This window comes from Daldinia decipiens, assembly GCF_022478715.1.
Source record: "Daldinia decipiens strain CBS 113046 unplaced genomic scaffold F4813scaffold_51, whole genome shotgun sequence".
In the NCBI taxonomy this organism is placed as follows: Eukaryota; Fungi; Ascomycota; class Sordariomycetes; order Xylariales; family Hypoxylaceae; genus Daldinia; species Daldinia decipiens.
Genome location: NW_026054594.1, coordinates 2322 through 136907, shown reverse-complemented (window position 1 = coordinate 136907; position 134586 = coordinate 2322). Strand labels below are relative to the sequence as shown.

Sequence of the window (134586 nt, the reverse complement as noted above, 5' to 3'; positions counted from 1 at the left end):
CGGCTACGAGACTTCTACGGTTTCCCCTCCCGCTCCTACCTCTGCATCGAATCAATCGGCCGGCGGTATTAAACGTCAATATTCCACTAAGAAGATTGTTCTTGGTACGAATCCCAAGAGCGTATCCCCCACTCACTTACAGACCACTCACGAGCGGCCCTCTGTAGAACAAACTCTAGACCCCGCGGGTGCTGCCGAGAGGGCTGTTATGTCATCATCACTTCTGACTGCGATGAATGGCTCCGGCCAGGCTACGTCGCCTGGTTATTCTCCGAATATGCCCTCGCCCACCTCACCTCCAAATCTAGGCAGCGCCACCCTCGGTTCCCGGTCATACCGCTCTGACGACAGGCAAACGCCATCTAACCGCACCACCTTCTCGGAAAGTGAATATGGCCATAATTCTAAGCAACCCATCGCGCCGCGGCGAGGACAGACACCAGTACCCGAGACTCCAGGCTCGAATTCTTCAGTGGAGATCTTTAAGTCGTTTAGGGTTAGTATGGACGATCCTTGCTACAAGGTCCTCCCAGCTGCTCTAAAGAAATATCAGATCAACGCGCCATGGGACCAATACGCGCTGTATATTGTGTATGGTGACCAAGAACGTTGCCTGGGTCTGCACGAGAAGCCATTGATCCTTTTTAAGCAATTGGACAAGGAAGGAAAGAAACCAATGTTCATGTTACGGAAAACCAATACTGCACAAGCGGACGCCGAAACACCTGGGAGCGCTGGTCTGAATACAGGCGACTTAACAGGAGTTCAGTATAATCCTCCCGGCGGGATCATATGATCTCAAGACAAGTTAACAGGGCAACGCGTCCCTAATATATGAATGCCATAATTCAAAAACTGTTACAAGTAGCAACAAATGGGCGGGGTCATGTACGGATATTTACTCTGGCACAAGCGCGCATTGCTATTCCTCCATTGCTTACTAGGCGAGCGTATGTGTCCATTACTACGAAGCGGGTGTTTATCGAGCCTGTTTCGACGCCTATTTCGACGCCGCGCGCGAGTTAGGCTCACTCTCGCAGGGAAACACTGGGCACTTAGAGCTGGACACGAAGCAGGGGCTTCTAATTCGCTATTGGTGGCGTTTACCTACCTACCTAGGTATCTTAGCTAGCGCAGTGGATATTGGGACTGTCAATTATCATGACGAGAGGCTTTCTAATAGCTCTATTCTAAGCATGTTACTACCTAACTACAATGTTTTACTATATGCTTGTGCTTGGTCTTCTGTGAAGCTTTGCTGTGTGTATATTGTGTATATTGTGTATATTATAATGATTTGCTGGAGGTTGTGAATGCTTGGGGGTTGATATGTGAGATAAGGATCTATTCTCTACCTGTGTAGCTTCTTCATCTAGCCTCTAACGTGCTGAGTTCTACTGACTTGGATACTATAGAAAGAAGAACTATAAACCGAAATTAAGTCAGATATTTATCTATCTGTAAAGTGTATGTAAAATTTCCTGGGTGATACTTCACATCTAACCTAGGTTCTATCCTCAGTTTTGTTTCAAGGGGTTTAAGAGGACTTTTATAGATTTCGAAATGCATATGTTTCGTTTAACTGAAGGTTGAATATCTAAACTACCTAAGGCAAGCACAAATATTAGTATCAACTTCACTGCATGCAATAAGTATTTACAGGTACATAGATACCTAAGTGGTAGCTCTTGCACGCATAGGTATGTACATGCCTACCTAAGGTGCTGTGTTAACAAGTGGCAGGTGCTTTGGTACCAAGGTACACTAAAGCCCCACATGATTTTTAAACCCACACAATTTGCTCCTGTCTCCCATATTTACATAATTCAAATCCTTTCCAGTCCGTGCACAAATACATTCGGACTAACAATACTCCTAAGCCACACCAGAAATCAACACCGCCACAACCTTCTTCCGAAATCAGCCAATATGGGGCGTAACAACAAGCGCGCTAACGCACGTGCCATAGCCAAGGCCAAGAAAAAGAAGGCTACAACTATTATACTGGTGCAGGTACGCGATCTCTACTCCACCATCATCATTGAATTCATTTGCAGTGCAAAACTCACCTCACGATTGCTTAGTATCCCAAGTCTTGCAAGATGCACGTCGAGGTATGTTTCTATTGCATTCTAATATTTGCTATTTTACGGTTGAGGATCATAGTATTTTATTTTATTTTTTCTCTTTGTTTTTTTTTCAGGCTACGACACGCGTTTCCTAAGGAATTGAAGGGATGTACTAACGCGCTGACGAACCTGTAGCGATCAATCAAGCTCGTGACTGAGCAGCACAACATGTAAGTTACCTGCTGGCTAAGGCGTCCTAGTTAGAAGCTTTTCGTGTATCTATAGCTACTGACATTCTATGCGCATTTAGTCCGAAGCCCTCGCCTATGCCTGAGTTTCCCATGAAGGAATGGAGCGTCAAGGTCTACGTCCTCGACCAGGCTGGCAACGAGCATCCTGCCAGTTGCTTCACCAAGGTTACCTACAACCTTCACCCCTCCTTCGAGGACAAGACTCATCAGAGTAAGCGACTTCGAACCCCCCGCGCGCGTATCAGCCTCGAAGTTTCAAAACTGACCGGACGATAGCCTTCACTGATCCTCCCTTCACCTGCAAGAACGAAGGATGGGGCGAGTTTGAGATGTCGATCGATCTCTTCACCACCGAGAAGGGCGGCAAAACTACCGTCTACCACGACCTGAACTTCCAATCCCCGAAGTACGAAGTCATCCAGACAGTCACTTTCAAGAACCCCTCTCAGGCATTGCTCTCTGTCCTCCGCGAGACTGGCCCCATCCCCAACGAGGACGACTCGAAGGCCGCGACCAAGGCTCGCAAGGCGAATGACTTCAAGAAGAAGAAGGCAGCCTACGACTACGAGAAGATGGCCGATGGTCTCGGTAAGCTCAACGAGGATGACCTCCTTCACGTCATTCAGTTGATCCACGACCACAAGAGCGATGAGACGTACACCAAGAACGACATGGATGCTGGTGAATTCACCGTGGACCTGTACACTTTGCCTGATCACCTCTCCAAGATGATCTGGGACTTCATGGTAGGCACTTATGCGCACACTATCGGAACGAAACGTACACAGATTGCTAACCTAAAACAGGTTGACATTAAGATTGTCTAAGGATCTCGTCGCAAGTTCTTATCGGGTCGTACCCCATCTGGTTTGGAATGGGTTATTAGTCTTGCGCCGTCATTTTCTACTGGACTCTCGTGTTTATCTTGTTCGTCATCTTCACATGAACACTAGGTTGCATTTGCATTGGCATTGGCGTTATGAGTTAGGTATGGCATCTCATTTAGGTTGCCTAAGTGAATAGTGGCATTGGTTGGCAGGTGGCAATGGTTGACCTTGGCGTATGGTTGCGTTTCAACGCTTCATCCATCGCGATAGATACCCTGCAATTAAATAGTCTCCCGACAATGCAAAAGGTTTATTCTTAAAGATTCTATGATTCTATGCCTAACGTACATGTATTTGTATAGTGCTATTCGCGTCTAGGGAATACCGATGTGAATATCGATGTGCCATGATACACACTATCCGCACGTGGGTAAGTTACATAAATAAAACTACGTAACATAGGTAAATGCGACTCCGATTCGAGTCCGAACCGGTGTTTGCGACTCACCGCATATCTACCTACAACATGCCGGTGTCTTAAGGGACATGTGATTGTGCAGCTCGTAGTTTTAATACTGTATTTGGATATTAGGGTCGGAGCGCGACCGATTGGTTGGATGATCAAGACAAATTATATGTAGGTACAGATTGCGGCGTTGGGAGCGTCGTAGGCTGTTGAGGGCTGTTGAGCTGAGAATGACATCACAGGCATCACAAGTTTTGAGGCTGAGCGATCATCCGCTACGGATACTTCTTGTTTAGTGGGGCGTTGCGGAGAAGATCTGGAGTGGGTTTAATGTTCTTTGGGGCCTCGTTTTCCAAGGTGAACTAGGGAAGGAAACTAAGGTGAAGGATTCTTGGAATCGGGTCATGCTGGACGGTAACGTGACCGAATGAATCTGCTTCAGCCCAGCCACACCCCGGAATTCTATTGGACAGAAATGGTTACCGCTTTCAGCGATAATTGCATGAGGGCAAGCGTTATTGGGTCCCGCATCGCAGCTACCTACCTACATGTACTAAGAGTACTTTATAGCATGGGGCCGGCTACTTGATACCTAGATACATGTAGGCGGGTACATGTTAAGTAGTGTAGGCTTTAATATCAGTACTTCTTCACCGACTTATTGGTAATTTAAATAGGTATCAATGTTGCACAGGTAGGTATTACACGATACCTCACCTGCCTAAATAGCACTACGTAACGATGTCCATTAGGTACATTATTAGTATGAACTTTAGGGATACATGTGCATGGGTAACTGCATTCTGATGCAGGATATACTTTAATGTAGGTACATGTCTGGGGACACCGATCTCCTTCCTCTTGGCTTTTCTTGCCGACTTGTCATTGACCAGGGGGGGGAGCGAAGTGTGACTTTTGTTGGAATATATCGTAGGTAATCGGTGAAATTATATGGAAAGAGAGAAGCGAAAAAAAGAGAAACAGCACGAAGGGGAAAAAAGGAAATAAGGAAAGTTGTCCTGTGCACATCCCAATTCTCTCAATTTCCCCATCACATCATACATACAAATCCTACGTTATCCCACCCTAATTCTATACTTTCTATCTATTCATTGGCAAACGTGCAATCCCGGACTCCGGTTACTTATCAACCGCTCCAATCGTAGCGCAAACAATACCCTTACAATCGCTAATTCCATTGTTCTTTTCCCCGATTACAAACTAAAATAGGCCACCCACAGCTGCGGCTTATCAACGTCAAGTCCGAGATAGACGGAGACCCAGGACCAGACGAGACGGAAGATCGAATCAAGCCTCAATCCGAATTGACTTTGCCCATCTTGCACCCTTCCCATATTTGTGGTCCCCGTCTCCGCCCGTCGACCCTGTTGCCTGTAACTCAAGACAGCTTAGATTACCGATTCTAACCCTACTATCAAGCCTTCTACCATCTAACCGGCGATAATTTCTAAGAAGCTGTATCACCTAAGCTATATGCTCTGCGCAGGACCTTGTGCATACTGTATGCTAGTTCATTTGCATACTGTACAATCCTCCCCTGTCCTAGCTGTCTCGGTTTCTCAACCCCGCAAGTCCGAGGTAAACCATTTCACTCGTCTACCGATCTATTCAAAGTAGGGATCAAAATTATTATAGACTCTTCCAGTTATCAGACTGGATTCGTCCCACTCAGTTGGAGCGCTTATTGCTTTTGCGCGCCTTTATTATATAAAACCTCGAAATCCCGTCGTAAGCCGAACAGCAGTCGGCGCGCACCGGGTCTTTCTGCGTCGTGTTTGATGCATGAGCGGGAAATCAGGGCTCAAGTTGGCGCTGGAGCTGGAGCTGGTGCCGAAGCCGAAACAGACCAGATCGATAGCACCACCACTGGATCAGACCATGTCTCAATATGAGAATGCCGCCGCACCCGCTGCCAACATGTCATCTGCCATTCAACAATCACGCCAATCTCTCCCCGCAAACACGGCGCATTCTCACCCGCATGCGCAACCCCAGTCCCAGCCTCAGCCGCAGTCTCAAACTCCCCAGCACAAACGCGTGTACCAAGCGTGTATCCCTTGTCGGAGGAGAAAGGTGAGATGTGATTTGGGCAGCGTAGACGATCCCCACGACCCCCCGTGCGTGCGTTGCCGCCGTGAGAGCAAAGAATGTTTCTTCAGCGCTACGCGACGTAAGCGTAAGAACGAGGACGATATCGACGAACCAGAAGACGATTATATCGTTCGTAACGCTCGAAAGCGAGCCCACGCCGAAGACACGCCTCCGTTTGTCGATAAGAAATCCTATAGTAGCGTACCGCTGACTCCCGGTGGTTCGACCGGCCGAACACAACCTTTAAAGCGACCTAGTGCAGACCATGAAGACGGGAGAAAGAACGACAGGGGAGGAAGCTATACGGACATCGGTGAAGATTCAAATGCTCAGTTGGAAAATCTCGAAGCGCAGAGCGTCATGAGAAAGGAAGTCTACGGGCCTCATGATGCCCTCGATCTACTGTACAAGGCTGCTACCGACAGGTCCGTCTTTATATCACCTTCGTCTAGCATGCTCCCAAACGAGCGAATCGCTGATTATGCCACAAGCCCGCACGATCTAAATAGGCGCCACGAAAGCATTACCTCCGTCGTCCAGCCCTCGCCCGTATCTGTTCCCGGTCGTAAAACACCGCGAGACCATAGTACAGGTTATAATAGTCGCCCGACTGGTCGCGCAACGTCGAAATCCGCAGACCTCATAGATCCACTCTTGCAGTCATCAACTAAGAACGATGAGGTAGTTGATATGGAACGTCGGTTAAATGTTGAAAACGAAGCCGGATATCAAGAAGCTCTCGAAGCTTGGTCGAGGTTTAGATTTGTTAGAGCCGGATGGTTCACGAAAGAGGAAGCCATAAAGTATATTGTATAGTAAGTTAACAATGGCGGCTATTTTTGTACCTTGCTGATTTATTGTTAAGCTATTATGAGTACCTATCTCCCATGACGCCTATCTCGCCACCGACCTTCCGAAGTCCGGCTTCTCATATAACCCTACTGGCCGAAGAACCCATACTCACCGTCACGCTGCTGACGATCGCATCGAGATACTACCGTATCCGCTCCACGGGTGGTCATTGTAGATCGCACGCAATTCATGAGGAGCTGTGGAGATATCTTCGAAGGATGATTGAAAGGTGTCTTTGGGGACAGGAGGCTTTTGGCGGTGGCTTCTGCGGATCCGGCGCTGATGAGTCCCAGACTTCTAGCACTGCGCCGTGGCGAGGATTGAGGAAAGGAAGTCTTCGTACACTAGGGACAATTGAGTCGTTAATGATACTAACTGAGTGGCATCCTCGCGCACTTCACTTCCCCCCAGATGAGGCAATTGATGAGTTGATGCTCCCCTCTCGCGGCGGACCCCAGCTCGATGATGACGAAGGCGATCAACGTCCCGGCGGCAACGTCGGAGGTCGTAGAATTGAAAGCTGGCTTGAGCCTGCGTGGAGGAGCGACCGCATGTGTTGGATGTTGCTCAGCAATGCGTTGGGGCTCGCTTACGAATTAGGAGTTTTCGACGACATCGATGAGCTACTTGAGACCAATGCCATCACGCGGCCCGAGTACGAGGACGAAGCGTATCGTCTCCGCGCGACGCGGATCAAGCGGTTGCTGCTGGTCTATTTGACGCAGCTAGCTGGCCGCCTCGGCTGGACGAACATGGTTCCTGACAGCATCCGGAAAACTGACCCTGCTCTATCCGGAAGACGTCTAATATCAAACGAGGGAAACACGCCGGGGACAAATCAATCAGTTATATCTAATAGCTTTAGTTATGTGCCCAATGTCGAACTAGATGACCAGATCATACACTGTTGGGTAGGCATGAGTGATGCCATGCAGTTGGGTAACGAAAGGCTATTCCGATCACGGAAACACACTACGGAGATCATACAGAGTGGAAACTACACAAAGGCGCTCAAGGAATTCCAGCCGATTCTTAGGAACTGGTGGAGAGAGTTTCAGCGTTTCGACATGCCTGAGAATATCCGTCATATACTGACGATTGAGTACGAATATGTACGGATATATGTCAACTCCTTGGCCTTGCAAGCAGTTGTTGAACGTTGCACAACCAATGCCGGAGTGTCTAGCAACACTGTGCACGGGAACAATGCCGCTGCAGGGAATCCACAGCTGTCACCCCAAACGCAAAATTATTTGGGTAACCTCCCTCTTGGTCACCTAGGTGGCTTCGGCCATGAAGATCAAGAATACGTCAAGGAAGTAGTGGACGGGTGCAGAAATCTTTTACGGACTGTAGTCGAAGGCTTGCTGAAAGAAGGTTACCTTAAGCACGCCCCTGTGAGAACTTACTTCCGCATCATTAGTGGAGCCATGTTCTTGCTCAAGACCTTCGCCCTAGGTGCTCCTAAGTCCGATGTGGAAGTGAGCATTAGTCTCTTGGATCGTACGGTTGATGCGTTACGGAACTGTGTCGTCGACGATATTCATCTGGGTACTAGGTTCGGTGATCTTCTCGAGTCTCTAACAACACGGCTCCGAGACCGCTTCAAGTACGCACCGGCGACAGGTTCTGGTGAAGGCAAGAGCCCTCGTCAAAATGGCGAGGTCAGCAGAGCCATGGCTATGAACGGAAATTTGCAAGCTAACGGCATCGAGAATGGGTACATGAACCACACTAAATACAGAGAGGGACTCAATGTTCCTGGTAAGTTTGTTATAACCAATTTTGCTGTAGACTCTGGGGACGGGACTAACGAATCTTGTAGAACGATCATCTACCCCTTCAGGCAACGTATCAGCCACGCCTTTCGATTTAACCACTGGCAACTTTCCCTACCCGGCCGGATCAGCTTCGGTGTTTGGACCTACCACGCCAGCACATAGCGGCAATGCTCTAGAACAGTCTAACATGGGCGATAGCATATTTGAATCAGGCACCGACTGGGCCGCCGACGACCAAATGTGGTACCTCCCGCCAGGCCCAGGCCTATTCCAGAACATGGGAGAGAATACCAACGTGACAATGACAGATCAGGGAGTTAACGTAGGGGGTGTCGATTTACTTGAGTTTATGGCTATGGATCCACCTTCATTCAATGGCCCTATGGACGTTCAAGGATACTAAGCGTATCCTGTCTATCTGGACGACGTTGGAGGTCACCGTTTGTTTAAAATAAGGGATAGGGGGCAATTCGCCCCCTTTACCCACACCACGGCTGAAGATTATACGCGGCGCGACATATGTTTAAGAGGTCTTATGGCTCGGAAAACGTTTTTATCTCGTCTATTCTGTTCGTATCTTCTGAATGGAGGTTGTGTGCCTCCCCAGGCATGAGGTAAGGCCTACATATACTCAAACATGGGTTTCAGTCTCGCGGCGCCCTGTTTTTCTTATTTGTTGTTCGTCCTGAAAGGTACGTGGAAAGAGCTGGATGGACTAGAGGCGGAAGCAAAGATACCCTCGGAGGCTCAGGCTGTATTCGATTTCACATACGACCTTGCTCTCAGATTGCTTTTCCCCTGTTTTTCTTGGAGCGCTTCCTTTTACTACGAAATGTGCGGAGTTAAAATATATGTTCGTTCAGTCGCAGTTGCTTTACGGGAAATATCCATGGGATTTAAAGGGGCACTGCGGATGGACAAAAGCTGCTGGGCCGAGAGCCTCGCGGCCTACGCCTGGCGTGATTTAACGAATCATGAGAAGACATTTCTACGAGAAGTCGGACTGATACCAGGGACTCGATTGATATTAAGTAGCAAATTTACATTACAAAGGCTAGTATTGGTTAACTATCGAGGTTCATTCTTTGTGCTTTGACGCGACCTGATCCACTCTGCCTTAAATGAAGCTCTACCATAGTTAGGGTACGCTACCAAGGGAGAATGTTATGCGGAGCATCAAGTCCTAGACTACCTAGGTTAGGTTAGTGATGTATATGTATAAATATTGTAGTTTGTCATCAAATATATACCTTGGCGATATTAATGGTGAGATGCATGAAGACGCTACGCGTAGGGCTTATTTTTCCTTCAAAAAACGGCAATTGTCTCCCCAGGTGGGACGCGTTAGGCTACTACGCTAAGGGCGTCTGCTGACCGGCAAGCTCCGCTGACGCCAGAAGGGTTAGTTTATTTATTTATTTTCCAATAATTCCAGAGACCTCTCTGCATACATAGGTTCGCAGGCTCGACGATGGCGTCAGCATATTTTCACGTCAGTCAGCAGTGCCACGCCACGCAAAACCGTTTGGGTTCTATTACGAGAATGTTGCGGGTAGAGACAGGTATGTGTTTTGTCTACGTAAGATGGTGTGAGAGTATTTGGTTGTCGTCGTTGAACAGCCACTGTTGTGGATAAAAAGGGGGGATCGGTGGAGTTGTATCGGAAAACCCTAGGTTACTGTTATTGGCGTTAAGAATAGATAAAAATCTCCAGCAAGCTGCAATTCCAATCTCTTGGTACTTCTAAATCATGTAGGGTAGGTACATATGTAGTAGGTAATAGTATCTGCTAATATCGCATGTGGTTCCTGAACTAGACCATGTGTAGTACTGAAACGCGACAAGGGTGCATAAGGCCAATGGGGGTGGGCAGAGGACAGATGGGGGAGGTTTACAACGCTGGAGCTGAACCTTTGTCGATGGAGAATAGACTTAAAAGTCGAGTTAAATCCGTTGTGGAACTCCCGCACGATGTCACCCTGGAGTCGCCTCAGTCAGCCTAGATTTGAAGTGCCCCGGACGCACATACATATGTAATAGGTAAACTGGATTTTTGCTGGGCTGGGCTGGCTAGCTGGGCTGGCTCAGACAGGACAGGACTAGATAACCCATAATACATTAATGCTACATCGACCGGTTCTTATGTATTGTGGATGCGGCGTCCCGATCCTTCCATAAGCTAAGGGCCTTAGATCACCCGTCGCTCGCTGCCGATTCCGAAGTTGCTTCTGATGATCTATTTTACTCTGCTTCCTTTTGCAGCTATCGTATCGTCTAACAGGTTTTCAACATTCCTGTAATTTGTCCGGAGTAGTTGTTGCTGTGTTGTCGTCGCTACTCATAATTCCCTACGCCATGGCCGCCCAGACTACAACCGTTGCGAGTCTCTCCTCTGGGGCAGAAACAGAGGTGGCTTCGAACCCGACGACGGCGCCGTCCATCTCCGTTCTCACGCTCACGGAAAAGGAACTCACGACGACTTTCACCCCGCCGGCGTCGTGTCTCGAGGTGCATCTTACGCAGTTGTCGTCGCCGGGGTATGAGCTTTGGCTCAACGAGCCGCAGCCTGTGCCGAATTCGAAGTTTGGCGATTGTTATCCGTCGGGGTATATTAATGGGTATACTAGTGGTTAGTATAATGGTCTAGTGCGGTTGTTCGCGACGTGTGGCTCTCGAGTGTGCTAACGTGTTTTGTAGTATGTGATCAACCTGTTTTGCTTCTTACGATGTTATGGATATGTAGATGCTTGGCTAGAATAAGCATCGTTGAGACCCTAGGGAAAGTTATTAACATCTAGTAGATACAAAATGCCTCGAGTTCTATCGCTCCTATGTTCTCGCCGCTGGTCTGTCCCGAAGGTTGGAACGCGGCGAGGACGTGGTCGAATGGATATATAGCTTGTTGCGCCTCGTAAGTGTTGATCTCTTATGCCCTATGCTACCATCCACGAGGAAATCGTATAATACGCAAGGTGGATATCAAGAATGATATATCATTTAAGCAAGCCAATTATCATATGACGGGGTCTAATTATAACGATAGTGGTTTTCAACTTCATCTTCCCGACAAAACGGTAGACACCAACCGGCCGGCATACGGGGGTACCTGTTATAGTAATTTCCAAGCCGGCCAGATTGCGACGGTCACGGCGTATGATAACGCGAGTCTTACGGCGACGGTCGAATGGGTCGCCTCGGCTACTACCGACCAAGCCTATGCGCATCCTATAGACGGCTTTGCACTAAGTACGGACGTAAGTTCTTAAGACAAGTGCTCTCTTATCAAAGTATATATGTGATACTAAACGCGGAATCTAGTCAAACTCCACTGGACTCTCAGGCGGCGCAATTGCAGGCATCGTAATAGGTGTCTTAGTAGTCGTCATCGCTATTCTTGTTGGACTACTATTCTTCTTAAGACGGTATCGCCAGAAGAGACAGCAGCAAGCGCCCTTCGACGAATTCCAGCAAGCTCAGCCGCGGCAAGAACTTCCTCAAGAACAATATAGCAATAAGGAGCCTTTAGTCTCGCCCAGCACCGGATACACACAATCTCCATATACCGCCACTGCCGGAATTTATGAAGGCCCAACGCCTCCTTATAGGCCTGCGGAACATTACGAACTCGATTCTCAGACACCAAATGAACTTGATTCGGGATGGGCAGGAGGCGAGCTAGAAAATCGGGAGATACCGGCGCGTAGATAGAACTGAGATGGGGTTCCATAATAGAGCGGAGGGAATATCAACAGACGAAGACGGCATGTTTATATCATTACGACGCAACATTTGAAAAGACTACTTTTTAATGCGTTGGGTTGGATCGGAAAGTTACAATTTGAGCGAGCATACGAAACCTACTACACACCGAGATCCTACCTACCTACGTTTCTCATACCACGCACATACTATTACATACACAGATATCCTTCTACGTGCGAGTAGCTAGCTTACGAACGAATACCCCATAGCAGTTTAAAGTAATACAGGTTATTAGATATACATACCAAGGTCCAAATCTACCTAATATTTCCACCCTTGTGGGGGGTTCTTTCTTTTTCTCCGTAGCCCTTTATCTAGTTTCTTCCCACTTGTCTGCCTCGTGGCGTCTTAAATGTTGGCGTTTGGTTAGATAATTATCAAGTGCTCTATTAATATATTATATATTGTTTCATCACTAGAGAAGCTTATAACCAATACCCGGAAGGCATAAGCGGCTACTGTGTAATATCATAAAATCAGAAGACAAAAAAAACGAGAACGAAACATAAAGGCTCGTGCTAAATGCATATATATGGGTATCAATCAAGACGAGCAGCATGTCTAAGGCTTCCAGCCTCCTATTCGGTTCCGGAAGAAACCATCAGGATCTACACTCTCCGATACCGAGTGTGCGAATGCTCGGTTCTCTGGACGTAGTCGAGCGAAGTAGTCCTGCTGGTGGAACCCGTAGTTCATGAACAAGGGGAGGTAGATGTCAGGTAGGGTCCCATCTTGCTGCCAGCCGAGTATACGTTCACGAACACCACCGTACTATGACACCATAGTGTTAGTAAGTTGCTTTTATAAGTCAAAGGTCGAAAGGGGGGGTCGTGTGACCTCCGGATACACTCACAGTATTCTGTAGCGTCTGATCCATCTTCGCGTAGTCTCCCTGCAGTAAGAAGCTATAGTTCATCTCGATAATCAGGCGGTGTGCCTCGTCGTCCGCATCGATTAAATCCACGCTCCTTGCCTTTGCGGCCTGTGCGATGGCCTTCGGGAAGGGCTGGTACGCGATAGAAGCGATGATGCCAGGCTCGAGGAGCACCGTGCCAGTGATATTTCGCCAGTGGGCGTGAAGGCCTTCCATGACTTCCACGTTGTTCTCAGCCGACGGCATGGGGATCGTCTCGGTCCCAATCTGCACGACGGATAACGGGACGATGACCCAGTTGCTACCGCCCATCAGATCGGCGTAGGTCTGTACCTTAGTGGTGTCGAGGAGAGGCCCCGCATCAGTGAAGTTCTTAAAGGTTCCCTCGGGGACTACCGGGCCATCGTAGAAGAGGAACAGGATCCAGGTGTCGAGGAGATCGATGTTACCGCGCTCCGCCGTGACGATTACGGCTGCCTTGTTGTCCTGGTTGTATTCGGTGAAGTCCCGCACGGCCTTCAGCAACTTCTTGTCTGTCTCAGGGCTGTGAAGGAATACTAGGTTGCCGCCAAAGACATTGCCTTGACGGTACAGTTGGAGAACGTATGTGGTCACGACACCGAAGTTGTTGCCACCGCCCTTGAGAGCCTTGAACAGATCAGCGTTCTTGGTAGCAGAAGCAGTTGTGATAGTACCGTTAGCGAGAACGATCTCGTATTCCAGTACGGAGGAAGCACTCCAGCCGTACTGAGCCGACATATATGACAGACCACCACCGAGAACAAGACCGCCTACACCCGTGTTGCCGATACGGCCACCGACAAAGGTCCATCCGGTTCCCTGAAGTTCAGCGGAGATGCTGTCTAACCTCTGCCCAGGTCCAACCCTGGCTATGCCCGTCTCCTGGTCCACGATGACCTGCGTAAGCTTCTGGGTTGAGATAAGGGGGCCACCTTTGACGCTCGACCAGCCATTATTAGGATTATGCCCGCCAGACTTAATGGCAAACGGCTCAGTGTTATTATTAAGGACCTTCACGATGGCAGATACCTCGTTGGCATCCTTGGGGAAAACAATGCAAGAAGGCTTCAGGGCAGAGCATGAAGTAGACCAATAGTCGCTCTGCTCGTTGATATATGATAGGTCAAGAGGATCAGCAACGTCAATGTTAGAAATGTCCTTCAGGGTGGAGCAGGTGTCAGCGAGAGCTAGCCCTGATAGTGCGATAGCCGAGGCGGCGAGGGCCCAGGGAGAGACCATCTCGTCTTCTAGGAGAGACTCCGGACGATAGCTATGTTTCTCTATGTTCCTCGGGACTGGCTAGTCGTAGATAGATGCCAGGGGACTAGTAGTCTACCGCAAAGCCTCTTAGCTGGCAGCCGGCCCCCCCTAATATATACAAGACATTTTCCACTACCCAGCTACGGAGGAACATATTACGTCGTGGACTACATGGCATAACCGAAGAATATCCCCGATGAAGAACCAGGTTTAAAATTTCACGTCACGCAGCTCCCATCCCCAGATTTGGTTCATTGTCAGAGCCCGCCGGCAAGGATGGTGGCATCAGCGCAAGGTTTTCAAGCTTAAATTACGTAGACTCAGCTTCTGACCTTGCTTGACTGACTATAATCACATTAGCTTATCTCCTTCAGGCACGTCTTTCCGCCTGCATGAGTTCTATAGTATCGGGTAGTATCAATTGTGCGCGGACGAGGAAGAAAATCCAATAATAGAATCCTATGCGGTCTAGCAAGACGCAGCCCGTGGTGCCGAGCCAATAACTAGACGGGAGTCATATGCCGGGCATCCGGAAGCGAGAGCCGTCAGATGAGAAAATGCAACGCTTGCGGTTCTGGTTCCTGGGGCGCGCGGGTAGTGATTACACTATGTAGGTATGGCTATGTGTCGATTCCAAGGAAGCGGACCAAAGTTAGACTAGGAAAAGAAAGGTTGAGGTTTATAGTCGCGTGTTTTCCGAGCTGCGGTAGGGCTAACGAGGACTCCGACTTGCTTGGAGCGAGGGACTTAAAATTAAGCCTTTTTCCTACCTAACTAACCGTTGTATATAACCGGTCGTGGCCTGTTGGATCCCGTTCCACTTCAGGCAAACGTTTTCGGCGAACACATCAGCTTCCGGGCTACGTGAATCTACCAGACTCGTGCTAGCTGTCCTGCCAAGATCGAGGCTTGCAGAGGATATTTCAGCCGTGTTAGCGGGACGAAGAGGGGGGAGGGTTGTCGATTTCAATAGTTTCCGCCTAGTGACCGGGACAGATACAGGTGCCAAGACCACATAACCGTCATGGTTTTGCGAGTAAGTAGGTATACCAGAGTTGCATTCCCCAAACCAACCCAAAGGATAATGCGGAACTATCCCCTTAACTAGCATAAAACTATACCTCCACTATTTTTAATATAATATTATAAAATAATCTAATTTTAAAGCTATTAACCAATAAAATTAAGCTACTTAATCTTATACCTAATTTAGTTTATATTAATTGTATTAATATTTTTTTAAATTATAAATAATTATATTATAAGTTTAATATTAATATTTATTTTATTTTAATTTATAAATAAAGTTATTTAAAGTCTTTTCATTTAAATTAATTAATTTTTAATAAAATTATCTTTAAATAATATTACTTTTATAAATTTAATACGTTAACGGGATTATTTTTTTATCTTTTTAATAATATTATTATAAAATCTTTATATTATTTTTTTAACATTATTTTTAAATCTTTTTAATAAGTTTTAATATTAAATTTATATTTCTTTAATTTTATTTTTAATAATATATTTATTTAATCTTTTAATAATTAAATAAGCTTTTAAATAAAAAACCTTTTTTTTTATAAATAAAATATATTAATTAAAATTAATTATAATAAAAAATTAAAATATAAAACTTTTAAAATTAAATAATAAAATTAATAATTATATTTATATATAACTTTTATTTAATTGTTAATATTAACCCCATTTATATAATAATTATATTTGTTTATAATTAATAAAATATTAAAAACCTTTTTATATTAATAATTAAATACGTTTTATATTACTTTTAAAGCATTTTTAAATATTATACACATTTTAAATATATAATTAAAAATTTAAAAAATTATTATTAAAAAGTTTATAAAGTTGTTATTATATTATATAATTTAATTTATTTAATTATTAAAAATTAACCATTTATAAACTTTATTATATTTTAATTTTTTATATGTTTAAATTGTTATAATAATAATTTTATAATTTTTACGGTACGTTCCGGTAACCGTAACGCTTTATATACGTAATTATTTAAATAATTATGTTGGTAGGTACGTACGTAAATAAGAATAACAATAATAACGATAAAGCAATAGCAAATAAATTAATGGTGTTAAGACTGGTGTATTAAGATGTTTAAGGAGGGAAGAATCTATTTGAGGCTAGTTAGGTATAGCGTATTTTTATATTTTAATAATAGTAGATATCCGACCTTTTTTATTTAATAAAATTAAATACTTTATTTCTTCTTTCTTTATTGGTAATAAGGGTATTTTATTATTAGTAAAGTACCTTAATATCATATAACTATTACTTATTTTATTTTCTTTTCGCAATTAATTAATTGCGAAATATAATTAAATAAATAAAATTTTAAAATTTATATTAACGTATATTTATATTGGTTTAAATATATGTTATTACGTATTTATAATTTTACGTATCTATAATTGTACATATTTATAACAGTTAAAAGATAGAAGCGTAATGGTTTAAATTAGGAGTTATTTTATAAATGGGGTTATGTTAATATACATTATACCATCCCATTTCTGGCATATCTTTTCTTATTTCCTGTGACGGTTTGTGTTTGTATTAATATCGGTAGTTAACCTTAATAATCTGTTATTGTGTTAGTTTAATATTGCTCCTAATTTTTCCGCGTTTTATCCATCCTTTTAAGCGTAAATTAATTTGGTTGTTTTTTACTAATGTTTTTATAGCCTTATTTGGGGACGCCTTTGTTATTACATCCGCTAGATTGCAACTACTATATATTTATTGGATATTATTAATTTCCCTGTTTTTGTACAACTACTTTAGGACTATAAGATCGATTATTAATTTCTTCTTGTTGGTATTGCCCATTTGGACGAGGCAAATTATAAGTTTAAAAAAAAGTTATTAATAAAAACGTATAAGAAAAAATAACTTACAATCTTAAATAAATTATTAATAAAAACGGTAACCACATGTTATATAATATTAAAAACATTATTACCGGTCGTATTAATTAATTTTATTATAATTAACCGTTTTAATACATTAATAAAATTATATTTTTAAGTTTAATTTAAGATATATTAAAAAAATAATAATATATAACTTAATTTAATAAAAGCTTAAATTTTAAATCCCGTAAGATTAAACTTCGTAAAGATTGTAATAATTTTATTAACTTTCCCGTAAAAACGTATGATTAATTTATTAATCATAACGTGAGATTTAAAGGTTTATAAGTTTAATAAAGTCTTTTAAATTTAATTAATTTACTCGTTAACTCGTTTAAAAGGCCTTATTTTTTTTAAGGTTAAATTAACCGTATAAAATTATTATTTTAAGATTTAAAATTAACATAAAATAATATATCTCGTAAAAAAATAATATAAAGCTTTATATATTTTACCACGTTAATATATTTTAATTTATTTTTCAAAATAATATAATATATAAATAATAATAAATAAAAAAAATTTATTAATAATAATAATGTATTAATTATATAACCGTATATAAAACTTATTTTAAACATTGTTATTAAGTTTTTATTTATTTATATATATAATTTACTTTTTAATAAAAAATTTAAAAATAAATAATTTAAATAAGTTATTAAAGTTATTAAAAAACTAAACTATTTAAAATTAACAATTAAAAATCTTAAAAAGCTTAAAATATATACTTATATTAAAATTTACATAAACTTTTAATTGTTTAATTATAAAGTTTATTTTATCACTTTATATAATAATTAAATTAAATTAAATAATAATATAATTAATATTAAAAGGTTATAAAGCTATTTAATTATTTAAAAATATAAAAAATAATAATAATATATTAAAAATAAGTTAAAAATAAAGTTGTTAATATATAACAATTTAAAACTATTTCGAAAAAGTAGTATTTTTATTAAAAAGAATAAAATCCTAAGAAATCAACTTTATATCCTTTCATATCGTCGATTATAAAAGGCCTCCAACCAATCAAAGGCCTTAGATTTAAATAAAAATGGATCTATTACGTGTATGTGGCGAGCTGACTTTGTATAATACCGATTACAGAAGGGGTTGTAATCTTATGCCAGTTAAGGGGATAGCATGTATGCGTTAAGATCTTGGTATGGGCCATCATATACAATTGTGGCGTCAATAAGATATATCACGTTACACCGCAGTTTCGCTTGGAAAATCATTTCGTTCGCTGTGAAATAGCGATAGCTAAAGCAGGATAAGCGTGTATAAGCGTGTAAGCAGAGCCGCGAGTTTGTGGTTCTGAAGGATTACGGGATCAGAAAGGTACCATGCCACGCATAGTGTAGGTACTGGACTTATTCCTACATATCGGTTACGCTTACCGTTGCCGTACAGGTTATATTATTTCCCCATGTATGCCTAGGTACCTAGGTTAGGTTAGGTAGTGTTGAGAGTCTCCCGGTTCTGTGGTTTATACTTAACTATAGTTAGTTAATCTAGTTATAAGATAACTCAGACTTCAACAATCAAAGTTCAAAGGGGCAATAAAATATACACTGCAAAAAGAAAAAGCTATAAGATTAACCTAATAGACTAGCCTCTGAACGTCGGGCCTCTATTTCGGCCTCGTGGATCAGATGGACTGGGATGATGGTCCACTATCTCCGTAGGGAACGAATACCTGCATTAGGTACAATTAATCATCTGACCCGATCGTGTAGGCGGCCCCATAACTTTTCGTCTGATATTTTTTTTTTTTTTTTTTTTTCAATTTTCATCTACATACTCGAGGTAGTATCCTTATTTCTCTTTCACTTCGCTTCTGACGTATCTTCCGGTGGCATCCGATGTGCATCGTATAATCTCACTCCTGCATGGAAATACGAAGATAACAGATGCACTGACGCTGTGTCTTGCTGTGCTTTAATCTTGATCTTGCATGCTGCGCCGTATTTCTCCTAGGTAATCATATCACATTAGAAAGTGGGAATGGGAGTAAATGGTCATGCAGCTCATCGAAACTATGCAGCTACATCTCGTCCCTCGTGCATCAGCTCATTACACCCACTCATAGTGTTCCGAGTCATGCCTCAGCAAAGATGTCTCGGAGCCGGAAATTCCCTTTGACATGTCGTCCCGCCGAAGAGGGAAGTTACCTAAGCATCTTTACATCACCCGGCATGCTGGTTTCAGGACGTCATTTTTAATAGGTCTGCCGTGGGGTAAATGGTACCGTAGTATTGGAGTTGTTGTCTGCTTGATTACGCATGGCCCAATGTCACATAGATCAAGAGACTGGTGTATGTTATACATCCCGCTCGCTTGAGCGCTTACAGTGACGAGGTGGCGTGAGGCTGCTATTCGATGAGGCAGTGCCGACTTATATATCTACCGCTAAATTAGATTAGATATTTCATCGGTATGGATGATCTCCAACTCGCAAACTTGGTTGGCAATGCGTCAAAAGTAATAAGGCACGTCAGCGTCGCATTATAGTGACGACAAATTGGTGATAACTCATATCACTTGTTGGTGGGACTGAATATGCTAAGAAATAATTATGAATTTTGTAACAATGACAATCTCACATGAAGTCGTCTCTAAGTAATTGCTTAATTTTCCATTCAAAACCTTACTCTCATTCGACATTTGTTTATATATCCCTGTTTTAGATCATAATATCCCATTTGTTGCTAACTGAAGAATTAGTAGTGATACGGTATCATACTCTATCTGACCGGTATTGCCCTTGATATAATATTGTATATAGTGAAACGAAGCAATGTTTTCTGAGCTGCTAGCTATGAAATATACAATAACAGTTGAAGGTCTCCTTAGAAATTCTTTTGACTTTGCTAGGTCAATTCATGAGTTGGCCAAATACCTCAAATACTAGGTACCTACCTAGTTAATTATGATTATAGAATCTTTATATTAAGCCCTTTAAGGCGATTCTATACTGGGACATTTCACATTATGTCATATTGATGAAAGGAAAAAGGGATGAAAAGTTGAGATTATATGTATCATTCATGTAATACGGCTTATTAACTTGCTATAGTGAAGTTAACAACACCGAAGACGTCTGATAATCATGACTGGGATTCGATGGAACATAATGGCCTTATATATGATAGAATTTGAGACCGCTTAAAATCGGGTAAGTACTAATAGAAGTCTATTATCAGCTAACCCGCGGGGTTAATAGACCCTTTATGCATATTAGAGCCTCACAAGCAAGCCGCTAGCTACCAAGGTAATTTGTGGATGCTTTATAGCTTCTTATATGCAGAGTGAGCATATACGAGAAAATAAACCTGTAAGCTGCTCATTCATGATATAATATATTAATGAGATGAGCCATTCACATGATACTTAGCTTGAGATAGCATCGTAAGTGACATTTGATACCTATATGATTTATAGAGAGGTATGCATGCGGAGCTATAAAACGACTTGAAGTTCTAATAGACCTTTTGCTTCGTTCCTCTACCGTTCCCGTCTAAAAATCTCATATCTAAAAGTCTCATATCCAAAGACGTATAACTAAACCCTCGTCTTACTTACTCTTTTGCACAATCCTTTGTTTCGATCGTCAATACAAGGAAGCAAACCTGGATCCTGGCCTCCCCCCTAATTTCTCAAAATCCCAAGGGGAGGCAAAAAACCACAACGACATAGTTACATAGGATCATACAAACATCACACCTCGGTGAGAACTAACAGCACCATCTGCCTTCCCGATTAGGTAGGTCAGAACATGTGCCAACCTGTTTCGGGCTTAGCCCGGCAGGCTTTTGCCCAAACACCATACTCACGTGAAATGACGTGCTTCAATACATGCAAAATCCGTTAAAAGCCTGTAACCTAGACGCTTGATATATAATCGACAATGCGAGCTGCTAGGTTATGCATGTTGTTGGTCAGGGGGGTAACCGACGAGCCATGACAACGCTAGTTTAGCAATATCTCAAGGCGAGCCTAAGTCTAAGCGACAAAAGCTGCATGATGGATGTCGACGCGGAAAAGAATGCGCAGGCTACGGCCACTGCGTCCCATGGGACCGCCGACTACGGATATGTGGCGGAAGATAAGCTACGGCGTTCATTGTCCGCGCGCCAGGTCCAGATGATAGCTATCGGGGGCACTATCGGGACCGGTCTTTTTCTGGGAACGGGAAAGGCGTTGGCGACCGGCGGACCGGCCTCGTTGTTGCTTAGTTATGCTATCGTGGGAGGCATCGTGTTCGTGACGATGCTGTGTCTCGGTGAGATGGCTGCTTTTGTTCCAGGTAAGAAGATATGCCGATAGTAACCGATCACCGATCACACACAAGCTGTACCTATATACTAACTTACCCCTTAAAGTGGCTGGCTCCTTTTGTTCCTTTTCGGCGCGTTATCTAGATGATGCATGGGGTTTCGCTCTGACGTGGAATTACTGGTTTAACGATGCCGTGTCTACGGCTGCTGATCTAGTTGCCTTGCAGCTAATCCTCCAGTATTGGACCGATACCTTCCCGTGGTACGCTCTCGGGCTCATCATCTGGTTCTTACTCATTTTGGCCAATATTATAAACGTACGGGCCTATGGCGAAGTAGAGTACTGGCTGTGTCTCCTAAAGGTTATCACCATTGTCATCTTCATTATCCTGAGCATCGCTGTAAACGTCGGCGGAAACACGACACACGAATACATCGGTGCGCGAAACTGGTATATTGGCGATGCGCCCTTCGTGGGAGGTATCGGTGGATTTGCTAGCGTCTTTGTAACAGCGTCTTTTGCCTACGGTGGCACCGAATCGATCGCTATTACTGCTGGTGAGACTAAGGATCCGGCTCGCCAGCTACCGCGAGTTGTTAAGAATGTCTTCTGGCGGATATTGTTCTTCTATATCCTTGGCTCCCTGATGATCGGCCTTAATGTGCCGTATAACTACCCGAATCTCAACTCTAAAAACACCCGTACCTCCCCTTTCACCATTGCTTTCCAGATGGCCGGGTCTAGAGTAGCAGGGTCTTTCGTTAACGCTGTCATCCTCACGAGTGTTATTTCGGCAGGAAACCATGCCCTTTTCGCTGGGTCTCGTCTATTATACACCTTATCCATTAACGGTCACGCGCCCAAGGTCTTCGGGCGTTTGACTCGATTCCAGGTCCCTTGGGTATCGGTCCTCTTCACCTCGCTCATCTCCGGTTTACTGTTCGGCGCATCTTTTATCGGCGCCGGCCAGCTGTGGACGTGGTTGCAAAACCTTGTTGGTGTCTCCAACCAGCTATCATGGATCAGCATCGGCATCGCGTCGCTACGTTTCCGTGCTGGCTTAAAGGCGCAGGGAAAGGAGCATCTCCTGCCATTCAAGAACTGGACGTATCCGGCAGGGCCAATTATTGCTATCGTACTCAACAGCTTTATCGTTCTCGTCCAGGGGTGGAGCTGTTTCAGTCCGACTTTTAGCGCTGTGGACTTTGTTAGTTATTATATCGAGTTGCCCTTATTTGCCTTGATGTTCGTCGCGTGGAAGTTGATTAAGAAGACGAAGTTCAAGAAGGCGAGCGAGATGGATCTAGTTACTGATGTGTATACGAAGGACGATGTGGAGCCGGAGGAGGAAGGATGGGCCGGAAGGGCTAAGAGAATCGGTGGCTGGTTCTGTTTTTAGTTGTGTAACTCGATTTAGTTATGGGTTAACTACCTGTTATCTGGTTAGGTATGTATGTAGTTATAAGTTTCAATATACCCTCTCATATTCGTTTCTTGTAAATTTTCGACACCTCTCGTACGGACGCCATGTTATGTTGTGATACGAATTAATTATCCTCATCTTCTATTATTTGCTATTGTCCGGTAGAAGTCTTACTACTGGAGATATTATCTAATTTTTGTAAAATAAGTTCCACAAGGGCCTGGGCCATGTGTTAGTGGAAGAGCTCCGAAACCGAGGCCGAGGCCGAGACCGCGGAAATAAATTCAAACCGCCACTAATTCAAAGACTTTATAAGCATTTAGAATAACTGGGGTTCTCTTTAAAATTCCATTTTACGACTAAACACCATGTCGTATAGATCCGTAAGTGCGTCAGAGGGATCTACGAATGATTCTGATACTCTCGTTCAATCATCGCAGGTTGGAGACGATGTTGAAAGCGGAAGCATGGCCCCGCCTGTTGGCGAACAGGGCCAGTCGGACGGTCTTGCAGAGCATGGCGACGAACAAGGTCAAAATGTATGGCAGAAATTGAAGGGGTTCTACGAGAGGAACATTGGTCTATTCTTCGTGTTCCTCGCCCAAGTTTTCGCGTCGCTGGTACGTTAAATAGTCTCACTCAATGTCAACTATAGGTATTAACGACGGAATAGATGACAATGACAACACGGCTGCTCGAGACGGGCTTCGAGACGAAGTTCCACGCCTTGCAGATCATCTTCGTGCGCATGCTTGCGACGGCGATATTGGGTTCTCTGTACATGTGGTACAAGAAAGTCCCCGACTTTCCGCTTGGCCGTCGTGATATTCGGGGCCTCCTGGTGTTGCGGGGGCTGACTGGCTTCACGGGCCTTTTCTGTTCTTACTGTAAATTTGATCTATCTCTATATGCACTTGGATGAAACGACTGGAGCTGATATCTGTTACAAGACTCGCTCTCGTATTTGAACATATCAGACGCCACGGTGATTTCCTTCCTGGTACCAACTATGACTGCCTTCATATGTTTCATAGCTTTAAGAGTAAGTATAGCGAGTATAGCGAGCACCCGAAGCTATATTTGAAGCAGATATTGTTCTAACCCGTCAGGAACCTTTTACGGTGAAAGAGGCCATAGCAGGTTTGATTGCATTCGCTGGCGTGCTCTTTATCGCCCGACCGACGTTTCTCTTTCCGCAGCATCGATCACACGAGCCGGAGATCAACGGGACGAGCTTATTTATGGTAGACCAGCCAAAGGGCATAGTCCCCTCTGTGCCTGCAACACCGGCTGAACGCTCTATCGCCGCGCTCTTGGCCGTCATCGGCACGTTTGGCGCTGCTGCCGCGTACTCCACGATTCGAGTTATCGGGAAGCGTGCACACTCGCTCGTGAGCGTCAACTACTTCGCTGTTCTTGCGACCGTCGGGTCGTTCGCTATTATCCTTATTGTTCCGGACTTGCACTTTGAGATTCCTCAGAATGTCACGCAATGGTACACTACGCCTTTCGTTGTTTGTTTTACTAGGTACCTAGTTATGGCTAATATATTTGTAGGACTTTACTGGTAGCTATAGGCATAGCGGGATTCTTGCTACAGTTCCTCCTGACAGAGGGTCTGCAGAGGGAGAAGGCGGGTAGAGCGACGAATCTCATAGTAAGTCATTATTACCCAAACGCATGTGAGGTCTGAAACTAAATAGGGGTCCTAGTATACGCAAATGGTTTTCGCGCTCATCCTCGAGAGAGTGGTCTGGGGCACAACACCTCCCGTCGAAAGTCTCTTTGGTAGTGCCTTGATTATCGGGTCTGCGATATGGGTTAGTCTACAGAAAAGTAGAACGGCCACCAAGCAGAAAGCTCCGGTCGTCGATGAAGAGCGGAGCCTTTTAGGGGCTGATGCTCCTATAGAGAGTCGTGAGGACTAACGTTTCAACGAAGCAACGTTCTGTTCGATTTGGTCCTATTATAATTGTGTAGGTAGGCCTTAATAAAGTACCACTCCAACGCGATATCTCGTACCTTTAGCCCATTGAGTTTCATAAAATATTACGTGTTTGTATAACAATGACCATGATGTCCTATGTGATTGGCAGACATCTCGTATACAATATGGGGAGTATCCATCTCCGCTGCTCGGTCCGTAATATTAGCTGGTAACTGCCAGGTCGTCGGCGCTAGCTTGTACGGCGTATGCTGCGAATACCCAACTGGCGGTTTAAATTTCCTAGCATCTACAACGTTCACGGTATTGTGGACGGTCGACTTGTATTTAACTAGGGACAAACCACATAGCGAAAACCCTTTACCATGTTTCCTATATCTCCATATAATGAAGCTTACGAAACTCAGCAACATTAATCCAACTACTCCACCAACAGTTGCGCCAGCGATTACGCCAGCCATGAAACCGTGTCCTGGCGCTGGTTTACTGTAGGTTAAAACGCCAGAGGATGTATTGCTATTCGGCTCCGGGAGCGGTGTCCACCGTCCATTCCAAGATGTGACCCAGTCGTTCTTACTGACCTCTAACGTCCGGCAATTACTGTCCATGGCCATTACGTTCTCGCTATTGAGATTAGGCCCAGGTGCTTGCGATAGGAAGCATACCGCTGTTTGTAAGTTTGCGCCGAAGAAGGCATCTTGTAAGAACGCGCGGCCGAGGGCATATCGGCCGTTCGACGCTGTGTTGCAGGGGAAATAGGGGGTTGGCTTGTCGACGAGGGGTTGGTCGAGGGTTAGGTTTAGGTGTGTGAATAGAGTCCCAGCAAGTAGACTCGTATTGATGGCACCGGCCATCTGCCCTGGCGTTATAAGGAATGTATGGTTGATGACTGTACATCGTGTATTAGCGAAACGCTATAAAAACTTGACGAAACCTCTCCTTTAGAATTGGTAACCAAGGTGTATCAGTTGATGATGGTATCGTACTCACTACTAGGTGCAGCACCGAGGCCAAGACACCCCGCGAATAAGGGATACTCGTTCCCATTGGGATATCGAAGCCGCGTATCACTCATAAGAGCCATAGCAAAGTTATCAACGCTAACTATGCTACAATAGCTCGAATTCGGTCCCAGAGAAACACGGTTGGTGTACCGCTTTGCATTAGCCCCTACAGCATCCATGTCCGACGCGTAGTATGCGCTGGCGCCGAGAGATATTTTCGGTGCGTCTCCGGTGCCTGCTGACTCGTTGTAGATAGCGCTAGATTGTTGTGCGTAGCATGGTTGACCTGTGGCTGTGGTTTTTCCGCAGTAAGTTGCGCCGGGGAAATATGATTCCCACATCCTCCCGGCGTATACGGTGACATTTTGCCCGCTTCCCAGTGTTACTTCTACTGCATTCTAAGGCCCGTTCAGCCCGAGCGTCTTATTCGACCACCGCATCGGTCTAGGTACCGTCATCGGATCGCTTTGCTAACGACGAGGTCGCCGAGCTAATAGTTGTCGGTATGATTCTTTCACTGGCATCTCCTGGTCACTTGAACTTTGGGGTTAGATGCTAAGGTTCTATTGAGGAAATTTCTGAAGGTGATAAAGAAATATTAGTCTAATTTCACCTTCCGCTGCATTAAATCCTGTATTACAATATAGGAGCTCCGTAGTTCGCTAGATCTTAAGGCTCAGCTAAATATGGTAGGAGTTGCACCAACTAAGTAGCCAAGTCAAGTCTTGAAGAGCGTGGGTTAAAGGGTAACACATATCGTTCTCCTATTCCTAATGTCACAGAGTATCATGCATGATTTGTCCTTGGTATTTATAATGCACCCCGACGCGCTCCTCAGTTTGACCTCTGGAGCCATATCATAGCATTATACTAAGCGTATATGAATTAAGGAGTTGTGTAGTCTAGTCATCTCAGTGAACTAGTTCAAGCAGACTAATCATATATAAAGTGTATATAATTCAGGTTAAGCTGTAGCTGTGCAGGTAGGGAGGTTTCATATTTTCGGTAGACATGGTTGCGCTACCGCCCCCCACGATCTACCCTTGAAACCATGAAGGATCATCACGACGCTGAGCGCATCTCAAGTTTATAGCCGCAATTGGCTTATATATCTCATGTAAGTTCCTGTATTTTTAGCGAAGTCGAATTTCAATTTCCAATGTACTCTCCTGGGCTTCACATTTCTATGCGGGGGGTTTTGTTGAGTAGCACTGGAGGAACATCATGAAATGATAGGTCACATATATACCCCTTAATAATTCGGGCCACCCTAGAAATCTCGTGGAATAGAGTCGAAGAAATACAAGTTTACTGCCTTAAAGCTCTAAAGAACGCTCTTATTTTGTTCCCATTTGCTAAGGATGCTTGAATGTGATGAAATCGCATGGTGGCAGGTTATGTGGGGGCTTAACAACATTGCGAGAACGAAATTGCTACATGATATAAACCTTTTCCCGGGTAGCAACGGGGATTTTAATGAAGATTAAAAGAGGTTTGTCGTATGCTTCAACCCATCTTAGCTTGTGAACCCCTTTGTGGGATTCGTTTTAAGCCTCCACCAATGTCCGCTCAAAGGAGGGGACATCTCTGTAACTGGATATCCGATAATAGGATCCAAACATTATGCGGTGCTACTAGATAGCTGCAGCCAACCGCCTACACATATAGATTTAGTTCGCCTGATATTTATGCAGGATATTGTAGATCTCAGCGGTAAGATGCGGCTCGACGTCAGTTGATAGTTTTGAGGGGAAACGCATCGGTGCCCTATGTAGACAAGTTTAAAGTATGTTGCTGCCACCAGAAGAAAATCGTAGCAAGAACCTGAAGTTACCATTGAAGTTTTCGAACTTTGATATTCACATAAAAATGGCAGCGACCGAGTCATCCTATTCGACGCCTAAGTGATGGAAAGAAGCCGGTGTGTTAATCGAACTCTCTGACCCCCGAATACCTTGTGTCTGCTGCTCAAATCAATGCTATATTGTAGAAGTATAATGCTAGTGAATGAAAACTGACCCATGATACCCTAGTGGTTTACCAGATATATCCCGCAAGCTTCCAGTGTCAGGTAGGTGCACCTTGAGGCCATCCTATCAGAATAGTATTAATTATGTATAATCCGATGTGGAAAGCCTGGATTGACTTCAGGATGGGGCACCGTAAAGGGTATTACTTCGCGGCTGGACTATCTGAAGTCCCTGGGCATTGATGTGGTCTGGTCGTCACCTATCCTTAAATCTCCACAGGCAGATATGGGCTACGATATTACCGACTACAAGCAGCTCGACGAGCGATATGGGACTCTGGAGGACATTGACGAGTTAATTGCCGAGCTTAAGAAGCGTGACATGAAACTAATGATGGACCTTGTAGTGAATCATACCAGTAATGAGCATCCGTGGTTTCTCGAGAGCCGCGCAGGCATCGATAGTCCAAAGCGCAGCTGGTACATATGGCAGAAGCCGAAGAGCATTGGCCCTGATGGCGTACCAGAGCCGCCAAACAACTGGGCGCAGATTCTAGGGGAGGCCAATTCCGCCTGGACATATGACGAGAAAACCGGCGAATTTTACTTAAGTCTTTTCACGCCGGAGCAGCCAGACTTGAATTGGGAAAACCCTGACGTGCGGGCTGCTGTTTGGGATGTAATGCATTTTTGGAGTGCGTAGTATATTCATTTGCCCCTTTTCATATCTGCTTTAATATCAGAGCCTGTACAATGCTAACCCTACTGCAATGACTCGAGGTGCATCTGGTTTCCGAATGGACGTTATCAATCTAATATCCAAAGTGCCTGGTTTTCCTGATGCAGATATAGTATTGGACCCTGGGCACAGGTACCAACCTGGGTCTAAATACTTCGTTAATGGACCGAGGCTACACGAATTCCTACGAGAGATGTACCGGGAGGTGCTGAGTAAGTACGACACGATTACGGTCGGCGAAATGCCCGGAGTCGGCGGCGAGAAGGAAGTCCTTCGGAGCGTCGGTGCCAATTCTGAGGAGTTGAGGATGATCTTCATCTTTGATCTAGTTGATATCGACAAGCCGAACGTTAGAATGGCCCTTAAGCCATGGGATGTCAAAGAGATGAAGTCGATTATCACGAGGTGGCAGCGTGTTATGATAGAGAACGACGGCTGGCACTCGGTGTTCATTGAAAACCACGACAATCCCAGATCAGTCTCACGATATACCGATGACAGTGATGAGTGGCGAGAAAAGGGGGCTAAGCTCCTTGCCCTAATGCAGACCACTCTCGGGGGTACACTTTTTGTCTACCAGGGCGAGGAGATTGGTATCCGCAACGCCCCTACGACCTGGGACATCTCTGAGTTTAAGGACATCGAGACCATCAACTACTGGAAGAAATGCGAAAAGCTGTATGCGGGCGACAAGGAGAAACTCGCCTACGGCCGCAAGGTAATCGACATGAAAGCGCGCGACCATGCGAGAACGCCTATGCAGTGGACCTCAGGGGAGAACGCAGGATTCTGCGACCCGGGTACTAAGCCGTGGATGCGAGTCATGGACGATTACCAAAAGGTAAACGTCGAGATTCAAATCAAAGCAGACGACCCCAATGTGTTTTCCGTCTGGCAGTTCTGGCAATGGGCTCTCAAACAGAGAAGAGATCACGCAGACGCTTTCGTGTACGGAGACTTCCAAGAGCTGTCGCCCGAACACCCGGAGGTCTTTGCATATGTTCGTGCAAGTGTTAAGGGGGGTCGCTGGCTCGTCATTCTCAACTTTTCCAAGAAAGAGCTTGAGTGGATGCTACCATCAGAGTTCGAGGTTGAGTCTTGGACTACGGGTAATTATAGGAAAGGTGCTCCTGAGAAACCGAAGCAGTCGGGTGTGTCTTTGAAGCCTTGGGAGGGCGTATTGGGGAAGCTCAAATAGCCCCTTAAGCCATAAAGCGAGGGGATACAATAGCTCGCGAATTAGGAAGGGTCGAGACATAATCGGTTACCTTTGGGAGATAGTATATTAGAGTTATCTCGGTAATTGCCTTGGTTAAGTGTCAGTTCAGCCTATAACGTTCCTTGTGCTTTGTAACAACTAAAGTAAAGGAGTAGTTGCATTCACTTATCTACATAGTAGCATGATAACAACCACCAAAAAGGTTATAACTTAAAATAATTCCCGTAATCTTCAACAAGTTTCCGGAAGCTTAGAAGTTGGTCGAGTGGTTACGGCTGCTCTTTACGTAGGTTGTCGACCCCTGGCATGTGTAGGAAGGAAGGGGCATGGTCAGGGGTCTGCTGTGCACGACAGTACGCTTGGATCTGCTATTACTTCCTGTCATCGGGGCCTACTGAAAACTTTGCGCAGCCGAAAGTTCGATGCTGACGAGTGTTGAGCTTTTACGCTGTATTTTTTTTTGGTCTCTTCCCTACATGTACCCCTCTCCTTTGTTTTCGAGATTCCTTATAGAGAGTTCGATTTTTAAACATACGTAAGTTAAATCAATTGGCTCATTAGATTTGAACTTGCTAGTGTAACCCTTTGTTTGAACCTTTGAATTCGAAGCTGAGCTAAACTAGAGTATACAATTGGACCAAGTTAGGGCGGACCTGTTGTGTCACTCCTATTATGTCACAACAACTATTACCCATTCATCAAATGAGTGAAGTGCTTATTTCCGAGTACAGTTATATATTTCGACACATGTCATTTAATATTATAAGATATAGCTAAGCATTAATACAGGCGAAACTTGAGACTTGGATAATTATTTGACCTAATGTTTTACTTCACATAACCCGTAACTAGTTAATCTTCATTATTGAACTATGGATGGCTTGGAAAAAGCTCCCATACACTGACAAGACATGGGTTAAGCTGGAAGACAGTATATTAACTAGTTGGAGTTACTATAGTTTTCACAATTAGTGCTGAGGAAGCGCTGTGTCACCATCCTCTAAGCTCCTAAAATGGGTTCACTGCATCTAGTCGTCTAGACTAGCCTTGGTAGGGTCCCAGGCAATAGGGGCAAATACGTCCGTGTTCAACTTCTCAACGTCCTCCTGGGATAAGTCAAAGTCGTAGATTGCGGCGTTCTCGATGATTCGGGAAGTTGTAACGCTCTTGGGGAGCGGGAGATAGCCCTTCTGTAAGCTCCATCGAATCAAGATCTGAGCTTGAGTCTTGCCGTATTTCTCGGCGAGACTAACCAGAGTCGGGTCGCCGAATCGTTCACCTCTGACAACGGGACAGTAGGCCTCGACGGCAATGTTGCGCTTCTTAGACCACTCGGCGATATCCTCGCGACGGCACCATGGGTGAATCTCCCACTGGCCGACTGAGATGACACCTCCTTTGCCCTTACCACCTCGTTCGGCTTCAAGCTCTGCAATGTGCTTTTCTAATTCGTCGAGATGTTGGACACCATAGTTACTGACGCCAATAGATCGGACTATAAACTGTCAGTAAGCCACACCAACAATATTCCCAAAGGCAAAAGGCGACAAGAGAATAAACATACCCTTGCCCTCCTCAACAGCTTCCACGAGCGCTTTCCAAACTCCCTTTCGGGCCCCTGAGCCACCGTATGGCGCATGGATGAGTATGAGATCGATGTAGTCCAGGCCCGCAGTTTTCAGACTCTTGTCGACTTGTGCCTTAGTGGCATCGTATGACATTAGAGTTGGGGGAATCTTGGATGTGAAATAGATCTCAGACCGCGGTAGTCCGCTGGCCTTGATGGCTTTGCCACACCCTTCTTCGTTCTTGTAAAAGACGGCCGAGTCGATGTGGCGGTAGCCGGCTTTAAGCGCATCGGCAACGGCCCTCTCAGTTTCCTCTGGCGGACTGGAAGTAGGTGGTTAGATTAGACAGGTTAGGTATCTAGATAACACTGAACTCACGTTAAGTATACCTAAGAGGTGTTAACTAGACCGCCTATAGTAATGTGAGTTTATAGAATATAAAGCACTTACACCGAAACCCAATAGGGGGATTTCATGGCCGCTGTTTAGCTTGAAAGTGGAATTGATGGTGTAAGAGGTCGCCATGTTTCTGCTAGGGGCGTAGCTGGTTAGCTTGATGTGGGGATGCCTGACTAAGGCCACGGCCGCGGGATGATAACATAGTCGAGGCCGGAAGCTTGTTTTAAGCAGGGCAGAATAAAAGTTCATCCGGTGTAAACTCATGGCCGAGGTATAGTATAAATGTGCTGGGAAGAAAATGAGTACTTGCCTAACTTTCTTCACCTGGGAAGAATACCGCTACTATTTTATTTTGGTTATAGGAGGTTATAACCAGAGAGGACAGTCTCAACTCAGGCTGATCGATGGAAAACTCTGGGATGGAAAAGGGGAGAGATCAGTTTGAAGGAAAAGCTCCAAGACCAGAGACTAAATAATGGGCATCTATTTATACGTAGTGCATCAGTAGTCGCTACTAATTGATTATCAAGCGAGCCATACACTATTTAGGACCGAAGAGTCATCACCTTGGTCGGCTTTTGCTTAGCTATCTCCGCTGTCTCCTCGACGAAGAATATTTACTAATATATCACATATCACCTTTCTCCTCGGGCATGTTGTAGAGTAAGGTAAGGTAGCGTCGACGGAGATAGTGGCCGCATTTAATTGAGGTCATACTTAAATCCTAGCTGTTGCGATATTCAGCTTAGAAGCTACGGAAATTCTAGCGAATGATACTATCGGATCTAACGAGAACTGCCGGAAGGAGTGCCGTACGTATCAGGTATCTCCCTGCGGTAAAGATGTCCTCTGCTTGACTGCTATGTCCCACAGGGTTCCCGGGCGCGCGGCTTTGCTTGGAAATGCTAATGTTCACGATATAACCTAAGGTAGCATGGTCGAGTATTTTACGTAAAAAAGAAACCCCGCTGCATTATAGAGACTTTGCTGTTAAAGATTGAAGGGCAATTCTATTTGGCGGCTATAATACCATATTACGTAACATAGTATGTAGGTGTAGGTACATAACTAGTACAGATATAGTGGTATACATCAACTTCTGATTTATATTGACGTCATTAGCCCTTCATAGCTTTTTATGCAGTACATGATGGCTACCTTAGGTAGTCTTGCTACTACATATTAACTTTTATAGGCGGGGTGTTGTTATCTAGGTACAGCTTAATAACTACTATCGCGTAGCGGGTATGGACTAATGGTGGGGTGAGGTGAGGGGCATTTCTTTCAATACATAGTCCCGCCAAGTTATGATGAAAGCTTCATTATACAACCGTTGTTAATTAGAACAATCGCTGTGTGCACATTAACAATCATTTGCACGTCCTATCCATTACACGTTTAAACCTATTTACAATTCAGGCGTCAAATCTTAAATCCAAAATATCTATAACTATTCATTTAGCTTTGTTATCTATTTTGTACACTCCCTCAAGTGGTGCGCTCATATATCTTAAAAGATAATATAGTGGAGATTTATACCGATAAATAAACCGCCAGCTATGCAGCTTGTTGGATCCAAGGCGTCGCAAGGCCTAGATGAGATAGGCGAGGGGAGCGTCACTTTGATCCCCGTAGAGCCAGAAGACATGGTAAGTCTGCACCCCAATCAAATGATATGCAATCTAACAGGCCAAGTGGCACGCAAACAATCTAATAGGACCCCAAGATGTCGTCAAGGCGCATGCGATCCGAAAAGTGACGACAGAAACGAAGACCGGAAGTACAATATCAGAGAGGGTACATACCGATCTTACAATACGAGTCACTTCAACCTTCTTCGACCCAGGCGCGTCGCAATTACATGTATCAGGCACTGTGATCGTCGAGAACAACTTTGTCAGCCTCGGACAGTACCACACGCTTGACCTCGAACTGAACCGGCCCTTCACCTTATGGAAAAACTACGGCTGGGATTCGGTAGCAAAAGAAACGCTAACAGATGCGCTGAAACAGGACAAGGAGGGTGCCGTGGCGGCTGTTGTGATGCAGGAGGGTATCGCGAATATCTGCCTAATCACCGAATACCGTACCATACTTAAACAAAGGGTAGATAGCACGATACCTAAGAAGAGATCGAGCAGTTCAGAACAGGACTCGGGAATGAAGCGATTCTTCGAAAAGACCTTGAGCACCTTAATGCGCAGCATAGATTTCTCGGTCCCTCGACCGCTACTACTTGCCAGTCCCGGGTTTGTCGCGGGAGATTTTAAAAAGTACATATCGGATGAAGGTGCCCGAAGGACTGACAAAACAATGATGGCTATGGCCAAAGAGGCGACGGTAGTACATTCAAGTTCTGGGCACCTACACAGTCTGAACGAAATACTCAAAAGCTCCGAGGTCACGGCAACTATGAAGAATATGAAATTCTCTAAGGAGACAAGAATCATGGACGATTTCTTTGACAAGTTACGAAAGGACGATGGCCGAGCCTGGTACGGTACGGCACCGGTTGAGAAGGCCGTCCGGGAAGGTGCCGTTGGTAGAGGAGGTGGTGTCTTGTTGATCAATAATTCGTTATTCCGAAGTATGGATATCGCGACAAGGAGAAGATATGTGGCCATGGTTGATAAGGTAAAAGAAGACGGAGGAGAGGCCAGGATACTTAGCAGTGACCACGAGAGCGGGCAACGATTAGATGCCTTAGGAGGCATCGCTGCTATACTTACATATCCTATGCTAGATCTAGACGAAGACGACGAAACAGGTGCCGATGGAAATGCTGAGACGGAGGAGAACATGATAATATGAATTCTTCTACCATCCTCCCTAATTGAATTGGCACTTGAAGCAATATTTTGCTAAGTTTGTTACGTTAATTATTTAATTATTGTCTTCTAGACGGGACCTCGTCATGTAGCTCGATTAAACAATTAAGTGGACACCTAAATATAGAAATTAGATATTACGTGAATTTGGTTGGAGGCATAACATGTAATGACGCACATAAGTCTCGAATTGAGAAGATGGCGCTAAAAGTACAAAGAAAAGAGGACTCTACGTCATTATGCGCCGTTTCCTTTCAGTTCTAAACGCCTTATTATAATAGCCCGTTTGACTAGGATAAGTTACACTGGTTACGCTGGTTACACTAACAGGTAGACTGACCAAGTTGGTAAGGCAGATACGGTGTTCAGCTCAAGAGGAAATACGGAACTCTTATTAACTTGCAATTTCCGTTTCGGTCGAAGCTAGGTACATACCTTAATGTAACGCACTCTTCCCAACTCGCGCCACTCGCGGGATTGCATCCTTCTGGCCTGACAAGATAGCCTTAAATCACTCTACCATACCATACATATATACGCAATTGTAATAGTTATAATATTTCCACTACTTATTACTTATGATTCACTAGACTAGCTAGTCGGGATGGCTACTATTCCCATGTGCTCGAACGTATATTTGACTCTTATTTACGATTAAGACATTTGAGCACTGAAATCTTTAAGGCATTCCTTTGACTACGGATGTGACGGAGCAAAACATGACAAGACAGACTACGCGCTACGATATCTTACAGCAAACTAGAAACCGCTGATCGCGAAATATTATCTGAGCGAACCGTCTATTTTACGACTATATATTATATACGTACGCGACGAGAGCGCCATTGCGCCCAAGCGAACGACCAAATCGGGACCCTATTCCCAGGTGACCGCGGTCGTGGCAAGATAATGGAATATGTCGACCTCTTCACCGGCCACCGAGGTCGCGCGCCCTCACCAAGACGATCTCACCGCTACCCATGTTAATACGAAATCGAACCACAATGGATTGGACTCGCTTCATGATCTGGGGCGGTCGCCTACTATCTCTGATGATCCGAGTATGTTTACGGGTCACCACCTCATACCACCATTTTATTCATTTTATAAATTTCCCAGCAATCCCACCTTGGAGGCTGTTTTGCTAACACTTCGCCCTAAACAAGGTACCAGCACACTGCTTAAAGGTTCTGGGAAGAGAGGCACAAATAAACTTGCGCGAAAGGATACGGGAGGGAAGGATATAAAAGATAGAAAGGACGCAGATCCCGGGGTGCGGACCAGCGCGCAACTCACAACCTCGCCGGCACTCGATCCATTATCTCACGTATGTTTTATGTCCTAGTTTCCCGGCCAATGGGGGCTGATTCGTTTATCCTAGCATATATTTGCAAGGACTAATACCGAACGATCTATCGCCTCAAGGTTTCGCAACCCCGGACGGCCTGATAGTCCTGCTAATGAGGCGCTACCTCGTCTTTCGTCCGATGTGTCTACCAAACAAGTGACCCCTCAGCTCGATCACGTTAAGGATAGAAGGTATGTTTATAAGACTAGCTAGGCGAAGAGTTTATCATGGGCTAACAAGCTCCTTGAAAACAGGAAGGGGGGTTTCCTTAGTCGCCTTAGCATGATCGGCGGCAAGAAGAAAGACGATGGTATTCACGACGATGAATCCGAAATCAGCGAAATGAGGACTGAGGGCGCGAATGCCGTTGCTTTTTCTTCTACTGTTGGCGCCGGTGGTTATATCCCCCACCACAAAGAGCCACCGCGATATATCAGGATTAGAGCACAGAATAAGAAAATTAAAGAGTTCAACCGCATGTTTCTTGCGCAGGAGCTTGTGGGGACGCAACAGTCGATCCAGGATGACCAGGCAGACACCGATAACGGAACCGCAGCAGTACAGGAGCCTAGAAAGGATGAACCAGGACCAGGAGGTCCTATCTGGGCTGTTGAGTTTAGCAAAGATGGAAAATACCTAGCCACCGGAGGTCGAGACCGGGTTGTGCGCATATGGGCAGTTATCGCAACACAGGAAGACAGGAAAGTGGACGAAGAGGAAGAAAATGCTACCAGCGAGAAAGAGGAGCGCCTAAGCGCACCGGTATTCCACGCGAAACCAATTCGGGAATTTGTTGGCCATGCGGGCGACATCCTCGATCTTAGTTGGAGCAAGAACAACTTCCTCCTCTCTTCGTCGATGGATAAGACCGTTCGCCTATGGCATATAAGCAGACAGGAATGCTTGTGCACGTTCAAACATAAGGACTTCGTTACATCTATAGCCTTCCATCCTCGGGACGACAGATTCTTCCTAGCAGGTTCTCTTGACTCTTACCTGCGGTTGTGGAGTATTCCAGATAAGGCTGTCGCTTATTCAAGCCAGCTCTCCGATTTCATTACCGCCGTTGCATTTTCCCCCGACGGAAGAACTGCGATAGCAGGGTGCTCGAACGGATTTTGTATGTTTTATGAGACCGAGGGTCTCAAATATCATACACAGATTCACGTGCGGTCATCACGAGGCAAAAATGCCAAAGGGAGTAAGATCACGGGTATTGAAACAATGGCATTCCCTCCGGACGCCCCAGACGGTGTGGTGAAAGTTCTCATCACATCAAATGATTCCCGAATCAGGATCTACAATATGGGCGACAAGAATCTTGATTTGAAGCTCAAGGGACACACAAATGCGTGTAGCCAGATCAGAGCCACGTTCAGCGACGAGGGCAATTACATCATATGTGGAAGCGAGGATAAGAGAGCGTTCGTATGGTCTACCAGCTCAAAATTTGCCGAGAATAAGGAAAAGAGGCCTTGCGAATACTTCGAGGCCCATTCTGACGTTGTCACTGGAGCCATATTTGCTCCGACAGCGACACGACAATTACTGCAATCTTCTGGCGATCCTATATTTACGCTATGTAATCCTCCTCCAGTAACATTGCTTAGCAAAGAGGAATCGGCTGTGACTCGGACGGTAGAATCTCAAGATACGCAGTCTGAAGGCTCAGCCAAAATAAAAAAGCCTGAAGAGTCTCCGGTGTATATCGCACGCTCCGCTCACTATGATGGTAATATCGTCGTAACTACTGATCACGCAGGTCTAATCAAGGTCTTCCGCCAAGATTGCGCCTTCATCAAGCGACGCCATGATAATTGGGAGACTGGTTCGACGTTCTCTAGGAAACTCGGAAGAGATAGCTTGCTCGGACGAAGTGGCAGCATAGCCACGCGAATGAGTGCTAGTAGCCGAGATCCGCATTCTCGCCGAGGTTCACTCACGCAACCGCTCCAGGGTATATTCCAGGCCAACTCGGATAGAATCAATACATGGCGACATGGCGTCGAAGGACATCCGGGTAGGCCGGTCTCCGTAACCATCTCAACCCCTGCGCGTAGCGAACGGTCCTTATCGCCAAGTAAAGCGGCTCGTACTCCCGCAAATACCACTCCAAATACAAGAAGACATCATTACGCAAGTATGTCGGTTCCTAGTGTGCCAGCAAGCCCTTCTCCTAGTAAACCAATAAATGGTATCACCAACCGTTCAAATTTACAAGACTCACTAATACCACCAACACCGAGCTTCTCATTCCGGCCACTGGACGAGGAAGAAGACGAATTGCGTTTAGACCCTGCCGGCGCAAGCTATTCGTTCTGGAATCTTAACAGATGGCGAAACAGCAGCCAAGCGCGAGGCAATGGCATTCACGGCTTAACCCCTGATTCGGCGCATAACCGTTCTGAAAGCACCGGCCTAGCCTCTGACGTAACGGTGAGCAAGGATAATCGACGAAAGAGCACAGCCATGGATACGGAAGAGCCCGATAAAAAGGACGCGTCCGAAAAAGCTACTCGCCGCAAGAGTTTGCCGGCGGGGGCGATATTGTCACGGGCGCAGGAAGGTAGCCATCTGACTCCTCCCAAGCCCGCCGCTTCTCGACCTGATTCGTACATCAGCCAAGTGAGCTCAGAATTAACCAGCGAGGACGGCGAGGACATGCAGTGTCGCGCATGCGGTAGTCGAGAGTTCAGGATGAAGAAAATCGGGGGCAAGAAGAAGCTATTGTGCGGGAAATGTGGCCGGGCGGTTTGATTTCCGCGTCACTCTTACCACGGCTAGACGATGATGTACAGATATATATGAGGTGACTATGTTAAAACTATTACGCGGCTGTACGAAGAAGAACGGGTTTAGGAATGATTGGTTGGTTACATATACACATGGCAATGCATGTTGGTACTTTTCTATCAAGGAAGTTTTTGAGTTGCTAAAGAGAACTTTGGGCATTAGTATTGTGATAACTATTGATCATGAATACTGCTCTTTGATATATATATTCAATTCATGAAGTGTCTCATTCCACTGGAAACGTATTTGTTTCTGACGTGTTTCTGTTTTGTTTCTTTTTGAATTTGACCTTGACTTGTATGATCCTCACTCTAGCAGTGCAGTTTCAGCTATTCATCTTTTAAGTACCCAAATCACCACGTCTCCATTGGCCTAGTTAATATTACTTTCTCATAACCTACTATTATAAGCCAACACGGGACAACTTGCCCAGCACCAACAAACATTCATTCTACCATATTTAACATACCTTAGGTAGTCATTCATACAGACGCCTTCAAGGTATCATCACATAACGATTGCAATATTTGTAACTTCCATTGACTTTAGAATGTGCCCAACGTTCATTACTCAACTATCCATATAGTCAGAACAAAGGAAAACTTAATATTCAAAAGTAATTAAGACAAGGACAGGTATCATCATCGCCAACCAAGGCTCTTCCCTAGCAACTTTTTAATAAAAAAGTGAAGCAAACTGAGTCCTGGGGGTATCTCCGGGTATCTCCGCATCTGGAACTTCCTAATTACGACCTTGTTGTTCCTTCATTCCCATCTCCACCATATCGTACAAGATGTATCCAAGAGGAGTGACTATTACACTTCATACTCTCTAGATCGTAATAGTGTTGCCACTTACGGCAGGAGCAGTAGTGCTCACGGGGCCGGTGGTGGAGATGGGCCCAGTAACGGGATTAGAGTACTTTCCGTCTATAGTTCTTCCATTTGTGTGGTTACCGTTGGCGTGGTTACCGTTAGTATAGTTTCCATTGGTATGATTTCCGTTTGTGGCATTGCCACTGGCAGCGTGCGGCTTGCGGGTAACTTGAGGAGCACCGGGAAGGTTGGTACTCTTGGAGGCTGCGCCTATGGAGAATACGGGACTCTCCCAAAGCTCACCCTTTCGGGCCAGCTCCTTATACTCGGTGGCTTTAGAGCTGATACCGCCGGGTAGATGAATGTTGGGGAAAATACTATCCTCTTGAGTGACAGCCATGTTGACCTTCTTGTCGGCCGCAATGGCCTCTGCCTTCTTTTTACCTTGGAAGAATTGCTTCTGAACGGCATTGACGTATCGGTTATAGATGTTCGGAGCGTTTTCGGGGTCGGAGCGAGCCTCGTCGACCGCACGATCTGCTTCCTGCTTGACCTGATATAGCAGCTGATCAAATTTGTTGAACTGATCTTTGAGCTGCTTCTCGGCGGTCTTCTGGATCACTGGGCGGAGGACCTTAAGCATTATGGGCTTGAAAAGACCGAAGAGGATCTTGTGGCTGGACTTGACAAGCTTGATCTGAAGGTTCTTAACATCGACATCAACCTTGTCGAGCTTCAAGAAGTGTTGACTGTCCTTATCATCTGCAGTAGACAATTTCAAGCGGAAGCAGAACCCATCGCCACCCATTTTGATGTTGGCAACGCCAGTGTCGGTAATTGAGGGGAAGCCTTGCTTGCGCTTAACGTAGAAGCTGACATCGCGCAGATCCATCTGGATGCCAGTGACTTTAACGTCGATCGAGTTTTTGTTTGTGCTCGCAATCTTCTTGCGACCCCAGCGGAAGTAGTTGTCGCTAGCGACTTCGAGGACGTTAGGCATGAAGTTGTCACTCTCCAGAACGAGATTCTCCACGACAGCATCGATCTCACTATCGGAATACTCAATCCGAGGAATGGGAATGTATGCAATTCTCTCAAAGGCAGCCGGGATGATAACATCGGTCAGGTCTTTGATCAAGTGAGGCTTGAAAGTTGGCTTGCCATTCTCATCGTTGCCAAGGTTGTTGAAAAACTTTTGTACCGAAGCCGCGAAGGCCTTGTTCTGATAGTCCTGATCGAACTGATCCGCCAAAAACTTGATCTCGTCAACAATGCGATCAGTGTGAGTCTTGTACTTCTCGCGGAGGAGATAGTTCCCGTGATCATGGAGACGGCGCCACTCCTCGTTAGAAGCATCTTCCATAATGTAACCTTGCTGCTGGAGACACTTGCGGATGTAAGCGTCCATAGACTTGAACCAATTTTTGAGTTCGGGATCCCTATCAGCATCCCCATAGATAGTGTTGATAGAAGACCAGAGATCATCAGTAGACGTTCCGTTGGCGAATCTCTCAATTAAGGTCTAGCACGGAGTTAGCTTCATTTCATCTTTTAAGAGTAAGCGTTACATACCTTCAAGTCGGCTTCAGCAGCAGCCAGGTGAGTTCGCGCGTTCTTGACAGTACCGGTACCTCCGGTAGCAAGGCTCCTGCCATGGGTGCCATACTGCTCAGCCAAATCTAGCAGCGTAGAAATGGCTTGCTGGTAGTCAGGGTGTTGTTGGCATTCGATGACCAATTTCTATTCATCTTTTTGTTAGTATCAGTAATCATGTTTGACGTGGAGGGTTGCTTACCTTCAGACGCCAGATGGTCTGATCACGACGCTCTTCGGGCATCTTCTTCGACAGATACTGTCTAGCGCGAGCACGATACTCTTGAGCTGTCAGCTTCGTAGATTCGCGGGTCTCCGGATCGATGTTAGACTTGGTTTGCTCTGCAGCCCTGCTTGTCGCATTTTGTGCGGCATTGATACGATCACCTGCCGACCCGTCCGGCTGTCGAACAGCTCCAGCTCCGGCGTTCGCGACGCCCCTGGCATCCTGTGTTGGGTCGCTCTTGTAAATATTCTGGAACTGAGACCTCACATTTTCCCTGGAGAAATTAGGAGCATCATGCCAGACGTTGTCCGCAGCAGGTCGATCGATCTGAGAGAGGTCCTCGCCGGCAGGCCGCACCTTGTTCGCAGCATTAGTAGCGGCATCGCCAGCAATGTCGCGTAGTAGTATGGTAGCATCATTAACTAAGAAACAATTAGCGATTATGTCGATTAACGCGCGGATAGTCAATGATCAACTTACGGAGCTTGCGGAACTGGCCATTGGTGATAATCAATGTTCCTAGAGTCCGAAACCCCTCAAGAACCTTGTCTCCATGTTGTTTCGCCGTATTCTTGTCGATGGGAGCATTGGGTACGCTCACGGCATTGGGGTCAAACTGCTGGGTCTGCCAGATGAAATCCTGTAGTAGATTTCCCTCATTCTTGGATAGTAGCAGCTTCTTAGCTTGAGTCACAACATCCTTCAATTCTGCGACAAGTTCTTGTCCTTCTGGTGAAAGTCTCTTTGAGGGGCTTGCTAACGGCCTAGACTCGAGGAAGCTGTTCAGGGCGATATCTATTTGTTCATTCTGTGACATCTAGTGTAAGCTTTATGTTGTTGAATAGGAGTTCCATATATAAATATATATGAAGCGGCACTTACAGATGGTACTTTGCCAATCTGGAATGCGTTGATGATGCCGTATATCTGAAGCTTTCGGTTGACGTCGGCTTCCTTCTGCTTGATGTCCGTTGGTTTGTTTACGCTTGCCATGATGGCGCCGGGATGTGTAAATAGGGTATATTGATATCACTTCTTACTTGGATGTTCGACGATGGCGCAAAGCAGAGAATCGGTTTGGGTATCACAGTGAGAGTAGGTATGTATATTCGTATATTAGGATAAGTGGGTATAGAGTTTTTATTAGATTGTGAGTTCACAATGTATTCTTTCTTAGGTGAGGAAGAGAGAAGAGAATATTATGAAAGTTGAGGACTGGGAGAGGACAAAGGTGTTTATTATACGTTGACGTAGTTCAAATGTAAGTAATCGTAAAGGTAGACGTAAAGGTAGATGTAATGGTACAATATGTGAGCGCATGCAGCTGACCGAAGAGCTATACTCCTTCCATGGCAGACATAAATCAGTAGGTACATGACTGACTACTGCTCTTTACCGCTAATGCGAAGTACTTTTTTAATGCATTTATCCATATTGGCCGCGCTTGTTCAAGCCCAAAACCTGTACTTGGAGTACTTGGATTATTAGGTGTTGATGACGTGAAACCTAGAGTCGTTTAATCTAGTACGTCATAGTTATCGGGCAAGTGCTCTAGTATCACTAACAAGACCACTAAGTAACTTGCATTAGATAATAACAGTGGAACGCATTCCCTGTGCTGGCCCAAGTTCCCGATGCCATTGGAGCTATCGAGTTAATAAGGAAATGAAATTTTTGGGAAGCTGAAATCGTTAGTTCTAAGTATCTTCGTCATCCTCGAACCGGAAAAGAGCCAAACAACAATACCATGGCTACGATAGTCAACATGTTGTTTCACATGCGCGCAACATTCTTAAAAGAAAGATTACCATGAGGAATACGGGTATTCTCAGTCAAGTCGTAGATCAGTCAAGTCGTAGAATATCAGATCCACCATCTACGGGAATACATCTAATTATCATGCCTATCTCATTGGACTAGGTTAAGAGATACGAGTCCCCAAGATGTTTCAATGCAGGACGTTCCCAACAAGTAATACAAGATGACTCGGGCTCTCTACCTATGTAGGACATGGCCGTCTTGGGAGATTGGCATACGCCACGCGGGTCCGCAATACACGTGTATCACGACTTCAGTGGAGAGAGCTTGTATGCAAATTGATTTTTTTTTTGAAAATCTTCAATTTCCGCATCCGGTTGTCTATGACGTAAAACTAGATGATATCTCTAAGGAACACCAATTTTATAATTGTAAGCTAATGAGCCAGCAAAACTATCAAATTATCCAAGCCCTACGAAAAGGCTTCTCTAGTTTAACCTAGTCATGTCATGTCATGTCATGCCATGTGGAACGACTAAACAAGTTACTGCTTGGTAACTAGTTATGCCTCTATGAGACAATCTGGGGTTGATGTCTGCTCGACCGGATCTCGATTGACGCCTTGGGCAAGTATATTGCAAATTCTACAACACGTCCAACCTGCAAGAACAAGAATAATAACAGGCTAACTGGTATCTTATTTCAATGTCCTGGATCGAGTTAAATTTATTCTCCGGACCATCATCTCCACCGTTTGTGCGTCGTGGTTGAAATTGATGGTTAGGAGGGTTACATTGCAGATCGCCTCACGACAAGCTTCTGCCATCATGACAGCATCTTTACTTTCTCGTTTCCCGATCGATTCGCGCTGGGGTACTCAATTTTTATTTTGCCAAACCTCACCTGTATCACGATAATATACATATGTACACATTATTGAAGTGTGGCGATATCCAATCTCTTCTGGCTGTCTGGTAGAGTTTGAGTGCTCTTTTCGTACACGCAATTGTATTTTCATCCTCCACTCAACTATCAAGCATCTAAAGGCTAGACCACTTCGACTTCCCTAAAGGGAAATATATCCAGGCACATATGCATGCAAGCTAATTCCCATCTATATTCGGTATAGTTACTATCAGGCTGCGCTACTACATAGTAATCTACCAAGATTAACTCCACCGTAAAACGTGTTTATAACGAATATTTACCCACCTGTTTCCACTGATAGACGTTCATAAACAGGGTTAGCTATCAAAACATCAAAAATAGATATATCACCGGGGGGAAACGGCAAGCTACGAACAGCCACTAAGCAGTTCACAAGCTAGGCGGTTCAAGACCACCCAACAACGAGGCACGATGGTGAAAATAAGATTGATATTGCTATGTACATCTCGATGCCTCCGAGGGCCAAACCAGCGAATAGAAAGCGACCTAGGCGAAAAGCCACCCTGATCAACCAACTATCATGAAAACCCAAACGCCGCCATCGATGCAAATTCGTCCGCTTCCAATGCATTTTCCATGATTTCCCTCATGATTTAGTATTTAAATCTCCTGCACGAACTGCGGGCCCATTAGATCGGTAGCCGCGAGCTCGGGGGCTACAAGCGACTTGTAGGGAATGGTAGCGACGGGCGTCGGGTCGAGGGAGCCCGAGTCCTTGTTGCGCTTGAAAGCGAGGAGACCGTTGTCACCGCCTTGGTTCGTGACGAAGGCCAGTGTCTGGTCGGAATCCTTGCTCAGGCTGAACATGCGCGGGCGCAGGCCGCCGGACGAAATAGTGTCGGCGAAGTCGAGGTGAGCGGCGCTGCACTTGCTGGTGCCCTTCTTGAATACGAAGTGTGCGATGCTGTCTGTCTCGTTGCCGCTGATTCGGTTCGACACGTATACATCCCTCTGGTTTGCGGCAACGACAAGCTCACCCGCGGCCGCGGAGGTGGAGTTGGCCGCTGGGACGGCGCCGTAGGTACTCTGCTTCTGGAGCTGCTTGAAGCTGATCGAGTCTTCGGTGTAGGTGAGCTTGAATAGGAAGAGCTCGCTGGTTAACTCGGAAGCTAGCGTATAGTAGTGGTCGTCTCCGTCCGAGATGAAGCCGCCGTGGCGAGGTCCAGTTCCGGTAGGTAGAGTTGCGTTGCCGGTAAACTCATATCGGTCATCCTTGCTGTCGAGCACCAGGACCGTGTCGCCGCCCAGGTCAGGAATGACAAAGAATCGGCCAGTTGGGTCGAGGAGAGCTTGATGCGGGTGGTGAGCTCCTTGAGCAGGGTTAGGCTCTCCCGGAACAATGACGCTCTTGAGGTGCTTCATGCTGCCATCGGCGGCCGAGACATCCCAGACGTCAATAGTACCACTGCCATAACCGGCGCCAACCATGCGGGTCTTATCGCCGTTGAACTCGAGGAAGACTACACCGGATGTACCATTCGCGGCAGAAGCAAGAGTCGGCTTGCCCGAGTCGAGCGTGAAAAGACTAGTGTCGTTGGCGTTCTCGTTGACAGCGTACAGGAGATTTGGTTCCTTGAAGAGTAGCCAGCTGGGTCCTGTCCCAGAAGCGGTATGGTTTCCGGTTATGGAGAACTTGGACCCATCAAAATCGGCAGTTAGGATCTGAAAGGGAGCGCCGATGACGAGCTTGCGAGATTCAGCTGCCGGAGCATCTTCGCGAGGTATAAGTGACGGCATCGCTGAGGCCGTGCCAAGGAGAAGTGTTGCAATAGTTCCCTTCATGTTTGGAATTGTGGAGGGGTAGAAAAATGGTAAGATGGAAAGTTGGATTCTGGTCTAAAAAGTGTTCAGATCGCGCTTGCTTAACAAGTATGTAGCTAAAAATAGGGAAGGAAGGAAGGGAGGGAGGGAGAAAAAAAGAGTAAATTTGTTATGGCGTTTATAGCAAAATAAATGGCTGGAGGTTAACGTATGAGCAGAAATCAACAATGAATTTGACGATAATTCTTTAGTGACTGACGCTGAAAGTCGGGCTTCAAAGAATAACAATGATAGTTAATAATAATGAATGACAAGGTAGTTGTTCCCGATGTGACCTAATTTCTTTGGACAAGGAACAAATAATTCTCAAAATAACAAATGAATGTATCTATTGATTATTAGATTTGGGCAATTCGGGCAAGTCGGGCAATTCAAACAAGGGAATGTGGGTTTAGCTTATTCTTACTCACCTTCGACCTCCACGTGAAGCTGTAAGTTGCATCAATTCCAGGATACGAGTAAGTAGAAATAACCAGAAAAATGGACAAGAACGAAGACACGATCATAAATAGAGAATGGCCATGCAGAAGGAAGGGTTTGGTTCAATTTATTATTCACATTCAGGCATTCAACAGATCATTTAGCGCTCCCTTTTCCTTGGCTCGAGATGATACCTCCCTATTTCGAACAGACTTAAATACACCGTGCCCAGCATAACTTCATAGGGCTGTGTTGCAAGGTTCATTGGTGAATGTAGAGATGATACAAATGATATGTACCAACAAAAGACCACATGCATCTGACTAAGTGCAACATTACATGTATATATAACTAATATTTGCGCCGCTTTGGTTGGTTGTAAGCATGGAAATTACATTAACGATTCCCCTATGTATTACATACGGGAAAAGATCAACGCGACTTCGGTGTGGATTCGGCTTGTTTAGGATTGATAGGCGCAAATCAATCCCGCGCCTCTTATACATATGTAGTATAATGAATTGGAGGAGCCTTTAAGAGCCAATCATTTGGCTTGCGCCACTTCCTCTCCAGACGGGAAAAGGTACATATTTGCATATGTAAATGCACAAACAAATTTAGCGTATTCAGGATCCCGACTAGACGGAACTGACAGCTTTTGAAACGCCCTATTTGTCTATTTGTGTATCTGACTAGGTTAGGTTAGTTAACTTTATAGGTAGGTAACTAGTGTAACTAAAGGAAGCATAGAAACACAGAAACAACCTCTAAATGACGCCAGCAAGTCACACTATGTTTTACATCCTATCCTTCAAACAAAACACCATCGTCTAACCGACGCCTATCTGAATTCATAGCAATCCCAGAATCACATCGCATACCCTCACCTCACCAAGTAATCGTAGCAACCATGAAGGCGATGAGTTTGGTGTTACTTGATGAGGCCATGTTGGTTTGCTTTGGTGAGGGTGTGAGTATCTCTTCGGGCGTAAAAGGTGTTGCTGTAGGTAACTTGAAGGGTAAGATATATATATATATATTGTAATAAATATGAGTAGGTACTGTGTTAGGATTTGCTATGCTGTTTTCGATATAATGTGCAATGAACTGATGTCTGAAGATGTATGTACAAAAGTCAAGCTACCATCTCAACGGAAAGATAGTCTTTTATATTATTACTCTCTACATCAATGAACCAGATCCGAAAGACGACCGTCGCAAAGACCTACCTCGCGCAGAATTCGGGGCCCTCAAAAGTGAAGTATCGTCGGTGGCTCAGCCGCAGACCTACGGAGGGGTTAGGCATCCCGTCTAGCTATCATTCGCTCGGCTGCTCATGGCGGTTACTAAATCAAGCTTAGAGCTAGCCTATAGACCACGCAGCTCAAGCCGCAAAGCCCCCGGTTTCCGTTCTAGGTAACTCGGAGCTCCGAGACCCATCCGCGAGAGACGGCCTTCAAACCGTCCGATTATGACCGGTTCCACCCGGCTTCTGGGATATTCGTCCAGAGTCTGAAAGGATGCGATTTATACACGGGTATTATCTATTCCGGGCTCAGATACTTCTTCATATGACTCTAACATAATTATACTATAGTTAGCAGTAGCTCCTCGGCTTCTAATCCTATGTGTTAAGACGAAGGCCATGCCGAATATTCTACGCTGACGGGTTTCTTCATGACTGGTTCATCCGTTGATTGCCCACACGTATAACGGTCTCAATTATGCAATTAGACTTATTCGCGCCCTTCTTTTTATTGTTCTTGTTCTATTATTAGGAAGAATGTGTCTTGCTCGTCAGCCATCTTCTACGAACGCCGAAATGAAGACTGGAGTTATTACCTAAAGTTCCTACGAGGTAGGACTGTCTATATAGAGCTATTCTACACAATTCCTAACATCATAGACCGATTATAAAACAAGGATGCTAACCTAGTGTATGTAGATACTAGGAAACAGAGATAATTCATGGAACTCCTTATGTTAAGTCCTAAAGTCAACAATCAAGTTCCTATACTATCGTCGAATTTACGACAGGTCGAATATATGAAATATACTCTCCTCACGTTCACATTTTAACATATACTTCACGAATAATTAAATCATGCATATCATAAATATCATATTAAGCTTAATTGAATATCTATATTCCTAATTTTCTTTTAATTATATACAAGTTGTTTATACCAGCGGCTCTCATTAAACCCTATGTACCTAAGAGCACAACGTTTCAGTAGTTCGTTCGGCGGCAGCATACCCATATCGATATGCAAAGCCGTATCCATAAAAGGAGCGGACGGCATCGTGCCATTACCTCCGCAGATTGGTATCGTGGCCCATACACAAAAACCGCCCGAGAGGTCGTGCGGACCCAGAACCTAAGGAAACCTCCATACACTCATTTTTGTAAGGCTGATATATATACACATATACGTATAACACAGGAGCTCAATTCGCAACTTAAAGCCAAAGCATAGCGCTAACAGCAATGAGAGCGGCGAAGGCGCTCGCGCCGAAAGTACGCTCTGGCCGCATACCTTGGTTAGAGTTGCCGTTGCCACTAGAACCACAGACCTGTTGGAAACTGTCCGTGCAGACGGCGTTAGGGCTGCTACCGGCGGGAGTAGCGCCACTGCCCGAGCCGCTACCCGAGTTACCGCTGCTCCCACCAGCTGCCTGTCCATTAGTACCAGGCCCGCCGCCGCTCAGACCAGGAATAACATCTTGCGTGCCCGATGACGTGCTCGGGTCCGTGGGATAGTCCTTGTCCATATCAAGGCCGGTACCCAGTAGCGATTTCAAGACGGTGTTGGAGTCGCCGTCTATAACGGTATCATTAGTACCTTTCGCATTGTTGTAGACGTAGCTTTTGCCCGAGTTGGTACCAGGTGCCTTATCCGTCTGGTAGCAGTCGATAGTAACCTCGCCGACGGTAGCGTAGTAGTAACCGTCCTTCTTGATAGCGTCACTGTCCCAGTTGATATATCCACCGGCCCAGTCAACCGTGCCCTTGGCGTTCTTCTCGTCACCACCAGGCCAGATAGAAAGTTGTACTCGGGCTGGCGTCTGGGGAAATTCCCATTGGTTGGTAGTGGAGTTCCAGGTCTCCGACTTCTCCCACGTCCGACCAACTTTATCATCTACAAGCCATTCGATCTTCTCCGGAGTCCACCTAATTTCGTAAGTGTGCCATTCGGTATTAGTATTTTTGATGGACGAGTCGGTGATGTTCTTTGAATGATTATCTATAGAAGCAGTTAGCGGGTTGCTACTCGTATAATCCTTTGAATGCACTAGAATCTTACAATTAGGTATGCCCTGGAAGTAGTAATTCGTCTGGACAATATCCAGCTCGGTACCAACCCACTCAAAATCGATCTCATCTTTCACATCGCTGAGCAGAATGAAAGCTGTAACAACACCAGCATCCTTCGACGTCTTCATTTTAGCCTTGACATTCCCGTACCACATATAGACAGTTGAGGCGAGGACGGTTCCAGCGGAGTGAGCCGGCATAGTCAAGAGCACATTGCCACCGTGGGAAAGAGGGGTGCCCTGAGCAACCCAATCAGCCTTGGAAGGATCACCAAGGTATTTCGAGGCATCAGAGATGCGGTCGGTGCTGTCCATCTTCATCGTCCTAGACTGACACACAGGCTCGGGGACACAGGAATCGAGAGAAAAAGACATGCGCGGGTCGCATCCGCCGAGGCAGTAGGCGCCAACACCACATTGGCCGTATTCTATAGTTTAGCCCAGTTAGAGAACTGCACATTGACACAAACAGGTAGGAGTTGTATCTTACGAGAGCAGCAAGGAGTTGCCTCTGGGCACTTCTTAGTGAGGGAACAGTAAGGCGCGGACTCTTGAGCGAGTACAGTGGACGCGCCCAGCAAGGCCACCGCCAGGGCTGGTATCGATCGAAGCATCTTATACATGTTGGTGTGACAAATATTAAGGTATTATTATATCGGTAATATATGTACCGTAGTCGAGAGCAGTTGAGTCGCGTGCGTCTCTGTACGTATATACAGCACGGGATGCTCGAGGGCGTATCAAGCGAATGAAGCCGGGAATAATATATAATATTATAATTGGCGGCTAATTTGACTCAGTCCACAGCAACCGACACTTCCTCCACACGTGTATACTTGGGCAAGCAAACACCAGGATGAGGAAGGCGTGCGTATGATTCCCGATAGAGGGGAGGAGGGACAATAGGAGCCTCAACAGGTCTGTCGACTTATATATACAAGCAAATATGCAAGCAACGACGAACTGTGATCTCCCTATGTATGCATAGACTACTTTCAGTATATACAACTAAAGCAGCCGTGCTTTATCGAGTGTTTCAAGCGAAAGTAATCTGAAAGCGATCGAGGCGAAACCTCTTTTGGAGGATCCGAATAACGACTGAATTATTATAAATAGTTATAAACAAAGGGCAAAGGCCAGCGAAGGTTTGAATAGGTAGGAATATGATGAGCACAAAAGACTCGCAGCCACCACCTGCTAGAAATGCATACAAACGGCAAAGCGAAAGAAATTACCAAAAAAAATGGCAAACCGAGAAACTATCTACCTGATGGGGCCGATACGAGTGGATAGTATGGGGATGGGGAAGGGGAAGGGGAAGAGAAAGAGAGCGTGTGGGAGAGAAATGGCGTGAAGCCCGAATGTTGGAGAGCCTAGCATAACGCCTGGGATATCGCTTTCGCCTAGGTTAGGATCTTCATAGGATAGGTTGGAATAGCGTGACAGCGCTGGTAGGATTAAGAGAGATGTCACTGTAAGATACTTGGTTGGGAATAGTGGGAATATTTTGTTGTGGGTCAAAGCGAATTGAGTTCCACCACTGTTTGTACCAAGACTAGCAGAAAAGGCTAGAAAAGGTACCAAGATTTAATCGATTGACAGCCGTTGGAATAGTGGGGCTTGGCGATATGCCATCTCATTGGATAGTGTAAAATGGTACAGTATATATTATAGATCGTATCATTTTAATACTGTGTTCATTCAGGTGCTAAATCTCGTATTTCTCACAAATCGAACTGGCAAACTTGACTGATGACCAAAAACTCGAATACTAAAACATACCTCCCGTATTTAGCAATGCCGCCCCCGAGGAATCTGTAGATCGACAATTACTGTATAAGTGTTACACCACTCACGTTTTAACATTTCTACGAATCTCAAGACATTCCTTTTCAAGACGTTCTAAGAAACTCAGCTAACAAACACGCCAAGCCGCCCATGTCGAAGCTAAAATACAAGGCTTTTATTGTCAACGATATTCAGCTCCTATCCGCTAATCTGCGCGTAACGTCTGTTCTCAAAAGCATGCATGACAGCTACTATTAGAGATAGACTAATATTATGTCTTAAAACAACAGTCGGCCGAATAATTAGTAGCGAGGAGGGTAAGCTTCGGCATTTGACTGATATTGAATGATATGTATGTACTGCACCGATTCAAGCACGGCCGGGCGAAGCGGAAGACCCGGAAAGAGAGGTAGGTACTTGACTTGACTTGACTTGACTTGGCCTGTGGTAAGAAGAATATAAAGACCAATCACTTCAATCGTATATCGTGTCAGTGCATGATTCCGTTAAGGAGAACCACACATATCAGCCTTCAGAACGAATCGAAAAAAAAAATTCTATGCATTTAACTCTCCTTGTGGAATTACATACATACATGACTGCTCGGTGCTCATCGCCCCCTGTCTTAACTGTCTTAATCATTAAAAGCCAAGAAAGAAACCCCCGGCAAGCTGTCAGGGATAGAATCGGATAGGTGACGTCGATATTGCTGTACGGCCGCATATGTACATACAAGACAGAATCTCATGCACCCCGGACTTTCTTCACGGGAGGATCCGGGCTTGCTTGTTCGTTGAAGGTTAAGTAGACACGCCTTCCGACGGCATGGCAACGATGTAATATGACCGAGTAGAGCTTGGGAGATGATGTACGGTCCGGAATTAAGCAAGGGATAGCCTGTCGACGTCCAACCATTCCAATAACTCCTCACAGCCCTAGCAGAATCATGGCGACATTAATATATCATCATCTATCCCACGAGGATGTAAATGAGACAGACCTCTTAGATAGATCACTTATATGGAAGGCTTTTGGATAGATAATATAAGCCGTCTATATACAACATCTCGAACCCAATCCCACATACATCCAGACCCCTTAATATCATAACTACCTGTGTAAGTGACAGAAGAGTAACATAAAGACAAGATATCAAAGTGAACCAAACCATCCACTCCCCCCCAACTCCTCTTCAAAACAAATGCTCCCCCGCAAACGCCAGCCCCTGATGCACAACAGTCCTCAGCTCCTCCGGCATAGGCAGCGCCTCAGCACGGCTGAAGCTCGCCCACACCAACTCGTCATGCTCCGACGACTTCACAGCCAAGTCCTCGTGATTCTGCACCAGCACCGCGTAATTAAGCTGTAGATACTCCTTGCGTAGCACCAGTTGCGGATTATGTATCGGCGACCTTCGCGACTGCGACGAGTCACTACTGCCCCTGAACCCGCCTGCTCCTCTTCCCCCTATCCCGCCCGCACCACCGCTCCAGCTGCTACTACTCCCACTCCCACTCCCACTCCCATACCCATTCCCGCTACTCCCTCCGAGACTACCACTACCAGGCGATCCCGTAGCCGACGTCAGCGTCGCCCCGTCTAGCACGGATAAATTCCCACTACTACTCCCGCCCGCGGTAAATATGCCCACACCGTCGTCGTCCCAGTCCAGGATCCGCACCTCAGCAACCCGTCTCACGTCCTGCAGAGCCCCAAGCACTCTCACAACACGAAGTCCCGTCTGCTCCTCCACGCGCCGCGCCACAGCCGCCGAGATGCAGAAATCGCCGTCGCGCACCTTACCCCCAGGGAGTTCCCACATGCCCGCGCTGCGCCTAGTCCTGTATTCCCTTTCCATTTCTTCTTCTCTCTCCTTTTCCCTTTCTATATTATTACTATCTAGTTGCTGGTATTGCTTGTCATGGCAGTCATCGCGGCCCCAGCGAGAATAGGGGGAGGTACTAAAGCTGGTCGTAATAGTAGTAGTAGTGGTGGTGCTGGTGGTAGTAGGAGAGTTAGGGGCAATAGGCGAATTAGCGTACGAAGCCGCCTCAGGGATACCCGACCGTCGAAGTAACAAGACCGAGGGCCGTGAGCTATGCGCGTCCATGCGGAAGATGCACACTCCCACGTATAGCTTGTCAGCGGGCCACGTGGCGCGGATCCCCTCAAGGTACTGGGCGCGGGACATGGCGAGCACCGACTTCTGCGCATGTGACAGCCTCGTCTTCCTGAACGACGACGCTGTCGAAGTTGCCATTTCTTCCTACCAATAGGTAGGTATAGATAGGTAGGTAGGTAAGTAGGTATACAATAGATGCAATGGCTATTCTCCTACATCGTAGCAAGCGCAGAGGAAGAAAGTCTGGTTTAGAAAAAGATCGTTGTGTCCCTAATTTTCTCTTCCCGTCCCCTAGTTTAGTCTCGACGGGAATGCACATGCAGATCAGTCACTTTTGAATGTAAGCGTCCGTCCGTTTGCTCGTGCGAGTTTTCCCCCTTTTTTTCCCTCCGCGACACACATACACACGACCGGCTAGGTACCTAATTCCTCTTGCTCTCCCCCGCCCACCTCTATCTCATTTATAAATGATACAATAGCGAGAGAACGTGGGAAGCACCAGGGGGTAATAGTAGATATCGGACTAGGCCCAACCTTTCTTTTTTCTCGTCCTGCCCTCGCCCGGGAATCTACATACCTTGCTCCTTATATCTTCCCGAGACAATAGGAGTGATAAGACAGCCTTTCCAGCTAGCCGGGCTAGATAGGAAGCGCCATCTTATATGGTCGGCGAGGGCACGCCTCGAACTTATTTAGAGCCGATTGTGCCTATCGCTTCCGAGAGGCTGACAAGATTAGCTTTCCAACGGCAGGGAAACGTTGTTACGTGGTTGCTAAAGTTTTCTCCCAACGTTATGGCACAATCCAAGGTGTCGGGATTCTGTCGGAATTATGATGGAATAGGTATTGGTCTCATTCACCTACCCAGGGCGCGCGGAATACACAAACGATACCCAAACGTCTCGGTGTAAGTCGGCAATAGCCTTCATTTTCTATCATATGATAATGATATTCTTGTCGTTACGTTGTAACCCTTATACCTGCTAGTAATATTATGGCTCTGTATTTAATTTTATCGTTCTCGGTAGAAGAATGTAGTGAAATTCGGATACATTCTATATACTTATACAATCTTCAGGCAAAAGAAATGGACAACTGATACGCAAGAACAAGCCTAGTTGGTGTGTAGTGTACACTATTAAGATTTCTCCGAACGGGAAACGCTAGCCGATGAACACATAAGCAAGCTTAGCACATGAGACTTATGGACATAATGGATAACTGTAGTATTCAAGTAGCTACCTCTACACCTAGTACCGTTTTGGTATATTGTAGGGAGAGGGTATCGCTACAGATTCCCTAGTGCCACGGCCTGCAAATGGCGGATATTAAAAAGACTCATCTATTGACTGCTGATCGCATAGTAACTCAAGTGACTTCGCATCCTAACAACTCTGCATTAAAACCCCCCTAAGAGCACGTCTGATTGATCCATAGTCACGCATCAACATCACCATGGTTTTTAAGAAGACTTCTTTTTTTTTGTAGTAATAATCCCTCAACCTGCCTACCACAATGCCTCGAGACGTAATCATTCGAGATCACAGAATACAACTCTGATTCTTCCCGAATTCCGTAATTTAACAATCCATCCATTCTCCCGTGGGGGAATCGTGCTGTGAAAAGAAAAAGAAAACCGTATCCTTGCCGAATAAGTATACCGAAACAGAACTACAGATGAAAACGGGAGTTGACGATACGCCGCCGTGTCGTTTATCTCCCTTCATCCCATGTCGTGGTACAACCAGAGGTTACGAAGTTGTGAAAGTCCGGTCTCCACGTACTAGTGGGATGTTGCCGAAGATGACCTCATAGAGCCTGTTCTCTTACAAAACCTGATAAGAATGAGCAGATCGAAGCATATAGGGTTTGTGCGCCAACGCCAGAAATGGGACACTCAGAACGAGATATGGGGCCTAGGGCCTGGGCTTTCTTAACGTGCCTTTTGCGTAGAGAACAGTTCTGGAAAATGCTCCTTGGCATATTGCTCACAAGCCTGTATTGATATCGGTTAGCAAAGGAACGGAATATTGCAAGTAAATTGAGTAGAGGGAGCAAACTAACCTTAGCTGGCTTTCCAACTTTCTGGCCTATAGTCTTCCACTTGTTGTTCTCGTAATCTTTAATGGCGCTGAGGAGCGCTTGGCTCTCGTCTTCGGCAAACTCGGCGTAGTGCATATCCTAGACGGTTATTGGCAACAGGGAACAGGGCGCAAGACATACTAAACAAATACGTACCTTGTACCAATGCTTCTTGACACTGCCCTCAGTTCGCGTCGGGAAGGTCTATTGCCGCTCAAGTTAGTTAGAATTCTAGGAATATTCGCCTCAAGTAAACTGACCTTGGCAATTTCCGCCCAGCTGTTGCCTGCATCCCTCATCTGCTTGAGTCGCAATTCTTCGGCGGGAGTCCATGGGGTATTCGTTCGGCTCTTCTTGGCCGGGGGTGGCACAACCGGTGTACTAGCCTCTTCCTTGGTGGGAACCGCCGGCGGGGCGACGGGAGTGACCTGCATCGGCGGTTGGGGCGCCGCGGAAACTGGGGTGGGGGTCGGTGCAGGAGCAGGAGTGCTCGAGGCGGCGGCACCAGTTGTAGCCGTCGGAACTGGAGTCGCCGGGTTGGCGGTGGGCGCGTGCGGTTGTTGATGAGCCTGCTGCTGATGCCCAGGTGCAGCGCGCTTACGGCCACGCGGAGCCGGAGCGGAGGATGGGGTCGGAGTCGACTGTTGAGACGGCGCAACTGCTGGTTGCGGGATGGTCATCGGAGGTGGAACAGGCGTAGCATGATGCTGCTGTGTTGGGTGTGAAGGCTGGTGGGGTTGGTGATGGGGGTGCTGCCCATGGGGACCGTGAGACTGCTGATGCGTCTGGTTCTGGTGCTGCTGGTGCTGAGGTAGTTGCTGATGGTGCTGCTGACCATGCGATGGGTGCAGTTGGGCACCAGGGTTCGGAGGCTGCGGCGTATAACCAGTAAACTCAGTCCGACGTGACATGTCGGCTTGGTAAGGATGGTTAGGGCTGTATCACAGAAGAATATTAGCATACCCATATGACTTGGTATTGCTGAGAGCGACAACAGCAAGGCACGACGCAATCATGGCTGCACAGCATTGAACATTCCGAATCAACGACAGTTGACAAAGTAAGGCGGAAGAGACAGGTGCTTTTCAGCTGATGAAGAGAGCAGGGGTGTTATGAAGTAGTTGGAGCTGCAGGATGGTGGGTATTGCTAGGTTTGTATCAAAGGAAAGAATGAGGCTATCACCAGGGGTCCTGCCACTCGTGGTGGAGCAGGGACTTGTCGACCTGGGTTGGAGGTTTGCGGGACAGGTCCATGACTGAGACGACAGGTATACATTTGGTACATATATGACCATGTCATCTATACAACGAGAATGGTGGTATATGTGTACGAGCCCATCTGGGGTAGACGAGGGGGGGGAGGGGAGCGGAGGGGGAAAATGGGGAACAATGTATATAGAGTCGGGGAAACAAATTGAAGAAGTACAGTACTTGAGAGACAGGATGTAGAGAGGAAAGGGGATGTACTTACTGCATGCCATCGTTCGCGTGCTGGGTGGAGTTGGTGTAGACCGGGTACTCCGTCGGCATGGGGCCGACCTGCCACTGCTGCATGATCTGAAAAGGGCAAACTAGCGTCAGCTACAAATACCAAGGTTTCTTTGTTCCCGATACAACTGAGGAAATTCAAAAGTGCATGGAACAAAGCTAAAGCTTGAAAAGGAGGGGGGGGATAAATAAAACGGGACTGAGCAAAATAAAAATAAAAATTGGAGGAACAAAATTTAAAATGGATTGTAAGTAGAGGGGAAAAGGGGAAAAGGTACAGGTGAGAAAATAAAGAACTAGTCGCGCAGAAACAGGGAGGCGAAGTAAGTAGGCGAGGTGCGCCAGAGTAAGGGAAAGTAACAGCGGCGGCAGAGGGGGGACGACACAAAAAATTACCACTGGTCCGACGAAAAAAAGAAGGACGAATGGAAACGTCGACAAAGAAAAGACATAGTATGACAAGTAGTTGTAACGGTGGTGAGAGTAAGAGTGAGATTGAGAGTGAGTAGTAGCGGGAGTAAGAAGTGACGATGATAAAATGTTACCGCGAGATTGCTGTAATGGGAGGCAGACTATGGTGACTGCATGCGCGAGGAAGTTGGAGGGGCAAAGGGCATTTTTAGTTGACAACGTGTGTTTTGATTACGATGCTGCTGATGGTTGATGCCAGAGCAAGGCCACAGCCGATAGCATCGTGAAGGGTTTGGTTGGAGTGCTTGACCCAAACACGCGTGTCTTGAATAGTCGCGCAACTCAATTATTTTTCTGTTGATGCAGGCGACGGGTGATGATGTCGATAGTGGGGATCGCGAAGGAAATACCGGAATACAACGATTGAAGGGGGGAAAAATACAAAAAGAGGTAGAAGGTACTCAAACTTACGGGCAATTAGAAGTATGAGATGGTTAAGCCGTAGTGCATAAAGTCTGCAGCGACGTTGAAACTCTGTTGCCTCCTGCTGCGAAACGGCGAGGGCAGGCAATCAATAACTCAAAGTCGCGCGTACAGTGGACAATGGTTTGTGTCTTCTCAACCTCGAGGCGACTTGATCCGAGATACAACGGACGCGTCTGTCACCTGGTACTTCCTGCTTAGCTGGGATAAAGTGTTAGACAAACCCGTGGGAAAATAAAGTGACAAGAAGGGTTTAGTCAATCGAAAGTGGGCGCGCGCAGCAGGCACCGACGCCGGTGAACAAAAGATTCGAGGTGAGGTTGGGGTTTGAATGTTGTTGTTGCAATGACAGGGAATGAGAACCGAATGTATCGTGTTCAGCAGAAGTACGGAGTACCTTGGTGTGAGAAAGGGAAAGGTAGAGGGAACAAACTGTGCGGATTTGGGGAGGGGTGCAGCTTGAGGAACCGTGGGAAGTATCTGAGTATGTAAGAGGTATGTAATGTAGAAGGAACGTTGGTGAGGTAGCCTTAGCCACCTGCAAATTTTGCACTTCTGCCTGTTGCGCACGGACTATAGCACAGCCCTGATATTGATCTGTGTGTCTTTTTATGAATTTTCTTTATGCCAGCGACGCCTTCGGTACAAAGTTCCCTGTGGTCTAAGCTTTTAGCTCGGCGGGGAATTCAGCTAAGACCTTAGTGTACACTGGAACAATTAAAGAAATCAATGTACATTGCAACATGCGCGAAGCTAGTGGGTTACTATCGAAGCGAAATAAAATATAAAAATAAAATGAGGGCATTTAGATTTGGAACGGTGCATGCAAATCTGAGAAATATTAACTGCAACTGAGAGGGTATAGTAATTCATTGGGTACAAACATGTGGCGTTGTGCTGCCGTAAGACTTGGATTGGCGTGAGAAAAAAAAAAGTGAGAGGTCACGATACCTTTTTTTCCTAAAAAAATTAAATATCTCGTCTCCTTCAGTTGGTCGAAAAAAAAAACCACGGCTTTCTTCTAAATTCCTAATCGCGATGTCAATTTGCAAATCTGCAGTTGATAACTCTAATGCAAGGATCTTAATAATAAAAAGTAGCGCAATAGGTACCTACGTCTGCAATGAACACAAAAAGTGACTTTGCGAAGATCAGATCCTAATACCTGAATAATGCAGGAAAAAAACTCGACTAACCAGGACTTGGACGATGCCGACTTTGTTCCTTGGGGAGTACTTTTGATGAAAGTATCTTGGGCTTAGGCTGGTTGATGTTTTGGATTGGTGTCTAATAATCTTTTATTTATTTTTATTTTTCGTGCGCGACCTGGGGGTGTGGGTTCGAACGACTGGCACCTCACGAAAAAAGAAGTGTGGAAAAGGTTAAGATTTGACGGTACGCAGCCATCGAAGGTGGAAAGTACCTTTAATGTTCGAGCCATGGTGGCTCTAAGACGCATTCCTCTTCTTTAATTCGCTAACATTATCCTTGTGCCTTGTGGTATATAGAATCTCTTGGCAGCTTTGTCCCGGCCTAACCCTCAACTCGGTTAATCATGGGTCAAGAATCGAGACTAATAAGTGATTACCAATAATTTGAAGCATTTTTTCAGGTCCGTAAGGAGTACATGAAGACCTTCTACTGTGCTTCGAAATAACCCGCACGTGATATTAGCTGCTACAAGACTCGACTATTGCAGCATGTATTATATGTATCGCATGTATTTTTCTACCGGCGTCAATACATATCATGTATGTACCTGCAATGGCTCCTTATTTCCCTTAGCCCCTAGGTACATCGCAGTTGAAAGTTGAAAGTTCCAAACCATTGGAATCGCTAGGTTGTCTTTACTTCGTTTTACTTAACTACCTCGTACTTATATCTCCAAGTTATACATAACCACAGTCAATACAGTGAAGTTAAGACGTAAGGATTGCTGACTACATCCTTAGGATGTATTTAAATGAGCTACAGCCAATAAGGCTATAATCCGCTCTTTGCTCTATCATATATCGGATGCAAAATAGCTAGGCAGTGAACGAATTGAGTATTTACCACATACTTATCATGCAGCTATCCGCACCGAATCTCCAGCTCTATATTAATCCTTGGGGACAACTCAATATATCTATTCATACAATATGGACATAGGCTTCCTATTTAAGCCTTAAAGGGTCGAGTCTTAAGGTCAGGTATTCAAGTGGATATGTAGATGATGTGGCTGGTATCCATACATGTATGTAGAGGTATGAACCTTGCCTGCCTAACATACATATTCTTGGCATGTAGTTGAGATACATTGTAAATCTACCCGCTTGTATCTATACATTTGAGGTATAGGGGGGTAAAAGCTCATATCGTTATCGAATAGAAATATAACTTTTTTAATTAGGTACTAATAACAAATCTAATTCACTTACAACCATTGAAGTTCAGTTACAATTCGAAGAATGGGATTAAAAACAACCTTTGCTAAGTTAGTTCAGACCAGACGATAAAGTTTAGGTATGGAACTAAGTCGCGATGCCAAGCGCATGCAACGCAAGGTAACGACTTCGGCCAAGTATTGATACTTCTCCCCGCAGTATGGAGTACACGCATCCTCACGATACTTGATTTCCTAGTCCCGCAAGTACCTATATAAGGTCAAGGTATACAAGTAAGTGCATGCAGCCTTGCGGTCACTTTCAAGTAATATGTATCTACTAATGCTTGTTCATCTAGGTACTCGTACTATAATATCTTATATTCATTGTCTCCTCTGCATATTTATTATCGGATGCAGCAAGCAAGCCACCCCATGGCCAACTTACATTAACTGACTATGTATGGATAATAACCAGGTTAAAGCATTAACAACCTACCGAATTCGCATATATCCCATACTCAAAATGGACGGTATAACTCTCCCGCGTTCACGCCCCTTATTTACCATAGCATTAAGCCATTCTAGAACAGCTTATCCATAATCATCAAGTATTTTCCTTTTATACCTAAGTAGATATAGGAAGTGCTCACTCTCCGTCTCACATCGTTTTCCAGCTAAGTAATGTTGTTTATGAAACAGTAGTACACATGTAGTCGTACCATTATCTATATTCCCAGAAGCACAGCAGTTTCCTGTAAGGAAATTCAATGTGTACCACCTCTTCTGATATCTAGCTCGCAGAGGGGACGGCTTACTGGTATACATGAGTGACATCTCGTTATTGCTAGGCGGTTATGTGCATACCAGAGATAGAAGTACATAATTCTATGGCATTCAGTTTGCTACTACATTAATGTCTATTAAAAAGCGTGGTCCCTTTATAGAGCAACTTGCAGGGCCATTGTCGACTATTGTCTAGAGAAATTGGAATGGTCGAGGCGAGCTAATAACGTGATCCCAAATACACGAACTCTACAATAATAGTCTTTTCGATGTATCTAATATAAGATAATTCTTGAGAAGGAGATGGCACAGTAACTAAAGGATCTCGGAAACATGATAAATAATATGGGCTTCGGCATTAAGCCTCATTGCGATCTACTATACAATATGTATAATCCCGACGCAGTTTGTAAATAGGTATGCGTCGATTTACTTCGTAAAATTGACGACTACTTAGTCCAAGTATTTATTGTCCAGGTTGAGCAGAGCTAGGTACCCCCTCAATAATTCTATTTCCTTAGGGGGATTTGTGTTGTACTAAGTATCTTGCTAATGGAAGAGAACATGAATCTGATATCGGGACTGTAGCAAACATTTAACCTAAGGGAATATAATGTAGCTAGCCCCGAGGCGCTTAGATATTAATGCGGCTCTGTAACCACAAATATAAGAATGATTATGCCTCTCACATGCCTGAGTACGTGCCCTCGAGGCACAGGGAAGTACGAGAAGACCATCTTGGGTTGAAGGCGTCTTGAGGGTATCTTTGTAATTTGACTCTAGCATCAGCTAACCGGATTGATAAGTGTTATACTACAGCTGGGAGATATGAAATAATTTATATAGCATTTAAGGACTGGCAAGGTAATTAGAGGTAGGACGCAGTTAAAAAGCAGAAACCTGCGAAGAAACACAGGGATAATGAACGAGTGAAACTTTCACGGGCCGTGGATCCGTGTCTGTCTATACCAAGAAATGTCGCTTATCGAGTTCTAGCATCTTGTCTTTCATCCCATCATCCTCAGCAAGGTTGTCAATTCAAACGTTTGTCATCTGGTTTTCTCCAAAACACGATCGACAGCCAAGCTAAGCCGTAATGGCCTACTTCTGACATGATGTGTAAGTATGTTTCTAAGAAGCTGAGCGGATTGAAACTATGAAGGTAGCAGACTGTCGGAACACAGTTTGAGAATGTGACTCTGACCACGATTAACTACTAGTTACATGCTGTATACAACAAGGTGTGGTAACCAGGAGCAGATACTCCATGGGTAAGGGGATTGAATACTAGATGGTTGCATACATATAAGTTAATATGTAATGGATGCTTATTTTGGGGCACGTACATACTTCATAAAGGGCTACCTAGAAGCTGCATGAAGTACAATTCTGTAGGTATCGCTCATGTACCTCTTGTTTACACTCTGCGACATTCGTTCTCAAGGTTGAAGCTAGATTAGGAAACAATCTTGAAATGTAGACTGCTACGATAAACACTTCATAGTTTTACAATAGCGAGAATGTAACCCGCAAGGGCAGGATGACAGATGATGACGGTGTCGCGGATCGCCAATCTACTTAGATAGTTGTTAGTTAATAAGATACCATCGTAATCTTATTACCCCCCTACGACAAGGCTAGTTTACGATATTCGCAATAGTTAACCTTACTACAAATAGTAAGCGGCTGGTCATGGAGTTTCCATATCCCATGTAGACAAGGCGTGATTATAGTTAAGAAACTATTTTAACACTGAGGAAAGGTAGTCTCCTGAAGGGTATTTTCATCCTTCATCCCACCCCACTGATATACATCTGGCATAAACGTCGGCTCTTTAGACAGAGGGAATAGTATTCATTCCTATCAGCGGTGTAATCAGCTAGAACCCCGGAGTTTGTTCACTGTATGTTATCGCGTTTCGCGGGAAGAGCCCAAATCTAGATAGACGCCGTGGGCAGTCAGTTTCGTATGCCGTTGGCATCCCGGCATGGTCGATGTTTGAGATAGGCCGTCCACATATTTGATCTGGTGACTATCGGGATGTTTCAACGCGGACTTTCGGAGTGTCGAGGACACAACTACCCCGCCCGCGTTTTGAATAAAAGAGAGTCGCAGGAGTTAGGGCTTAAATCATTCTAAGCCGGGATTGAAGTACCTAGCGTGCCATTCTGGTGGAATTCTGATGCTTATCCGTGACTAATTTTACACTTCTCTTATACCCGTCCTCACTTATAGAGGCTGGAGTTGCGGATTATCGGGACGGGTTTCGGGTTCTTCGTTCTATATCATTTATGTTTTTGGGATAACTGTTAGTTAAAAGTTTATTTCATCAACAGGATAGCTGCCGTTTAGGGAAAATGATATTCAACGATCGATGACAATATGTACCTGTATGTCAGTCAGCATGATGGTGGTTTGGTTGGAATTAGATAATTGGGAGAATTGGGTCAACACGCTAAATTCGCCATGTTCCGGAGCTAACAAGGATCATTCTAGGCTCATCTCTTAGCAAGTTTCAACTAAGGTTAGTTAGTACGGCGAACCGCGACAGGGATATGTTCCCGCTCTGCCGCTACTGACCAAGCAGATACACGAAATCTAGTCGGTCTTCTCCATACATTAGGTAGATAAACTAGAAATATTAATTAACTGAAATAGAGAATGGCGGCTTAAACTGCGATATACCTAGGGTATGATATATATCATTCCGCTAATAGCGCGGCTTAAAAGCACAACTAACAAGGGAGTCATACAACTTTTTTTTTTTTTTTCTTTTTCGGTCTTAAGGTTAGCAAGGTCTTTATCAAGCTACTACCAATGGAACTGGCGGATGTGGGTTAGAGTATCGCAAGGTTCGTGCTATTATAGGAGGTGAAACAAAACAATAACTTATCTTCTTCACTACCTAGTTAACTAGTTATACAATCGAGAGATCGATGGGATTTGATAGTCGTCAAGGGAAAATTCATGCTATTGATTCTAAGCAGCGACTCAAGATTCCTGTCGTAGTGATAAAAAACCTCGTCATCAGCTTGAGTTAGCCTCATCGAACAAAAAACGAAATGGAAGCACGGAACAAAACGAGGGGAGATTATACGGGGTATAGATTATGGTGTAATGTTTAGGTCGCTGGAGTTCGGCAGTTTCCAGAGAAGTAAAGATACTTGATTATTGGATATATCAAGCAGAAATATAGCGAGAGAGTCAAGTACTTGTACTTGATGTAGCAGAGCCGCGGGCGGCTGAACGAAAGGGGAAAAAGAAGGGGGTTTAAGGTTCCAAGGTTCCATGCTGTCAAGGGGTTAAAAGACACGCTATGTCGTATGTGGGGTTTCTTATGGGGTTTATGGAACCAATGGGAACCCCTGTAAACTGAATAAGCGCGTCCCTGTAACATAGTGAAGCAACGTCCATACAAAATCCAACAGATGTAAAACCAAAATCCCGACACAGACCCTTTCTCTCTACCACCTCGAAACCATACGAAGCCCTATCGGCGATACCACAACAGTACCTCTATATCTGTATGCCGAATGGCCTTGGCTTACGTATTAGTTGGGCCTATTATGCGTCAAGCTACACCAGACAGTCAAGTTTACACTTGTATCGTAGCATCAACTATTGCTAAACATGCTCTGCTACTTAATTCTCCGACAACATAACATCGCGAACGAGCTGGCCGACTAGCAAAAAATACAACCTCCATCACCAATCAAAGTTGTACGAGATAAGGGACTCGAGTGGGAGGCTGCCCCTCTTCTCTGTAACCTCAGCTAGAGACCGCTTTTCTTTTCTAACCTCCCGTCGAAACGGACATGGGTGCGATGGAACGGAACAGGAAAACAAAAGTGCATCCCATCTAGATCTGGATGTCTTCCCAATGCCCGCCGGCCACATGCGGCGGCCGGTCTATGTTACATCCAGCGTCATTTACGTAGTAGCCATGGTTTCCGAAGACGATACGAAGTATTGTATCTTCGTCTCCTATGTAGATAGAGCTCTGCTAGAGTTCTATCAAAGCCATCCTGTGGCTACGCGGCTACACAGCTACACTCTCGAGCGTAGAGTCTATGATATGTCCAAGGGCTGGGTTTATATGCACGGTTTCTTGTGTTTGTCCGTCTCGCCCGTGCGGTTTACTGGTAGGTTTGCCCTCGTGGTTTCGGATAGCGGAATGGATGAAATCCACCTCAAGCGCTTGTCCTAGCTAGGGTTGTCCGTTTTGGATCGATGTACATGGATGTCAGCCCAGCGCATCAAGCCAAGACCGTGCCTCCGTTTCCTCCAGTTTAAGCTCTTGTTACAGGGTTATAATCGAAAAAGTGCAAAGGCGTGGTGTGGTAATACCCACCCCCGGCAGCCTCAACCCTAGTCAATCTAGAATGTGCCGGCCGAGTATCAAGATGTAGAAGATGCATTATCGTTATTATCTGCCTTTCGTCTCACTTGTTCTGACTGATCTTCTTCCCTTTTGTTCCCTCTTTACCACCGTATAGGTTCAACCACTGTATCATTGACAACGTTGTTGCGAGCCTCCTTTCTTTTCTTTCGCAGCTAGCGACCACTTTCTTTCATCGTCCAACTGGCTTGGCTGCTTACGCTCTTTTTTGAATAATCATTTGGGTCGTTGGTAACATTTTGACTAGTCTACGCTTCTCTATTCGGTTCGTTTTTTTATCTGGTTTATACGCTTAATCTCTGACGTGACAAAAAAGAGCCCGGATATACGGTCTTGTTAACTAGACGATCTTCAACAATTTCGATTCTTGTAGCAGCTTGGCCTGCCTATTTTACATATACCTCCTTTTAAATTCGTTGAGGCAGTGCCGTCTTCGCTATTCTTGCAACCATCTACCTGTGGTAGATTACGAGTACATGATGTCTCCACTACAATTAACCACATCTTCCGCCATGCCATACACACCAACAAGCGATGTTCTTGATCGACATGAATATGGGGTCACGAAGAATAGGAAATTAACGGCGTCAACTGGCGGGGGGAGAGCTTGGAGCGAGGACGAGGTGTGTAGAAACTGAACATACATTCCTCTTGGTCCTATATTATGGGTCTAAAGTGGAAACAAGTTGTTGTGGTTATAGAAACTAATGTATAACAAAAATAGGAGGTCTATCTCCTTCAGACCCGCCTTCAAAAGATGCCCTATAAGCACATCGCCGCTCACTTGAAGAAGACCGAACTAGCTTGCCGTCTTCATTATCACCAGCTGAGCCATGGAAGCAATCGCCGGAAGCGGACTACCTCCGTGTCATCAGGTTCCTCCACGGGACATTCACCTATCTTACCGGCAACTATCCCATCGCCTATCCATGAGAGCCCTCGCGACTCCTCCCCCGTGAGTGCTACCGGTCACGAGCTCGACTCGCCTAGTTATTCGAATTCGGTGCAACTCCCTAGTATTATAACGAATGCCGGGACCTCGCCTCGCCTTCCCGTAATCCTGCCAAAACCGTCGACAATTACTCTCCCGCACGTAGCCCCTCCGGCTTCGTGTAACTGTCCTGCTTCGGGTTCCGATTCGTCTCGCTCGCTAGCGCCATCCCCGTTTCCCCAGTCCGCATCAACTAGCCAGGTACCAGTACTTCGACTTGACTGTTCTCTCCCGCTGCCTTCGGCTCACGTGGACATCCCTCGACTACAGTCGATATATGCCGCACATCGGTCGTCATTCTGGAGCGCTATCGCATGTGAATATGGGTCGGGAATTAGCCCAATCGTCCTAGAACAAGCGTGGAAGGCGAGCGCATTTGCTATGGGCGGTCAAACTCCAATTACCCCGGTCACTAGTCCTAATGACCGCGATACTATCTACGAAAAGCATGACAAGACCCGTATCAGCGCTATCCTTGGCATCGATGCAAATCCACGAAGTCCGAAAGAGAGAGAAATGGTTCGACGATTAGAAGAAGAACGAAGCATTGGTGTAACTGCTGGTGCTTAGAGTTCTAGGCTACTATTCATATTGAAGGCGAGCACGGAATTGTTACTCCTTTGTCGATATGGTATTTCACACATCGGTACAATCTTACTATTAGGATAGATTGTTGCCTATCCCAGTTGGGTAATCGTTTCCGTATCATCTCTTTTGCCCTTGTATGCCTCTAGATTTCCTAATTGCACATATCAGTCACAATTCACACATCGATTCTATTCTGAAACATACAGCGGTTGTTACTGCGACCACCGCTGAATAAACAACCCTTTTCACCGTATGTATTTTGGGTTTGGAGGTATGTGGGAACGGCTGGGATGATCTTGTAGCTGAGCAGGTGGAACTATGCGAATATCTTAACATTGCTATATTGGCTAGAGGAGTAGCTGGTTAACACGATTGGGGGTGGAGAAGGTGGGAATGGGGAAATGGAGGAGATGTCTTGAACGGCCGCTAGCTATGATTCAGTGTCACGTATTATTGGGTGAATATTTCTTTTTAATATTTCCTGTCAACACGATTTATGATGCAAATACAATACCCGATTATTATGGGCAAGGGATTCTGTACACTAAATCTTTTTTTAACCAGCTCGCAACGAGCAGCCTATGTTCTATCTAGAGCAGGGAGAAAAAGCCAATGATATTCTTTCTATCTTTAATGTACGAATGATAGCCCCCCTAGTTCCATTGCCGACACAGTCAATTGTCTCAGTTGTACAACATCGTATTAATAGTAATTACTTATAAATTAACAGACTTACTCAACTTACTTACACATATATATAATTCCTCTATTTATTTTGGTTCGTTCTGTCGTTCTGCTAAAGTCTTGAGCTGAAATTGGCATTGAATAAACAATTCAAGATCATCTAAGGTAAAACTCGTTACTGGAGCTGCGTGTAACACTTAGCGCCGTCTCCTCATATCTACTCAATTCCTCAAATTAAAAACCAGAACGAAGATACCCAAGTTAGGTACCTATAAGCGCGAATATGGCAGACAAGGAAGCAGAACATGGTAGCGAGACGATGGTCCCGATAGAGGCTATCCAGACCGTAGATCCCGAAGTCGTCGCTAGTTAGGGCCCTTTTCTTTACCTCTATATTTTACCTTAAGTGCCTCATGCAAGTACCAAAGTAATAATAACTTGGGTTGCAGAGATATATTGTACTAATAGCTTTGGTAAACGCAAGAACTTCCTCCCGCGACCAAGATCTCGATCGTTCCCTATGGAATTAGCTTGTGGACACGCACGGCTCGGCTGGACATCGATCGTGATGGTGTTCGCAAGGCGTATTTCCTCAAGGTGAGTCGCAAGCTTACACACACACATGTATGTATGTAAACGGGTACCTAATAGACTGCTTACTATAAACAGACATCCTACGGCGCCATCGGCCGCGCAATGACACAAAGCGAGTTCCAATGTATGTCTCGCATCCGCCGCGTCGCGCCGGACCTGGTGCCGGAGCCCCTAGCCTCGGGGTCGTTTTCCAGCGTGCCGGACGTGCATTTCCTATTGTGCGAGTTCCGGCGTATGACGGGGACGGTTCCAGCCCCCGAAGCACTCGCCGCGAAGATTGCGGAGCTGCATCGGTGTAGTGGCGGCGGCAGTGGTGGTAAGTTCGGGTCGGACGCTCCGACTTTTCATGGGAATGTGCGCGTCGACCATGGCTGGTCTGGGTCCTGGGAGGAGTACTTCGCGAGGACGACGAAGGTGCTGTTTAGGCTGGAGCAAGAGGCGCAGGTACGTCAGTTTATTACCTGGCTATGAGTTACTTGCCGCGTCTACCGAGATACGTAGCATATATTCCTACGTCCCCGTGGGATTTTTAACTAGCTCCCGTTTACTTACTCGCAAGACACATGTGTAGGGACCAAACGACGGAATAAAAGGGATGATAGCGCCTTTTTTCGACAAGGTAGTCCCGCGCCTCCTTCGCCCCCTAGAAACAGGCGGCCGCTCCATCCAGCCGTGCCTTATCCACGGCGACCTATGGCACGGCAATGCCGAGACAGATGCGGAAACGGGCTTGCCTATCATCTTCGACGCGGCGTCTTTTTACGCGCATAACGAATGTAAGGATTCTTGTCTAAGCTTCTATTAAGGTCCACCGACTGTAGTGTCAGCGGTAGGCTCACGGGACAATGAGAGCAGATGAACTCGGCGTCTGGCGCCAGCCGTGGAACAAGATTGGCAGCGCCTACCGGGCGGAATACCACAAATATATGCCCAAGGCGCAGCCAGAAGAGGACTGCGACGACCGGAACGCCTTATATGCAGTGTGAGACTTCTCCCGCCCCCCTTTGCCATCCATATTTCCCCGGAATACAACTACGCCTCATAGAGATACTAATAACATTGATCGTGGTAGTCGAGTTAATATCCTCGACTCCATTTTATACAAGGACGATCCTAGTTACCGACAGATGTAAACAAGCCCATTTAGCTAAGAATATGCCGTTTGAAATATGCTAATTTTTATCATAGGTTGATATCTGGTATGCGTGAGCTCGTCGATAAGTTTCCTGGTGGATTTGAAGAGTGGGACGCCTCGCAGAAAAAGGGGACAGTATAAATAGACTTGTGCACTCGGTGGTGGTTAATGAGTGTATGCCGGGCTATTGGAATTATGTCTTCGAATATAGGAAATTATGAGGTAGCCATGCTGTATTCGGGAGAACATTGATGGCTTCGCTACTTTATACTATTCGCAATATATCTCGACTACCTCTTACTCCGTCATGCTAACGTAGTATAAGTACCTAACCTAAGACTCGGAGCTTTGCCATACGAGATTCATGTACATAGCCCCGCATACATGTATCTCTTTAAATCATCTCCATAGGAATACCCTCAAGAGTCTAGTTCGCCCTAATTCAACAGTTTGATGGTTCACTTCTAGTTTAATATGTACTATTCTTTCCTTAGTCCCCCGTGTTACCTGCATACGACTCCGCTTTCCCCTCTTATACTCGGTGCCGACAACGCGCGAGGTTTGGAGCGGCTTGATCAATATCCCAAGGAGGTATTGGACCAAATGCAATAGGTATATCCTAGAAAAGATGTTTTTTTTTTGGGTCGTGGGTCATGTGGATATCGTTACAGGCCTGGTACAGCTCGCCTATGAACCAGTCGTCTCTCGAGGATTTCAAATTACTAGCTTCATATGTACGAATGCAACTCCTAGTAACCGAAGCATCTCCGCCCCGGGGCCCGGGCCATTGCCCGTTTCCAAATCCTCGTTACGTCAAATCTCCGAATGTCTAGATCGTCATAAGGTCTGAACTTCCCCGGCAATTCCTTTACCCCGCAGAGCCAACACCAAGGTTCTCAAATATAAGTTCTGTATAAGTCGTAGGGACTTTTCGTGAAGAAAAAGCTAAGACAACTTTCACAAATATAGTAGATAACAGGGTCAAGTAAATTCAACATGAGCGACGCACCGGCAGCTGAGACGGGCATCAGTCCTAACCTCCAGGATCCAAAAGCCGATCCGCAATATGTTCAGTTCAAGTGCCTCCCGGCAGGCGGTCCTTTGAATCGGTGGTCTCATGCGATCACAAGGGAACATGACTACCCTGGTGCTCAAGTGCGTGGCCATTCTATATCTAGAAAAGCTTGCTCTCACACATCAACGTAGGCTATGTTATACGGCGCCGGAGTGCCGAACGAAGAGATGATGAAGAATGCTCCTCACGTTGGAATCGCGACTGTCTGGTGGGAAGGAAATCCTGTATGTTATCTAGGAACCCAGCTTTGCCGCTCGCCTACAACCACTAACTTCTAATTCGCAGTGCAAGTAAGTGGCATTGACCTCTGATGGGTTATATAATAGCCACGCATTCATGACTTGTACCCGTAGCTAATAATTATCAATCGTAGTACACATCGTGAGTGGGCATCTAAACCGCGAGTTTCTTTAAATACGAGGAAACCTAATCAAGATAGTCCTCGATTTCGGAAAGATCGTGAAGAGAGCGATAGAAAAGCAGAAGATGCTGGCATGGCAGTACAATGCCGTAGGAGTATCAGACGCCATTACCATGGGAGGCGAAGGTTGGTTTGTGTTACCCCTTTTCCCTTGGATCTTACCGCTAAAAATACCATAAAATAGGCATGAGATATTCGCTTCAAACTCGTGATCTTATTGCAGATAGCATAGAAACCGTTACCTGTGCGCAACACCACGATGCCAATATCTCAATTCCCGGCTGTGACAAGAACATGCCGGGTGTTGTCATGGCAGCAGCACGCCACAACCGGCCATTCATTATGATTGTAAGTTGATAATTGTTGTTGAAACCCCGTGGCGGTGAAATCACGGCTGGATTCGCACCCAATTTAACCAGACGTGACACCAACATACAATTTCTAGTACGGTGGGACAATTCGAAAGGGTTATTCGGACCTTCTAGAGCGCGACGTGAATGTGAGCACTTGTTACGAAGCTTCAGGGGCATTCGCATATGGTCGACTCCAAGCCAAGACGAATCCTGGCGCCGCAGGTCGAACCCCGAGCGACGTGTTGTCGGATATCGAACGTCATGCTTGCCCCGGCGCGGGCGCCTGCGGTGGAATGTACACTGCCAATACGATGGCAACGGCTATAGAAGCTATGGGTCTTACCCTTCCCGGGTCGTCATCGTATCCCGCTTTATCTCCGGAGAAGGCCCGTGAATGTGAACGCGCCGCCGAGGTCATTAAAGTAACTATGGAGAAAGACATCCGCCCTCGTGATTTGTTGACGAGAGAGTCGTTTGAAAACGCGCTGGTCATTACTATGATACTTGGCGGCTCTACTAATGGAGTTTTGCACTTCTTAGCTATGGCAAACACAGCTGAAGTACCGCTGACTCTGGACGACGTCGATAGGGTCAGCAATAAGACCCCATTCCTAGCGGATCTAGCCCCGAGCGGAAAGTATTTGATGGAAGACTTGTACAAGATTGGCGGCACTCCGTCTGTCTTGAAGATGCTGATAGCGGCCGGCCTAATCAACGGCAATATCCCAACAGTGACAGGTCGTACCCTTGCGGAGAATGTCGCCGATTGGCCCAGTCTACCGCCCGACCAGAAGATTATTCGCCCACTTTCGGATCCTATCAAAGAGACGGGCCACCTCCGGATTTTGCGAGGGAACTTCGCCCCAGAAGGCGCCGTTGCCAAGATTACAGGCAAGGAGGGGTTGAGTTTTACGGGTAAGGCTCGAGTGTTTAATAAGGAACACGAGCTCGACGATGCCCTATCGCGTGGCGAGATCCCACGAGACGAGAACTTGGTCCTCATTGTCCGTTATGAAGGACCCCGCGGAGGCCCCGGCATGCCTGAGCAGCTAAAGGCGTCGGCAGCTATTATGGGGGCGGGGCTAAAGAACATCGCCCTCGTTACGGATGGGAGATATAGTGGTGCCAGCCACGGCTTCATAGTCGGCCACGTCACCCCGGAGGCAGCGAGAGGCGGCCCTATCGCACTGGTTAGAGACGGAGACACGATTGTCATTGATGCTATTAAGAATCGGATTGATATGACCAATGTGAGCGAAGAAGAGCTGAGAGAGAGGAAGAAGACGTGGAAGGCTCCCCCTCCAAGAGCTAGGAGGGGTGTCTTGGCAAAGTACGCCAGACTGGTTGGTGATGCTAGTCATGGTGCTGTCACAGACCAATGGGACCCGGAGGGTTAGGTATTACTGGTTCCCGTGAAATCAGGATAATTCGGAAAATAGTTTGTTTAGCCACTCCTAGGACTTTGTACATATGTGAAGTACTTAGGTAACCTAGTGTGTATCAATATTGGTGTTATTTGATGTTGTACTAAGAATTTCAGCTGAGGAAATACGATTCTTATTACTCGAATCGGGGGAAGTAAATGCGCGAGGAACCGGGTTGGCGATTGAAAATGTCTGACTTGGACCTCTTTCCGCCATCTTTGTTCCGGAACTAAAACCCTAACTTTATACCAAGATTTCCTTAGGAAGAGACACATGATATCTTCATCGAAGATTGACCATGCAAAGCGGACGAACAGATACTTGGCGGGAACACCTTATAAGCCTTCAATCTTGATATTCTTATATTCCGCAATAGCCTCGTAACCTTTAGGATCGTCTAGGGCTATAAGGCTAACGTGTATCGCAAGCCGATACACTTTAGGCAAGGTGAAAGTGGTAGACTTAGGGAAGAAGGCCAAGAAGCCATGATCCGTTAGATTTATACCGAACTAGGTCACCGGTTCTGCACAATCGACCACGACGTCCTGGATGGCCGAACAGGAAGACTCCATGCAGGTTTTAATACTATATCCTAACTAATATAATAAAATGCCCTTCGTTCTGTTTCCCAGAAACTAGCACTACATGAAGTCTCGTAGGCAAATGAGGTACCTAATCCAAACCCGGCGATCCAAGTACAACCTCGCTTCATAGAGGCTTTCGTACCATGCACTTGATTGGGATAATAGTGGTTTTCTCGAGGTCCCAGACACCGACTTTGGCGTAGACGTCGTCGTTGATAAAGGCGCGGACCTCCTCCTCCGAGTTCGCACGAACAAGCACAGAGCTACCGTTGACGGCGAGGTCTTCGCCAGCGGTCTTGGGGTGTGAGGAAAGAGTCGGTCCAGACATGACGACGGTACCGGATTCCACAAGGCCCTTCAGGTGATCTATATGCGCTTGTACATTGCTCAGGCGCGTCTGCAACATGCCCGGCTTGTCTTGCAATATGACTAGGAAATCGTTGAGTCCCGACATGATTATGGCTGAATTTACTCTTGGCTACAGAGTTTTATAGTACAGAGTTTTATAGTGCAGAGATACGCGGTAGAAGGCGTTCTGGGGGATCGTATGGCTGATAGGTGTCAGTTAAGTCATATAAGTACCACATAGATAAGTTATAAGAGGTTTGTGGGTGAAGTCTGGCCTGCTGACTTACTTGGCGATTTATTGATATTGATCTAGGTCCGTTTTAGAAACAAGTGAAGCTTGACAGGTTGTTGAACGGATAATGGGAGTAGCAGTCCTATATTTCTAAAGTATGATCCCATTACACCGCCTTTACAGCCATTTTTGACAGTCTGTAACTTAGAATACTATACTACTGCAACTCTATATTGCTTTTATCTTGGGATGTGGAGAAACGCTTGCATGTAGAGAAGAGCATGGCTCGAATCATGCCCTAAATTCTCGAAGTGCCGCAATGCCAGGGATGAAGATCGAAGCGGTCCGTCACAACGCGTGGCCATTGTAAAATCCTGATTCTCTACAATCTGACTCGGATCTACATATTGAATCATTCGGGTTTGAAGCGGCAGGGAAATAAGCAACATAATGTAGCGCCCATCTACAACAATAAAGCGAGCGACTTCACACTGTGCTATCTCACCTTTTCCCTTGTAGAGAGATACATCAGTTTCGTCAATTGATTCCTGCAATCCTACGCTGGGGTGGCCGTGTCACTTTTCGCATGATATATTTGCACGAAAATGTTAATATACCAGTGCGAAATCAAGAGGAGGCTTTGAATTCGCGTAAATCGCTATCTTCTTGACTCGGTGCGGAGTTTCTCGTGTTCAGCTAAATGTTACTACGCACCGACTTGTTTGGTTGGATTCTTCCGCTAGCTAGCCAAGCCGATTAGCCTGTCATCACGGAGAAACGAATTCCCTGTCAATAACGACTGTCGGAAACACGCCACAGTATGCTAGTAAGACGCGTACATACATACTAGACGAATCGGCTTGGAGTTTCTAGGCTGTTAGGAAAGGTAGAAATGTCGTAGAAATGTCACCTTACGGTACCGAGCCTCGGGGCACGCTTCTACCTGGGGTTTCTTTTACAGCATGTCGAACTATTGTGCTTGTGTTAATGTCGTATGATCGTAGAATCCATCTGATAAGATGCGGTTGAGTCAGCAGCTCACTGTTTCGATGGGAATAAGTATAGGCGTCTTCAGTGATCTCGGTTCTATGGTAAGAAACCAGGGGGGATAATATTTATATACTAGTTGATTATCTATGAATTATCTATGAATTATCTATGAATTATCTATGAATGCCACAATATAACAACTCAGCAACATCTTAGCAATATAATACACACGTAGTCGAAACTGATAACACAATGGGCAGCATCGAGAATATTCCAGAAATAGCACCTGATGCTATCCCTACTGTGGACATCAGTCCCTTCACAGACCCAAATGCATCTGAGGAGGCCAAGAGCGGTGTTGTCGATGCCATACGCCACGCTTGTACCAAGTACGGTTTCTTTTACCTCGCCGGCCATGGTGTGAGCGAAGAAAAACGCAACGGCATACTCGAGTGTGCTAAGATATTCTTTGACCTCCCGAAGGAGGAACTCATGGATGTTTGGATCGGCAAGTCGATGGGCAAATCATTCCGCGGCTATGAGCCCCCTGGAATTCAAACCCATCAAAAAGGTCTCCTGCCAGATACCAAAGAGGTGAGCGCATGAAAGACAGTGTCTAATACTACGTCGAAATGATGAGCATTGAGAAACAGTGAAGAAGAGGCTTGGAACTGACACGAACCAGTGCTTTTCGATCGGCCACGAGGTCCCTGCTGACCACCCAGATGCTGGCACTTTCTCAACCGGCCCCAACTTGTGGCCCAAGAGCCTCAAAGATGAAGATTTCCGAACTCCTGTCATGGAGTACCAAGCCACTATGCTTGCGCTCTCCAAAGTGCTCCTCAAGCTCCTCGCCCGCGGTCTTCCAAAGGCCTGGGGGCATCCTACTGACGTACTGGATGAGGTTGCCGTCAACCCATCCATGCCCATGAGACTGCTGCACTACGGTCCCCAAGAAGTCCTCGATGAGCGACAGTTTGGCGGTATGTTCTCATATCTTGCTTTCTTCTCCCGCTTTATGCATGTCTAACCAAGAGTAGTGGGCGACCACACCGACTTCGGCTGCATCACCATCCTGCTCCAGGAGATGGGCACGAAGGGCTTGGAGGTATGGTACCCGCCGACGGAGACGTGGATCCCGGTGCCGCCCAAGGCGAATTCGTACGTGATCAACATGGGCGACATGATGCAGAAGTGGACTGCGGGCTACTACCGCAGCGCACGCCACCGCGTCATTACCTCTGGCACCAACCACAGGTACTCCGTCCCCTGGTTTCTCAACGGCCAGCTCAAGCTCAAGTGCAAGGCCCTCGACGGGTCTGGCGTCGAGACTATTGTTGGAGAGCATATTCGCCAACGCCTCATCGCTACCATGGGCGAGACCGGCAAAGCCCTACAGTAGACTTGCTGTAGCTGAGACGTGCGCGGAGATGCAAAAGAGGCACAAGTGTCGGTGTACTCAACTAGTGTAATTTGTTAAATGGAAATCGTGGTCCGGGTTCGGATTGATTTTATATTTCTTTTTTTGACAACTGGGCCAATCTCTCAATATAGGTTTATCCAGCACCCTGCGTTCGAGGATTTATCCTTGTGTAGTGTCTGTTGATGAACCATATAGTCTCACCGGGATTGTTAGCTACCACGAGGATCATGTTCTCGCCTCATTGGTAGAGTTCTGGACACAGTCAATATATGTGTAGAACAAGGAATTTTAAGAGTCAATCCCTTATATAGGCGGTAAAGAGAAAGTATAACAAACGTCTATTTGGATGTACTCGGGGATGATTTGATTGATCGATGCCTCACTCTTCGTGCTTAGCTCAATGTTGTTTGTACGTTTTAATACCACTATTACTATTGATGTTCAATAACAAATAACATGACGACCCTCGACTTATCTCTGGAAGTTTCCCATATAATCTTATAATCTTATAATCTTGTAATCTCGTACTAGCGATGCGGCTCTTTTGATCCGTCTAGGAAAGCCGCCAATATAATAAATCGGTGCGTAACACCGGAGACGGGTCGATCATCAAGGGCCTGGCAATCGTTTCAGCATCGGGCGTATCCACGCAGCCATTATATGCAGATGTTCGGTAAATGATACATGGAGCGTAGAGAACTACGGCGCTAAGAGAGGACCTGTGGAAAGCCAGAGGGTCTACTTGCGACACTTTACCGGAATCTGCATTAACTAAGGTCAATAATCTGTTCGATAGGTAATCTCGTCTCGTTTCTAGGGAGTTTTACATATTGGTTAGAGGCTCCGTTGACTCCATCGAGGAGATCTTGAGAACCCCACTCCTTACCCCCTGTTTCTCTCTGTCTTCATGCAAGACAATGCCGAATATCTCCTTTATATGCTGAGGATCCGTACCTTAGAAGTTATATCCACCTTTACAACTATATTCTTTTCTATTTACTCTGAATATTTAGGTCCGGCCACTTTGATATACGTTCAGAGCAATATGCCTGTGAAACATCTAGTCTTATTCCAATTCAAAGCCAACATCGGCGCCGACGCCGTGAAAGAGGTCTGTCTCCACTAGCTTCCGGTTCCCTATGTATGCGCTACCTCACTTACACTAAACTTCGGTGTAGGCAACGTCGCGCATGCTTGGTCTAAAAGAAGGCTGCCTCAACGCGTCGCGGAAGCAATACATCAAGTCTCTTACCGGCGGCAAAGACAACTCCATCGAGGGAGCACAGGTAAGCGCCGAACGACTAAGGTCGTAGATAGATAGAGTCGCAAGGCCGCTAATTAAGCCTCCAGCGCGGTATCACACACGCTTTCGTTGTGGAATTCGAATCGATTGAGGACCGCAACTATTACGTCAACTCTGATCCGCATCATTCGGAATTCAAGAGCTTCGTATTGCCGTTTCTAGAGAACTTCGTCATTGTGGATTATTCCGAGGGAGTCTTCTAGATTAATGTTCTCGTACCTGAGTTAAGACGGGGTTATTATTGTATCTAGCAAGCTAGTATTATACCAATAATATAATCCCCTACACAGGGATGTTCGATCTATTCTCTTGGCTCTCTTAGTTATGTCTATATGTACCTAGGTAAACAACACAGCTGGCATGTCTCGTAATTCACCAGCTTCTTCCTCTCGATAGCGTACATTCATCATCTATAAAACAGTAACGTCCTGTCGCTCTCTAGTCTTGATATGCTCTAGCCACCGAAAATGTGCTCTTCACTCAGTTGCGATCGCCGCCTGGTACCAGGTTAACGTACCACCATAAGATATAAACACTCACTCGTGAAATATATACTGACAGTCCTTACCATCCACATTCCTATCCACATTCCTATCCCTAATCACAACTAACCATACGTTTTTGCCTATTCCTATTGCCTATCCATCTCCATGCATCTCTTCACAATCCCAATTGCCTCATCCATCACCTCATCACCGCGACGCCATGTATACAGCGCCACGCCCTGCCGTTCCAGTGTTTCCTGCGCACGTTGCAACCGCCGGCGCCACAAGTCCAGTTTCTTGTTCATAACCGTCGTCTGTCCGTTTAGACTCCCGTTGCTATACGTAGCGCTACTATTAATACCAGGTGACAGACCCTCAAACTCGACCCCCGAGTCCCCTGTTGTCCGCCGGCGGACTAGGGCGCTGTCGCTAGCACGAGCTGCCACGAGACGCGGGCTCGATTTTGTCGTAGTGGTGCTGGATGGTGTGCCTCGTCGAGGAGGCGGAGGAGGAGGCGCGATTTTAGATGATGAGTTGAAGGGAGGAAGACTTGGATTCTCAGATATCTGGCCGTTGCTCTTGGGTTTCTTCACCGCTCTTGATCCGTCCCTTCCGCCGGCGTGGTCAGACGATACCTGCACCTGCGCTAGCGGGCTAGGTGTCAACGCTCTATTATTCGCCTGGATTATCTTACGCGGCTCCGGCGGCTGCGGGGGCACCGAGCCCGAGGGCTTTTTAGTAGGTCCACTATCATCTGTAGTCAGTACCGGCGCAGCCGGCGTGCTCTGTAGGGATTTTGGTTTCGCAGGTCTTGGTGGCGGTGGTTTCCGTGCTAGTAGATCCGCCGGTCGCACGGGTTTCCCCACCGTCTGGGGCTCAGATTCGACCCGCCGGAGCCGTTCTGGCTCTGGCCCCGGCTCCTCTGACAGGTCAATCAGGTCCCCCACGACGGGCCCGTTAGCTGATTTCGGCGTAGTTGCTACTCGAGGAGGGAGCTGGGGTCTTCTGATGGGACTACTCTCTTTACTATCGCTGCTATTACTTCTGGAAGATATCTGATTAAGACGAATGCTTGAATTAGTTCGAGGAATGCGTCCGCCGTTATTACGTGCGTCGAATCCGGAATCGAAATAGCCAGTTTGTTCGGGTGTAGTAACGTCTCGAATGAAAATAGCTAATATCCTCCCGGGATGAGAAACCGCCAACTCCGTATATACCTCGAGGTCCGCTTCGCCGCTGTCACCGACTAGAAGGAATTTCCTTTCTGGAAAATCTCTCATGATCTTCTCTAGCGTACCCTTTTTCCGCTCGGCCACGGGTTCGAATATGCCCTGAAGCATACCCGTATACTGCTTCAAATGTAGCGAGCCCGGCGGTAAGCCGGCTAACTTGAAGTACGTAGCTAACACCGGGTACAGCTGCCATGGGCTATTAGAACAGTAATGTATGCGCACGCCAAGGTCATGCAAAGCGCTGTACCATGTTTGAACACCGTCCACGGTTAGGTCGCCTAGCTCACGAATGAAGGTGTTTCGAAATATTTCCTTGGCCCCGAGAGATATGTTTGAGCGTTTGATGGTGTCGTCGATATCGCTTATTAGGCTGACTCCTTTTGGCTCGATGAGCTGCACTGGTTCTGTGTAGGATATGTCCTCGTTCGCGAGCACGCGTACATGGGTGGGAACAAAGTCGAGCGCCGCCCTGATTATAAAGTGCCCTGAATCATTGGTCTTTACGGTGCGCGACTGGGCTTGCTTTTCGTTATAGAAGAACAAGGTAATGGGAATCTCAACCAACGGCGTGGTCATAAAAGGCGCGATACGAGCCATTAGATTTGCATTTGCAACTGCCAGCTCCGTTTCGGTGAGCTCAGTAGTTCCTGTTGTATTAGTGCGTCCTCGGAGAACAGGTGATGACGGCGCAGAAGGTGGTGATCTACTGCTATCTTGCGAGTAGTGGTCTATGCGTCGCCTGTTTCCTTCGTCTTCAGAATCTTCATCCCTCGGTCGTTCACTATAGCCACCTTTTTGCGCGGCTTCCTCCTCAAACTTGCCCCTGCGCTCGATTTCTTTGGCTTCTTGTGCGATCCTCTCTCGCTCACGTTCCTCCTCGTGCTGTTCGTGTATCCTCGCAAAAGAGGGTTCCACAGTAGCAGTTGGGTCGGCCTGCTGAGTCTTTGGAGCGGGAATACCGCTTAACTGTCTCGCCAGACCAATCAATATTCGATTGCGACGAGTCATTGGGTTCCTATGAGGGATGTATATCCAGCCTCGGACATCTACGTCTACAATAGCTTTCTCGTCTTCGTGTCTCGACCACTCGTTCCTCCAGTAATCCTGTTCGTTCATGCTCATGGTTGAGGTATGGGGTGGTCCTCCCGGATCTTCGAACTGCCTAGGTTGACTCTTCACGTGCCTCTTTGCATAGGACGGGAATAAGACCATCTGCTCGTTTCCCTTTGTCACAATGGCAACGTCGGGGAAGGCATCTGGTATTGTAATCCTGGTCGCTTCTGGAGTATCGGCATCACTTGATCTTGTCTGGTAGTAAGACTCTTTAATCTCGTTTACCGCCGTTGCGCCAGCCCTGTACATGCTGCCAGCCATAGCTGCAAGCTTCCTCCTTCTCGAGCCTCTCTCGCGTCCGCCATCGGCACCCAAGTTCCCACTCCCCAATCCATATTCTGGCACAGTTGTCATATTTCCCGGTGTAGATCTTGATCCATCTCTCGGGCCCTTGGTATTGGGAGCTGGTAAGCCGAGCAACAGCCGTCGCGCGTGGTCGACGAGACGCGACTGCTCACGGCGACGGCGCTGACGGTCGAGGATAAAGCGATAGATGCGACTTTGGAGGCGATGTTTGTAGTGAGGAAATGTATCAAGGTGGAAACCGATGAGTCGCTCGCGGTAGCGTTCGCGTAGGCTATGTGGGAAAAGGTACTGGAGGAGGCTCTGTCGATGATGGGGATGAGGACGTATAGGGATAAATCGACGTGATGGAGCCACTTTGGGGGATTCCGCGGACCAAGTATTTAAACTTGTTCGAGCTTCACACGGAATAATAATATATACTAGGTTAGACTTGTAATAATATATACTAGACCTGTATCATTCACAACGTGACAAGGCTTCAACCAGGTGGCTTATGTCTTCGAACGACTGAGAGGGTTGAATTGGATAAGGGCCAATTAAATTAACACATGGTTTACAAGATTAAGAGAGGCTGGCCTGGGAGGAAGGTTTCGCGATAGGGCTGACAGGTAATATTTAAGATTTCATCATCTGACTCTTATCGAGGTTGGAAAAGTTGGAGCTTGTGCCCGTCGAGTCTCACGGGCAAACGGGGCAAACGTAGTTTTTTTGGTGGGGGCCGCGCACTGGTGACATCAGTTGTGAATCCTAACTGATACTCATCCCTGTCCGTACCTTTCTATATGTGCCCATAAATCATATAGTTAGTTATGTAGACCTAATACTCAAGTTTAGTGGCAATAGTATCGTATCATTGACAGTTCTATACAGTTCTATATCTTGATCATACTTCAATGGTTATCATTGGCTAGTTAACTCTAACCTAGAGAAACTACCTAGAACATATATCGGGTATATTATAACGTAGGAGCAGGGCATCGCGAAGACCTCATGTTGGTATTAGTATCGTTTAGTCTATCTATCTCTCTTTTGAATCTTTCTAGACGTCCTGGCCGCCTTCTTCTTCTTCTTATCGTCCTTGAAATTAAGAACGGCACCTTTGCCTGCCCTCTCGGCAGAGCCCTTCTTCCACATTCCCTCCGTCCTTGTTGACTTTGCGTCTAGCTTCTTCTTATCCTTGTTGCTCAGCTTGCCGTTCCCTTTTTTCTTTAGGGACTCGATCAGCCCATTCAGCTCAGCCCTCCCGGCCTCCTTAGCCTTCTTCTTCTCATGTTGTGTTTCGAACCATGTTCGCTTCGGTCGCGACTTGATTTCATCCTCGTGAATAACCATATTCTCCCCCTTCTTAATTTGCATCTCTGCTTGTGCCAGCTGCTTCTCTTCCTTCTCTTCCTTAGCAATCGATTCGATCTCATCATCCATCTCGTCGATCTTGTCTTGCCATTTATCGGCATCGGCGGGATCAATGATCAAACTACTGATCTTGGCCCCCTGGGCCTTCCCGGCTCTAACCGCCGCTTTTACGACTTTTCGGTCAGGTTCTGCGGCTAGTGTGACAGCAACACCCGAACGTCCAGCTCGTGCAGTGCGCCCTACACGATGTACGTATATCTCGTGGGTTTGTGGGCCTTCGTAGTTGATAACGGTATCTATACCTTTAATATCAAGACCTCGAGAAGCCAGATCAGTGGCAAGCAGAAAAGACACTTTACCATCCCGGAAGGTTTCGACACTAGAAATGCGCTGCGAGCTGTTAGAAACAAACAAAAATTTTAAGTGTAATATGGGGGTTGCTCACCTGTGCCTGATTCATACTTCCGTGTAGTTCGGCGCAGGACAGGTTAAATAAGGCAAAAACTATCCGAGCACGATGCGCATCCTTCTTTTGTCTGAAGAATATGATAACACGCTCAGTATACATCGTTTTACAGATATGGATGAGATAACCCATTCTCTTGTCTTCCCGACCTGGTCTTAACCTGACAAACTTTTGTTCTAGCTTGTCGTTCGTTTTCCTTTGAGAATCTACCATTACTCGTACTGGTTTGTTTAGACCGGCGCGGATAAGTCGGTCAACAGATGAAGTCATGGTAGCAGAGAAGAGCATTGTTTGCCGTGACTTGGGTAGGGTTGTAAGGATCTCGTTTAGTTCGTCTGCAAACCCATCCTCGAGCATTCGGTCGGCCTCATCTAGAACCAGGATTTCAACCGTATCCGTCGAAAAGCTAGCCGAGTTACGCATATGATCGATAAATCTACCCGGAGTAGCAACAATAACGTCTGGTCTTAGACGTAGTTCTGCTTCCTGAACTTTCAAACTCAATCCGCCGACTGCCAGACAGAACTTGATATCTGTATGGCCAGCGAGTTTGGTTGCAACGGCGTGGCACTGTATGGCGAGTTCTCGGGTAGGGGTTAAGATAACCACGCGGCTCGTGGGGATTTTATTTGGTCGGTACAACAGCCTTTCTAAGATGGGAACAACGAAAGCAGCAGTTTTCCCGGAGCCTGTAACAGCGCCACCAACGAGATCCTTTCCTTCTAGCGCGAGTGGTATTGTTTTCGCTTGGATTGGAGTGGGTTCGTTAAAGCCGACAGAATTAAGACCGCGCAAAATCGGTCGTGAAAGGGACATAGTTTGGAACGAAAACTTTCCATTGTGCTTCCCAGATGGCTTCTTCTCTTCAGGTGCAAAGAAGGCTGCTCTCTTAGCCGCTTCTTCAGGATCTTCCTCATCGTCCGTTTCGTCGGATTCTCCTTCGTCATCAGGATGATCAACGGGGGTGGCAACAGAATCATTATCCGAAGCATCATTCTCGTCGTTTTCATCCTGATTAGAATCATCACCTGCCTTATCATCGCCTGATTCTTCGTCTGAAGCAGCACCCATACCAAATCCATCTTCAGCTAAAACTTCGTCGTCCTGGTCGTCAAGTTCGATATCTTCGTCGTCAAGTTCGCTACTAGCACCATCTACGACTTTTTTCTTCTCGTCGTTTACTTCAGTATCCCCTTGAGTAGTACCCCTTCTCCTTCGCACGATCTCATCCACGTCAACGAGTCTCTTCGTTATGTTTCCGTTCATGCCCTTTTTCGCACCATCAAAGCCCCAGCCTTCAAAATCCTCTGCCCTGAATTCTGTGGTGCCATCCTCTGCAAACTCGAATTCAGAATCCATTGCTCCATCATCCTCATCTTTCTTGCCCCAAACGCCATTTTCGTCATCGTCTAATTGAGTAGGTCGTTTATTTTTCTTGGCCTTTTTCTTTGGTGGGTTCGGCTCGGGTATGACCTCTTCTTCATTGGGAAGCTCCTCGTTATCAGATAGTGTATATATGAAGTCGTCGACCTTGCGCTTAGAAGCCATCTTGATAAGGCCTACTACGGTGATAAAATATCGTGAATATTTTGGCCCTATTAAATGGTATAATTAAGAAGTCTAAGAAAATAGAAGTAAATTTATTTTTATGCCGGGCGGTGTAAATCATAGTTCCACTAGTCCCTCGTGTCCCCGCCATGCGGAATGTTTCCGATTAGCAGCACGTGTTTATCTGTTACCTCTTATCGGGTAGGTACAACATGTACCTACCACATGTCCGTACTTCAATTGTAGTACATATAATGTACCTAGGTACCTTGCATGATTCCATGATCTCTCAACTGATCATCGTCTTTGAGGTCATTTCTATAATACTCCTTTTTATATAAACCACATACCCAATATCTCCCAACTACTCAACTATAATAGACATTTATCAATCCATTTCGCGGTACTTAGGCAATGGGAATTGTATCTCGCAGTTTTCCATGAAATCCCTTTTTGTCTTTAGTAGATACTCCGTACGGTCGAGGGCGTTTTCCTCTTCATCATTAAACAAAATCGGCACTAAAGGGCCACACGGCCTCGTCCACGACACATCCACATTGGTAAAATGATCCCTGGGTTTTACTCCCTGTCTAAAAGATTCGACCTGTATCTCTGCATGGGGTAGCAGCGTATCTACCACCCAATCAATACTGGGCGCCGCACTCCCCCTATATGGCCATGCTGCAATATTCATGTCTTCTTGACCATCCCATTCGAATGTACCCAAGATGTCCATAAGAAGGTCGGAATAGCCTGGACCTGCAGGGTGAGACAGCGCAGGCGTTATGTTTACATCCCTAAGGAACCTGCTGTCTGGCCGGTGGCTCCAGGCGTGTTCGCCTCTCTCGTCTCTCGCATGCTGGTGATCTATTAAACCCTCCCCGAGCGGAATATGGGTCATGCACATCAGGCGCAATACGCAACCAAGATGGTAGACGTCCTCCCAAATATTCGGGTGCATCTCGTTTACATGGAGGCCGGGCTTTAGCCAAGCATCGTCGTCATCTTCTATGGCCGAGTGCGAAAAGTTAGATAGTACAACCCGGGGGAAAGCATTTGATTCGATGCCGACTCTAGGCTTAGCGCCCGGTTTCCTCGCTAAGTAGTCGAGGAAAATATTACTTGGCGTTACAGCCCGGTGGTAAGCCATAGTCCAGTCCCTGACTTTGAGGCGATTCTCCGGAGTCCAGCCAAAATACAAATATGCCAATGCTTTGCTTAGTTCAGCGGCAACATGCCAAATGAATATCTCTGGAATTACCCAGCCTCTGTCGTAGTATTTACGTATTAAGAATTCTAGGGATCCTCCATTCAGATATCTAAATTGTAAGAGGTGAATTGTTAATTAATTTTTCTTCAAACCCGCTGCTAGTACTATTGCCAGAAGAACTCACTCGTAGTAAAGCGTCCAATTCTCACCATCCGAATAAAAATATTTCAGTCTTTGGAAATGCTCATCCTCAGTAAGCACACGCGATTCACCTCGAACGTTCGTGAATGATGTGGGAGGCAGAGTTGAAACTCTCACTTCAGGTGGTGCGGGATGTAAGAATTCATCTTCCTGCACCTGGTCTATTGTTACGGGCCGAAATCGTTGCTTCAATACTTTTACTTCATACATCTGCCAGTTTGCAATGGACTGGGCGACATAACATCCAGGTTCATCAATTTCCAGAACTAGAAAGCCATCAGCTGCAATTGTCGCATCACCACCCTGTATCACCGGGAATTGAGGGATTCCAAGGTGTAGACTGCTATATTTGTACGTCGTTCTCCACTTGCCGGCCATCGTCGCAATGGGTTCGGATTTTGATGAATTTATTCGGTAGTTGAGGTAGGTAGGTAGTTACGTATTCGGCCACAAACCATTATATTATAGATGGGCTAGGTACTTCTTTATGTTTAGGTAGCATATCAATCTAACAAATAAATAGATAATGTTTGGTCATTGACTTTGTCCGCTTATATACAATACCCGGGTAGGAATGGTCACTCAGGCTTACCGATTCCGGTTCATCATTTCTTTATTGAAATATGCCCCAGCTATGAAAGAGGATATAAGGGATTCAATCGCTCAAATTAAGATATATTCGGAACTTGTTACCTACTGCATTAGCACCAATCAAGTTCAGTTTAAAGTTAACAAAATCATCTAAAAAGGTAACCATAGTTACTTGGTACATCAGTAGCTATAATTATAATCCCAGCAGCACGTAAAGTCAAGTTTACGTTCGTTAATCTATCGCGAATAAAGAACATTTTTATCTTTTCTTTCTCCCTTTGCCTTTTTGCTGCTATATTCTACTAGCGTTACCGGCCAACTAAGATTTCTCAGCACAAGTATGTCACCTACCCTAGACACTCACTCTGTGTATGGCATCGATCAACGGGTATAAATCCTGACACAATGCCTGTTAGGATTACTCTATAATTGATAAGGCACACACGCCAACTGCAAGTATCAACATTTGACGCTCCTCTGTCAAACTGCCATTGAGTGGTTGCTCCAAGGGTATAAGGAACTGATCTAATTGTTCGTCTAATATAAATTATTGGCATCTTAACGTAGCTTTACAGACCTTTTGTTACATACGGGAGGACAGTTGATTGATATCTGCAACTGTTTTTGGGAAATTTGCAATTTTGTTGCCGGTTCATACTTCGAGTAAAGGATGCAGCTCGGCTCTGTGATCGGTGTTCTTACTATTTCTCAAGCGGGACATATTATTTAACTCCCTAAAGGAACTCTTGTCAATCATAGGCATATAGAAAGTAGGGTAATTACCTAGGTTAGGTTAAGCTATTTTGGATAAGGAAGCCGGAGTTGCCAAGGTATTGCATATAAATTTATAACGCCGTTCATGTAACATTAGCTCCGGCGATATATTCCTTATACAACCAACAACCGGGCGCAGCCGGCTTGCGCCGCTCAACGCGTGGTCCGTGCCGTTATACCTGTTGGTCACGGGCACGGTGTTAAACAGAGACCCGATATTCAGGGTGTGAGTAAAGATAGGGGTATGATTGGTCAAACGAATTCCCAATCCTGAATCCTAGTCTGAGATATTGAGATAAATGTTGGCACTCCCACCGTGGATCATTCACTCTTCTGGATAGAAAACAAAAGTTTTAAGCTCCCTGGCTCCTTACAATGGCAGGCTTCTTACAACAAATCGGAAGCGAGCTCAAAGAATATCACATTTCCCACCTCATCCTCATTGCCGTCTTCCTCGGCATCGCATATCCGTGCCTTCATGCTTTATACAATCTCTATTTACACCCGCTTCGACATATCCCAGGCCCCCCACTATGGATCGCATTCCCAACTGCGAGAACGATTGGTATGGTTCGGGGAATAGCCGAATTCCAGGTCCGCGAAGCTCATGAGAAGTATGGCGAGATTGTTCGAATCTCCCCTAACACAATCTCCTTCATCAATCCACAAGCCTGGAAAGACATCTATGGACATGGACATGCGGAATTTCCGAAGTACTATCCTAAGGGGATCAACATGGACCCCAAAAAGATCATCTCGTCCAATGCATCAGACCATTTCCGCTTCCGAAGAGCAATGTTGTCAGCCTTTTCCGACAAGGCCCTGGCGCAACAAGAGCCTCTCATTAAGGTCTATGTTGACCTATTGATCGAGCGATTGCGAGAAGTGTCCGAGTCGGGTAATTCAACTGACATGGTCCAGTGGTATAATTTCACGACTTTCGATTTAATCGCAGACCTTGCGTATGGTACTCCTCTGCAGGGCCTAGCTGAAGGCAAGTCAAATGCGTGGCTCGATAATATCTCCAAGTTGATGAGGTATATGCCTATCCTGGTTTTGATCGGCGCGGCGCCTGTCTTGGGCCTAATTCTCAAGCTTGTTGCTGGATCTAAGGTTCGCAACTCGCAGGCCAACCACCTTGCGCTTGTTACCAAACTTGCCCATGACCGTATCCATCATAGAAAACAGGCGGATAGAGGTGACTTCATGGATTATTTTATGCGCTCACGTGGTCAGCCACACGAGCTGAGTGATGCCGAACTGATCGCGAACAGCGATCTGTTAATGGTTGCTGGATCAGAGACAACTGCAACGCTCTTAAGCGGGGCAACATATTGGCTACTAAAGACACCACATGCGCTTAAGAAGGCCACTGAGGAAGTTCGTAACGCGTTTAAATCGGATGAAGAAATTACCTTTCATGAAGTCCGCACTAAACTACCCTACATGGCTGTCTGCTTAGAAGAGGCCTTGCGCCTTTTCCCTCCAGTTCCGATGTCTCTAACCCGTTCGGTACCAAAAGGATCTATGCAAATCGTGGGCTTGACAATTCCCGAAAAGGTAAGGAATCAATACGTTAAATCTGCTATTATTGTCGTGTATCTAACAAGTATTTTTATAGACTGTCGTTGGAGTTCACCATATGTCAGCTTACCACTCAGAGCTTAACTTCCATAGAGCGCGAGAATACATCCCAGAGCGATGGCTCCCCGAATCCGTCACGAATCCAGCGTCGCCATTCTATAACGACCGTCGTGATGCTCACCGCCCCTTTTCCTTTGGGCCTCGGGACTGTATAGGCCGCAACCTTGCAATCCACGAGATGCATTTAATTATGGCTAGGGTCCTATGGAATTTCGACCTAGATTTAGATGATAAGTCTAGAGACTGGCATAACCAAAAGATTTTCGGACTTTGGGAGAAGCCACCTCTTGAAGTTGTTGTCAGACAGCGGAAAATCTAGAGTATCATGTATCTATGTGTCTATTAACTAAAGGCAATATGTATCTACCTACCATTTGTATAGCATATAACCTCTTATTATCATAATATATTAGTTCTAGTAATTATTCATTCAATAGTGCTATCTGCCGCCATTGCATGTAGGCGAAAGATGTATCTCAAAATCTTTGACTGTCTCTTTCACCTTGTCAGGATATAATAAGGCTACCCCACTAGATACAGGTCTATATAAGGAGAGGGTGTTCCCCCCTATTCTTGAGAAGGGTATGGGGCAACTAGTTTTTGTAAACTATCACGAAAATCCCGTATAAGTAAGGCCATCGTTATTTCTTGCTATTCATTAGACAATTATTCACTATTTACTTGAAGGAGGCTTCGATAAGACGTCATGACTAGGCAGGATGGGGCGATAGCGTTACAATGCATTTTCATTGTGATTGTGATTATCCTTAGTTGTCTTCTATTTCCCCGCATAATCAACGCTAACAATGCGAACTTCGTATAAGATACCTAGACTCGGATTCGTACCTTGTACTTAATCGAAAAACTAGCGTCTACTACCTCATAAATGGCTAGATCGGCAGCTTGAGACCCCCTGGTAATTTGAGACATGCCCTAGTGTGGTATTCTACTAAACGACAAGCGAGTCGTACACGCTCTCGCTTTCTGTGTCCGAAGATGTCTATATTGAAATTGGCGTTGGGTGGCTCATTAATTGTCAATTAATTCTGGAAGGTTTATTGGGGGGTTCTTGTTGATAGGTGCCTAGGTTACCTACGTAGGTAGAGAGCAAGAGTACCTGAAATTCATCTAAGTAAAACGTAAAGCCTCGAATATAAGAAAAAGAAAACTCGATACCGAGATTTTAAGACTAGAGGTTATGAGTGCTACTACCATTGACCATGTTTATTGCCAAATCATTTCTCCTCTTTCTTCCCCGTATAATAATATCTGCTGTCTATTCAGAAGCAGATGTGTCTCCTCCCCCTGAGCCCGAACCTATCGATGTTATTGAGTTGCCCCTCCCACCTGTATCTGATGGCTCGAAGGGATCATGTACCTTAGAGTTAGATCCTCTTGGTACAGGCTGCATTCTACAGAATGGAGGGGTTGATTCAGCCAGGAAGCTTTTTACCCGACGGCAGCCACGTTATTGCGCGTGTCAACTATACTGGCGCACCCGATTCAGGAAGCATATATACTGGCGACCAATTAATACTCATCAAATCCGACGGGACTACTTTCTGTAATGGCAGTCCGTTCAAATGCGTTACCTGTGGAATACCCCAGGATAACGCTGCTGGTCGAGCCAACGATCTGGATTATCCTCAGGCATTCCGCGACGGAAACCGGATTTTAGCCGGTACTAATATCGTTGATTGCGGAGAATTCGATCTCAGCAGTGATCGTTGTGTCCCCGAGTCGACATTTATATATCCTATTCGTTGGAACACTGCCGTAGCTGGATCAGGAGAGGGCGGGATCATTCGTGAGTTGCATTTACATCCCGATAACATACACATCGGCTTCAACTCATTCGTTAGCACGGCGGGAAAATTGGGCCAGTACGGCTACGTGGGCCAACTTGAATTTAACCCATCACCGACCACGGGCCTACCTATGGCATCCCGATATGACTTGGCGAATGTGAACGTCTTGGTTAGCGATGGTATCAGAAACCAGCCACTTCTCTTTGACGGGAATCGGATACGTGTCAATCCTGATGCTATCGCCGTGGGCGAATTCAGAGGATTTAGTGGAAGTGGTAGGGTGATGGGAGCCCAGACAGCATCAATGACCCACTATGGAACGGACGAGCCGACCCTAGATTCTCTCTGGACACCACGCGGCTGGTGTATTAGGAAGCTCTTACCGTTGCGCCGGCTTGCGGAGGTGATAATCCACTCCGTTGCCCCAATTCGACCGAACCAGGTGGTCGGACGGAACGAGTGATGGTGGCGCATTTTACTTCTCGCCAGCCTGTGCCACTGGCACGGCACATGTTGAGCGACTATCTCTTGGGCCACCCCTTATGAGCCGGGATACGCCCCTCCTCTACCACTGTTCGTTTCTAGCGGCGAGTATACAATGTATGGTGAGGTAGCTGGTTCGGCTCAGATCACCATCGTTGCAGACGCCAACCTTACAATTGTGAAGTCTGTTGCTGTGAAATATGACAACTTCTCTGACGATGGAATTACCTTTCTCGATGGTACAGAACACGACGCTGAATCCAACCGTCACTCTGAACATAGTCGACTGGTACTCCGACCTGGTTCAGACTGGACAGACGAACGCTACTAAGGTGACTAGCCCCGATGTATTCCATTTGTCTATCGACGCATTCACGAATATCTTCGATGCGAACGGTACGCTGAGCACTGCCATCAATGGTACCTTGTACATCCAGCCAGCAAATGGCACTTGAATCGAATACATCAAGTGCTGCAATTTTAAATATTGGCTATTAGCAATATGTACAAGTTCTCATAGTAGCACCCGTGCAACTGGCGATTTTTACCTAATATGTAGACTGGCTCGTACTTCGTATGTAGTTCGGCGTTTCTACGAATACGAGACCAGGGGGGATATCCGTGATCACCCTCGTATTCGTACTTGGCCTAAGCTTCTATATGCATGACTCGTAATCGCCGCGCGTTTCCGAGCATCTACTACGAATTTTATAATTCCCCGACCTTCAACTTATGACGAGGTAATGTAATGTCTACCGTGTTAAGACCTAAAGTCTACCTAGATACATAGTAAGCAGTAAGTATGGCCTCGCCAACTCAGAAGGCTACCCGAAGACCGCATGCGAAGACTCGGACAGGATGCCGAGTGTGCAAATCCAGGAAAATTAAGGTGGGCTCGCTTAACAACTCGCTCTTCGCTTGCATCGTTCTAATCGTACTTACATAGTGTGACGAAACGCGACCGTCTTGCCGCAATTGTATAAGGTAAACACTAGGTTGTTGACTATGCCGTCTCTGAAGAAGTGACGCCGTGCTGATTGGACCCTAGACGTGGGATTAATTGCGATTTCAACATATCAACCCACCCTACGGCCCCTAGTCCTCACATTGCCAACAGCAGTACCGGACATACCCCCACTAGCCAGGTCACATCTCCCATAGATACTTCCATTCATCATCAACATGCGCCGGCAGGCTGGTTTAGTGCTCTCGACCTCGAGCTTCTCCACCACTTTACTACTTCAACATGCTTCACCTTCTCCGCTGAACCGATGCTTCGTAACTTCTGGCGTGTAAACTTACCGCAGATGGGATTCTCATATGAATATGTCCTTAGAGGCCTTCTGGCCGTTGCCGCATTGCACCTTTCCCGGTTCAAACCACAGCGAAGAGATACCCTAATCGAGCAAGCCATGGTTCACTACAACGCGGCGTCATCTATGGTACTAACTATACTTAATGACTTCACTTCTCCCCATTCAGTACCCATATTCTTCTTCAGCATGCTCACGACATGGTTCGCGTTTGCTAACCCCAGGGAACCGGATAACCTCCTTTTAATATCGAATGGAGTCACGCCCGAATGGGTATTTCTTTTCAGAGGCATGCGAAGCGTAATAGAACTCAATGCTGACGCCATAAGCTCCATCGCGGCACTGGGTTTCATATTCGACTCGGGCAGACGGATGAACGAGGTTTGGGAAACTACTACGCCCCCCGAACACGAAGGGCTTAAAGAATTGGAAAATACTCTCAAGTTATACGTCAAAGATCCACAGAAATTAGACGAACTTACCCACGGGATAGAATCACTAAAGCGGAGCTTCGTCTATTTCTCTAATGGTAACTTCACCGATGATCAGCGGCTTAGAGCCGCATTTATGTGGCTATTCAAGGTTCGAGAGAATTTTGTAAAGTTACTAAAGGAACGGGATAACGAAGCATTATGCGTGCTTTCTTTCTTCTGCGTCCTACTTCAACGACTTGACTACATCTGGTGTATAGAAGGTTGGGGTATGCATTTGGTTGGAAGGATATACTCCGTGTTAGATGAGGGATATCGACTATGGATTCGATGGCCGATTGAGGAGATTGGTTGGGTCCCGTAATATGAACCATAAAACATCATAATGATAATGAATAGTTCCAAGAGGCAACGACATTGTCCCTAGCGATGAGGGCATTGTAATACCATCGCCTATCAATCAATATACCCCCACGACTCTAGCCTGCCAGCAGATATGTATACTATAAGCCCCAGTCAACGGAGATATAATAATAGTATAGCAAATTCTATTTATTGGGCCAGAGCGATCATAAAGTCCAATGCTGGGTATTGAAACAAACCAATAAATACTGAATAGAAATGTAATTATCCATGTTTACAGTCTTTTAATAGTAGCTGGGCTTCGAAAGGTAGTAACCCTTGACCACTTATCTCGTATTGCTTTGGCGGGAGGGTCAACTCAAAATGGGCAAGCCCTGTTAACACAAACTACGTGATACCCTGCCTATTCACCAGTATTATAGGGTTGTAAATGATGGCTAAAGAAATTGTAGACTAACAAAATCCTCATCTGGGGACCCTGGTCTTTATTGATAGCACTGTTCCTGCACACCTCTATTCACATTGTTTAGCCCTTGGGATAGTGGTAGCGATGGTTTCGTACGGGCCTACGTCTTAATATGCATGCAATTCACCACATTCCCAACCATATATCTCCATAATTGTGAACAACGGAATTTTTTTTTTGGGTAGACGGGCATTAATACATGCCAAAATAACCCTTGATTTGCTCTCTGCTTATTCCCACCATCATCGTATTGCCTTTCAACAGCTTAAAGCTTTTACTAATAATTAACAGCAATCGCACCAACATGTCTAACTCTGTAAGACTCGAAGATAAAGTTACACCTGAGCTCACCGAGGGGGGTTATTACATGGAGATGATGCGTGACCGAAGCGAAGAGGAGCAGGAAGCTATTTTAGCTGAGGCTCGTGAGCGCGATCTTGATCGTCCTTTGCCCTTTTATGAATATGATACTTTTCCCAGACGGGAGGTTCACCTTGACACGACACCTGAAGAGCTGTTGTCTCCCGAAATACTTGCGATGCCGTTTGGCGATGTCCTGGACAACTACTCGCAGCTTAACGGTACGGTTCAAGCTCACATTAGATTCTTCTTTCGGCAGAAATTAGGTATTCTCGAGGAGCACACTCGTCAGGTTCTTCAAGGTACTGCTGGTTCTTGTGAACCACTAGTGTTAGGTCGTATCGATGCCAGCGAGTGCACTCAAACGAGAGAAAGCGAAGTGGGAGGGATCAAACAATTAAAGGATAAGGTGAAGTTGAAGGCTTCCACCAAGGTCCCGGCCTCGGTGTTGAAGAAACGGGGAACTTTCGTCGGTTCCGTTCTTTGTAAGCTACACGGCATTTAAAAGCCCCAATAGCTTCAACTCATGTTTACTTTACCTAGGCTGGTACCTGGGCAGGTAATCTGAGAAACTCGAGAGAAACCTTGAATATCTTTAACATTCATTTCATTAAGCAGGTGCCTGTTTCAGTGTAAGTAGAACTCATATAAATCAATGAAATACCCAGAAAACTTGAAAACCAGACAAACTACGATATGCCCTGAACATGTTCCTTGTGATAGATTCCTGAAAATTAATATTAATTCTTTAAATCAATCAAATCATCCCCTTTCTTAGTCTTATGCTCATTATTACTCTTTGATCTTTATATTTTATTTTTATTTCCGTAGCTTTTCCACTTTGCCGTTTCCTCCTCGTTTAACTCCTCTGCGAAGAAAATAGGTAGTAGACTTCTGCCTACGCGAGGATAGCGGTCTTCGACAGCCAGCAATGCATCCATAACTTTATGCTTCGCAATCACTTCTACAAACTCAAGGGGCATACCAAATGCCTCTGGTGAGCGACTAGCACCGGCAACATAAGTGTTTTGCAAGATGCCTAAGCCACCCACCGCGAGAAGAAACCAAGTATTTTGTTGGATCCCCGAGGCGGCGATCAGGAGGAAGATCCAGAGGACAGCCAGAACAAGAACAACTAGCCTTGCCGGCCACGACTTGATTGTTCCCCAATCAGAAGCGGCAAGGTCCTCTAGGTCAAAGCCAACACCAGCACCTTGAATTACTATGGCATATTGGCTGCCATTCCCTCTAGTCAACGCGAATGTCTTCTCTGTGTCCTCGCGACAGGCCCATTTCTCTTTAGCCCACTGGGGAATAGCTCCCGAGATGAAGGCCAATATCATGCCTGCTGCGGTCACGAGTAGAATACTCCAATTGCCGTATAAACCGCACGGTATAGCTGCCACCCCGAGTTGTAAGAGACAGGTAACAAGCCCAGCAATATAAGGGGAATCGTACCCGGGGTGATTCTTGAACGGCTTCCTTGCCCTGTAAACTGGAACACACAATCCTGTTTTGGGCGGTCGTGCCGGTTCCAATTTCCCCCTTTCTCGAGCGCGCCGCTTCATATCCTCCCAGCTCAGATCGATAATCTCCTTGACACTATTCTCAACCGGATTCCGGACAGTAGCTCTATTTACCTCTACAGCACCATCAGCATCGGTGTTCTGGGCCTGTGGTTGACTGTCCATCCACGTCTCAAAGTCCCGGACGATGCGCCCGATAACCCAACTATCATTGTCGCGCACAAATCCGTTTTGCGCGTTGACGACTTTACACGAGTAGTCGGGGGCGGGCATCAGCCTGTTCCCACCAATGGCGGATAGAACGGCGGTTACGGCGTATGCAACCCATCCTAAACGAAGGCGAGATCAGATCAGCTGAAAAGTACCTAAGGTTCGTATCAGCAGGTGGCGGCGGCGGGAGCATACCAAATGAGAATGCAACTGGGGTGATGCGCGACCCCACCAACTGCGCGAGTGCACGAGCAACGACGTCGCCGCCGAGAAGAAGGAGCACGGAGAAAACGTCACTTGGATTTGTGAACTGGCTCGTAAAGTCGCTCGAAGGAGCGCTCGGATCGAAAGCGCGCCGTAGGACGGGTAGCAGAGGAGCCATTTTGCTCAGTGATGTCGGGGTAACTTTAGTGGAGGACCGTATTCAGAAAGCCAGGAGTGCATAACCACCTCTAAATAAAGTAAGATAGCTAGTAAACCACTCTCACATCGTAAGGAGATAAGATGGCTTTATTGAGAATGGGTACCTATGTTCACGAGATCAGCAAATAGTCTATGGCCCTCTTATTGGTTGCGACGAAACAAACCAGAAACAGGAATGTGCTAATTTCCTTAGCTCGCATCAGCCGCACTGCTGGGACTTCCTACCGCGCAGTTTTGCTTGTTGAACCATAGTTTATTTTATATAGGTACCTGGTTATGTCTGATGCATCTCGAAAAATTAAGCTTAAAGTTATAGTTGCGGGGCTGGGGTCATCGCGTTCGAAACGTGCGGCCCGTTCCGTGATGTACATAGACTTTACCCTATAACATAAATACTCCGATGCTTGGGACTAATTCCGACTTTCTACGGGTTAGTGTAGGTTATGTATAGATTTTAGCTTATAAGTTTACATAGACAGAAGTAGTAGTGATCATGTGATTGACTTTTATTATTATTAATTTCTATATCGATGGCTCGATGCCTATGTGTGTCTATGATCAGTCAATATATCATAATGTCGTGATGGTAGCCCCCTTCCCTAAACCCGCTTTCTGTTCCTCGTAATCCGTAGTTAAATAAAATACCCAAAAACTTTTAGAGAACGCCTTATGCGACAGCAGTCATTTCGTAGGGCTTTAGTGGTAACGTTACCGGCTCGCACTGGACTGTACGAGCCGTGTAGATGTTGCCGATCGTCCAGTTAGGGTTGGTCCATGTCTCATCTGTGCAGGAGAGATCTAGATCGACAGTACCATACGCATTAATGGTAGTACTATGAAACTTGTTAGAGTTGATGATGGCCTACGTTCTTTTGATGGTAGTAACTTACGGGTATGTCGGATCGGTGTCGCTGCAGCTCCAGGTCTGGTTGACGTTCAACTTGCCACTAGGGCGGCTGAAGTCGAAAGTAGTCTTTGTAGTGTACCCCTCCGGAACAGTGCAGGTGTACGCCATTGTGCCGTAGAAGAAGTCGGAGAGCTGGTTGCTAGTGGCACTGCAAATAGCCTGGTACTCGAGAGCCGGGTTTGTTAGGTTGAAATTTACATAACCCCACGAGTTTTGATGGGCGGGGGTACTGAAAATGTAAGATGCATGATAGTCGAAGTTTTCAATCGTCCATTCAAAGTTGCCGAAAGAGGCTTCTTGGCAACCGGGATTGCTGTCGCGGTTGTTGAGTTCCAATGGCGCCGCAGCTGCCAAAGGTAGGAGAGTGGTGATGGTTGAGATGAAGCCGCGCATTTTGATGTGATGTGATGTGATGTATATTATGTATTGTATTAATTATGGTATACAATAAAAGGTACCTAGATTGGTAGTTGATGATTGAGAATTATATATTATTGTTGACTGTAAGTTATAATACTCTATTGGTTGTTGATGTATATAAAACTCTCACCAAGAGGGTGGAAGGCATTCGCACTTATATAATATTGGTAGTTTTCACTTATGGGCAGCTCCTCTCGTGAAGAGTAAGATCTGGTGATGGACTCTAAGAACCGATGCAAGAAGCTAGTGACGTCGACAGGCGATCTTGGGCTGCATCGAGCCGCCAAGATCTCGTATTGCTGAGAGGGGCTGTGAGGTGTTAGCTAGCGAGTCATAGTGCTAACGGAGGCCGAAAAGGGAAAAGAGACGGCCCAAATGCCGATGTTACTGTCCGTTATTAGTGGACCTTAAAGAGCACAATTCAAAGAGTTCCCGATTCTTATTAGCCATACTACCTACCTCTAACCAGCCAGCCACAACAACCGTAGTCCCGGAAGTGGATAGAGCTGACCGGCAGATGCGGCACATCTGATTTTTTTATTCGTGCTGCGCAACAGTTATTTTTATCCTCGCCTATGCATGTTATCGTACCGGTACCATGGAAGGGTCCGGCCGTTCAACTTTTACATAAACGCCTCAGCGTTCCTAATGTCCTTAACCCAATCCTTAAGTTCACTCTTAGGTGAGCTGTACAACCGAGCTGACGCCTTATAGAAGTCGGTGATTGGATAGCTATCTACCAATTATTGAGGCTGCGCAATGGAGAGAATACGACAGTAACGTTACTGATCAGCTGCAGGTACACTGTCTTAGGAATTCTCGTTTAATGACTTTTTTGCCTTCGCTTATAGACAGCAGCCCGTTTAGTGACGCGAAAATTCAGCGACATAGCAAATCATCAAAGAACATTTGATCGAGTCCACGTGGAATCTCGTAGAGTCTGTCCGAATTATGTCTCGGTCTATCCGTCCATATCGAATTATACGAATTCTTTGTTGAACCGACGTTTACACCGCATGCGATAGCGAGACTATGCTAAGAAATACTATTTGTTTTTGTGCCCACTTCAACTTTAAGACTATAATGAATGGTGGCTATTATCGTATCAGCATGGTATCATATCTCGTTAAAGACGCCATCGCTCGAAAGCTCAGTATCTTCGGCGGTGAGCGAACATCAACGCAACACAGCATTAGGTAAGGTTATGTAAATACGGATTGTATTTATTAAGGCGCCTTTCTTTTTTTGAGCGGGCTAGTAAGTGATTGAACATGTTGATAAGTATAGGTAGGTACCTTTACTTAGATACCCGTTACGTCATTGCTTTCGGGTTGAAATACTAAAGTAGCCAAGAGTTTTAACTCTTCTCTTTATTTCTATCCGAGGCCGAGAAGACCCCACACGAAAAGCAACATTATACCCTTTTACTACGAATCTATAATTACCTAATGTTCATATCACCTTGGATACGCCGTACCGTGTACGACACAATTAAGATAAGGTCGCCACGTACAATGGCCGATCAAAAGCTTAACCCTAATTATACCTATATAAAAATCAGAAATCGTCCCAGCAACTTTGGACTATATTTGAGAGCAATGATTAAACAACCTTATTTAACGATACACCAATAAAACGAAGCCTTTCGCCATTGACAATATAGGTAGTTCTTCATAGTTTAAAATGATGGTTTAATTAAGACTATTTAAATATTTAAAATGAAGATAAGGCCATATGAAAAGCTAAAAAGTCCGCGATGCATTTATTAGGTATATATGCTTGTATGCATATTTATGCAATTGCCCCACCGCCTGACCGTGTCACCGTCATGCCGGGGTTTCGGTCTGCTGCGCGTGTCTCGTGCCTCGTGCTTCATGCTCCAAGCTTGCCGCCTACTTTCCATTCCGCTTCCGGCGCCAACAGTATTAGATATTTACTATTCCAGCAAACTTCATATCTTCAGGACGGAGATAGATACAGAGCTCTTCCCAGTTTACCCACAAGCAGCATTATTTCTTGTCAATCGGTACAATCACGAGTTTACACCTAAGGGTATGGCGCCACCCGCCGAGATCACTATCCCGACAACGTCGCTTCAAACCTCGGCCGACAATTCGAAACCCTATACGCTCTACAACATCACCCTGCGCCTTCCTCTACGAACGTTTGTTGTACAGAAGCGTTATTCCGACTTTACCACATTACATCAAAACCTCACCTCCTTAGTTGGCGCACCACCGCCCACCCCTTTACCAGGGAAATCGTGGTTTAAATCTACGGTCACCTCTCCCGAACTTACCGAAGACCGCCGTCGTGGCCTCGAAGCTTACCTCCGCGCCATTGCTGAGTCCCCCGACCGAAGATGGCGTGACACGCCGGCGTGGCGCACTTTCCTAAACCTCCCGAGCCTAAGCAGTACCAGTAATAGCGCAGCCAGCGTGAGAGCTGGCTATGGCATTCCCAGCCGAGATGCTGCGAACGCTGCCGCCGCACAGGACCCGGGGACCTGGCTCGATTTGCATGGAGAAATGAAGAGAGATTTTCAGGAGGCGCGGCGGTGTCTAGCAAGGAGGGATAGTGCTATGGATAACTCGGCAGCGCTCGAAGCCGGATCAGCTGCCAAGAAAGCGCTGGTCAAGGCTGGCAGCTTGCTTACCGTTCTCGGAGATGGTCTTAGAGTGATGCAGGATGCGAGGAGGTTGGGCGATGGCGAGATTAGACGGCGGAAAGATTTGCTCGCTGCTGCACGGGTCGAAAGGGAGGATCTGGAGAAGCTGAGCACCGCGGTATCCGCGGCTGCGAAGGCATCTCAAAGGGCTATGCCTTCCGCAGCCGACAAAGCCGCGTTAATCGGACACGGGCCCAAAGGACGCGGCAGGGTTCTCGGCGCCCCGCTGCCCGAGAGCGAGCGCACCCGGGAATTGGACAACAGTGGAGTCGTACAATTGCAGCGCCAAATGATGAAGGAGCAAGACGAAGATGTAGAAGAATTAGGTAAGATCATCCGGAAGCAGCGCGAGATGGCGGTGGCGATCAACCGCGAAGTCGAAGAGCAGACCGAGATGCTAAATCACGTCAATAACCAAACGGATGTCCTGAGTAGCAAGGTCAACGTCGCTAAGAACCGTACTAAGAAAATCTCCTGACTCAACCTGGTCATTGGATCGGCGGTTAAAGGGCTCCTCCTCTGGGTCGAGTTTGTTTTAAGGATCATCTGGCTTGTTAGAAGCATATTCGAGTGGACGACTTGGTTAATTGAAAGCTTACTCTTATTAGTACTAACGGATTGATGAATGTTCCTATACATTTAAAGTCGCCCATAGATCGTTTAGCATCAGCGTGTTTGTCCGTTTGAGCGACCTTTTCAGCGACCTTTTCAGCGACCTGTACGATATGATGGGCATTATTTTATCGGATAAGGACAACTGTACTTTTATAGACATAGCAACTTCGACATCGAGATACCAGTAGACTGAAGGGATTTTGTATATTTTTAAACCAATCATTTACCTGACTTCTTAGCCTTGGTCTTGAGGGTATAACATGTCTACCTAGACATACAGCAACTACATCTAAACAAGCTCATTATTATATGAAAAGTAATTTTAAAGAAGCTGAACTTTCTTCAGCCTCTTTGACGAAGTTTAGCATATATGCCTCCGTACCTAGTCATTCAGTCTGTTGCGTATTTACTTCAGTAAACTCTGTAACTGCGCCAAACGGAAAGAAAGTAAGGCTCAACATTTATAACTTTCGTCACGCCAAAACCTTGCTCAAATTGTCATCTGGCAAACAATTCGTGAATCACTGATATACCTGAAGATAGCCTAAGGCAAGAGTCACGGCCTTAGAAAAGACAGAGTACACAAGTACGTACATACAAATAAGAGTACAACTCTAAATAAACTTTCCATCCGAGTCAGTGCGTAGGAGATTAGGAGTCACAACCTTAGTTGCAAAATTTTCGATGTGGTTGCGTACCTCAGGTATTTGTAAATGAACCTGATACTATATTAAATACTGACGTTCTACCCCCAGGTCACTTTTTATTCAACACTTCTCCCAGACGTAAACAAATTCGCCATCATCAACTTATTCATATTCAATCCGAAACCACTCGTCTAAGCTATTTCGCAGGTTTCTACTTCTTATTGAATCATCATCTTTCTACGCACATCTGCCTTGGATCTGCCTTGGGTGGCCTCAATAGTTACTTCTTCCGGTACATCTTTCGATTTCCACTACTACAACTACTTCCATCCTTACCCCTAAGTTATTTACATATCCAATAAGAAGCCCCTAAGCTTTCATTCAAACATCCTCGTCTAAGACACAATGGAGTCCGCAAAAGCTACTAGGCTTAGAAAGGAGGCAAAGGCTATCGTCGCCGACCGAAGAAAGTATAAGCTAAAGTATCGTTCGATGCAACGATGGGTTTACGACAAGTACAAGCCCATCACCACTGGTGGCGATGAAGAAGCTCAATCCGACGCTTACGACAGAGAAACTTCTGCTGAGAACGCGCGTATCAGCACACAGCCAGCAAAGCGTTCAGTTTGGCATCTCCCGTCCTCGTCAAATGGACGACCAGGGCCAAGAGGCTTGACTCTAGGCACGATGCTTCAGGTCGCGGAACAGTGCTACCATGTTTCCACCAACAATTTCGACAGTATGAGCTTGTGTGATCACATCCACTACATCCAGGAAGCATTACAACTAGATAACTCACCGGTACCAGTTTCTAAAGCACTGGTGACTCGGCCTTTAGTAGTCCAGGCCCAGCATCAACAATATCTAGCTAAGGAAGATTTCACAGCCTGTGTAGCCAAGATCGCTATTCACAGCAACCTACCAGAAATCTTCAAGCAAAACTTGAAAACGTGCAAGGACTGTTACGATAAATTCCGGCCTGATCTATTGTCTTGTGCTTGTGCCAAGACCAAGCAAACCTGCCTCCACGGTCCATGTCGCTACCACCCAGGTGAGAATTTCTATCACTATAATATACACATGGCAACGAGCTAATCAAATGAATGAATAGGTCAAATTAAATCCTGGGGACCGAAGTGTAGTAATGCGGATTTTCTGACCAAGGAAAAGGTCAATATTCAGGAATTCGACATATGGATTCATCAGTGCTACTGGGACTGCTGTGGCGCCAAGCTGGTACCCGTCGATCCTGATACGGTACGGCGTAGCCATAAGAAGAAGAAGACTGCTCCGCAGCCTTGGGAGGTTGCAAATGATATGGACGGAAGCGTGGGTTGTATGACCCGGGACCATCACGTTGCGATTCAGTAGCGTGCTATCGTTACTTACGGTTCTACTTGGAGTTGTTGGATATTGTCATTGGTCCTATTGACCACGGATGGAAAAGACATGGCTCGGAAAGAGCGCGCAAATATATATAGGGTTACAGGACAGGATATGATACCCCATGGCGTTTAGTAATTGTCATATGAATTTAAATTCAGCAGTTAAGCGATTTATTTAACTTGGTCTTCGGAAAGGTGCTGTTGTAGACCCATCATCAGGGTATCTAGGAAAAGGCGCTTCGATTAATATAAGTACCTAACCTAACCTAAGGCAACCAGTTGGCTCCGAGATTGCAATAATGAATATATCTGAACTAATCTTGATCCTCCGTTTGTGTTTCTAAAGAGGAAGATGAAGGAAAAAGAGGTTCTAAAATAGCTCGATTTATTTCTTTTACAATCCTTTTCTACTCTCTATCTATGGACAGTGTCCTCTAGAGACACGTTTACGCTATTAATTGAGTGTGATACAATAGCGCCACGGCCCGAAATTCTGTGTAATACTTCTATTGATGGTCGTGTGACACTAACATAAAGGCACCTTACTAATAATAAAGTGCCCTTATTGTAGATAAGGAAGGAAGAAATAAAATACCCGACTTTATTGGATAAAGGAGTTAAATATCCACTATTATTAAAATATAAAAACATACTATACCTAACTAACCTTAAATAAATTTTTCTCTTTTTAAATATTTTAATATACTAATTTCAATATTATTAATTTATTTACTATTATTTTATTATTATTATTATTATTCCTATTTATATATATACCTACCAATACTAATTAATATTATTAAATAATAATAATATAAATTAATAAGGTTAAAAAAGTCATTATTGCTTTAATTTAAAGATTTTCACTACAATAATATAAATAATATTAACACTTTTTTTTATATCATTTTCATAATTTATAATAAATTATAATTTTACCCCCTTACATAATCCATTCGCATTTTTAACAAACTATTACAACTTAAATCTCTTATCCATAAAATCATCATTATTTATATTATTAATCCTTTCTATTATATCTTAAAAAACATAAGTAAAAAATTTAACACAAATATAAACTCGCGTTATATATAATCCTATTAAATAAAAAAATATAAATAAATTATATAAGCTTTTAAACTATTTTTTTAATTAAATATTTATATTTAACATAATATTTAACTATATAATAATATAATAAAAAAAAATCGATTTTTAAATAGTTATATTTAAATAAAAAATAATATAAATATTTCTTACATTAATAAACTTTAAAACCATTAACAATAAAATATTATATATATACTTAACCAAAAAAATAATAGTTAAATATTAAAAATAATTTAAAAAATTTATAATAAATAATTTTAAAACATTACTAAAATAATTACAATTAACATTACAAAACGTATTAATATAGAAAAGTATTTATATAAAAAAATATAACGCTAATTATACAAAAATACTTATTAACTTTATATTATTACGTAACCTATCCATATAAAATACTACTAAATTAAAAATAATAAAAATAAAATAGTCTAACATATTAACATAGAAAATTTCGGTTTATAAAACCAAAAAAAAACTAATATACCTCGCTACATACGCGTTCATATAATTACAAACGTTAATACAGCAACATTAAACAATTTTTAATCCACAAACGCCAATATATACGATTACACCTATAAGATAAGCTTTAATATAAAATACCACGCCTTAAGCCCCATCCCCTTCCAACTTATAATATATATCACCTACTCCACAGCTAAAACAAATACTACCCCCTACCTTTAACCAACTATCGTCAATTCCCAATATTTCGCCACCAACTTAACAGTCAAAACCTATTCCCTAACCCCCCAACTAACCACCGCTCCTAATATACCTTCCCTCCCCCCTTCCCCATACACCTAACCTTAACCCGCTACCATAAAATATACCAAATTATTCACAATAATTAATATAACCCCAATAAAACAATTAAAGCGGCATTTAAATATTACCTAACCCCCCTTCCCCTCCCCTATTAACCTAATAAAAATTACTTATACCTTTTGTAAAATAATAAAAATATAACCTAGGATATAATTTCAAATATAAAACTAATTAAATATAATTCCTTTCCTTAATTATAAAAAATACGTTTAAATCTTTTAAACTATTACCGGATAATTTATATATAACATTAGTAATTTTATTAAACGTTAAACTAAATAAAAAAAATTAACCTACTAAAAACTATAATTTTTTTTTCTAAATAACTTCACTACTTTTATAAATACTTAACCTTTCCGCTTAAATCCTAATATTTATTAATAACTAATAAATTTAAATTTATTATAACATTTCTTTAATATAAATTCTTAATAAAATATACTTTTTAATAATTATAAATTATTTTAAAAAAATTTAAAATAATAAAAATAATTATATAAAAAAAATATATAATATTTTTAAAAATATATAATATTTTTAAAAATAAATTTTAATTTTTTTTAGATATATATTATATAATAAAAATTTAATAAATATAATTTTATACCATATTTTCTACTATTCTTACCGAAAAAGTAGTAATTTATTTTTTTAATAATATACCCAAACACTAATATTTCGCAAATATATATATAATTATAAAATAATATTTTAATATAAAATAAAATAAGATATAATACTATTAAAATTGGATAACTATTATTTTTTATAATATAAAAATTAAAGAAAAGAATAAAGATAAGTTTGATATAAAGGTATTATAAATTATATTTAATAAATTATTATTATATTAACGCATTTTTAAACCTAATTTTAAAAAAAAATAATAATTTATTATAATTATATATAAAATATACCATAATATATTATAATTATAATATATATTATTTATTTTATTATATTATTTTAAGAAATTAATTAATAAATTTTAAATATTTATTAAAATATTTAAAAATTTTAAAAAGATATATTAATTTATAATAAATATTAATAGCAAAAATAATAACAATAATAAATATAATATTAATTAATATTATATTAATTATAAATATTATTACAATAATAAAAATAATAAATATAATATTTATTAAAAAACGTTAAAATATTAAAAACGTTATTATTAGGTATATAAAAAAAAAATACTAATTAATTAAATATTTAAAAAAAAAACGCAAAAAAGTTAAAACCTAATAAAAAACCAAAAAAAACTAAGTAAAAGAAAACTATACAACTTTTTTAACTAAATACAAAAATATTAAAAATTTTAACGCAAAAAAGTTTAAAAAATTTACTAAAAAAAAAAAAATTTAAAAAATTAATATATAACTATAGCTTATTTTTTAAATAAATCTTTTTAATATTAATTTAACTTATAAATATTAATTCCTAAAAAATTTACTAATAAATCTAATATTAATACCATATTTATCTTTAATTAATACGCAAAAAATATATTTTAAAATATTATACCAAATACAGAAATAGCGTAAATATCAATTATAAATAAAGATTAATATTAAATCCTTATTAATAAAAATTTAAAATATTATAACAATCTAAATATTAACCGCACCAACAAAACTAATATACATTTTAAAAATGATTTACTTATTAAATTATTAAAAACTATAATAATCAACACCCCGTTTAATAAAATAAATTTTTATATAATAAAAACAAACACTTCGTTTTTTTTTTATTAAAAACATAAACCGCCTAAAAATATACCTTAATAATATTACTAACTAATTAATCAGCAAAAATGGTATAATAATTAAAATTATACAAAAATAAAAATATCTATAATTTTAATTTAACAATATTACCTACTTTACAAAAATAAAATTACATCGTTTATATATACGTTTTAACCACCTATTTATTAATAAACTTTACAATCTATTCAATAAAACAAAATATAAAATAAACACTAAAAATTTTAAAAAAATTAATAAATTTTATTATTATTATCAAATTAAAAACAAAATATTTTAACATTTTAAATTTAATTTTAAAAATTTTAATATAAACTTTAATTATAAAATAATTATTAATATTATATATTTAAATAAAAAATCGATTTTTTATATAGTTAATATAATAATAAAATTTTAAATAATCCAATTTATAAAAAACATTTTCACTAAAAAAACCTAAAAAATATTTAAATAATATTAAATCAATACATACTTAAAACTATTAAACGTTTTTAGTTACAATATAAATACCAATTTTAATAACATTAAATTCCGTAATAAGATTTACTTTATAGAAATTGTTTATAATTAAATACCTATTAAAATATATTAATTAATTAATAAAATAAAAAAATATTATAACTTGATTTAAAAAGTATATAAGATTATTTCTAAAGAAATATAAGGGTTAAAAGAAATTTATTTATAAATGACAATTAAAACCGTAAATAATACAATAAATCCAAACAATTTTGTTCTTATTTTATTAATTTTTAACACTTATCTAAAAATTAATATAAATTTTTTTTTTACATAATTATAATTAAAAAAAACTTAAATAATATAAAAAGCTATAATTGAAATTAAGAAAGTTAAAGCGTAAAAAACCATTCGCAACGCCATAAATACAAAAAACAGATTAAATACCTTAAAAACGCTACTTATATTACTATTTATTAACAATAACATATTAATTTACCGTAAAAAAAACAAATAAAAAAAACTATATAAGATTATTGCCGTTATAAATAAAAATATAACTATTGTATTAAATGCGTTAAAAAATATCTTAATTTTTCGGAATATATATGTCAAATCATATAAATAATTAAAAAAAAAATTTAAAATTTACTTATTGCTACCACTACTTTAATTTAATTCCAATAAATATAAAATTATATTTAATAAAGATTTAAATATATTTATTATAAATATAATATATATTAATATAAAAAAAAGAATAATTACGTTTTTATTTTAAAATTACGATTAAATAAAAAAATAATTACGCCAAAAAAATTATATAAAATTTTCGATATAAAAAAATTTAATATCCTTTTTACAAATAATATTTTATAATTTAAAATATATAATAAAATATTTTACTAAAACGTAACTATATTCAAATCTTATATAATTTGCAAAATCAAAAAAAAAAATACGCTAATATTATATAAGAAATTATAATTTATAATATAAGACTATAAAAACCTTAATAAAAACTCTATTATAATATATATTCCAATAATTTAACGCATTAACTAACGCCTAATATTAACTTTAATATTTATATTACAATAATAAAATATAAAAATAATAATTTAAAATATTATTATAATATATATATAATTTAAAACCCTTATATAAAAAATAATATACATATACTTATTTTTAAAATTAAAAAGTAAATATTTTAAAAAAATACTATTATAAATGGTTAAACCTTTATATAAACTTACAAAATTAAACATATATTAATTTAAAATTTATTTTAAACATTATTAAAAAAAATTAAATATAATTTTATTAATATTTAACCTATACCTATTAATTATAAAACTAAATCAACCATTTAAAATTATAAATTTATAAATAAATAATATACTAAATATTAATACAACAAAATTTCTAACCGAAAAAAATAAAACTTTTATAAAGGTAAGTATTAAAACAAAATTTTAAAAAATTTTAAAATTAAACATAATTAAAAATTTTAACAAATTATAATTTATAATTTATAAAAAAACAATTTCTACTATTTAAAAAAAATAAGTAAAAAAATTAAAAAAATTAAATCTAAAAATATTTAATATAATTAAAAAATTTATAAAATAACATACAAAAAATACTTATATTACATCTATTTATTAATTTAAAATAATTTTCAATTATTTTATAATAATATAATATACAAAACCTAAACTAAAAAAAACTAAAACTTTTAACGCGAAAATTAAATAACAAATAAATTATAAAAATTAAAACTTTAAATATATAAAATTAAACTTTTAAAACCTATATTTATATATTTTTATAAACAATTTATTTACTAATAATAAAAATATAAATTTTTAAATTAATTATATTATAATATTTAATAATAAAAAACCTATAAACTATAATAATAAAATATAACTTACCAACAATATTATTTATTAATTATTTATTAAATATAAACATATTATACATAACATATTTATTAATAAAATTTATAAAATAATATAAGGTTTTAATATAAGCTACATTATTTATAATACTATTAACATCATTTTAAACCAATTAAACCTCCCAATAATCCCTTTTATCTTATACACAAACTTTTTTTTACTATACCAATACTTTATCTAAATAGACAATATTAACAAAAAAAGATTAATAATTAATTTTATAATGAACAAGACTTAGACGTCTTGGCCTTGGATCAAGCCCTATTAGACCTGATATCAAGGACTTTTAAATGATGAAACTGATGATGAAAAGGAATGACTTGTATTAAAAGTGGATGATACTATGTAAAATGGGTGTGTGCGACCATAAATGGTACTTATACTAAGAATATGATCACATGATCAGGGTCAAGGTCACCTGATACACCAGCACCAGTTCAATAACCTTAAAACAATTATACAAAAATAAAGAAATTAATAATATTTAATAAATACATAACAATTACAATCTAACAAATACAATAATAAAGGCGTTTTTAAATAAAATTATAAAAATATTAGTAAAAAATAACCAAATTAATCTACGTTTAAAAAGATAAATAAAACGCGAAGAAATTGGAAGTAATATTAAACTAGCGTAATAGTGGATTATTAAAGCCAATTATCAATACCAACTTAAACACAAACTATTATAAAAAGTAAAAAAAGATATATTAAAAATAAAATGGTATAATATATATTAATACAACCTTATTTATAGAATAACTTTTAATTTAAACCATTACGGTTTTATCTTTTAACCGTTATAAATATATACAATTATAAATATATAAAACTACAAATATATAATAATATATATTTAGATTAATATAAGTATACGTTAACACAAATCTTAAAATTTTATTTATTTAATTATATTTTACAATTAATTAATTACAAAAAGAAAATAAAATAAATAATAATTATATAATATTAATATAAAGGCACCTTATTAATGATAAGGTACCTTTATTGTAAATAAGGGAGGAAGAGATAAGATACCCGACTTTATTGGATAAAGGGGTCGGATATCCACTATTATTGGAATATAAGAACATGTTATACCTAATTAGCCTCAAATAGATTCTTCTCTCTTTAAACATCTTAATATACCAGTCTTAACACTATTAATTTACTTGCTATTGCTTTATCGTTATTATTATTATTCCTATTTACGTATGTACCTATTAACATCTACCTAACCTTTCAGCTTGTAGTATTGTTGCTTTCGGGGACTTCATCCTCAATATCGGAGTCTTCCTCCTCATCGGGATTTTCCTCCTTCTCAGGCCCTTTTCCCTTCTTCTCGGATGTTTCCTCCTTTTTCTCAGAGGTCCCTTCATTCTTCTTAGGCCATTCTACGTCGCACCAGCATTGCCAGTAGAGATTGTGGCATTCATCGCATCTCAGATCCGGTCCACATTGTACCAGTGGGACAGGTGCCTCAATGATACTCTCGACTCCAGTAGGGGGTGGGGTGAAGAAGATGTTGGAAATCATTGTGAAATTGGTGGATGTGCGTAAGCCAGTTAGTTAAAGTGACTGTGATGATGATAAAAGCGTAAAGTAGGTATTCCATGGCTAGACTCACATTATATAGACATGGCCTATAATCTCAGAATATGACACGTCAAACCACGGAAACAACAAATTCGCTGGTAACAAAGTGAGTGTTAGCCTAACAAGGCCAATATTCTCAATTCGTATAATACCTATAATGTGGTTGTCCCCGGGGAAAAAAAAGGGGTGGGTTCAAAACAAGCCCTTTCCCCATGCAACAATATCGCGTGACCAGCAACAACACCTTAATGCTTTCAAATATCTTTTTGACTCTACCACAACATTCATCTTGTCACTATGTCTATCGAGTCCAAGTTAGGATGTAAGAATTACTTCCTGCTGTTATAACAAAGATGAATTTTAAGTAAATATGATTACTTCGACTACCTATTACTCGTAAGACTTGGCACAAGAGGTAATTGGAAGTTCCCGATTTCTTTCGATATAAATATTAAAAACACCGCTCTACATACGTGAATACATCAGGCATGACTTAGTATACTCTAGTTGTAGTCAACCCTCTTGGGTCTACCTAATTTTAGGGTGAACAATTCTGGCAAGTTGATTCCGGGGAAATTTGGGATATTCTCGAAACTATACACTAGATTGGCTTCGTCTCAAGCGACGTTCTTATCCGGGATCCTATTGAGAGTATGCTGCTTGTTCCCATGGTAAGCTAGTGAATGTGTGGAATAAAAAAAAACTTCCACACTTACGTAGAAATATCGAAACTTGAGCTCTTCGGCAATGATATTATGGCTGCCAAGAGAACATTATCGAATGTATATATGTTATTGATCCTCAATTGCCTATATATGTAGCTAATACTCTAAATCGTAATCGTAGATCATCACGGCAAGTTCTTACGCAACAACTTCATTGATAATAGTAATAGTCAAAGGATTCATTAAGAGAGTGCGGCTCCGAACATATCACTACATTTTCGAAAGACCTCTTACCGGATAGTATCTACACGAGCTGAGACATGATGCAGGATAATCGGGTCCGAAGTACACCGGCATGCGGGTTTCAGCCACTCGGGGCAGCCCTATAGCATGTATTACATGGAAACCACCCTATAGGTCGCCGAGCATATTCACTGCGCTTTGGCTTTGAACGACTATTTCCGCGCTGCGTATTATAATAAAGATCGCCCTTCTATGTAGGCCTGCAGACCGGCGAGTTTTCTCAAGGTGTCAGGTTTGTCTTACTCGTCACACCAGCGTAATCCTGTGCTCGCCACGTTCTTCAACTAAGACATAATCGGAGTTACAGCACACCGCTGGGCGTCGTCATGTCTGTCAAATTATTCTAAGCCCACCTAAGCCGCTGGAAGAACCTCCCGACCGAGACTTTCTCGGAACTATCTATGGCGCTCGTTAGGGTCCTAGGAATCGGAGGCGAGTTAACAGCGAGATCATAGCAATAATTGCTAGCTGATCATTCTTAGCGATTACTGCGTTTCAATATGTCTCTAGATCGACTGTATAATTATGGGTAGACCTTCTGGAATATTTCCTTGTGTATAGCGGCTGAAAAATAGCGATCAATGGTGTTGAGGCGGTGTTGATAGCCAAATCTCCCAGTCACGCGCCGGGCTGCGACGCCGTCTTACTAGTGATTAATAAACCGAAGTATGTATGGGCTTTCTCGCTTGGGATAGCTCGTCCCGAAGCGGGCCGAGCAGCTTGAATGGTCTTAGCCGAGTAGCCGGAGGAGTAATCCACGGCTGTAATAGAGACGAGACCATTATAGAAAGGGCCTGATGATGGGGGTCAATGAACCACTACAATTATTCCTAACGGATTGATATCAATGCAATGTTATATATAAGCTGGATGCTTATACGAGATAGGTTCTTATATTTGCTACTAGAAGACTTATTATTATTGTTGACTTGGTCACTTTACCCTATCAACTATGGAAGTGTACGTGTAATGAGTTCCGGCCTGAGTTGATAGAAAAGGTGATAGGGCGGAACTACTCGATTTGGACCATGCTGTCAGCTGTTACACATACATATTGTGGGATGGCGCAAGCATGGCCAACCACATGCCTTTTCCGTCGCCGTGATGATCATCGAAGGAAACGCTAGTTAGCATGTGGGTACGTAGGTGCGAAGCCGAGATCCCATGCTAGATGTGCGTAGCCAGAGAAGGAAAGCGGCGAGGGAGGTGGATCTATGTAGGTGAGTTGTTGATCTAAAATCAGGGTCGTCGGCTCAGGGAAGTGTATTTGTCTTAGCTAATAATGGTATCAAGCGATTGGTTTCTCGATTAATAGATCCTCTTGCGATTAGCTCGAGGATGAGATGGTTTGCCGGGTTTTAGTTCCGGTTTTCTTCGAGACGGGATGGGTTGAAGCGGATACGGAGGCTTGGCGAGTGAATTATTTATTACCTATACCGAGTTGCAAGACAGTGAGACTCAAGAACGGGATTCGACGGTGTGGCTAATGCACGTTTCATCTACGGATTTGGGTATGCCACGTTGTCCACGACACTGGTGGTGTGTAGGCCGAGTAGGTAGAAATACGGTTTGGTGATACAATTGTGTTACCGCATTAGACGGGCCCTTGCTTTCAAGCGCGAGAGGTGTGAAAGTGACAAAGCTGTATATACGTAAGGTGGCGAGTATTGTAATGACTTTGAATCCGTATTCGTCGATCATCAAACGCTTAGCCACGGCTAGCCCATGTGCAATACATAGTAGAAATACCGTCGTCGGGCTTGAACTGTTAGAATTACTCAAAACAAGTAAGACCAACTACTGAGTTGACTATTCTGTGTTCTATAGCTGGTAAGGATCCACCAACAAGTTGGATGTGAGTCAACTTTGGTTCGGGCATGTAGTTCTACAGTCTACGAGCGCAGTAATCGCTAATTGGTAAAATATGACGACATGCTGTTATAGAAAATGCTACTCTCGATGCAATTTCGCAGAGCTACGATGTGACCCTTATCGTTTTCACGGCCAATGTCCCTTCGAGATGTGACGAGACCAAACTGCCCGAGGCCATAAGTAGAGATGGCACGCGGCATGCGGACATGACATTGTTATAGGATGCGATCTGCACATCGGTGAAAAAATCTCCCATGACTTGCAGTAACCTAAGTGTCCATTAGGCGGGTCTGATATTATTATTAGTTCCTTAAGTGGACTCAAGGTTGGTTGCATAAGATCCAGCCCGCGGAACAGTTGACTATCGGTTCTGGACACGGCAAGCCAACGGCTTGTTATGGGACCCATTGAATGTTACTATAAACTGCAGGATGACAGAGTATCCCACACAGGCGGCTCCCCGGTTCCAGGGTTCGGCCACCTAGAGTCTTCTTCGAACATAGGTTTGATATATTGTGGCAAGAACCTACAGTCATTTTCCTAGTCGAACCAGACTCACTGTATGCGCTTGTCCGTGCCCGATAAAAAATATCAAGGGCTGATAACTGGCGTGCCGATGGTCCCATGTGGTCTGACAAGAATCAAAACCTGATAACAACAACATATCAGCAAGTCTTGCGGTAGTACTATGTACGCTTTTGCTCTATCCCGATAGCCCGATAGCCCGGTAGCCGATAACCTAGGAACGGTGGCTTATATGTATGGGGCTACAGATGGGGGCACGTCGTATTATCTCTTCTAACTGCCCTAACTACCTGACTGCCAGGGACTTCAGTTATGTAGAGATAACGTGTTTTAATAATCAATGACTAATGGACGGCAACCCACGCCGCTCGATACTGTCTACTGTCTCAGGACTCTCAGGCACAAATCACGGCGCGACGTCATGGGCTTGGCAGACCCTGTCGAGGATAAAAAGAGCGAAATCCTAGCTTGATATCTATGGTAGGGTACTCTATCCATTTACCTATTAGTCACCTATTGGACGGTAAGATGGGCTTCATTTGTTGAAGGAATTGCAGGGGACTGACCTTTTCCTTTTTTCAGCCATCTCCGAGGTAATCTAATCGGGATGGCAGCAGACCAGTACTTAGTACTCAGCCCTTGAAAATGATCGGCATATGTATCTTAGAAAGGCATCCCACCCACCCTTGCTCTATGAACAGGCTGGGTAGCTCCCTGCAACATATAAGCACGGTGCGCTGTGTTGCTCGTGGGAAAGTCTGGGGAAGACAAGGGTAGGCTCATTGTTGCGGAGGGTTTATTCAGTCAGTGACAGTCCAGGATAGTTGACCGTACATAGCTAAGCCTTAGGTGCGAGAGGTGAGGTGACAGGTGTTTATTAATGTTCCCGATAGAGTTATCCCTAATATCCCGCTAAGAAGCTTCGTGCTTCGATATAATGCGTATACCTATATGAGGTGACCATCATGTGATAATTCCATTAGTATAGTAGTTGCTATTCGAGCTATATTGGATTGTAGTTTATAGAAGCTTGTATCACAGCTGAAGAAGGTAACCTTGATGTTCCATACGTGAATCTTGCGTAACTACTAACGAGATGCGTGAAGTCATAGGTCGGGATAATGGCCAAGCTTTAAATCGACCTTAGAGCACTGGTGTCAACCTTTTTACATATAAGTATGATGGCAGGTTTCAACTGTGAGGTTTGGGGTACTCACAGGTGAGTGTCGTCGTCTTTAGCTTCAACACCAAGTACCTGTATATAAGCAGAGTCGTAAACCTTTAAATTGATACAACTTAAAATATCGAAATGGTCCACAAATGGCAACTTTCGTATCGTCTACCTAACCCTATAATTCCGTCCGCCTAACTTCCCGCACTTTTCATCTTCGATGTTCCAGATGTAAAGCGGTTTCGATAGTGCCGATACCAGTAGAGTCGTAGCAGATCGATCACCGGAACTCACTCAAAACGGCTGCAAAAAAAAACCTAGATCAAGGTGCTATACGGTAGAACGGCCTTTATTAGTGCCTTAGTGGGCCAGAATGCTCCATCGTCTTGAAGGGTCTCTCGTCTAAGACTCTAAGACGCTGATCTGACCCCAATGTGGGTTTTTGGAGAAAATTTGGGGTTATGGGGAGAACACCTTTACATCTTTCCCCAGATGCCGAAGCACCGGGAGACGACCTCTCCGGGTATGCGCAAGGTGGACGCGTGCCGATTGGAAGCCCTGCTACGGCAATAGAGAGTGTCTAATATCAACAATATACAATATACTGGCTCCGAAACAGTCACAACTATGGTCTTAGGACCCTCCTATCTCCTCGGCTGCACTCGAAATTGCTAATATAGAAACGCTGGCTGTTTGCGGATTGTCGCCCAATAAGATTGCGGTAACAGCGACACAACCGGCGCGGCCGACTCATCATTAAGGCTTGTCGGATGCATAAACGCGTCGCCTGACAAAGTTCATGAAAGCATCTAGGTTAGGTACTATCTGGGTAGGTGGGTGCCTGTTTACAGATACAAGAGTTAATACAAGAGTTCCGGATATGGCGAATAACCAATACCAAGTGTTCCAGATTAATATTGAGTTCTTGCGGTGTGAGATGACGTTAAGGTGAAGGGTAAGGTGAAGGCCAATTCTAAAGTTTGATTCGTCAGATAACTACTAGAAGAATTGGCCCCTGTTGTACATGGCACATGGCATGACGCGGTCGCGATCCTTACGAGGACTAGGAGTCTCAAATCCGGACAAGGCGGTACCACTAGAGTAGGTTAGGTGGTGTATGTATTCGAATTGCTCTGCGCGGATTTGAAAGTTGAATAAGCGATACTGGATGATACTGAATGATACTGAATAGGTAATTTGGACCTTAGCGACTCAAGCCTGTGATATCGTTTAATGTTGAATACGACCGCAGCCGGGGACCCAATTCCGAACGAGGTGACTTTAACTAAATTTATTTAAAACACTACTACCGTGTCGGCTTGCCTTTTAGCCTTGAGCTGAATCCTAGGTCCATTATCAAGTAGGTGGACAGGGCAGGGATGCGACTCTCATGATGATGATAGACGGTGTTTGTGTTAGATTGAAGAATTGATACGAAGGAGTAGTTATTGAAGGTTTAAAGTCCTAACTTTTCGGTTTTGCATAGGTAGTTATCAAGAAAACACATTTCTTGCTTCTTATCATCTTCAAGCTGACGTTTCGGCGCATACCTAGAACTGCCATAGGCGCGTTCGTACTATCAATGTAACTTGTCTCCCCCCTGCTTTGTCTGGGTCTTGGCCAGGGCGTCGTAACCAACGGGCGAACATTACACCAATACAATGAGTGTAGTATGCAGGATTGCTTTAAGCCGTCAATACCCCAAACGTTTTTTTGAGGATCTGCCGCTGCCCTTAAGTGGCTCGGCTAGCCGAACCCGAACAGCCCGAGAATGAGATGCTTTGCTTTCTTGCCGGGCACAATGGCCACAATGGCGGCTTGCGTAAGAATGCTAAATGCCTAGCAACATCCAAGTTCCAAGTTCTACCTACACAACATGTATAAGGAGAATAATACATGGTTGTGCTTTCAGATTAGCACTAAAAAAGGGACAAGATGATACTATCGAAAAAATGGCTAGGCACTCATCTGCAATGTATGTATGTAGGTATTTACTTACATACATGTAAGGCGGCCATGGATTTCTTGGCCTGCTAAGCTAACCAATCCTACGCCTCTCATTTATTTCAGTTACATATTTGACCATCGTCACGGATGGCGAATTCGTCGTTGTGCATCCCGAAGTTAGACTAACCTAGATGGAAGGTAACCTTGATCATTGGCTTGGACCACTAAGGAAGGTTCCCATCAACTGACCTGTGAAAGGATTACATAGCTGTTAGGATACTCGACCAAATAGATTTTCGATAGTATAACCATTTTGTCATGCCACGTTTTCTCGACTGCTAGAAGAAAGCCTAAAGGTCTAGATTTATTCTAAGCTGCTCGCTAACGGGTTAGCCGAGTTGCACAGAGAGTAACTATCTACATATGAAGCTCATAAGTTCATCGTAAGTCTTTGCACTATGGGTCAAATACTAACTGATATTTTGGTCTCTATCAATATATTCTAGCTACCGTCAAGTTGTAGAGAAAACCCCTTATCGCAAGAATACATTCGTTACTTATCAGTAATAGGTATATGTACGACGTATCGTGCCAGAATTCAAGATGCCTGCACGTAATACTCATCATACGTTCGATATTCAGGGACGATATTGCAAATGCATGACTTTAAGTAGGTGTATGTATGTACATATTGACCTCACAGATTTGTATCTCTCAGATGTATTAGATGTACCTATTAGATGTATTATGGTAAATGTTTTTGCTCTGGTGGCTGCAAGCTGCGATCTTCGGCGGCTACAGCGCGCTGTTACGACCCGAATATTAGTGGGGCCGGATATAGACTGTGTACTCGAGTACTTAACTTAGAGCTTACCTACATGCAATATAATTAACCCAGATAGGTACAGATTTGCAGTAGCCTACATCTCTTAGCTCGGCCTGCCATTTTTAGTCCATCGCATAAAAGGGGACCCCTAGTTTGAGAAGCAAACTTCGCCGCTAGGAAGATGGTAACTAAGACTATGAAATAAGTTACTTATGAGAGCTGTTTAATTTATGTATACCTAGGTAGTCATATTTTCTATTTAGTAAGGATTGAAGCTTAACATTCACATGCAGATAATTTGCTGCTTCTTAAAATCCAAGACAAGACTGCTAAGGTTTCCGGTCTGACTACGGCGTATGGTATGTAGATAGGTACTAGATTGCCGTTGCTAACACGACGTTTTATATATCCGGGGGGCACCATTGGCTTGTGCAGAATCCCTGCGGCGAACGGATCAGATATAATAACGACGTGTACTACGTAATTATGTGATATGGTTGTAGTTTCCCATGGTGTGAAGCTTCTATGCAGCATTAATGATGGGACATCTGCGAGAATAGCGCTTGGCTGGGTACATGCAAGCATCTTAAAGCATAGATAGTCATACCGAAAAAATGAATTCTATAAGCCAATCAAACCTCATCCGCGAAATCAGGTAGCATTCCCATGCTTCATGTAAGACGGCCGGGATCGCAAAAGTTCGATCGACTCATCCGCAGTTGTCGCTGGTGATAGCGTATACATATACGTACATATATACATACATGTACATACAGTATGCGTTCTAGAATGCATAAGCACCAGTGGATAGACGAGCATGGTGCAGATATAGATAGCACCGGACTGGTTGGGAGGCAAGAGACGATGATGTGCCTGCAGGCCGCTAACAAACCGAAGAGAACCATCAGACATCAGATCTGCCTTATTTAGGGTTGTCGAAGCCACGAAGACCCATCATAAACATGTACTTATCCCTCGGCCCCTTTCCAGCCCCTCCAAGGGTCCTATGTAAAAGGCTTGCTGGAGCCTTGAGGAGGCTTGACTTCAAACAAGAGAAGATTCAGACGGGCTACCAGTCCTACAAGGCTCCATTTCGCCGAGTTCGCTCCGCGGCCAGTCTGCGGAATAGGTAGCCTTCTGAAGATCAGCCCACTGGCGGACCAAAAAAAAAAAGGCTGGCAGCAACAAGAATGAAGAAGGACAATTAAATATCTGTAGCTTGCTTAAGTATTGCGATAACATATTAAAAGGCTACAATAAGGCGAAGAGCAAGTCATGTAATAATCCGAAACGGCTGCCATCTAAAGATGTTCGATATGTAACTATGCTAGACGAGCAAACAAATGGTGCGAAAACCAGAGCCGAACATTGGTAAAACGGAAAAGGCTTTGAATGCAACCCGACTTCTGCGAAGCAAATTGAAAAGCAAGCAAGATCAATTGTCTGGTTTTTTGTCGGCTTTAAGGATACCTCGAATCTATGTATAGTATACATCATTTAGATTTGCATCTTGTGACCAGAACCCACTCCCCGTTGTAGGCTTGGCTCCGGCGGTTCTACTAGCACGGACCAATTAGATCTGGCATAGACTAACGAACCCCTGTTAGAAAACCCCTTGTCAGTTGGTAAGATGCCCTGAAACTAACGGCTTGCCCTTGCGCAAGATCAGCCCACGCAGAATCGCCTAAACGAAGTATAGGTACTCAGCCTAGCGGTACTACCTGCAATTTTATCCATATCAAGTGACCTGTTAAGTTGATTTCACATCACAACCTGCTAGGTATTGTACCTACCTAACCTAAGGTAATCCACTAGGTATCCATTATCCACCACCAACGTTGAACCTTACCTGCCTTGAATCTCGGATGTCATGAGCCATGAAATCACACTGTGGCAATAACAGTCCGGTGTTTTGCCTTCAGTAACTGAACCCGACCGCAACACCCGGCTCGGTTTTGTTTAAGGTCCCCAGCCTATGTATAATCTACCTTTTGTTTCCATCTTGCAACTTCAATTCGTTAGAATTACTTCCATTTATGTTTTCCGCTCTTTATTTACCTTTTACCTTTTACCTGCTGACCTTGACATTGTCCAATTGGAAATCTATTTCTTTGATTCCTTGAATATAGCAGACATCATACATACATACATTAGGTACCTAGCCTACATATCCACATATCATATAACTATATTATACCATACGTACCACATATAGAGAAGTCCAAGGGTTAACCTGCACAGTACGGCTGTGGGACTGTAAAGATAGATACGTTACGGGGTATTATGCAACAATCGATAGGAAGGCCCAAGCTCTTTAGGTAGCTTCCTCGAAGCTCTGTCTAGGATTTTCTGGGATTTCTGCCCCTCCATACCTTCCCATAATACATACCTACCTGAGGTACCCGACTAACCTGCTTGCCTACCCACTACTGTACGCCTAACCTCCCCAGTATTAGCCAATCCACCGGTCTAATTCCTTTCCAGGCGCCTCTTTCCCACTCCAAACCCTCCCCACCACACAACCACACTCAATCAACGCTCAATCGCTCGTTCGACTTTCCTCCCACTTACACTCAACCCTCAATTCCCGCCCGCCGTCGGTTCTACCTAAAGGAACATATCTGCTTGCTTTCAATTCCACAGAGCCTCCAAGAGTTCACGGTAGTCGACGGTTGGAATTTCCCTCCACCTCTTCCGCTTTCCATTCAGTCATGTCCAACACGTCGCCGCCCGCTGCAGTCTCAGGGAACAATGCTGGCAACGATGACTCCGGTATGGCCCTCTTTCTCACACCCCAAAAAGGAGCTCTCTCAGTTGCCCCTCCATACCCCCCTAATCCCCATCTTCTTATCTAGCTTCCGTGGCCACCAGCAACGCCGCTGTCGATTTATTATACTAAACCACCTATGCTCTTAATCTTAAAGCCGCCGATGTGACTAAACTGATCTATTTGACTAACTTTGACTCTATGTAAAGCTTCATCAATTACGGTGAATACCACCGCCGCCGCCACCACCACCAGTGCTCCCGCGCCATTTCCTCCCCCTAAAACCGACAAGCCTCGGCCTCACGTCTGTGCTACTTGTCAGCGCTCATTTGCCCGATTGGAACATCTGAAACGTCATGAACGTTCCCACACCAAGGAGAAACCGTTCGAGTGCCCGGAATGCACAAGATGCTTTGCTCGGCGAGATTTGCTCCTGCGACACCAGCAGAAGCTTCACCAGACTACAACGCCCTCGTCGCGACCAAGAAACCGCCGTGAAAGTACTAGCAGTACTGCTACCGCTCAGAGCCGAGCTCGAAAGAACAGCGTCGCTAGTGCAAATACCTCTGCTGCTACCAATAATGCCTCTATGAGACCTCGCGCGAATACCATCAGCCATGTGGATGGGAACCATATGCATATGATCGCGGCCGCGAATGCCCAGGTCGCGAGGACTCAGCAACATCACATGCCCCCAACTCACAGCCGGCATCAGAGCCTCGTGGGATTGCCGCTGCATAACGTGGATCATGGCTTTGCTGGCATGTCCTCAGTTATGGGCCATAGAGGCATGAACCATGGACTCCCAAAGCTGGAAACGCACAGCATCAACATAGACTTCAACGCCGGTCTGCGTACTGCACCTCCCTTGCCATTTCAGCCGGAATATGATTTTGAAGGCTTGCTATTCGGGCAGCCTGGCTCGACTATTAATCCGAACGCTCTTCACTACAACGAATCTCCTCACTCCATGTCCCTAGATCCCACGTCCCCTTTCAGTAGTGCGATGGATATATCTACTCCTAGTCAGCACATCGACGATAGTTTTGACTGGTTGACGGGGTTTGAGCATCAGATGTCGTTTAACAACCCGGCCGAGAATGCTGTTGACGGTTCATCTCCCTCCGCAATGAGTACCACCAGTCAGAGTGGTATTAGCGACGTGATGCTCGATGGCTCTAACCCGACAAATGTGACATCGGCATCCAACTCTATGTGGCAACCAGCGCTTATGGGACCTCCCCAGGTAACGACACCGTTCTCAATGGAAATGAGCGGTACGGTATTCCCGGATCTACTGAACGGAGCGCCAGTCTCTCCCCAGCCATCAGCTCAAAAAAGCATGAATGACATCTACTTCTCAACTCCGCCCCCATCTATGAGTTCTCTTAGTCCTTCAGTGATGCCGGGCTTAACGACACATAACATGAACCAGTCCATCAGCTTTAGCACCGGTCCGGAAACGCCCACCTCGATCAGCGGTACCCACCAGTCGCATTCCCCTGTTTCAACCATCACGGATACCACGCGAAATGCGATCGTCAGCGCACTGTCTCTGTGCGGTCCGTTTAATGGTCGTAAATACTCCTTCACGTCACCCAACTCACCGATGTCCCCACAGTTCCCTACTACTCCAGACAACGCAGCCGAAAGTGTAAAAGCTTTACCAAGTACCCAAGACTTACAGCGATACGTTACTAGTTATTTCCGTTATTTCCATCCCCACCTCCCATTCCTGCATATCCCCACACTTTCATTTGATACTCCCAGCTCGGGCAACGGAAGATCGAGTATTGTTGGTGGCAGTGGATGCCTCGTTCTATCAATGGCTGCTATCGGTGCTCTATATGAAATGGAGCGTCCTCAGTCAAAGGAGTTGTTTGAGATGGCAAAGAAGATGATTCAATTATACTTGGAAGAGCGAAGGAAGGCTGATATGCGGAAGGCTGATTTCCGGCGAACCCCATCGTCTGACCAGGGATCCCAAGGACCGGAGTCGTCTATTCATACACCACTATGGCTAGTGCAAGCGATGCTTCTCAACGTTGTATACGGACATAATTGCGGCGACAAAACAGCAAATGACATCGCTTCGACCCATTCTACAGCCTTAGTGAGCCTTGCCCAAGCTGCCGGTTTACTTCGACCACTGAAGCTGGATTCGATTGAAATTCGGGAAATTCAAATGAATGATGCCGAGGGTAACTGGAATGGAGGTATGAAGGCCGAAACCGAGGAACAGGCCGAATGGTTGAGGTGGAAAACTATGGAGGAGCGGAAGCGCACCCTCTATGTCATTTTCATCCTTTCTAGTCTTCTGGTGACTGCCTATAACCATACCCCGGCGCTGACAAACTCGGAAATAACACTGGACCTTCCTTGTGATGAAGAGTTCTTCGCAGCCGAGAGCGCCGCTGCTTTCCAGTTGAAGGGTGGTGTGCGAGTTGCCGGACACAATAGAACGACTTTCCACGAAGCTTTGAGTGAGTTGCTTCGTACTAACGAAAAGCAGCAAAAGCTAGCATTCGGTAACGGGCAACACTTAAGTTCGGCAGTTCAGGTCAACGATATACCACCAAGTGAGCTTAAACCCAGTACTCTTGGCTGCTTGGTGTTGATTAATGCGCTCCATAACTACATTTGGGAAACCCGCCAGCGCCACCACAACAAGATGTGGACCAATGAAGAAACCGAGAAAATGCATCGTCACATTGAACCAGCGTTGAAGGCATGGCAGTCAGCCTGGGCGAGTAACCCACATCACAGCCTTGAACGCCCGAATCCCTTTGGGATGGGACCTCTTTCCGCCGATTCTATTCCCCTACTTGATCTAGCTTATATACGATTATTTGTAAACATGTCTCGAACTAAAGAGAAGTTCTGGCAAAGGGATTGGGATGGTCTGGCGGATGAGCTCTCTCGCGGTACCGAAGTTATCCAACATGCAGAACATTCTCCATCATCAAATGCAGAATCCGGGACAGACCCATCCGACGCTTCTGCCACGAGTTCCATTTTCATTGATTCACCCCCAACGCAGTCATCGTCTCCTGAGTTTTCTGCTATGAAGTTTCCTTCGCCCCTAATACCGCAACTGCCCCAAGGTCACGGATCTAACAGCCGGGTGATAACTCGCCGAGAAAAGCATCTTCGCAAGGCAGCTTTCTATGCTGCCGACTCTCTATCTATGTCTGACAAGCTAGGAGTCAACTATGCCGACTTTACTAGCCGCGAACTTCCAGTGCAGTCAGCGATGTGCTCCTTCGACTGTGCACAAGTTCTTGCTGAGTGGGTTGCTACGCTCCAGGATCGCGTCGGGAGGTATCTCGGTGTACTTGGGAAGGATGAAGTCGACATGGGAGGCGTCCCGTCCATCATGCTTCTTGAGGACGAAGACGTCAAGCTTATCCACAAAATCCAGGAGCTTCTCTCCAGTGCTGAAATGAGGATGAATATGGATATTGTGAGCGGCGCTGTCAACGGCAGCATTGATTCTCGTCTCCAGATGGACAGTTATGGCGGGTACGCGGCAAAGATTCTCAGAGTCACGGCATATATGCTTGATAAGTCCGCTATATGGCCTGGTAAGCAATCACTTTCCAGTGGGCTGACTTGAAGGTTTAATTGACTAACTCATTTTCAGTACTTCATCTAATGGCGAATTGTCTCGAAAGTCATGCTAACTTCATGGCGTCGCGTGCCGACAAATCGGTTATTGCCAGTGAGTAAGGATCGGCCCTGGATTTAATATAGGCCACCAGCGTCATCCCTCCAAATCGGATATTTCAGACCTCAACCATCCAAGGACGTCTATCCCCGAAAACAATCGATCCGGATGATATTCCTGTCTAATTCGCACCATTGTGTGGTAAAGACGAGTGGACAATCCAAGCTCCTAATAGGTGGCTTTTGTTGCGAACTCCTGTATGTCCCCAGGGGTTCAGATTATCCGGTTTGGCATTTTAGCGGCAGATATGCAACGAATAAGCCCTATGAGGATTCCTCGCGAATCCGGTTTACCTAACGAGAGCTGTGCAGAGGGATCGATACCATACATGAAAAAAAGAAAATATACAGCGACGAAAAGTAGAATCCAATGATGGAAATAGCAATGAGGCGTATGGTTGTTTTTCTGCGAGGCCTCATTTAGGGTTGAAAATTTGTTACGGTAACGGTACTCTATCCTTCGAAGTATTAATAGATTCGGAGGAATCGTGGTATTATGGCATGGGGCACGACCAATACGCTTGAGATGATATTATACCCCATCGCTGGTTCAGGGCTACGTTAGGGACAGGTCACCGAAGCAGACGCGCTTGATGAGGTACGGGCATGAAAAGCAAATATAGATGGATCACTTTAGACCGTAGCCCCTAAGGGCGTTTGTAGTTGGGCCACGCTCGGTCGGCCATCAAAAGCGTTAAGAGCTTACGCAAAGCTTACAGATTCTCCCCGAATCCATTCCAAACATAGAAGAGATTCAGAGTACAATTACTCGTTAGGCGATGATGGCTGTAAATTCTCAAGCGGATGGGATGTTCATGAAAACAGACATGTGTATATGGATTACGTGGGCTCCGCCCAATTGGTGCAGCTTAAAAACCATTGGTGTATTGTTAGCGGCGGTGTTGAGGGATTATGGAGTTGTGGGAGTAGTAAATTACCTAAGTACCTAACTTATGTTCTTATGCTAAAATTTGCACACATCGTGGGTTATATCGCTTGGGTTATTATAAAATGCGAGGTGGCATTTGCCAATCTCTGACTTTATCTCCAATTTTGAGAATAAAGGGCCATTACCTACATGCATGCCGCACATTGAGATCCTTTTGCTCTGTCAAAAATGTATATAGATGAAGTAAAAAACATACAAAACAATTGGCGTTACTCATACCAAGGGTGGGGAGGCCTTGTGATTTATTCAAAGTAATTTCTAATAGCTCTTCGCATTGTTGCATTCCCCAGTAGCAAATCAATAATATAATGTGCTTTTGTTGCTTATCTGGTGCATCTACCATTTACATAGCCGTTGCAAGACGTTCGATGTCTTTTTCCACTAGGCAATTCCGTACTCTTCGCCATCGAGACTGTTTCGCAACTCGTCAAATGCTTTCTCAAGTTTTGCCAATTTATTATTGCCCTGTTTTTCCTGTTACTTAGCAATTAATTTTTAATTGTTTAGGATTCCTTTAAGGGTGGCGTTGGTTGATTATTTTGCAGCGTCGATTTCGTCTTCAATCTCTTCGGCGTTGCTTTCATCGCTAGCTATCACTGTTTTAAATGATGATGGGTTTGGCCTTGTAGTAATTATATTCGGCGCCCGGGGGTGTCTCTTCGTGGTCGTGCTCGTTGTCCTCATCTGCCTCTTCAAAAGTATATAAGAATGGATAAAGCCTATTCGGGTTTATCATATGTGTCATGTATGTATGAATTGTTGTTGTTGTTGTTGTATTGTGTATGTTCTAGTGTAGGTACAGGATGAATTTATACCTTACATGTAATGTGGCACGTGACAAACTGCCCTGATTTTAAAAGAATGCTTGCTTTTGCTTGGAGTTATCAAGGGTTTGGAATGCATCCTTTAGTTGGCCAGAATTTCCTTCAAAGTAGTGTCGATAGATTATTTGGTGGTGTTTATTTCATGCTCGATTTCTTCGACATAAGCACCTTTTTGAACATCCCTTTCTTCCCCCTCCATCATCATATCCCGTATACTTGTCGATTTATCAAAAGTTTGTTGGCATGTCTACAGACTCGAGCTTTTTCTTTGTTCTTGTTCGAAGTGGCTGGATCAACGATTGGAATTTCGCCTTTGGAAGGAGAGGCTAATAGGGGCGTATATTCGATCGAAGATTTGGGTGTTGTTTAAGACGTTCAAGACAATTTTGTTGTTTGAATTGATGTATTTTCTTCACTTTTGGGCTGAGTAATATCACCCACGCCACCCCAGTCAGAAGCATGTCCTGCCATGCTGGGTAATGAATAAAGACGTTATAGACCTTATGCTTGTACATGTTGAGATTGTGTAGCTTTTTTGGCCTAATCTTCGACGTGGAATATATCTTGATAAGTAACAAAGTAGTATTATGGTATGTTAGGTATAGGGTGGTTAAAGGATAGGTCCCTATGCTATTGGTTAGAGAAGATGCAGAAAATATTTCAGGGATACAAACATTTAGGCAACCAGAAGCGCACCTGGTTCTTAATCTTCGCTTTTTTCACCCTTCAGCCTTGAGCCTCCTTGGTTGCTTTGGTTTTCTGGATTAACTTGATCATTGTGTGTTTCAAAGTGGTTTCAATCCCTTCGTCCTTGTCAACCAGGCTAGTTGTCCAACTGCAATAGTTCCAATAACAACGCCATATTGTGTAGTGGAATTTGATTATCTCTGTCTTCCCTTGTCGTGGCTCTCAACCCACTCCTCGAAATTGTCGTTGAGGTACGTTCTGGCTTTGATGTCCAATTCGGCAATCAACCTTATTGTGTTTAAACAGCGGTAAAGACTCAACATGCCAGCAGCGCCTCGGTTGCCATTGCGTATAATGTTTTTAGTTTGATGATATTGTAAATTTGTAGGGTTGAAAAGTGGTTTTGTTAAGAGGTAGTTAGGACATAATTGTGTAGTTATGTTAAGTTAAGTTTAGGATGATTTCGCTGCTTGTTGGAATTAATGAAGGCAATAAACAACCCGGGCGGTGAAGTACACGAAAAGAAAAAAAAAGATTTTACGGCAGGAAGGTGCGTCAAACGCTTTGACCCTATGTACCTTGGGTGCCGAGTGATCTCTCATCACCTGGATACCTACGTAGATGCCTGATGCAAGTGGTAAAACCTCAGAAATAATTTTTCTTCGGGTAAGTGCGCAACGAGACGTTAGGTACACCGCGTTGAGGTACACTACAACTTCCGTAGGTGCCTACTTGGGTATGTCTACTAACAACCTTACTGTCACTACCTAGGTACATTAAAATCTTTATTAACAATCTATGTGGCGCCCCTGTGCTAGATATTGCCTTTTTGTCATATTACCATGACAACAATAACCAGCAGCATTCTAACCCTTTATTGTTACCGGAAATGAACGATCTGAGCCTATAGATTAGATTTCCCCTTTCTGCTGTTTTATTCTATATTATAGTTTATTATTTGTGTATTTGTTTGTATTTGTAGTGTAAATATTAAGCATGTTGAGATAGGGGTAAGGATTACAGAGTGACAGGAATACCCTTATCAAATCTAAATATTTAAAAGCCTCCGAGAACACTTAGATTGGTAAAGGATAGCAATAAAACTAATTTATACAAGCAATGATTGGCGACATCGTATATGGGAAACAACGGGTAGGTTAGTGATGTATCATACCAGAAGCAATCCGTGATATGCCACGTAGGAAACAGACGCCCATATGTCAGCAATCAAGGACAAAAGCGGAATGGAATAGGGGTTTACTTTGACACTTTCACCCAATCAATCTTCTCCCAATCTACAGGATACATAAAATCTTGTCTGTTGTCAGCATTACATACGGACAGGGTGCTTATTTCCAGATTACACCCATCTGGCGAATAAGATAGTAGAAACTGCTGATTTTTATGATAAGCAGTGCAACAAATTGAGTATCACTCGAATATCCAGTGGACACTGCCATGTTTTTATAACCATATGATATCATATATAGGTAGCTTTCCTGGCCCGGGGCGTCGAAAACCACGACATGAAAACCCCCATTGATATATTGGGACCGTAATGCTTTACTAACAGTTCACATACCAACGCACATCAGCAAGCGGAACGAGATAATGGAGGCCATACCAGTCAATACTCAGATCACAGTCGTGTTTATCGCCTTTACTACACTCCTTTTCCTTAAACTATACACAATCGGTAGTCGGGGTAAAGAGCTCCCGCCTGGTCCCAAGACAATCCCTATTCTTGGAAATGCACTGGGCTTCCCTACTTACTTTCCTCATATCAAGTAAGCTGCCTCGATAATTCTGTGTTTCTCATGCTTAAAGTTTCAGATTTTCGGAATGGGCTCGTCAGTATGGAGAAATTTACTCGCTTAAAGTCTTGAACGGAACGATAATCGTTCTTTCTTCTGCGACGGCCATCAAAAGTGTTCTTGACATCAATGGGCTGAATACAGGCAATCGCCCCGAGTCTACTATAATACGGCGGGTAACCAATGGCAATGTCCAAGCATTGGAGGATATGGATAGGCCAGCTTGGAGGCGTAGCCGAAAGGCTATGCATACTTTTATCACAGAGTATATTCTAGGGTCACACACTCAGGCTCAAGATGACGAGTACTCGCAGCTTATGAACGATATTCTTGAAGATCCGAAGAACACTTTTGAGCATATCAGTCGAATGGCTGTAGGTGTACTTATCATAACCCTTTATGGATCCAGGGTCCCGAAATATTGGGGCTCAGAAGCAGAAACATATTTTCGCGGGGTCAAACTGATGAACAAAGTCACTGACCCCGGGGCTCACCCGCCAGTCGACATCCTCTGGCCGCTGAAATATGTCCCGAAACGTTGGGCGTACTGGAAACGACTCGCCGACATGACGCGAGAGACCTGTGCCCAAGTCTTTGGTCCGCTTTACAAGCAATGTGAACGCGCGATAGAGTTAAATAAGAAAACTGGATGCTTTATCGAGTATTTGATTATGAATCAGCAACAGCTAGGCATGTCGCACCCAGAGATCACCGGGTTAGCTGAGGGCTTGATGGATGCCGGCGCAGAGGCTACCGCTTCATTTCTTCAAAGCATCATATTGGTTCTAATTAACTACCCCCATGTCCAAGAGAAAGGTCAAATAGAGATTGACAGCATCGTTGGTGGCGATAGATGGCCGACTTTGGGCGACTACGACAGATGTCCATATATTCGCGCAATTGTTGAAGAGATATTCCGATTCAGGCCAGTTTTCCCCGTAGGTATTCCTCATAGAAGCGCGAAGGAAACTTATTATAGGGGATGCCGTATTCCGGAGGACTCAATTATCTTTATGAATATATATGGGCTTTTCCATGACCCAGACTTATACGATGATCCGGAGACATTTGATCCCGAGCGATTCCTGAAGTCCCCTTTTGGGACGAAAGAAGGAGCAGACACAAGGGCATATAGGAGTAATCTTGCGTTTGGAGCTGGGCGGCGGATTTGCGCCGGAGAGGAACTGGCTCGTCGATTGATCGCGCAGAATGTGATGAACCTGCTTTGGGCGTTCAGCTTTAAAAAGGACGGTTCCGGAACAGGGGGTATGGATATAGATTCTTATTCTAGGGTGAGCTGTTTTTTCTGATTTTATAACTTATGCTGACGATTATCTAGCCGGGTATCGAGCTTGCACCGAAGCATTTTACGTGTGATATTACACCACGATCTAGTGTTAAAGCATGTGCGATTAAGAACCGGTTTGAACAAGCATTCCCCATTCACGCCGACAGGTCTACAAGGGGGGGTACATAGTAACTCCCCAGTCAGTTGATGACGGCATGGAGGATGGTATAGATCATATCTAGCCGAAAATATTAGTCGGGGGCATATTATTTACAGACTACTAGCTCAATAGGGGTAACACTGATGTGGAACTAAAGTCGTGATAGGTCATTTGTGTCACTAGTGGCAGTCCCATCTATGATTTACAACAGTGATTTATAGAACTATGTATTTTGGTAGTAGAGATAGATACCTATCTGATATACGGACTCTATCATTTCTTCATTGTCTATTCTCCGCGTTCCCTTGGACACTAGTGTATATGAATTTGTGGAGCGGCCTGTACGCCGGAGATATCACTCACAATGAATAGTAAGCATTATACGCCGAGGTAGCTCAAGAATAGGGAACAATAACTTTACAAATGATCTTGAGCGAAGTTTGTGAAGTGATATGAAATTTTCTTGAATACCTGAAATTCAGGGGTAATGCTGTCTTACTTTCTCGTTTCCGATAATCAACGTTAACGTTGGCGAACATCAATTATCGACCACTCAGATAGTACGGAAGCTAGGTATATATTTTATGATGGAGTCATTGGTGTGTTCGGATCATACAAAAGGTGGTGAGGAGGGTGAAAGGGGAAAAAAAAAGAAATGTAAAAAGAAGGAGGAACATACAACACCGGGGATTCGCTGGTCGTCACCGACCCAACTACTGATCCGGCGGTATCCGGTTTATCAAGGGGAGAGCGGACGGGATCCCGAGTTTTCCAGATCCTATGGTCGTATGTGCTGATTTGTTGCTTTATTCCTGTATATATTTCAACTGTTGATCAACTGACTCGAGATGGTAAAGCTAACCCCCATCAAAAATGTTATATACGCTAGCACACGGATGTCCCCCTTTGAGAGGAACCGTACACTGCTGCCTACGCTAAATATATGGTACGTGGACATAATTATGCAAATGATCTTTTAATTTCCTGTACAGCGAATACTATGATACCATATGTAGACCTTAGATATAGTCTTGGTATGCGTAGAACGCCCGTCTGAGACCCAACTACCTTGTTCTTCCTCGTAACACCGAGCTATGATCTGGAGACGAAGCTCGCTAAGATCTAACCAGGAGGCAGATGGCGAAACACATACGTAGACTTGCAGAAAGTTGGCATAGTTGTAGTAGGGAGGCGGGACGGCGATGTTGGTGCGGGCGGGTCTCTCCTAGGAGGCGGCAATTCGTTCTTTTCGGGACGAATGGGATTCGGCTGTGATTCTGTCAAGAACTTCGAGGTTGTATTAGCCATTAGCACTGTCGTCAACGCCAACAGCACAGCAAATTCGGATCTATGGCGAGCCCTCAAGGGAGGTGGTAGCAACCACGGCATTGTCACGCGATTCGACATGGAAACCCTCCCGACGCGAGATTTGTATTATGAGATGTGCGCTCTAAGCCTGAATTATACAGGATATGTGATTGACGTGGTAGTTGGATATGCCAACTAAGACCAGTCTTTTGCTGACAACGCCCTTGTGATTCTTTGGAACCGCAACGCGTCAAGCAGTCCCAAGACGGTTATCGAGATAATTTACGTTAGTATGCAGGGAAATAGTAACACTACATCCGCATTTGACAAAGTTAGACGTCTTCCGGCTTTGTTTAAGTCTACGGCTCTCAAAAGCATGGCAGTGACTGCTGATCGTTCCCAGATTCCTGGTGATTCTAAGTAAGTTCACCATTTTAGGCTCATTTGTAACGGGTTACCTATGAATTGACTGACTAATCGAATCTAGAAATTCTGCAACAACATTGACTTTCCGCGACGATCCATAGATACTTCGTCGCTGCGTTGAACTCCACGAGGATTTAGTTAAGAGGCTTAGCACACTGGTCGGCCCCAAGAAGCTCACGTCATTGTTAGTTTTGCAGCCCATTCATTCTTATACGGGAACCATTGCCGAGCAGCAAGGCGGTAACATGCTTGGGCTAGAAAATATTGGGGACAACTCTATTTTGTTCAACCCTGGTGTTGCTATTACATCTGATGATAGAGACTTTGCGATAGCGAAGGCAGAGCTAGCCGTGCTAACGGCCCAAGTTAAAGAATTTTCTAAGTCGGTGAATGGAGTGGTATGATACAGTGTTAGAAATATAAGGTGCATTGGAGCGGTGATAGGGGCGGATATGTTGAGCTCTCTAAGGTCTTCTTCGATTTATTTAGTTATAATATAATTATCTTTGATTAATGTTGTACTGTCTCCTTCACATGTCTAGGTCTGAGTCCTGAGTCGTCACCAGTTTGCTCAGCCTCGCATTATCTTAGAGCAGAGGCAGAGACCTGCGGTAAGAATCTTAAATTCATAGTATCTTTTTTCCTTTTTATTTATTTATTTATTGTTCATAATTGATAATTGATAGATACTAATATTACGTAATATTCAGTATGATAACTGCAAAGCCCGAAAGGTATGCCCAACATCAATAACCTCCTTATCTACCTAAGTTATACCAGGTACCTACCTATCTAAGATATAAGTCAAAGCACCCTTACAGGGGCCACCCTAATGGAGGCCACCTCAAATTTTTAAACCTTCAAAACAAACACCTTAACTTTAATTTAACGTTATTTAATTAAATTAAATTTAATTAAATTAAATTTAATTAATTTATAATTTATTATATTTTAATAATAATATAATCTTCTACTATTAATTTAATTAATAAAATTTTATCTTCTAAATTAATATTAAAATTGCTAATTATAATTGTATTATTTAATTCCTAAACCTTTAACTACTCCTTCTTTTTCATAATAATTTTAATATTTATAAATATTAAATTTAGATTAAATAATACCTTACGCCGTTTTTATAATTTTATATTTATTAATACCTTTTTTAAATATTTAATATAAACCTTTATTATAACTAATTTTATAATAATTTTATTAAAAACTTTACTAATTTTATTAAATAAAAACCTTACTACAAATTTAATAAATATTATATTAATTTTAAATAATTTTTTAATTAAAATATTAATATTTCATAAACTTAAAAACGTTATTAAAAGGATTGGAACTATATTTTTAATAAAATTAAACTTTTTTAAATTAGAAATAAAACCCAAAAAAACTAAAATAATATCGAAAACTTCTTAAAACATAAACCAATAATTTAATAACTTATTTTAATCCTTAAAATAAATCCCTATAACCTTCCAATTAATTAATATATTATATTTAATTAAACATTCTTTTTATACTATTTAATAAACTATAATAAATTCCTTTTTACCAAAATTAAAAATATAATATAATTAATATACCTTAATAAATTTACAATAATAACCTTATTTTATTAATAAAAATATACTTACATTAATAACCTATAAAACATACAATAAATATACTAAAATAAAAATAATATAAACCTTATTTATAAAACATTCCTAAAAAAATTCTATCGTAATATAATTATTATAACTATTAAAAATTAATAATCGTTATTATTAATAATTTAATAATTTTGTTTTTTTTAAAAAAACCTTACAAAACCATTTAAATATAATATTATTATTAATCCAACCATTAAAAAACGTAATAAACTTTTAATCTTTAAATTTAATATCCTTATTGTTAAAAAACTATTATTATTATACGTATTTACCTATATATATAATAAAAAAATTTAAAGATTAACCGTTACCATTAATACACTTAATAATTAACGTTTAAATTTTATTATTACAATCTTTAACCATAATACGCTTCTTATAAACTTTGTTAATAATTATCTTATTATCCCTAACCTTTTTTATAATCCCCATTTTATTAACGCTATACATATACCTAACCGGGATATTTTTAATTTTAAAAGTTTTAAATTAATCGAAAAAAATATTAATATTATTAATTATAACCCTATTAATTTATTTATAATTAATTAAATAAACCTTAACCAATTTAATATTAAAATAATAAAATAAAAATTATATATATTAATATTTACTAAAAATATTAAACTAATAATTATAAACTAATAATCTTCTTACAATATCTTTAAATTAATATAAAAAAAATATATAACCAATATAGCTTAACATAATAACCCAATTAATTAATTCCTTTTCTTAATATTTTAATAACTTTTAACGTTCCTCTAAATAATTGTTTTGTATTCTACAACCTAATATTTAATTTATAAAATAATATTATAATATAAAGTATTTTTTAAACGTTTACCGTAAGAATATACCGTTAAAAACATTGTTTATTGTTGTAATATAACGTAATTAAATTAAAAAAATAAATATTTTAAAATTATAAAAAAATAAAGATTTAAATAATAAATTTTATTTTTTAATTAATTAAAAATTAATAAAATTATATAATAATTTATATATAGACTTTATCGCAAACGCGTTGCGTTTTTAAGGTGGCCCCCACTAAGGTGGCCCCCGTAAGGGTGCTTTGACTTATAGGTAACATAATATGAACTATTTTAATATACGAAATGCAATAGAAGGCCGCCATGTGCGAGCTATATAACCCTCAACGTTATTTGCCGTACAACTCGTCGGGAAACTGAGAAACGGCAGCGCGTTCTCCTATCATCAACACATGATGAGGCCGTACAAGATATCAGTCG

At 43.7% G+C, this 134586-nt stretch overlaps 36 protein-coding genes across 36 annotated transcripts in view; 22 read left to right on the top strand and 14 right to left on the bottom strand.

The window, feature by feature from the left end:
- The window catches only part of F4813DRAFT_400269 (uncharacterized protein), a gene marked incomplete at its 3' end in the record, with an annotated part of 2236 nt that extends 1440 nt beyond the window's left edge, over window positions 1-796 (top strand). The window contains exon 3 of the mRNA XM_049248250.1: window positions 1-796. This exon is cut by the window's left edge and continues 223 nt beyond it. Coding sequence (XP_049095197.1) covers window positions 1-796 — 796 coding nt within the window.
- Window positions 797-2033: 1237 nt separating this feature from the next.
- On the top strand, window positions 2034-3471 carry F4813DRAFT_375492 (SAS complex, SAS5 subunit/transcription initiation factor IID, subunit 14). The gene is made up of 5 exons (XM_049245021.1): window positions 2034-2114; window positions 2265-2299; window positions 2380-2531; window positions 2597-3066; window positions 3127-3471. Exons 1-5 carry the CDS (start codon window positions 2103-2105, stop codon window positions 3145-3147), a joined length of 690 nt encoding a protein of 229 aa, XP_049095196.1. The 5' UTR covers window positions 2034-2102; the 3' UTR covers window positions 3148-3471.
- Window positions 3472-5512: 2041 nt separating this feature from the next.
- Window positions 5513-8761, top strand: F4813DRAFT_383433 (uncharacterized protein; the record flags this gene model as incomplete). The annotated part of the gene is made up of 3 exons (XM_049245943.1): window positions 5513-6540; window positions 6591-8341; window positions 8403-8761. 3 exons carry the CDS (start codon window positions 5513-5515, stop codon window positions 8759-8761), a joined length of 3138 nt encoding a protein of 1045 aa, XP_049095195.1.
- Window positions 8762-10527: 1766 nt separating this feature from the next.
- F4813DRAFT_400257 (uncharacterized protein) lies at window positions 10528-12479 on the top strand. The gene is made up of 5 exons (XM_049248249.1): window positions 10528-10987; window positions 11056-11069; window positions 11160-11269; window positions 11402-11612; window positions 11677-12479. Exons 1-5 carry the CDS (start codon window positions 10714-10716, stop codon window positions 12064-12066), a joined length of 999 nt encoding a protein of 332 aa, XP_049095194.1. The 5' UTR covers window positions 10528-10713; the 3' UTR covers window positions 12067-12479.
- Window positions 12384-14647, bottom strand: F4813DRAFT_276975 (FAD-binding domain-containing protein). The gene is made up of 2 exons (XM_049240451.1): window positions 12974-14647; window positions 12384-12891 (listed from the first exon to the last, which is right to left on the bottom strand). Exons 1-2 carry the CDS (start codon window positions 14252-14254, stop codon window positions 12682-12684), a joined length of 1491 nt encoding a protein of 496 aa, XP_049095193.1. The 5' UTR covers window positions 14255-14647; the 3' UTR covers window positions 12384-12681.
- A 6373-nt stretch (window positions 14648-21020) lies between these two features.
- Window positions 21021-23107, top strand: F4813DRAFT_375475 (tryptophan permease). The gene is made up of 2 exons (XM_049245020.1): window positions 21021-21547; window positions 21624-23107. The coding sequence occupies exons 1-2, from the start codon at window positions 21262-21264 to the stop codon at window positions 22916-22918; spliced, it is 1581 nt and encodes a 526-aa protein (XP_049095192.1). The 5' UTR covers window positions 21021-21261; the 3' UTR covers window positions 22919-23107.
- Window positions 23108-23310: 203 nt separating this feature from the next.
- F4813DRAFT_393910 (uncharacterized protein) lies at window positions 23311-24870 on the top strand (the record flags this gene model as incomplete). The annotated part of the gene is made up of 6 exons (XM_049247494.1): window positions 23311-23562; window positions 23616-23829; window positions 23893-23984; window positions 24052-24437; window positions 24500-24599; window positions 24655-24870. The coding sequence occupies 6 exons, from the start codon at window positions 23311-23313 to the stop codon at window positions 24868-24870; spliced, it is 1260 nt and encodes a 419-aa protein (XP_049095191.1).
- On the bottom strand, window positions 24707-26041 carry F4813DRAFT_276906 (uncharacterized protein). The gene is made up of 3 exons (XM_049240450.1): window positions 25874-26041; window positions 24965-25776; window positions 24707-24751 (listed from the first exon to the last, which is right to left on the bottom strand). The coding sequence occupies exons 1-2, from the start codon at window positions 25932-25934 to the stop codon at window positions 24992-24994; spliced, it is 846 nt and encodes a 281-aa protein (XP_049095190.1). The 5' UTR covers window positions 25935-26041; the 3' UTR covers window positions 24707-24751; window positions 24965-24991.
- A 1164-nt stretch (window positions 26042-27205) lies between these two features.
- On the top strand, window positions 27206-30285 carry F4813DRAFT_375461 (glycoside hydrolase family 13 protein). Its single transcript, XM_049245019.1, has 4 exons — window positions 27206-27812; window positions 27925-27962; window positions 28268-28555; window positions 28641-30285. The coding sequence occupies exons 1-4, from the start codon at window positions 27799-27801 to the stop codon at window positions 29795-29797; spliced, it is 1497 nt and encodes a 498-aa protein (XP_049095189.1). The 5' UTR covers window positions 27206-27798; the 3' UTR covers window positions 29798-30285.
- A 561-nt stretch (window positions 30286-30846) lies between these two features.
- On the bottom strand, window positions 30847-31911 carry F4813DRAFT_393907 (putative aldehyde reductase; the record flags this gene model as incomplete). Its single annotated transcript, XM_049247493.1, has 4 exons — window positions 30847-31313; window positions 31383-31708; window positions 31765-31775; window positions 31837-31911. 4 exons carry the CDS (start codon window positions 31909-31911, stop codon window positions 30847-30849), a joined length of 879 nt encoding a protein of 292 aa, XP_049095188.1.
- Window positions 31912-32987: 1076 nt separating this feature from the next.
- Window positions 32988-34787, top strand: F4813DRAFT_276815 (uncharacterized protein). The gene is made up of 2 exons (XM_049240449.1): window positions 32988-33434; window positions 33481-34787. Exons 1-2 carry the CDS (start codon window positions 33345-33347, stop codon window positions 34594-34596), a joined length of 1206 nt encoding a protein of 401 aa, XP_049095187.1. The 5' UTR covers window positions 32988-33344; the 3' UTR covers window positions 34597-34787.
- Window positions 34788-35074: 287 nt separating this feature from the next.
- F4813DRAFT_375452 (WD40 repeat-like protein) lies at window positions 35075-38992 on the top strand. The gene is made up of 4 exons (XM_049245018.1): window positions 35075-35674; window positions 35780-35940; window positions 35995-36152; window positions 36216-38992. The coding sequence occupies exons 1-4, from the start codon at window positions 35530-35532 to the stop codon at window positions 38716-38718; spliced, it is 2967 nt and encodes a 988-aa protein (XP_049095186.1). The 5' UTR covers window positions 35075-35529; the 3' UTR covers window positions 38719-38992.
- A 593-nt stretch (window positions 38993-39585) lies between these two features.
- Window positions 39586-42381, bottom strand: F4813DRAFT_393904 (uncharacterized protein; the record flags this gene model as incomplete). Its single annotated transcript, XM_049247492.1, has 5 exons — window positions 39586-41091; window positions 41142-41309; window positions 41365-41810; window positions 41869-42196; window positions 42271-42381. The coding sequence occupies 5 exons, from the start codon at window positions 42379-42381 to the stop codon at window positions 39586-39588; spliced, it is 2559 nt and encodes an 852-aa protein (XP_049095185.1).
- A 2313-nt stretch (window positions 42382-44694) lies between these two features.
- On the bottom strand, window positions 44695-45831 carry F4813DRAFT_383423 (putative isomerase YbhE; the record flags this gene model as incomplete). The annotated part of the gene is made up of 1 exon (XM_049245942.1): window positions 44695-45831. The coding sequence occupies one exon, from the start codon at window positions 45829-45831 to the stop codon at window positions 44695-44697; it is 1137 nt and encodes a 378-aa protein (XP_049095184.1).
- A 2925-nt stretch (window positions 45832-48756) lies between these two features.
- F4813DRAFT_276711 (carbohydrate-binding module family 18) lies at window positions 48757-50745 on the bottom strand. Its single transcript, XM_049240447.1, has 3 exons — window positions 50141-50745; window positions 49641-50078; window positions 48757-49580 (listed from the first exon to the last, which is right to left on the bottom strand). Exons 1-3 carry the CDS (start codon window positions 50271-50273, stop codon window positions 48796-48798), a joined length of 1356 nt encoding a protein of 451 aa, XP_049095183.1. The 5' UTR covers window positions 50274-50745; the 3' UTR covers window positions 48757-48795.
- A 1691-nt stretch (window positions 50746-52436) lies between these two features.
- Window positions 52437-53698, bottom strand: F4813DRAFT_400251 (uncharacterized protein; the record flags this gene model as incomplete). Its single annotated transcript, XM_049248248.1, has 1 exon — window positions 52437-53698. The coding sequence occupies one exon, from the start codon at window positions 53696-53698 to the stop codon at window positions 52631-52633; it is 1068 nt and encodes a 355-aa protein (XP_049095182.1). The 3' UTR covers window positions 52437-52630.
- Window positions 53699-55259: 1561 nt separating this feature from the next.
- Window positions 55260-57136, bottom strand: F4813DRAFT_375437 (uncharacterized protein). Its single transcript, XM_049245017.1, has 4 exons — window positions 55903-57136; window positions 55799-55846; window positions 55625-55741; window positions 55260-55556 (listed from the first exon to the last, which is right to left on the bottom strand). Exons 1-4 carry the CDS (start codon window positions 56551-56553, stop codon window positions 55494-55496), a joined length of 879 nt encoding a protein of 292 aa, XP_049095181.1. The 5' UTR covers window positions 56554-57136; the 3' UTR covers window positions 55260-55493.
- Window positions 57137-66053: 8917 nt separating this feature from the next.
- F4813DRAFT_383421 (uncharacterized protein) lies at window positions 66054-67135 on the top strand (the record flags this gene model as incomplete). Its single annotated transcript, XM_049245941.1, has 2 exons — window positions 66054-66197; window positions 66299-67135. The coding sequence occupies 2 exons, from the start codon at window positions 66054-66056 to the stop codon at window positions 67133-67135; spliced, it is 981 nt and encodes a 326-aa protein (XP_049095180.1).
- A 985-nt stretch (window positions 67136-68120) lies between these two features.
- F4813DRAFT_393898 (Fructosamine kinase-domain-containing protein) lies at window positions 68121-69707 on the top strand (the record flags this gene model as incomplete). Its single annotated transcript, XM_049247491.1, has 7 exons — window positions 68121-68205; window positions 68322-68434; window positions 68507-68875; window positions 69003-69207; window positions 69287-69413; window positions 69477-69560; window positions 69620-69707. The coding sequence occupies 7 exons, from the start codon at window positions 68121-68123 to the stop codon at window positions 69705-69707; spliced, it is 1071 nt and encodes a 356-aa protein (XP_049095179.1).
- Window positions 69708-70562: 855 nt separating this feature from the next.
- Window positions 70563-72812, top strand: F4813DRAFT_383420 (dihydroxy-acid dehydratase; the record flags this gene model as incomplete). The annotated part of the gene is made up of 5 exons (XM_049245940.1): window positions 70563-70721; window positions 70773-70865; window positions 71077-71188; window positions 71247-71410; window positions 71508-72812. The coding sequence occupies 5 exons, from the start codon at window positions 70563-70565 to the stop codon at window positions 72810-72812; spliced, it is 1833 nt and encodes a 610-aa protein (XP_049095178.1).
- Window positions 72813-73249: 437 nt separating this feature from the next.
- F4813DRAFT_276330 (uncharacterized protein) lies at window positions 73250-74101 on the bottom strand. Its single transcript, XM_049240445.1, has 2 exons — window positions 74059-74101; window positions 73250-73974 (listed from the first exon to the last, which is right to left on the bottom strand). The coding sequence occupies exon 2, from the start codon at window positions 73875-73877 to the stop codon at window positions 73548-73550; it is 330 nt and encodes a 109-aa protein (XP_049095177.1). The 5' UTR covers window positions 73878-73974; window positions 74059-74101; the 3' UTR covers window positions 73250-73547.
- Window positions 74102-75075: 974 nt separating this feature from the next.
- F4813DRAFT_276240 (putative leucoanthocyanidin dioxygenase) lies at window positions 75076-76927 on the top strand. Its single transcript, XM_049240444.1, has 3 exons — window positions 75076-75587; window positions 75679-75976; window positions 76034-76927. Exons 1-3 carry the CDS (start codon window positions 75246-75248, stop codon window positions 76393-76395), a joined length of 1002 nt encoding a protein of 333 aa, XP_049095176.1. The 5' UTR covers window positions 75076-75245; the 3' UTR covers window positions 76396-76927.
- Window positions 76928-77461: 534 nt separating this feature from the next.
- Window positions 77462-77922, top strand: F4813DRAFT_393894 (stress responsive A/B barrel domain protein; the record flags this gene model as incomplete). The annotated part of the gene is made up of 3 exons (XM_049247490.1): window positions 77462-77527; window positions 77595-77702; window positions 77767-77922. The coding sequence occupies 3 exons, from the start codon at window positions 77462-77464 to the stop codon at window positions 77920-77922; spliced, it is 330 nt and encodes a 109-aa protein (XP_049095175.1).
- Window positions 77923-78350: 428 nt separating this feature from the next.
- Window positions 78351-84222, bottom strand: F4813DRAFT_383418 (uncharacterized protein; the record flags this gene model as incomplete). Its single annotated transcript, XM_049245939.1, has 6 exons — window positions 78351-79165; window positions 79232-79622; window positions 79659-81208; window positions 81608-81633; window positions 81901-82598; window positions 82654-84222. 6 exons carry the CDS (start codon window positions 84220-84222, stop codon window positions 78351-78353), a joined length of 5049 nt encoding a protein of 1682 aa, XP_049095174.1.
- A 102-nt stretch (window positions 84223-84324) lies between these two features.
- On the bottom strand, window positions 84325-86135 carry F4813DRAFT_375390 (uncharacterized protein). Its single transcript, XM_049245016.1, has 2 exons — window positions 85617-86135; window positions 84325-85541 (listed from the first exon to the last, which is right to left on the bottom strand). Exons 1-2 carry the CDS (start codon window positions 86009-86011, stop codon window positions 84611-84613), a joined length of 1326 nt encoding a protein of 441 aa, XP_049095173.1. The 5' UTR covers window positions 86012-86135; the 3' UTR covers window positions 84325-84610.
- A 942-nt stretch (window positions 86136-87077) lies between these two features.
- F4813DRAFT_276158 (cytochrome P450) lies at window positions 87078-89255 on the top strand. Its single transcript, XM_049240443.1, has 2 exons — window positions 87078-88558; window positions 88620-89255. The coding sequence occupies exons 1-2, from the start codon at window positions 87374-87376 to the stop codon at window positions 88959-88961; spliced, it is 1527 nt and encodes a 508-aa protein (XP_049095172.1). The 5' UTR covers window positions 87078-87373; the 3' UTR covers window positions 88962-89255.
- Window positions 89256-89862: 607 nt separating this feature from the next.
- Window positions 89863-91608, top strand: F4813DRAFT_400243 (uncharacterized protein; the record flags this gene model as incomplete). The annotated part of the gene is made up of 2 exons (XM_049248247.1): window positions 89863-89991; window positions 90047-91608. The coding sequence occupies 2 exons, from the start codon at window positions 89863-89865 to the stop codon at window positions 90911-90913; spliced, it is 996 nt and encodes a 331-aa protein (XP_049095171.1). The 3' UTR covers window positions 90914-91608.
- Window position 91609: 1 nt separating this feature from the next.
- Window positions 91610-93089, top strand: F4813DRAFT_276128 (uncharacterized protein). The gene is made up of 3 exons (XM_049240442.1): window positions 91610-91822; window positions 91880-91917; window positions 91982-93089. Exons 1-3 carry the CDS (start codon window positions 91736-91738, stop codon window positions 93039-93041), a joined length of 1185 nt encoding a protein of 394 aa, XP_049095170.1. The 5' UTR covers window positions 91610-91735; the 3' UTR covers window positions 93042-93089.
- A 641-nt stretch (window positions 93090-93730) lies between these two features.
- On the top strand, window positions 93731-94371 carry F4813DRAFT_400237 (uncharacterized protein; the record flags this gene model as incomplete). The annotated part of the gene is made up of 1 exon (XM_049248246.1): window positions 93731-94371. The coding sequence occupies exon 1, from the start codon at window positions 93811-93813 to the stop codon at window positions 94369-94371; it is 561 nt and encodes a 186-aa protein (XP_049095169.1). The 5' UTR covers window positions 93731-93810.
- Window positions 94372-94473: 102 nt separating this feature from the next.
- F4813DRAFT_375381 (uncharacterized protein) lies at window positions 94474-96506 on the bottom strand. Its single transcript, XM_049245015.1, has 3 exons — window positions 96190-96506; window positions 95798-96129; window positions 94474-95721 (listed from the first exon to the last, which is right to left on the bottom strand). The coding sequence occupies exons 2-3, from the start codon at window positions 95982-95984 to the stop codon at window positions 94673-94675; spliced, it is 1236 nt and encodes a 411-aa protein (XP_049095168.1). The 5' UTR covers window positions 95985-96129; window positions 96190-96506; the 3' UTR covers window positions 94474-94672.
- F4813DRAFT_375380 (uncharacterized protein) lies at window positions 96507-97531 on the bottom strand. Its single transcript, XM_049245014.1, has 2 exons — window positions 96916-97531; window positions 96507-96858 (listed from the first exon to the last, which is right to left on the bottom strand). The coding sequence occupies exons 1-2, from the start codon at window positions 97323-97325 to the stop codon at window positions 96693-96695; spliced, it is 576 nt and encodes a 191-aa protein (XP_049095167.1). The 5' UTR covers window positions 97326-97531; the 3' UTR covers window positions 96507-96692.
- Window positions 97532-99406: 1875 nt separating this feature from the next.
- On the top strand, window positions 99407-100498 carry F4813DRAFT_383412 (Phox-like protein; the record flags this gene model as incomplete). The annotated part of the gene is made up of 1 exon (XM_049245938.1): window positions 99407-100498. The coding sequence occupies one exon, from the start codon at window positions 99407-99409 to the stop codon at window positions 100496-100498; it is 1092 nt and encodes a 363-aa protein (XP_049095166.1).
- A 905-nt stretch (window positions 100499-101403) lies between these two features.
- On the top strand, window positions 101404-102829 carry F4813DRAFT_375376 (uncharacterized protein). Its single transcript, XM_049245013.1, has 2 exons — window positions 101404-102333; window positions 102394-102829. The coding sequence occupies exons 1-2, from the start codon at window positions 101688-101690 to the stop codon at window positions 102651-102653; spliced, it is 906 nt and encodes a 301-aa protein (XP_049095165.1). The 5' UTR covers window positions 101404-101687; the 3' UTR covers window positions 102654-102829.
- A 15387-nt stretch (window positions 102830-118216) lies between these two features.
- F4813DRAFT_375371 (uncharacterized protein) lies at window positions 118217-119185 on the bottom strand. The gene is made up of 2 exons (XM_049245012.1): window positions 118328-119185; window positions 118217-118243 (listed from the first exon to the last, which is right to left on the bottom strand). Exon 1 carries the CDS (start codon window positions 118630-118632, stop codon window positions 118372-118374), a length of 261 nt encoding a protein of 86 aa, XP_049095164.1. The 5' UTR covers window positions 118633-119185; the 3' UTR covers window positions 118217-118243; window positions 118328-118371.
- Window positions 119186-120210: 1025 nt separating this feature from the next.
- On the top strand, window positions 120211-124315 carry F4813DRAFT_275850 (DNA binding regulatory protein AmdX). The gene is made up of 3 exons (XM_049240441.1): window positions 120211-120492; window positions 120697-124071; window positions 124131-124315. Exons 1-3 carry the CDS (start codon window positions 120432-120434, stop codon window positions 124214-124216), a joined length of 3522 nt encoding a protein of 1173 aa, XP_049095163.1. The 5' UTR covers window positions 120211-120431; the 3' UTR covers window positions 124217-124315.
- Window positions 124316-127973: 3658 nt separating this feature from the next.
- Window positions 127974-130276, top strand: F4813DRAFT_375365 (cytochrome P450). The gene is made up of 3 exons (XM_049245011.1): window positions 127974-128460; window positions 128507-129779; window positions 129827-130276. The coding sequence occupies exons 1-3, from the start codon at window positions 128285-128287 to the stop codon at window positions 129962-129964; spliced, it is 1587 nt and encodes a 528-aa protein (XP_049095162.1). The 5' UTR covers window positions 127974-128284; the 3' UTR covers window positions 129965-130276.
- Window positions 130277-134586: the final 4310 nt, after the last annotated feature.

Excerpts from the sequence above, each read along its gene's own strand:
- F4813DRAFT_375492 (XM_049245021.1), top strand. Across the intron at positions 2,532-2,596 it reads CGAGGACAAGACTCATCAGA|CCTTCACTGATCCTCCCTTC; the intron begins GTAAGCGACTTC and ends ACCGGACGATAG. Across the intron at positions 3,067-3,126 it reads AGATGATCTGGGACTTCATG|GTTGACATTAAGATTGTCTA; the intron begins GTAGGCACTTAT and ends AACCTAAAACAG.
- F4813DRAFT_400257 (XM_049248249.1), top strand. The coding sequence starts at position 10,714 with ATGGCCGCCCAGACTACAACCGTTGCGAGTCTCTCCTCTGGGGCAGAA. Across the intron at positions 11,270-11,401 it reads TATATAGCTTGTTGCGCCTC|TGGTTTTCAACTTCATCTTC; the intron begins GTAAGTGTTGAT and ends TTATAACGATAG. Across the intron at positions 11,613-11,676 it reads GCTTTGCACTAAGTACGGAC|TCAAACTCCACTGGACTCTC; the intron begins GTAAGTTCTTAA and ends CGCGGAATCTAG.
- F4813DRAFT_276975 (XM_049240451.1), bottom strand. The coding sequence starts at position 14,254 with ATGGTCTCTCCCTGGGCCCTCGCCGCCTCGGCTATCGCACTATCAGGG. Across the intron at positions 12,892-12,973 it reads ATCAGACGCTACAGAATACT|TACGGTGGTGTTCGTGAACG; the intron begins GTGAGTGTATCC and ends ATGGTGTCATAG.
- F4813DRAFT_375475 (XM_049245020.1), top strand. The coding sequence starts at position 21,262 with ATGATGGATGTCGACGCGGAAAAGAATGCGCAGGCTACGGCCACTGCG. Across the intron at positions 21,548-21,623 it reads GATGGCTGCTTTTGTTCCAG|TGGCTGGCTCCTTTTGTTCC; the intron begins GTAAGAAGATAT and ends TACCCCTTAAAG.
- F4813DRAFT_276906 (XM_049240450.1), bottom strand. The coding sequence starts at position 25,934 with ATGGGAACGAGTATCCCTTATTCGCGGGGTGTCTTGGCCTCGGTGCTG. Across the intron at positions 25,777-25,873 it reads GGTGCTGCACCTAGTAGTGA|TCATCAACCATACATTCCTT; the intron begins GTACGATACCAT and ends CACGATGTACAG.
- F4813DRAFT_375461 (XM_049245019.1), top strand. Across the intron at positions 27,963-28,267 it reads CCGCAAGCTTCCAGTGTCAG|TGAATCATACCAGTAATGAG; the intron begins GTAGGTGCACCT and ends TGGACCTTGTAG. Across the intron at positions 28,556-28,640 it reads GGATGTAATGCATTTTTGGA|GTGCATCTGGTTTCCGAATG; the intron begins GTGCGTAGTATA and ends CAATGACTCGAG.
- F4813DRAFT_276815 (XM_049240449.1), top strand. The coding sequence starts at position 33,345 with ATGCAGCTTGTTGGATCCAAGGCGTCGCAAGGCCTAGATGAGATAGGC. Across the intron at positions 33,435-33,480 it reads CCGTAGAGCCAGAAGACATG|TGGCACGCAAACAATCTAAT; the intron begins GTAAGTCTGCAC and ends TAACAGGCCAAG.
- F4813DRAFT_375452 (XM_049245018.1), top strand. The coding sequence starts at position 35,530 with ATGTCGACCTCTTCACCGGCCACCGAGGTCGCGCGCCCTCACCAAGAC. Across the intron at positions 35,675-35,779 it reads TACTATCTCTGATGATCCGA|GTACCAGCACACTGCTTAAA; the intron begins GTATGTTTACGG and ends GCCCTAAACAAG. Across the intron at positions 35,941-35,994 it reads CACTCGATCCATTATCTCAC|CATATATTTGCAAGGACTAA; the intron begins GTATGTTTTATG and ends CGTTTATCCTAG.
- F4813DRAFT_276711 (XM_049240447.1), bottom strand. The coding sequence starts at position 50,273 with ATGTATAAGATGCTTCGATCGATACCAGCCCTGGCGGTGGCCTTGCTG. Across the intron at positions 50,079-50,140 it reads GGCAACTCCTTGCTGCTCTC|AATACGGCCAATGTGGTGTT; the intron begins GTAAGATACAAC and ends GCTAAACTATAG. Across the intron at positions 49,581-49,640 it reads CTTCCAGGGCATACCTAATT|ATAATCATTCAAAGAACATC; the intron begins GTAAGATTCTAG and ends CTGCTTCTATAG.
- F4813DRAFT_375437 (XM_049245017.1), bottom strand. The coding sequence starts at position 56,553 with ATGTCACGTCGGACTGAGTTTACTGGTTATACGCCGCAGCCTCCGAAC. Across the intron at positions 55,847-55,902 it reads GCTGGGCGGAAATTGCCAAG|ACCTTCCCGACGCGAACTGA; the intron begins GTCAGTTTACTT and ends GAGCGGCAATAG. Across the intron at positions 55,742-55,798 it reads TCAAGAAGCATTGGTACAAG|GATATGCACTACGCCGAGTT; the intron begins GTACGTATTTGT and ends ATAACCGTCTAG.
- F4813DRAFT_276330 (XM_049240445.1), bottom strand. The coding sequence starts at position 73,877 with ATGTCGGGACTCAACGATTTCCTAGTCATATTGCAAGACAAGCCGGGC.
- F4813DRAFT_276240 (XM_049240444.1), top strand. The coding sequence starts at position 75,246 with ATGGGCAGCATCGAGAATATTCCAGAAATAGCACCTGATGCTATCCCT. Across the intron at positions 75,588-75,678 it reads TCCTGCCAGATACCAAAGAG|TGCTTTTCGATCGGCCACGA; the intron begins GTGAGCGCATGA and ends GACACGAACCAG. Across the intron at positions 75,977-76,033 it reads CGATGAGCGACAGTTTGGCG|TGGGCGACCACACCGACTTC; the intron begins GTATGTTCTCAT and ends AACCAAGAGTAG.
- F4813DRAFT_375390 (XM_049245016.1), bottom strand. The coding sequence starts at position 86,011 with ATGGCCGGCAAGTGGAGAACGACGTACAAATATAGCAGTCTACACCTT. Across the intron at positions 85,542-85,616 it reads AATTGGACGCTTTACTACGA|ATATCTGAATGGAGGATCCC; the intron begins GTGAGTTCTTCT and ends CTTACAATTTAG.
- F4813DRAFT_276158 (XM_049240443.1), top strand. The coding sequence starts at position 87,374 with ATGGCAGGCTTCTTACAACAAATCGGAAGCGAGCTCAAAGAATATCAC. Across the intron at positions 88,559-88,619 it reads GCTTGACAATTCCCGAAAAG|ACTGTCGTTGGAGTTCACCA; the intron begins GTAAGGAATCAA and ends GTATTTTTATAG.
- F4813DRAFT_276128 (XM_049240442.1), top strand. The coding sequence starts at position 91,736 with ATGGCCTCGCCAACTCAGAAGGCTACCCGAAGACCGCATGCGAAGACT. Across the intron at positions 91,823-91,879 it reads GCAAATCCAGGAAAATTAAG|TGTGACGAAACGCGACCGTC; the intron begins GTGGGCTCGCTT and ends GTACTTACATAG. Across the intron at positions 91,918-91,981 it reads TCTTGCCGCAATTGTATAAG|ACGTGGGATTAATTGCGATT; the intron begins GTAAACACTAGG and ends ATTGGACCCTAG.
- F4813DRAFT_375381 (XM_049245015.1), bottom strand. The coding sequence starts at position 95,984 with ATGGCTCCTCTGCTACCCGTCCTACGGCGCGCTTTCGATCCGAGCGCT. Across the intron at positions 95,722-95,797 it reads CCCAGTTGCATTCTCATTTG|GATGGGTTGCATACGCCGTA; the intron begins GTATGCTCCCGC and ends GCCTTCGTTTAG.
- F4813DRAFT_375380 (XM_049245014.1), bottom strand. The coding sequence starts at position 97,325 with ATGCGCGGCTTCATCTCAACCATCACCACTCTCCTACCTTTGGCAGCT. Across the intron at positions 96,859-96,915 it reads GACACCGATCCGACATACCC|TACTACCATTAATGCGTATG; the intron begins GTAAGTTACTAC and ends CAAGTTTCATAG.
- F4813DRAFT_375376 (XM_049245013.1), top strand. The coding sequence starts at position 101,688 with ATGGAGTCCGCAAAAGCTACTAGGCTTAGAAAGGAGGCAAAGGCTATC. Across the intron at positions 102,334-102,393 it reads TCCATGTCGCTACCACCCAG|GTCAAATTAAATCCTGGGGA; the intron begins GTGAGAATTTCT and ends ATGAATGAATAG.
- F4813DRAFT_375371 (XM_049245012.1), bottom strand. The coding sequence starts at position 118,632 with ATGTCTGATGGTTCTCTTCGGTTTGTTAGCGGCCTGCAGGCACATCAT.
- F4813DRAFT_275850 (XM_049240441.1), top strand. The coding sequence starts at position 120,432 with ATGTCCAACACGTCGCCGCCCGCTGCAGTCTCAGGGAACAATGCTGGC. Across the intron at positions 120,493-120,696 it reads TGCTGGCAACGATGACTCCG|CTTCATCAATTACGGTGAAT; the intron begins GTATGGCCCTCT and ends CTCTATGTAAAG. Across the intron at positions 124,072-124,130 it reads TAAGTCCGCTATATGGCCTG|TACTTCATCTAATGGCGAAT; the intron begins GTAAGCAATCAC and ends ACTCATTTTCAG.
- F4813DRAFT_375365 (XM_049245011.1), top strand. The coding sequence starts at position 128,285 with ATGGAGGCCATACCAGTCAATACTCAGATCACAGTCGTGTTTATCGCC. Across the intron at positions 128,461-128,506 it reads ACTTACTTTCCTCATATCAA|ATTTTCGGAATGGGCTCGTC; the intron begins GTAAGCTGCCTC and ends TTAAAGTTTCAG. Across the intron at positions 129,780-129,826 it reads ATATAGATTCTTATTCTAGG|CCGGGTATCGAGCTTGCACC; the intron begins GTGAGCTGTTTT and ends ACGATTATCTAG.